Source organism: Perognathus longimembris, chromosome 28 (genome assembly GCF_023159225.1).
Source record: "Perognathus longimembris pacificus isolate PPM17 chromosome 28, ASM2315922v1, whole genome shotgun sequence".
NCBI lineage: Eukaryota > Metazoa > Chordata > Mammalia > Rodentia > Heteromyidae > Perognathus > Perognathus longimembris.
In genome coordinates this window covers 1,092,185-1,213,779 of record NC_063188.1, presented here as the reverse complement: position 1 = coordinate 1,213,779, position 121,595 = coordinate 1,092,185, and the positions used below count along the sequence as shown (strand labels likewise).

At 53.1% G+C, this 121,595-nt stretch overlaps 7 protein-coding genes across 14 annotated transcripts; 2 read left to right on the top strand and 5 right to left on the bottom strand.

The window, feature by feature from the left end:
- The first annotated feature begins 12,351 nt into the window (after positions 1-12,351).
- Avpr2 (arginine vasopressin receptor 2) lies at positions 12,352-23,194 on the top strand. Its single transcript, XM_048336403.1, has 4 exons — positions 12,352-12,459; positions 12,683-13,567; positions 13,659-13,989; positions 23,184-23,194. Exons 1-3 carry the CDS (start codon positions 12,435-12,437, stop codon positions 13,862-13,864), a joined length of 1,116 nt encoding a protein of 371 aa, XP_048192360.1. The 5' UTR covers positions 12,352-12,434; the 3' UTR covers positions 13,865-13,989; positions 23,184-23,194.
- On the bottom strand, positions 15,075-29,512 carry Arhgap4 (Rho GTPase activating protein 4). The gene is made up of 21 exons (XM_048336402.1): positions 28,586-29,512; positions 24,764-24,971; positions 24,525-24,687; positions 24,363-24,425; positions 23,900-24,112; positions 22,785-22,913; positions 22,480-22,701; positions 20,921-21,022; positions 20,062-20,253; positions 19,876-19,960; positions 19,622-19,643; positions 19,301-19,403; positions 17,899-17,959; positions 17,705-17,782; positions 17,476-17,610; positions 17,278-17,383; positions 16,939-17,172; positions 16,787-16,857; positions 16,516-16,702; positions 16,302-16,389; positions 15,075-15,426 (listed from the first exon to the last, which is right to left on the bottom strand). Exons 1-21 carry the CDS (start codon positions 28,650-28,652, stop codon positions 15,214-15,216), a joined length of 2,742 nt encoding a protein of 913 aa, XP_048192359.1. The 5' UTR covers positions 28,653-29,512; the 3' UTR covers positions 15,075-15,213.
- A 5,819-nt stretch (positions 29,513-35,331) lies between these two features.
- Naa10 (N-alpha-acetyltransferase 10, NatA catalytic subunit) lies at positions 35,332-41,224 on the bottom strand. Of its 2 annotated transcripts, none has more exons than XM_048336920.1 (8): positions 41,056-41,224; positions 40,528-40,671; positions 40,113-40,171; positions 38,887-38,932; positions 38,686-38,801; positions 38,430-38,474; positions 36,428-36,512; positions 35,332-35,627 (listed from the first exon to the last, which is right to left on the bottom strand). In XM_048336920.1, the coding sequence occupies exons 1-8, from the start codon at positions 41,074-41,076 to the stop codon at positions 35,397-35,399; spliced, it is 747 nt and encodes a 248-aa protein (XP_048192877.1). In that variant the 5' UTR covers positions 41,077-41,224; the 3' UTR covers positions 35,332-35,396. The 2 variants fall into 2 exon arrangements, with proteins under 2 accessions (XP_048192877.1, XP_048192878.1); XM_048336921.1 differs by having other exon boundaries at positions 40,528-40,626.
- Positions 41,225-41,464: 240 nt separating this feature from the next.
- On the bottom strand, positions 41,465-49,307 carry LOC125344264 (renin binding protein). Of its 2 annotated transcripts, none has more exons than XM_048336915.1 (11): positions 49,236-49,307; positions 48,937-49,046; positions 48,712-48,787; positions 48,500-48,575; positions 48,158-48,330; positions 46,823-47,047; positions 46,387-46,468; positions 45,717-45,892; positions 45,160-45,291; positions 41,723-41,810; positions 41,465-41,619 (listed from the first exon to the last, which is right to left on the bottom strand). In XM_048336915.1, the coding sequence occupies exons 2-11, from the start codon at positions 49,041-49,043 to the stop codon at positions 41,483-41,485; spliced, it is 1,272 nt and encodes a 423-aa protein (XP_048192872.1). In that variant the 5' UTR covers positions 49,044-49,046; positions 49,236-49,307; the 3' UTR covers positions 41,465-41,482. The 2 variants fall into 2 exon arrangements, with proteins under 2 accessions (XP_048192872.1, XP_048192873.1); XM_048336916.1 differs by having other exon boundaries at positions 49,232-49,247.
- A 4,806-nt stretch (positions 49,308-54,113) lies between these two features.
- Positions 54,114-79,611, bottom strand: Hcfc1 (host cell factor C1). Of its 5 annotated transcripts, none has more exons than XM_048336910.1 (26): positions 78,416-79,611; positions 72,259-72,407; positions 71,949-72,109; positions 70,793-71,001; positions 68,934-69,018; positions 68,068-68,174; positions 66,709-66,888; positions 66,263-66,625; positions 65,878-66,038; positions 64,908-65,105; positions 64,370-64,594; positions 64,142-64,246; positions 63,486-63,705; positions 62,920-63,062; positions 62,633-62,771; positions 62,171-62,391; positions 60,146-61,598; positions 59,731-59,894; positions 58,600-59,176; positions 57,939-58,259; positions 57,526-57,644; positions 57,296-57,433; positions 56,572-56,757; positions 55,673-55,973; positions 54,977-55,040; positions 54,114-54,819 (listed from the first exon to the last, which is right to left on the bottom strand). In XM_048336910.1, exons 1-26 carry the CDS (start codon positions 78,606-78,608, stop codon positions 54,780-54,782), a joined length of 6,222 nt encoding a protein of 2,073 aa, XP_048192867.1. In that variant the 5' UTR covers positions 78,609-79,611; the 3' UTR covers positions 54,114-54,779. The 5 variants fall into 5 exon arrangements, with proteins under 5 accessions (XP_048192867.1, XP_048192870.1, XP_048192868.1 ...); XM_048336913.1 differs by having other exon boundaries at positions 58,600-59,044; positions 65,917-66,038; positions 78,416-79,605; XM_048336911.1 differs by having other exon boundaries at positions 58,600-59,044; positions 78,416-79,604.
- Positions 79,612-79,797: 186 nt separating this feature from the next.
- Positions 79,798-97,779, top strand: Tmem187 (transmembrane protein 187). Of its 2 annotated transcripts, XM_048336919.1 has the most exons (3): positions 79,798-80,624; positions 83,941-84,814; positions 97,723-97,779. In XM_048336919.1, exons 2-3 carry the CDS (start codon positions 84,174-84,176, stop codon positions 97,739-97,741), a joined length of 660 nt encoding a protein of 219 aa, XP_048192876.1. In that variant the 5' UTR covers positions 79,798-80,624; positions 83,941-84,173; the 3' UTR covers positions 97,742-97,779. The 2 variants fall into 2 exon arrangements, with proteins under 2 accessions (XP_048192876.1, XP_048192875.1); XM_048336918.1 differs by lacking the exon at positions 97,723-97,779 and having other exon boundaries at positions 83,941-85,150.
- Positions 97,780-108,843: 11,064 nt separating this feature from the next.
- On the bottom strand, positions 108,844-117,829 carry Irak1 (interleukin 1 receptor associated kinase 1). Its single transcript, XM_048336373.1, has 14 exons — positions 117,517-117,829; positions 117,257-117,424; positions 116,970-117,101; positions 116,742-116,845; positions 116,330-116,518; positions 116,013-116,077; positions 115,635-115,749; positions 114,865-114,983; positions 114,316-114,523; positions 113,576-113,641; positions 111,725-111,961; positions 110,654-111,047; positions 110,097-110,249; positions 108,844-109,682 (listed from the first exon to the last, which is right to left on the bottom strand). The coding sequence occupies exons 1-14, from the start codon at positions 117,650-117,652 to the stop codon at positions 109,621-109,623; spliced, it is 2,148 nt and encodes a 715-aa protein (XP_048192330.1). The 5' UTR covers positions 117,653-117,829; the 3' UTR covers positions 108,844-109,620.
- Positions 117,830-121,595: the final 3,766 nt, after the last annotated feature.

Below are 121,595 nucleotides of genomic sequence, written 5' to 3'. Positions count from 1 at the left end.
CGAAAGGGGCACGCGGACACCATGCCCCTCCACCTGCCACCCCAAACTCCCCGCCAGCGCCCTTCCGCATCTCATTTCTTTGTTCCTCGAGATTGCCCTCATCCCGACCTTTTCTGTCCGCCCCCCACTCTCAAAGCCCGTGGTGCGGAATGAATCTAGAAAGAGGGAGGGCCCTCCTCCCCAGCGCCCCCCTTCCAGGCTGCTGACTGAAAGCTCCCAGCCGCGGCAACGGGGAGGGGGCTGGAATGACCGGGCGAGAGCCGACCCGGCTCCAGCCGCAGGGCAAGGAAGGCCTAGGGCCCAGATGGCAGATTGCAGCCCTGGTGGCCATGGTATTTTTATGGGCATGCCTGTTGCTTAGTGAAGCGTTCCTGAGGCCCTCAGCTTGGCCTGCCAACACCCCTCAATTGGTGCACGGTTCTGCTGTCAGCCCCCCCCCCCCCCACGCCATTGACCCACCTCCTGCCCCTGCCAGCTTCCTTTCCTCAGCAAGAAGAGGCTAGGGGTGCCCCCACCCCTCCCTCTGAGACGCTCGTTAGGAGAGTGGACAAGGCCCCTAAGTAAAGGGAGGGAGAGAGAGAGAGAGACACACAGAGACAGAGACAGAGACAAAGAGACAGAGACAGAGACACAGAGACACAGAGACAGAGAGAGAGACATACAGAATGCAAGCAAGCCAAGGACACTCTGCAACCCCCTTGCTCTAACACTTGCCTCTCATGACCCTGAGGGGACCTGCCCTGACTGCTGCAGGTGATATGCCACTGGCTCAATGTCTTCAGGAGACAGCAAAGGACACGGAGCCTGCCTGGGTCACACATGAGGCCAGGGGTCACATGAGCCGGGCAGAGAAGGGTATTTTCCATGAGGCACCAAGCGCACTTCAGCTTCCTGTCCCAACTGATAAGAGCTCTGATAGGCCTGGCACAAACTGGCCTGGGCCTCCCCTCTCAAGCTGCTGCTTCCACTCACGCTGGCAACCCACACCGCAACCCAGATCCCTCACCTGAGCTGTGGTTTCGTGGTGATTGCTATAGTGACATTGACAAGGGGGTTCAGTAAGAAAGGAACAGAAGCTAGGCACCACAAGCTCACGCCTGCACTTCTAACTACTTAACAGCCTGAGATCTGAGAATTGCGGTTCAAAGCCAGTTTGGGCAGGAAAGTCCGTGACACTCTTATCTCCAATAAACCACCAGAAAACTACAAGTGGTGCTGTGGCTTAAAATGGTAGAGTGCTAGGGTTGAGCTGAAGAGCTCAGGAACAGGGCCCAGGCCCAGAGTTCAAGCCCCACGACCAAACAAAAAAACAAACAAACAAAAAAAGGGACAGAGCCCCAAAAAAGGAACAGAGCCACTAATGTCTAACACTGGATACAGTTTCCATTAATCATAAGCATATTAATTACTGTTGTTACATGATAGCACATTTGGTAAGCAGTACCATGAATCTGTCATTGTTCTAAGCATGGTTCATATATTAGCAGATTTATTTTGCGCACTAACCCATGAAGTTCATCCATGCCTCTGTCTCATAGATCAGGACACTGAAACCCAAATTACTCCAGGAATGGGTCAATGAGAACCGCATGAAAGAACCTTTCATTACTTCATTACATCTGCACAGGACCCCATAATCAAAATCCCATTATTCTCTTCCAAAGAAAACTGGGGTTCACACAGAGATCACAGGGCACAGGAGGCATTCTGCAGTGCACCCCACCTGTTATCTTCACTCATTCCTCCACAATGTGCACTGCTACTACCTCCATTTTTCACATCAGCAACCTAAAGCTCAGAGGAATCAAATGACTTATGCAAAATCACCCAGAAGGTAAATGAAAGACCTGGGATTCAAACTTGCTTCTGCTTGACCACAATGCCCATTTCCTTACTCATCCATACTGAAGTAGAAGCATACATTAAAATCCACCATTTTTGTCATGAGGCTCATACTCAGGACCTGAGCGTCATCCCTGAGCTCTCTACTCAAGGCTAGCACTCTACCACTTTGAGCCACAGCGCCACTTCCAGTTTTCTGGTGATTGATTGGAGATAAGAGTCTCATGAACTGTCCTGCTATGGCTGGCTTCAAACCATGATCCTCAGATCTCAGCCTGCTGAGTAGTTAGGATTACAGATGTGAGACACCAGTGCCTGGCCAAATCCACCATTTGTTTGTGGTTTTGTCATTTTTTCCTTTGTAAATAGCACTGAGGTTTGGACTCAGGGCTTAGGACTTACTTGGTTGGCTTGTTCAGCCAGGCTTCAGGCCTTGCTTTGTACTAGTTGGTTTTTTTGGTTTGTTTGTTTGTTTGTTTTATAGTATTCTGCATTCAGGAGATCTTTTATTTGTATGGAACAGTTTTAGAAGAACAGCATAAAAGAGCTTTATCTTTACTGTTCCTAACATCTGGACCAAATATTATATATTTTTATTTGAATTACTTAAATATTTAATGCAGCCATGTTGGAAAACAATATTTTAAAAAGCCTTTTTTAAAAATTCTGTAAGCCTGGCGCTGGGGGGCTCACTCCTATAATCCTAGCTACTCAGGAAGCTAAGATCTCAGGATCGCAGTTCAAAGCCAAACCAGTCAAGAAAATCCATTTAACCACCTCCCCCCCGGAAGTGGCGCTGTGATGCCAAGTGGTAGCGAGCTAGCCTTGAGCAGAAAAAGCTCAGGAACAGCACTCAAGCCCTGAGTTCAAGCCCCACAACTAACAAGAAAGAAAAAGGGGGGGAAAAACAACTTTGTAAAAAAGGCAGGTGCTGGTGGCTCATGCCTGTAACCTTAGCTACCCAGGAGGCTGAGATCTGAGGATCAAGGTTTGAAGCCAGCCTAGGCAGACAAATGCGGGAGATGATTATCTCCAATGAACCACCAAAAAGCCAGAAGTAGAGATGTGACTCAAGTGTTAGAGCACCAGCCATGACTGGAAAAGCTAAGTGACTAAGTGAGCTTGAGGCCCTGAGTTTAAGCCACAATACTGGTGTGCACGTGTGTGCACATGCACACACACACACACACACACACACACAGAGCTACTGCTACTGCTGGTGTCCCCTAATGTACCTCGGAGACACAGGCATTTCCTTGATGTGCAGTGGAAATGCAGCTGCCAGGCAGGAGCACCACCTCGCTGCTTTGACTATCCACACGCCAGGTGAGTGCAGGAGCCAGTTGGTTTTGCAAAGCTCAGCTGCGTGGAGGTCTGGGAGCCATCCAGCTCATGCTCATTCACAGGATGGAATGAAAGCTGAGAGCAGGTGACAGGCCCAAGCAAAGCTCTGCTCTTGGTTATGTTTCGGATGGATTGGATTTGTTTTCTCCTTTCACTTCCCCCTCTGTTTAGAAACACTGTATGAATTTTTTAGTAGTTACTGTAGCTATTTTAACATGCATTCTTAACAAATTCTAAAGTTAATCGATATCTGCACTCTGATGGTTATAATGTAGGTCCACCAATTCCTTGAGATGACTCCCTTCAAGAAGTGACACCCAGCTGGCTTGCTGCCTCGTCATCTTAGCACTTGGGAGACTGAGGCAAGAGGATTGCCAGTTTCAGACCAGCCTGAGCAACACAGTGACTCTCTACCATGGTAAAAAAAAAAATAAGAATTAAAAAAAAAAGGAGAAGGAGAAGAGAGGAGGGAGAGGAGGAAGGAGAAGACAGCGGGAATGAGGTTGATGGGACACACTGCACATGTATATGGAAATGTCACAATGAACACCCGTCCCTTGTATAACTAATGGCTAGTAATTTTTATCTTTGTTGCCAGTCCTGGGCCTTGAACTCAGGGCCTGGGTGCTGTCCGTGAGCTTTTGTTCTCAAGGCTAGTGCTCTACCACTTGAGCCATAGCTTCAGTTTGGGCTTTTTGGGTGCTGAATTGGAGATAAGACTCATAGATTTTCCTGTCCCGGCTGGCTTCTAATCTCAGCGTCCTAAGTAGCTAGGATTACAGGCGTGAAGCACTGATGCCCTCCTACTTCCTCTTGATTCCCCTTCTTGGACTGCTCTGTGGGGGAAGAGCCAGCTGCCACTTAATAAGGACTCTCACCAGTGCCACCAAGGCCGTCAAGACCACCAAAGCGAAAGCTGAGCTCATACAGAGTGGAACCTAGGTTTTTCACCTACAACCGTGACTACACCATTTTGAAAATGGCTCATCCAAGACTGGGGATGTAAGTCAGAAGAAAAGCATGTCCTTAGCATGTGTTTAGCAGGTGCAAGACCCAGAGTTCCTTCTCCAGTACCAGAATCAAAACCAAAAGCCACACAGATGAAAGGGAGCCACACAACTCCTGGGTGGAGATGGGGGGGGGAGGGCACAGAAGACACTGTATGAAGAGAAATGTACTCATTACCTGACTCACATAACTGTAATCCCTTTGTACATTACCTTTATAATAACAATACATTAATTTTAAGAAACATGGGCTGGGAATGTGGCTTAGTGCTTGCCTAGCATGCGTGAAGCCCTGGGTTCGATTCCTCAGCACCACATATATAGAAAAAGCCGGAAGTGGCACTGTGGCTCAAGTGGTAGAGTGCTAGCCTTGAGCAAAAAGAAGCCAGGGACAGTGCTCAGGCCCCGAGTTCAATCCCCAGGAGTAGCAAAAAAACAAAACAAAACAAAAAATAAAACCCCACATCTTCCAGCCAAATCTTGGTATAAATCTTGGTATAAACAGCATCCCAAGTTCAACCACACAAGAGCTTGTTCCTAAGTATCAACTTAAGCCACACCTTCATCCTGCCCCACAGAACTTGCGAAACGATAAATGACTAGTGGCATTTTCAAACATGTTGATATGTTACATGGTCATACACCATGCATATGGCTTCCTTCCTCCTGAAGAGTACGGGGCTCAGAGACAATGCCTAGGCCTTGAGTTCAAGCCCCACAACTGAGGGGAAAAGGAGCCCACTCCAACCCAGTTCAAGCCCCAGGACTCACAAAAAAATGCTTATTGATATCTCTATCAATTTACCCATATTTATGTCAGATCACTAAATAGATTGCCACATTTTAAAAGTCATTTGGGAAGGGCTCACACTTGAGCAATTAAGGAGAAATTTTCCAGACTAAAACACAAAGAGAAATAAATATGTGGGGGGGTTGTCACAAAACAGAGCATGTGAGATGTGGGTAAGAATGTTAAATGCTTTAAACCCATGTGCAGAGAAAGGATGCAGCATGGAAACATCTGAAGAGATCTGACCAAAAATTTCCAAAACTGATAACAAGACATTATCAATGTGCAAGTTCTGGGCTGGTTTGTTCACGTGGTTGTTGTGAGACAGAGACCGGATGGAGCAGTGGTGAACTGCCGGGCCTTGCCCTTGGATTTTCTCCGAACACATTGGAACTTCCTCATGGTTGGTGGGGAAGTGGTCCTGACACGCGAGAATCCTTCCAGTGAGGCAGCCCCTGCAGCAGAGAGCAGCACTTTCAGCAGATTATCTTAATTCCAAGCAAGTCACGAGCATGCCCAGCTGGTGGGAGGGAAGGGCGTTACACTCCACCCCTTGATGGGGAGGTGGCAGGAGTCCAGGAGAGCATGTGGGATGTCGGGTATTGTTGGGGCTACCTTTGAAAAACACAATCTGCTTCACACTAGTTAAAAGACAGAGACTGTCGGGCTTAGAGCAAATAGCTATATGTTATTTACAAGGATCATATTTTAAGCAGCAAGTCACAGAGAGGTCATGAATAAAAGGATGGGAAAAGATAACCCAAGAAAATACTGAGCGCAAGAAAGCTGGTAGGGTATGCTAATGTCACACAGAGGAGAACTGAAGAGAAAAATAATTAACAGTGAGAAAGAGGAAGAAATAATAAAGAAGACATAAGCATTTCAAATATGTGAGCAGGTAATAACTAATCTCTGAAACAAATTAAACAGAATTTGATATCATTAAATGGTGGTGGAAAGAGACAAATCTTCAAACCTATTTTAGACTTAACAGCCTTTTCTCAGTAGTAGATAAAACAAACAGGAAAAAAATCAGCCCCAATACAGATTTGAACAACACTATCAACCACATTGACCTAGTTGATATTTATAGAGCTCAACATCCAAAAGCAGCATAGGACATGACTCACAAGTGCACATGGAATATTCACCTCCATGGCGATGGGGACCACTGAACAGCCCTTAGCAAATGATGCAGAAGAGGACGTGCATTGTACATGACCACGAGGATGTTGAATTAGAGAACAAGAGCAGGACATCTAGCAAATAGCATTTCCAACATTTGCAAATGAAAAAAAACACTTTGAAATAACCCATTAACCCAAAAGCATTAAGGGAACAACCCTAGCAGGGCACTAGTGGCTCACACCTGTAATCCTAGTTACTCAGTAGGCTGAGATTTGAAGATCCAGATTGAAAGGCAGCTCTGGCAAGCAAGTCCCTGAGACGCTTATCTCCAAAGAACCGCCAGGAGAAGACAGAAGTGCCCCAGTAGCTCAAAGTGGTAGAACACTAGCCTTAAGCAAAAAAGAGCTCAGGGACAGTACTCAAGCCCTGAGTTCAAGCACCACAACCAAACAAAGAAAGGAAGGAGGGAAAGAGGGAAGAAAGGAGGGAGGGAGGGAGGGAGGGAGGGGAGGAAGGAAGGAAGGAAGGAAGGAAGGAAGGAAGGAAGGAAGGAAGGAAGGAAGGAAGGAAGGAAGGAAGGAAGGAAGGGAAGAAAGGAAGGAAGGATGGATCTGTAACTGTATGGAAATTAAAATGTAAAACATCCAAACTTGAAAATTCAACAAATAAGCCTGGAAAAAAGGCATGACATTAACAGTTTATGTTAGAAAAAAGAAATACCTCAAATCAATGTATTTATGTTTTTACCATAAGAAACTAGAAAAGTGGTAGCAAAGGCACAATGTCTATGTGACTGTAACCTTATAAAATAATGTTTATGGAAATGAACTCCAGGAAATGGAAACATGAAAGAAAGGCAGAGCCTGGCAGAGCAAGAGCACAGGGCCCTGAGTTCCAAATCCAACGTGGCACACACAGAGAAAAGCTGCGTGTCTAGCTGCGTGTGCTGGCGCAGGCCTACGCGCTGGGCACGCAGCAGGCTGCAGACGCAGGAGGAAGAGTTCCAGGCAAGGCTGGGTTACATAGCAAGATCCTATCTCAAAAAACCTTAAGTAAATAAAAGTGCCATTATCTTAGTATTGAAAATATTAAATACTTAAGAATAACATTATATATAGATATATGTGTGTGTGTGTGTGTAAAACCCACACTCGGAAAACTACAAAACATCACTGAGAAGTTAAATAAACTCAAAAAAATGAAGAGGGGCTGGGAAAGTGGCTTAGTGGTAGAGTGCTTGCCTAGCATGCATGAAGCCCTGGGTTCAATTCCTCGGCACCACATACACAGAAAAAATCAAAGTGGAGCTGTGGCCCAAGTGGAAGAGCAAAAGAAGCTCAGGAACAGTGCTCAGGCCCTGAGATCAAGCCCTAGGACTGGCAAAAAAATCAAATAAATGAAGAAAATACCATATTGATAGGTTGGAAGACATACTATTATAACTATTGTTACTTAGGGGTGGGAGGGTTTGAACTCAGGGCCTTGTACCTGAGTAGGCAGGTGGTCTTCCATTTGAGCCATATCTCTGCCCTCAAATACTCATTATTGTTAGGATATGAATTCTAATAGTTATTTTAAAAAATTGTTTTGTTTTTGTTGCCAGTCCTGGGCCTTGGACTCAGGGCCTGAGCACTGTCCCTGGCTTCTTTTTGCTCAAGGCTAGCACTCTACCACTTGAGCCACAGCGCCACTTCTGGCCATTTTCTGTATATGTGGTGCTGGGGAATCGAACCCAGGGCTTCATGTATGCAAGGCAAGCACTCTTGACACTAGGCCATATCCCCAGCCCCCAATTCTAATAGTTCTATACTCTGTAGAATTATAATAAGAATCCAGGAAGCCTTGCTTTTTCAGTACAAACTGACAAGGTGATTATGGAAATGCAAATTATATAGACTAATGAAAAAGGTTTTGAGAATAGAGTTAAAGAATATATACATTTGTATTGCCTGGTCTTCAGACTTGCTACAATTCTACAGTAATGAAAACAGTGTAGGGTTGGCATAAGAATAGATAGTACAGGTAATGGAACAAATGATGTGCACATGCTGAGAATGAATCTTGACCTTTATGTCACTCCATGCACAAAGTTGAACTTGAATCAAATCTAATTATAAGACCTACAAATATGCCAAGTGCTGGTGGCTCATGCCTGTAAGCCTAGCTACTCAGGAGGCTGAGATCTGAGGATCCAAGTTCAAAGCCAGCCTGGGAAGGAAAGTCTGTGAGACTCTTACCTCCAATGAACCACCAGAAAACTGGAAGTGGTGCTGTGGCTTAAATAAAAGAGCTCAGGGACCGTGCCCAGGCCCAGCGTTCAAGACCCATAACTGACAGAAAAAAAAAAAGATGTCATTCCAGATGAGGAGCTGCCGCAACTGTGCCAATAGTGAAGGAAGAAGAGCATGTGCTAAGAGAGAAACAAAGAGGCAAGCATCAAGAGCTACGCCCGGTTGCTTCTGGGTAGGGAAATGAGGCTTTCTGAAAGGAGCCTTAGCAAACAATCGTACCTGTTTAAACAACAGCCTGGGCCTCACATGATGTCCTCGAAGCCAGCTGAGGAAGCAGCCCTCTGCGTCCACTCAGCCCCGTCCAGCGAGGGGGTGCCTGCTGGGGGACTGTCCCCCAGGTACACGGTCAGAATCGGTTTATCCTTTCAGAGTGTATGCCACACTGTCTTCCTGTCATCAGTGACCATGACAATCCCAACACAAACCACTCATGTTCAGTCAATTACTTTCCCACCTGCCCTCGTCCTAAGCCCTAGCTGCTTTCGTGCTCCTTCATGAACGCTTTTCCAGGTCTTCCAAGGCCAGGGGACTCGCCCCATTCTGCTCACGAGGCTGGACATCCATTCATCCTGGCACATGTGCAGCTCATTCATTCTGCCCACTACCACCTGCATTTGTGTACCCCCCTGGACAGAGTGGGGGTGCTTCTTTCCCTCCTCAGGATATGGCCTCTCAGTGGTTTGCCAGTTCCTTCCTTGTGGTAGGGTGTCTGTCTTTTCCCCCTGCTTCTAGGCCATGGTCCAGACAGGCTGTTTTGGTGTTTCCCTTCATTACCACATCCTTGGTTCCACCTGCCTGCCACTGGCCTGTCAGCCCTCATCGCTGTGCAGTTCCCCAGCCTCCTCGTCTGGGTGCAGGTTCTTCGAATTGTGCAGTACAAGGTCAGAGACCCTGGGGTTTGGTGAGTGAAGGGCTCTGATCAGGAGCAGCCAGTGGGCAGACCCAGATCCACCTGCGGTTCTCTGCTTCTGCCCCTCCTTTGCTTGGCTGGAACCCGAGGGGGTCGGTGTCATCCCCTACCTCCACCCCTGGGTGTCTCCTGTCCCCCTGTACTCCTCCCTTTAGGGCTAGAGGAGGTCAGGGGCCACGTGACACCCGGGCCACAAAACGCTTCCTGTAAATCTTACAGACAGCAGTGAGGACTCGCAGAGGGACACGGCGGGAGAGAAAGCGGGCCTTGCACCCTCTGCGCAGATGCTCTGGTCCTGTTTACCACAGCGCCAAAGACAGGGGCTCCCGCCAGCCCAGTGCACTCTGCTGGTGACCACATCTTCTTCCGTAGTAACTGCTGCCAGGCGGAGCCCCATTTTCCGGGTCCTCTGTGGTGGGGCTGGGGCAGGGATCTCCCTAGGGCCTCTCCCCTCTGATGGGTTCCTTGTTGCCCACAGTGGGACTCAGCACCCATCCACACCTTCCCAGCCTTGAGGGACACTGAGCTGTGAAGTGGAACTTTCTGGTACCACCCTCTTGCTTAGGTGGCTTTTATCTTCTCCTGGGGGTCCTTTATACTTTTCCTGATTGAGCAGGACTTACCTCGCTGGGGACCTAAGTCCCGCCCCTTGTTTCTTGGGGCCCAGAAAAGAAAGAAGTGGTTTGACAACAGAAAATGAGTCTCCACAGCCAAGATGCCTGCCCCATGGTCACCTGACTTGGTTGGGGGGGGCATCCCACGTTATCCCTGGGGTCCAACCCTGTGTGGCCACATTCAGACATAGCAACTAAGGAGTCAACTGCTTACCCCGAAGGGCTGCCTCACTTCTGGGTCATCCTAGGAGCTTTTCCCTCTTCAGCTTCCATCTTAGTTGCAATCGGAAAGGTGTCTGCTTTGCTTCCTTTCTACTGGCATCCTCCAGCCTCCAGCTAGTCAAGTTCCATTCTAGACTAGGGGAAACTGAGGAACTGACAGACAGCTGGGTGTTCAAAGTCACAAGGCTGAGCAGCAGCCAAGCAAGGGAAAGAAGCCTTATGTTGTTGCCTTCCCAAACTGGTCCCCTTGGCTTGTCTGCCAGCTGAGAGGTGCAGGGAGATGGGCATGGGAGAAGGCAGACAGGAAGTACGAGGTGAGGTGGGACTTTTTCCCAGGGCCTCATTCTCTTTGACGTCATCTTTGATCTGGATGGCATCAGCAATGTAGGCCCCATGCTTCTAGGATCTTAACAGTGGGCTGTGCATGGTTCCAGGGGAGACTGAATTCCGTGGTGCCCATGCTTAGGATGGGCGCACTGTGCATGGGTATGGCATGGAATGGACATGGCGTCTGTGTGCTGTTCACTGTGGATTGGGTGTGTGCATGTTTGTGCTGTGCATATTGGAGCTGCATCGCATTGCTGCGTGCATGTGGAGTGTGCAGATGTCTCTATAGAAAGGACCCATCAGGTTTGGAGGTGTGGGTAGCCAATGAGCAAGAGTGTCAGGTACCTAGTTGGAATCCCAGCCTCTGACCTGAAAAAAAGAAATGGAAGGCACCCGGCCGTTATTGGGGCTGGGAGGGGTGCAGGCACCACAGGGCTCCCTGGGCAGGAAGGAGAGGCTTGGACTATTGGCTGGGCTCCTGGGCCTGGGCCATGCTAAGGCTGTTTTGGTCTCGAGCCTTATAGGTCAATGGAGAAGACAAACAGGAAAACAGGAGCTTGGCCCTGGGTGGGTGACCAGGAGACAGCCTGGAGCTGGGCTGGCCCTGGTCAGGCTGACTGGAAAGAGTGGGAGCACACGAGCTGCCAGGAGGGTGGAGGTGGGGTGGAGGGCAGGAGACTGCATGGAGACTCACGCCCTAGTGCCTTTCATGTGTGCAGGAATGTGGGAGTCTGGGTTCAGTGTGCTGTGTGGATGTGTGCCTGTACCGTGTGTGTTTGAGAAAGACAGAGACCGAGAAAATGGGGGAGGACTACTCAGAGACCAAGAGGGAGCCGGAGGAACAGGTACACCCATGGAGGTCAGCCGGAAGCCCCTCCTCCGAGTGCAGGTAGCTGCAGGTGGGGGAGGAGGAAAAGGGTGGGGTGTTCCTGGCTCCCACAGGCCCCTGGGGAGGAAGCTGGAGCTTACAGGGGTACATTAAACCCTGGCTTGACCCCTGCCCCACCCCCTCCCTTCCTGTCCCTCATCTGCAGCCAGCCAGCCCTAATTACGGAGGTGGAGCCGGCTTGGGTCTCCGAGGCCCTCCCTCCCTGTGGTGGTATTTACCCCTTCCTGGCCTCCATCCCAGGAGGGGCTGGAGCAGGGGTGGGAAAGGGGAGTCAGGTTTTGTCATGAAAAAGCCGAGTGATCTGTGGCTCATCCACTTCCAGCTTCGGTGTCCCCAGTTGAGAGTTAAGGTCCTGCATTAAATGGTGTCCCGAGAACAGCCAGACAAGCTGTGGGGTGGGACCCAGGTTGCTGCTGGGCCAAGCTGAAGACGGGCTGCGAGGGGGTGAGCGGTACAGCGGACAGATCAGGGAAGCCTGGGGGCAAGAAGGGAAACGGGAGGCCAGAAACCTACTTCCGGGTGGATGGCGGCGGGAGGCCAGGGGAGGTGAGTGGGGGAGGGGGAGGAAGTCCCCTCCTGTGCAGGTCACTCCCAGAGGCTGGCTTGGGTTGGGCTGGGGCGGGGCACACGATGGAGAGCAGATCTGACCGCTGGAGCCACCTTCTCGCTGCTGCCTAGCTGCCCAGGAGCCCAGCCAGGTAAAGGGCTGTGGAAGGGCTGGAGGGGGGGCACTTATACCCTCCTGCCTAGTCCCTATCCTCCCAGCTTCCAGCCGGCTTTTCTCAGGGCCTCTGCCAGAGCAGGGGTCCCTGCCTTGGATGCGCACCCCCAAGCATGAGGCATGCGCAGCCTGAGCGGATCCTGGGGTTTATGTTTTGTCTCACTGCTCCCTGCTTCTTCTGCCCAGGACCGGGCGCAGGTGGACCCCCCAGCCCAGGCAGGCGCATGCTGACAGGCACCGCCACTGTCACCCGCAGGAGCACTGGGCAGCGGAGCGGAGCTGGCCTCTCAAGCCCAGGCCGGGATCGCATCTGTCTCCAGGCGCTTAGGATACCTGTAGCTGCCCGGCCATGCTCTGGGCATCCACCATTTCCGGTAAGACCCCAGCCAGGGGGCTTGTGATCCCCCTAGTTGGGATGAGGTGGTGGTAGTGGGGGGTGGGGGTGCCAAGAGGGGGCCTAGTGTTCACAAGAGAGGAAAAGGAGGCCCAAAGTATCAGCCACCCAGGCTGCCAGCTGTGGCACTGGTTAGGAATCTCCTTGGCCTGGGTACCCTGCACAGCACCCTAACTTAGCCCTTGTTCCCCACCTTTGCGCAGCTGTGCCTGCAACCCTGTCTCCCCCTAGCCCTCCCAGCAACAGCAGCCAGGAGCAGCCGCTGGATTCCCGAGACCCACTGCTCGCACAGGCGGAACTGGCCCTGCTCTCCACGGTCTTTGTGGCTGTGGCCTTGGGCAATGGCCTGGTGTTGGGGGCCCTGGTACGGCGTGGCCGGCGTGGCCGCTGGGCGCCCATGCATGTCTTCATTGGTCACTTGTGTCTCGCTGACCTGGCCGTGGCTCTGTTTCAAGTGCTGCCCCAGCTAGCCTGGGATGCCACTGACCGTTTCCAAGGGCCTGATGCCCTGTGCCGGGCCGTCAAGTACCTGCAGATGGTGGGCATGTACGCTTCCTCCTACATGATCCTGGCTATGACGCTAGACCGCCACCGTGCCATCTGCCGCCCCATGGTGGCATACCGCCATGGCGGAGGGGCTCGCTGGAACCGGCCAGTGCTGGTGGCCTGGGCCTTCTCCCTCCTTCTCAGCCTGCCGCAGCTCTTCATCTTTGCCCAGCGTGATGTGGGGGACGGCACCGGGGTGTTCGACTGCTGGGCGCGCTTTGCAGAGCCCTGGGGCCTTCGCGCCTACGTCACCTGGATAGCACTGATGGTGTTCGTGGCACCTGCCCTGGGTATCGCCGCCTGCCAGGTCCTCATCTTCAGGGAGATCCATGCCAGTTTGGTGCCAGGGCCATCGGAGAGGGCTGGGGGGCGCCGCAGAGGGCACCGAACCAGCAGTCCCAGCGAGGGAGCCCGAGTGTCGGCAGCGATGGCCAAGACCGTGAGGATGACCCTGGTGATTGTGATTGTTTATGTGCTGTGCTGGGCGCCCTTCTTCCTTGTGCAGCTGTGGGCAGCGTGGGACCCGGAGGCTCCTCGGGAAGGTGGGTGCAGAAGTGGGGGTCGCGGGATCGGCTCTCCCCCTCCCCGCGGCAGCACGCCCACCCACGTGCACTCCTGGCTCCTCCCCCGCAGGGCCCCCCTTCGTGCTGCTCATGTTGCTGGCCAGCCTCAACAGCTGCACCAACCCCTGGATCTATGCGTCCTTCAGCAGCAGCATTTCCTCGGAGCTGCGCAGCTTGCTCGGCTGCGCCCGGAGCCGCACCCCATTCAGCCTGGGACCCCAAGAGGAGTCTTGTGCCACTGCCAGCTCCTCCTTGGCCAAGGATACCTCATCCTGAGCCACTGTGGGCTCCTTCCTTCCAAAGTCTCCTTGCACTTCAGAAGCTGCCTCTCTGACACCAGTTCCAGGAGCCACAGGGACAAGGCGACCCCCAGCAGAGAGCTGGCTGCAGCCTGGGGCCCTGTCATTGCTTTACTATGTGGCTCTGTGCAAAGCCACCTCACTGTCCCCAATGTCCCCTGGAGAACTTCAGCCTCTGGGACTATAAGGGGCCCTTTGAACCAGCTCTATTTGTACCAAGAATGAGGAAAGACTGGAGCAGAGGGCCACAGGACCTGGGGGTGGCAGGTAACACAAGCACATGTACACCCCCTTACCAGGTGAGATAGAGGCCCAGAGAGCCAAAGAAGAAGGAGAAGGGTGCGGCCATGGAACTTTTTTAGCCTGTGCCTTGCTGGACCCTCCCTTCTCTCTCTCCCTAATAAAAGCTGCAGTTCATTTTCCATGGCGTAAGGAGTCTCCTTGGATTAGGGTGCTGGCGGGTATGTGGAAGGGCAGCTGGCCTGAGGGGGTGTAGACATAGAAATACCCCACCCAGGCACAGCACTGATGGTTCACACCTGTAATCCTAGCTACTCAGGAGGCTGAGAGCTGAGGATCATCATTTAAAGCCAGCCTAGGCAGGAAAGTCCGTGAGACTCTTATCCAACTAATCACCAGAAAACTAGAAGTGGTGCTGTGACTCAAAACTGGTAGAGTGCTTGCTAGCCTTGACCATGGGCTGTAAATATGACCTAGTGGCAAGAGTGCTCGCCTCGTATACATGAAGCCCTGGATTCCATTACCCAGCACCACATATATAGAAAATGGCCAGAAGTGGCGCTGTGCCTCAAGTGGTAGAGGGCTAGCCTTCAGCAAAAAGAAGCCAGGGACAGTGCTCAGACCCTGAGTTCATGGCCCAGGACTGGCACAAAAGAAAAAAAGACCCATGACCACCCCCCACCACCAAAAAAAAACCACCGTACCCATGGATACATGCATGACTCTGAAAGCCACAACACAGCAACCAAGTCTGTACCTTAAGGTGCAGGTCTCCACGTGCCACGCCCCTCCGATGCCAGCTTGGTGTTAGGGATCACCTGCACAAGCTTTTCCAAATGGTCAATCTGCTACCTTGGCTGCTGGCCTCTAGCAAGGCACGGTACTGGGAGCTGGCACTGTAGCCTTTGCCCAGGCCCCACAACAAAGCACTGGCCAGCATCAGGGAATCAATGCATAGATCTTTATGAGCCACTACCCTCACCTCATAACAAAGCTGCAGAGAAGCAAAGGGCCTGGGGCGGGCAGGACGGGGGGCTTGCTGGCTGCTTCCTGGAGTAGAGCCTACGCCAGCTCCACCAGAGAATGTCAGTGCGGCTTGAAGGCCAAGTCTGGGCCATGGGGCTGGGAAGTCTGGGGGGAAGTAGGGACCCCAGATCCCCGGAAGAAGCCTTTGTTCTTGCCCAGGCAGCTTCGAGTCCCCGGGCTTGGGGAGGCAGTAGCTGCTGGCCCGAGGCCCTGGCGAACAATGGCCTTTCCCAAGAGCTCCTTAAACACTGAATCCATGTTCTGCGCCACAGCCTGGAGAAGACAGACAGGGACAGTTGAGGAAGGATTCTTGTTACTCTCCCACTCCACAGACCCTATTGTCATGCCAGAGCACAGCACTGCTCTTCTTCAACCTGCAGGCCACCCCCATCCTCCCTGGTGCTGGCGGAGGCCCTCTTGGCTGGGCCCTGGCCTTAGTTCTTTTCCATCCCAGTCTTTCCTGACCTGCTTAGCTTGGGAGCTGGGCCCCACCGGGAGCGCATGCGCACTGTGACACTCTCCTCCTCAGGCTCAGCACACCCAAGGCTTCCTTATGCAGCTCACCAGAGTCCCAATACCCAATGGGCACTGGGCTACTCAGGTTGTGGTACTTGCCATGGCCTTGTCCCAGTGCTGTGTAATTCCCTCTGCCAGTGCCCTCTCGCTTCCCTGCCATCTGTCCCTTTCATCCTCCTTGGTGTGCTCTAACACGCCAGCCTCGAAGCCTACTCTGCGGTCTGTCAGCCACACCAGCCCCCGTGTTTAAGATTCCGTGAGCTGCGCACAGGTGGCTCCCGCTTGCCATCCTAGCTACTCACAAGGCTGAGATCTGCGGATTACAGTTTGAAGCCAGCCCCCTAACCAGGAGAAAGGAGGAAGAAGAGATATGGCTCAAATGGTACAGCGCTGGACTTGAGCAGAAAAGCCAAGTGAGAGCAGGAGGTCACCAGTTCAAACCCCAGTAGTGGTAGAAAACCATGTGTGTCAGGCCCTGGCTACAGGTCTTGTGCTTCTCTTTCCAAGCCCCTGAGCCTTGTGCTTCCATTCCCACTCCCTCTTCCGGCTCTGCGCTAGGCTCCTGTTCAGCTGCTTGTCTGGAGGGAGGTATTATGGCATGGAGGTCAAGCAGCTTATCCTGGCAGTCTCACCTTGTCCACCTCCGGAGAAGCTGGGACCAAGCACTGCCGTCTGGGGCCAGAGGGGGCAGTGGCTTCGGGTGGAGGATCTGGCTGCAGCCTGCAGGGCACAGACAGGGGGCGTGGTGAGGCCCTGAGCCACGCTGCCCATCCCAGGCTAGCCCCGCCATGCCCCATCTCCTGTCGCAGTCTAGCTGCGAGGACAGTTGCCTGGGCAGGCGCTCACCCCTCGGGCAGTGTGATGTACTTGTGGGGAACAAGGCCGCGCACGCCCGCATGCTCGCCTCGCCACCAGTCACTCGACGCCCGCGCGTGCAGCCGGAGCACATCACCTCGCTGGAAGGTCAGCTCCTGCGCTGTGCGGCCCGTGTAGGCAAAGCAGGCCACAGCCTCTATGACACCCTTTTCTGTGTCTGGGAGAGAAAAGAGGGGCCAATTGGTGATGAACTGGGCCCCAAGAGAGGAAACCTGGTAGGGTCCCCCTGGATCTGCCTCACCATCCTCCTGAGCTGGGCTCCCAGCTTCCAGCTCTGGCTCGTTCTCCCCAAGGCTCTCCAGATGTGTGTCCCTGATGTTCAGAGAAGAGAAGGCAGGTAAGTGGGGCTTACTTGCAGGGGATCCCCCCGACCAGGCAACACCAAGAGTGTACCCTAGGCAGGCAGCAGAAGGTGGTGCCATGCACTTCTCATAGACGGGGCCTGGCAGATCAGCCAAAGATGGGAACACCTGTCCAGGCTGCAAGATGAGCGTCTGCACCAGCTGGTTAACCCGGCCCTGCAAGGCCACGGGGTCCTGCCCCGCGGGCACCGGCAGGAGTGTGGGCCCAAAGCACACAGCCAGGTTGTAAGGGTCCATCATGTTCTCATCGCTGTACTGTGCCAAGCTGGGGGGTGGACAGGGTGGGTCACAAGCAAGGAGCTTGAGCACTGGTGTCCCCTCCTCCACCACAGCCAGCTCGCCCCCCCTCCAACCCGCCGGAACCACTCACTGATTGAGGAAGGCGAAAAGGTAGCGCAGGACCACCAGCACCGCACTGGGCAGCTGGGCCAACAGCTGACCCACAGGCTCCACCCGCTCCATCATGGCTTCCAGCTCTGTGGCCAGCAGTTCCGGAAGACAGCACAATGAGTAGGGAAGGCCTGCTTCGCCATCCCACCCACCCCGCTGGCCTGACGCCCGGCCTCACCTGCAGAAGCCAGAAGGTCATTGAACAGATCTGCAGGGAAGAGTGGGGGCTCCAGGCTGCGGAAGTAGAGCTTAAGCACCCCAGCTACTGAGTCCAGGTCGTGGGCGGTACACCCCTCCACCAGAGGGTCCTCCCCTGTGGGCAAGCAGGTGGGCAACATGGCTGGGTGAGGAGGCAGACTGTGGGTGCCGAGTCCCTACTGCCCCCACTCAACCTGGCACAGCCCTACCTCTCTCAAACGCATCGCGGATCTCGGAGATCCGAGGCTGGGCACCTGATATCCGGAAGATGCCCTCATGCTGCAGGCCTGTGGAAGATAAGGAGCTGGAGGGCAGAGTCCCTCCCTTCTAGCCTGGCTCCCTACACCAGTTGCCTGGTACCAGGCAGGTACCAGGGTGGCAGGAGACGCTGGGCTGTGCTTACCATTGAGGTTAATGAAGCGGATACAGCTCTCCACCACCAGCGGTACAGTTTGGCCTGAGCTCTGTGAACACACACGCCGGGCTTACGTCACTCACACAGCCTAACTCATCCTGGCCATCCATAGTTTTTTCTTTTAACAGTGTCTAAGTGGCTTCGTATTTCTGGTGCTATTTTAGGTAGTGCTTTACATTTATTTGCAAATTGTTGCTGGAATGTAAAAGCATAATCAAAATTCAAATGTTGACCTTGAAGCAAGTAGCACTGCAAAACTCAAATTTATTTTGTTTTGTTTTGTTTTGTTTTGCCAGTCCTGGGGCTTGGACTCAGGGCCTGAGCACTGTCCCTGGCTTCCTTTTGCTCCAGGCTAGCACTCTACCACTTGAGCCACAGCGCCACTTCTGGCTTTTTCTATATACGTGGTGCTGGGGAATCGAACCCAGGGTTTCATGTACATGAGGCGAACACTTTACTAGTAGGCCATATTCCCAGCCCCAAAACTCAAAAATTTGTTCATTAAGTAGACGGATTCTTTTCAATATTCTATGTACATAATCACAAAATTACCAACAATAATGTCATTTCTTCATGTACATGTGTGAAGGACGGGGGGTGGCCTGGGCACTCCCCTTGAGTATTTTTGCTGACGGCTAGCACTCTACCACTTAAGTCACACCTCCACTTCTTGCTTTTTCAATGCTTACTTGGAGATAAGAGCCTCATGGACTTTCCTGCCTGGCCTGGCTCTGAACCTCGATCCTCAGATCTCAGCCCTCTGAGTAGCTAGGATTACAGGTGTGAGCCTCTAGTGCCTAACTCTTTTGTTTGTTAAGATCTCTCTCTCTCTCTCTAGGGCTGGGAATGTGGCTTGGTGGTAGAGTGCTTGCCTAGCACACATGAAGCCCTGAGTTTGATTCCTCAGTACCATATAAACAGAAAAAAGCTGGAAGTGGTGCTATGATTCAAGTGTAAGAGTATGAACGTTGAACACAGGGAGGCGCAGGGACAGAGCCCAGGCCCTGAGTTCAAGCCCCGGGACCGGCCAAAAAAAAATCTCTCTAGCTTCCCTTCTTTCACTGTCAAGGACCACCAAGGCCAAACTGGCCAGAGCTGACTTCTCTTTCTTGGGTGGCACATTCAATATATCACCCCTAAAATACCCTGCCCCAGGTTTTCTGTACTTCTTAACACCCCTTTTCCATCAGTAGAGGTCAGAGAGCCTGGAGCAGCTCGCTGAGGCCTGGAAAAGGCCTGCCCCGGAAAGCAACAGTGACTGCCAACCAGGAAGGTCAGAAATGGAGGAGAAACTGGGATCAAAGCAGTCATTTGGGCCACAGATGTAATGCAGAGCAAAAATGGTCAAGGATGGCTTGAAACTGACAAGAGAGTGGGATAAAGCAAGTACCTGAATAAACTTCTCCAAATCTCCTCCAAAGAGTTTCTGGTTATATTGGGAACTAGGACGGGGGTGGCGGCTCTTTGGGAATCTTCTCTTTGTGCACTGAGTCCTGCAGTTAATGGGAACTGGCTCTGAGGAGAGCAGGCATCAGAAATAGGATGCCCCACCCTTAGTCCAACCAGACAGGGCCCTGGACCTCCCAAGTCCTTCTAGAACCCACTGGACAAAATGCAATGTGGAGGCTACAGAGGGCTGGTCAGCAGAGCTGGGTATCAGGGAGAGAGACAGAGGACCTCTGAACAAGCCAACGTCTCAGGACAGACTCACCAAGACAGCTCCTCCTTGTCACCTAGAGAAGAGAAAACATGCCAGAGGGGTCTACAGAGAACCCCAGAGAGGGGTGTGGCCAAAAGGCTCAGGGCTAAGGTAGGAGAGAGACCAGGGCTCCTGTTGGGTTGGTTAGTTCTTGTCTGGCAGAGGGAACACAGGCTGAGTGAGGGTCTGGGCCAGGCCGAGGAAGGCAGATGAGGGTTCGGGCCCCTGGAGGGGAAGGAAGGGATGGGCTATGGGCCAGGACTCACCTCGTTGTATGGCCTCCTGAAGCTTCTCATGCTTGGCTTGCAGCTTGGCAAGGATGCTTCGGCCGCTCACATACTCCTGGAGCTTCTGGAAGGCCAAGAGAAGAGTCTCGAGTTTTAGACGTGGCTGGGTAACTTGTGCCTGCCCCTCCCCACCCCGTGGACTGTCCCCCAACCGCCAGATCCCACCGTGATGTAGAAGGTCTCTGTTTCCTGCTGCTGGCCCCGTCTCCGGCCTGCCTGCCTCGTGCCAGGGTCTGAGTTAGTAGACTTGAGGGACTCCGTAGAAGGACTGGCCTGGAAGGAGTCTAAGGCATCCCCATCATCTGATGCCATCAGCTCCAGGAGAGCCTGCAGAGTTGCTTTCAGTGTCTTGTTTACCTGATGGAATAGCACCAGGATGGCAAGAAATGAGACAGCTGGATACTGATGGCCCACGCCTATAATCCTAGCTACTTGGGAGGCTGAGATGTGAGGATTTAGTTCTTTTCTTTTCTTTTTTTTTTTTTTTTGCCAGTTCTGGGTCTTGAATTCAGGGCCAGGGTCTGGCCTTCAGCATTTTCTGTTCAAGATTAGTGCTCTACCATTTGTACCACAGCTCCACTTCTGGTTTTCCGGTAGTTCACTGGGGATAAGAGTCTCACAGAGTTTGCTGCCCAGGCTGGCTTTGAACTTCAATCCTCAGATTTCAGCCTCCTGAGTAGCTAGAATTTCAAGTGTGAATCAGCTCCCAGCTTGAGAATTCTGGTTTGAAGCCAGCCCAGCAGGAAAGGCTAAGAGACTCTTATCTCCAACTAGCAAAAAGCCAGAAATGGAGCTGTGGCTCAAATGGTAGAGTGCCACCCTTGAGCAAAACAGCTAAGGAAGAGCACTCAGGCCCTGAGTTCAAACCCCAATACTAGCAACACACACACACACACACACACACACACACACACACACACACACCCCACACACCATGGGAGACAGAAAGTCTAAATCGGGAGGACAGTGGTAGAACAGCCAAACCCAAGACAGGGCTCTCCTGCCCCTGCCCAGCCATTCATACCTCCTCTGTCTCAATGGTCTGTCGGTTCAGGCGACTCTGGATGTTTTGGGCTCTGGGCAAAATCTCTTCACGCAGCTCCATGTCCACCTGAATTTCAGCAACCTGTAGAGGGCAGTAGCAGGGCTGAAGGCGGGGCCTACCACAGCAGCCAGGGTGGGCCTGTGGAACAAGGCACACTTCTGCTGCCTGCTGGTTGACTCTGGGATTACCGCGCCTTGACACATTGAAGATACCAAGAGATATGAATCCCTCTGCCCACATCCACTCTCATCCATAAATATCCATGGCAGCAATACTCGTAGAGGTCCAAAGGTGGCCAGGTGCCAGTGGCTCAAGCCTGTAATCTTAGGCTGAGGCCTGAGGATCACAGGTAGAAGCCAGCCTGGGCAGGAAACTCTATGCGACTCTTATTTCCAATTAGCTACTCAGAAAAAGTCCAAAGTGGTGCTGTGGCTCAAGTTATAGAGTACTAGCCTTGAGCAAAAGCAGCTCAGGGGGGGGCTGGGAATGTGGCTTAGCGGTAGAGTGCTTGCCTAGCATGCATGTAGCCCTGGGTTCCATTCCTCAGCACCACATAAGCAGAAAAAGCCAGAAGTGGCGCTGTGGCTCAAATGGTAGAGTGCTAGCCTTGAGCAAAAGAAGCCAGGGGCAGTGCTCAGGCCCCGAGTTGAAGCCCCAGGAGCGGCAAAAAAAAAAAAGGAAAAAAAAAAAAAAAAAAGCTCAAGGATAGTGTCTAGGTTGAGTTCAAATCCCAGGTCCGGTATCAAAAAAGAAAGGAAAGAGAGAAAGAGAAAGCTGGGTGCTGGTGGCTCACACCTAGAATCCTAGTTACCTAGGAGCTCAAGATCTGATGACCCGGGTTCAAAGCCAGTCCAGGCAGGAAAGTCCATGAGACTCTTATCTCCAATAAACCACCAGAAAACCAGAAGTGGCACTGTGGCTCAAGTGGTAGAGCACTAGTATTGAGCTGAAGAGCTCAGGGACAGTGCCCAGGCCCAGAGTTCAAGCCCCACAACTGACAAAGAAAAGAGGGGAAAAAAATCAAAAAGTCCAAAGGTGGAAACAAACCAAGTAATTAATGAAAAATTCGAGTCCACGTATGAAATAGAGTCCACCAGGGAAGGGAATAAAATAGTGCTCTATGCTACAGCATGGGAATACCTAGAAAAGATTATACTGAGCAGCATACAAAAGGCCACATCGCACATTCCTATAAACCTAGCTACTCAGGAGAGTAAGCTCTGAGGATCGTGGTTCAGAGCCAGCCTGGGCAGAAAAGTCCATGAGGTTTTTCTCTCCAACTAACCATCAAAAAGCTGGAAGTGGAGCTGTGGCTCAATTAAAAAGCTGAGTGAGAAAACCAGGCCCTCTCTAAGTTTGGTCTTGCTAACGCCAGTGAGAAAGGGACTGCACCCGCCTCGGGCTATAGGAAGGAGGGCTTAGAAGTAAGGACTGGCCACACTCAGGACGTTGATTTCCTTGACCAAGTATGGATCATCTGACTGCATTAGGATGAATACCTCTGTCACCATGCTTGGGGCATGAAGTATGACCCTTACCTCATCGCCCTCATGGGGATGGTAGTCAAAACGCAGTGGGGGGCAGAAGGCCATAGCATGCACCTCGAGCACCTTGGCCTTGTCCCCCGGGGGGTCCAGCGCCTCCAGAGCCTCTTCCAGGCTGCCCAGGCCCTGCAGCTGCGCGGTGTGGGCGTGGCTCTCAGTGGTCGTGTAGCTTCGGAGGGCCTGCCCCAGGGCCAAGTGGAAGCCTGTGTCATAGCACTGGAGAGGAGCAAGCACATACTTGGGTGAGCCCGGACATGCAGCCCCTCAGTGACAGGGCATGGACCTCCCACGGGACTCACATCCAGGAGGTCCATGACATCGTGCAGGTAGTAGTTGTTGACGGCCGCATTGACACTGGCCAGGCTGAGCAGGTACTCATTCCGTGCCTTGGTACACTTGAGTTTGTGCTCTAAGAATTTGGCCTGACGCTGTTAAAGACAGTAAGGTACACTGGAGTCTTCCACGTGGCAGCCGTCCCCACATGTGATTTTCTATAGAATCCCCGTGCCGTCCTCTCCACCTTCATGAACAAATATACCTAGTGTCCCACAGGTCCCTCAACGTCAATGTGAAGTCAGGCTTGGTGGCTCACGCCTGCCACCCTAGCTACTCAGGAGGCTGAATCTGAGGATCATGGTTCAAAGCCAGCCCAGGCAGGAAAGTCTGTGAGACTCTAATCTCTAATAAATGACCCAAAGGGGCAAAAGCGGAGCTGTGGCTCAAAGGCAGAGTGCTAGCTTTGAGTCCAAAACTCAACAACAAGAGCATCTTGACCCCAAGTTCAAGCTCCAGGACCCCTGCTTCCACACAGAAAAAACCTCAATGGGAACTCAAGTGCCCCCTCTTTCCACAGGTCCCAGCCTTGTCTGTTCACAGTCTCCAGTCCACTGGAAAGGCCGGTCCAGCTGCGTGCAGGCCACCCCTGCCTTGGTTGAGCCCCCAACATGCCTCTCTGTCATTCTTCACAAAAAGTGGGGAGAGAGGAAATCACAGAAATGGGTGCTGAATGGGAAGGACACAGATGGTCACCCCTCGTGATGGGGCACAAGCCAGGGGAGCGGGACGCAGGAGGAGGCACACACAACTCTGCCTAAGCTCAAAAGATGCTAGGAGGGCTGGACCACCACTCTCCACCCCAGTGTTTCTCCCCCTCCTCCTCTGTGTGGGGCTACCCCGCAATGAGTGCTCTTTCTCTTCACATGTCACCTAGTCACTCATCCTGGGTCTCGTCGCCCTCTGAAAGCTCATGGGGTGGCTGGGAGCAATATCCTGCAGGCCTGGGCGGCTCAAAGCTCGGGCCCCGAGGCGCTGTGGAAAGCCAGTTGGGAATGTAGGGCAAACTGCCTCAGAGACGGTCGAGGGCTTGCAGGGCGAAGGCCAGGAGCCTTTGGACATGGATGACAAGATGGCCTACCTTTTCCACCAGCCGGCCTCCCTTTTTGAGGGAGCTCTTCCGGAGGGGCCCCGCGTCAGCGCTGGGGGTTGTGGCTGTGGTGCTGGGGGCCGCGTTGGCCGGGGCAGCCGAGCTACTCCTGCCCGTGCGCTTCTCCTCCTGCCGCTCCGCCTCCCGGAGCTTGGCTTCAGCGTTCACACTCTCCATGTGGTACACCTGGTATGTCTTCTTGGTCTGCGGAGGCCCAAGGCAAGGCGGCCCTGTTGAAGGCACGTTCCTCCCCCCCTACCACAGCCTGCCTGGGACTCGAACCTGAGACTTGGGGTATCCACATCAGCACTGCCCCCAGCCTGCCTGTAGTCCCACAAACCCATGTCTCCCTGGCACTGGTTTCTCCCTGAGGCTGGCTGGGGTTGTGCTTGCCCCCCTCTGATGAATCTTCTCCCTGGGCCACTGGGGCTGGGCCCTGGCCCTTCCTTCTTACCGTCTGGAGCTCTGACACCACCTCCAGGAGCTCATCCTGCAGCTGCTGCACCAGCTCCTTACTCTGCAGACCAAGGAGACTGTGAGCACAGCACTACCCAGCATGAATACCCACCCCGTCCTGGAGCCACCCTCCCCAGCTTGGCCTGGCCCTAAGCCCTACCTTCCTGACAATGCGCCCCACATCCTCGGCGATGTGAGCCAAGCGCTGGACCAGGGGCCCGGCCAGCACCTCGCTGAGGGCCGCGCTCTCGCGGCTCTGCTGCCGCGTCTGCTCCAGCAGCACAGCCCAGCAGTGCAGGGGGGACAGGAGCGACGGTTCCTTCCTGGGGGCAGAGGGCCACTCAGTCCAGGCTGCCTACCAAGCGCAGGCCCTGCCATGGCTGCCAGCACGGTACCCACCGGAAGCTCTGTTGCTCTCGGCTGCTGCCCCCGAGGCGGCCGCCCCGGCTGGCAAAGCGTTCGGCCAGCTTCTCCAGGCCCCGGGAGTACTCGAGCTCCACCTCGGCTCGGCGCCGCATGAAGTCTGCCAGCTCCTGCAGCAGCTCGCGCCGCAGCTCCCCCTGGAGCTCCAGACAGCGCAGCTGCTCGCCCAGCTGCCAGCGCATCTCTGCAAGGGGACCAGACACACGGGGACCACGGCTCAGCCAGGCCAGGGAGGAGGCACTGACAGATGGCCGTGTGTGCATGTGCGTGTGTGTGCATGTGTCCTGGAGCTTGAACTCTGGACCTGGGCGCTGTCGCTGAGCTTTTGTGCTCAAGGCTGGGGCTCTGATCACTTCACCAACAGCTCCACTTCCATCTTTGTGGTGGCTAACTGGAGGGGAAGAGCCTCACAAGACTTTCCTGTGTGGGCTGGCTTCCTACTGGGATTCTCATGTCTCAGCCTCCTAGGTAGCGAGGACTACAGATGTGAGCCACTGGCACCTGGATGTCCTGATTTGGGTTTGTTGGTGTTTTGTTTTGTTTTGTTTTGGCATGGCTAAGGGCAGAGAAGGGCACACTGACAGCCAGCTGCCGTCTCTCCTTGGTTCCCAGAAAAGCCCAACTTGTCTCCTCTGCTATTTCCTTTCACTTAGCCACGCAGGACCCCAGGTGGTGCGGTCTGTCCTGCACACATCTGTGGGGCTACTGAGGCGGAGGCATAGCTGTCTTCCAAGCCTGCAGTGAACTGCTGGCTTTAGCGGCCACTGAGGCCTGCCGTTGGCCCAAAGGGCAAAAGCAGTCCCGCACTAAGGGCCCCGCACAGGACTCCTAAGTAAAGGGAGCTGGCCAGTGCCTTCTGCCTGCAGTCCCCACTCGAAGTCACCCACCCCAGGCCTTTCCTTCCTCTCCCAGAGGAGAGCCACACCCAGGGCCCCCACTATGGCCCGGCCTTTTGACACCTTATCAGTAGCTTGATTTGGCAATGCTGCTTCCCACATTCAGACCTAAAGCAGAAAGCTGCAGGCCCAGCAAGCGGCGGCAACCTACTAAAAACCCCGTCCCCCTCCCCAGGGGCCCCGAGGAAATGAGACAGTCTCAACTTCAGCTTCATTTCTTCATTGAGTACAATCTTCATTTCACACCCTCCTAAAGCTGGGATTGGAGTCAGGGGGCAGAGAGCAAGGAGCAGAAACACACCAAAATGTCCAGAAGCAATGAGTGCCAAGAAAGTGAATCAAGATCAATGTGTTCATGGATGCAGAGGGCTTGGGAGGAGGGCGAGGTAGACAGCCCAGGCTCTGTCCACCCCATGCAGAAGAAGGCACGCACCCGTGCCTTCCTTCCAGACCCCTTTCCAGACCCCTGTAGCTGCTATGGAAAATCAGAGAGGGCAGCTGTTGCCCTCGTTGAGGTGGAGGGGGAAAACAAGGCAGGGGCTGAGGCCAGGGATGCAGCCTGGGGGACAGGACCTGGAGCGACTGTTCAAAGTAACTGCATTGTCAGCTGGGCAGCAGTGGCTCACTCCTGTAATCCCAGCTCCTCAGGAGGCTGAGATCTGAGGATCATGGTTCAAAACCATCTGGGCAGGACAGTCCATGAGGCTCTTCTCTCCAATTAACCAGCAAAAAATTGGAAGTGGCATTGTGGCTCAAGTGGTAGAGCACCAGCCTTGGGCAAAAAAGGTAGGAACAGTGTCCAGACCTGAGTTCAAGTCATAGTAGCAGCATACACACAGACACATGAAATTTCACATGGGCACCAGTAGCACATTCCGGTAATCCTAGCTACTCAGGAGCCTCAGTTCCACAGCCTGGGCAGAAAAAAATCCCAAGACCTTTATCTCCAATTAACTAGCAAAAAGCTGGAAGTGAAGGTATGACTCAAGTAGTACAAAAGCTAAGCAAGAGGACAAGATCCCAAGTTCAAGTCCCATACCAGCACAAGAAAAAGGAAGGAAGGAAAGATAGAAGGTAGAAATTTCATTCCAACCAAGATGTTAAGATTACCTGTGAGGGTTCCCCTCCCCATGGCACTTGTGCTACCCTCCAGGAACAGCTGGATTCCCTGGGGACCTATTACAACTGAACGGTGCTGAATGGCGCAGCAGACCACACCATTGTATTGATTCTTCAGTGTCAGCAGCAAAAGCTCCATCAGCATGTGGATGTGTGCACTGCCTGGTTGATACCAATTCCAATTCAGGTCCATGGACGGCAGGTGCCAGTGCCTAGCCCCCTCCTCTACACCTCAGTCAGTTCAGCAGAATGGTGTCCCCCCCCCACACCCCGCAGCGAGGTCTACCTTATTCCATTCTGTTTGCTTCCCAGTGGTTGCTTGAAGGAATTATGCAGTGGCTTGTTTACTGTTTGTGAACCACGGGAGGGCAGGGACCTGTTCTCTCTTCTGAATTCTCTCACGAATTCTCAGAATGTAAGACAAAACAGATGTAGAAAAAAAAAAAACATCTGCCAAAAGGGAATCCCTTGTGTTTGAATTGCAACGCTGGGCCTTAGGGCCATCAGTGCATCTGTTGAGCAAGGCATTCACTCTTACTTCTGCTGACAGGCAGAGAAGAAGGAAAGATGGCCTCCCAAACTGTCCCCATGCTGATGTTGCAGAACTGAGGGAGTCAAGGCAGTGCCCTAGCTTTTCTAGCATGGGTGGAAGGATTCTTTGGGAAGTGAGAAGGGAAACAAAGGCTACAAGTGGTTGGAGGTGCAGAGTAAGCAAGGTATGTCTTAACAACATCTTGCTCAAAACTGCTCTGTTCAGTGTGAATTAACTGCCCTGCGTTTGCTGAGTGTTTTTAAAGTCCTCCAGTGTTGGTGCATTTTGAGGAAGTAGGATGGGATCACTGTCTCCATCTGAGAAATGATAAGGGTAGAGTGGCAGAGCTGTCGCTCTCTCTAGTCACCCTACTCTGGCTCTCCACAGGGGGCTGTCTTCTGGACAGGACACAGTGGTATACATTGTTGCACCGACTCATTACATCAGATTGTGCATCTAAGGGTGGAAAAGAGTCCAAGTGGCATTTTGCTTAGCATCCTAGCAGCTGCTGTGCTGTGTGACCAAGGTAAGTCACTGTATGTGTCTGTTTTCACAATGGGTAAAATGGAGCAATTGAAAGAAATAAGGAGTCCGACATGTGGACGCAAAAGAGAACTTTGGGCTCTTCCATGCTCCCTGTTTTCTTTTGCAGGCGGCCCTACAGCCCAGGTAAAAGAAGTGGACAGCTCGTTTGCATGTTCATTTGTACTGCGATGTTCATCGGAACCCCAAGGGGTCTAACTGCAGAAGCCCCCAAAGCCAGCTGTGTGAAACCTCGCGGGGCAACATTCACTTGTCCCGCGTGCCCCGGGGCCAGCGCCCTGGCCTTGCAAGCCACCTCAATGCCAAGAAGGAGCCAAGGGGCCAGGAGCTCCGGAAGTCCAGTGGTGTTGGGCTGAGGTGAGGTGGCCACCAATCCCCGCATCCTGCTCATCCCTCCCTTCCCCCAGCCCACCTTCCAGCAACCTCCAAGACCCACTGCCCTCCAGTCAGCATGCCACCTCGGGGGCCACCAAGGTCTTCCGTGCTCCTCAGGTGAGAAGCGCAGACCCAGCAGAGCAGAGAAGCCAAAGGGCGGGCGAAAGCAGAGGGACCTGAGGGCAGCTGAGGCCAAAGGAGAACCAAGAGGTGCGGCTCCTCCACCCCCGGTCCAGGCCGCTGGGGCCCAGCGGGGGCCGCTGCCTGGGGGAAACCCCCAAGCTTGGAGGTCTGCGCAGGAGCGCGGGCCCGCCGTACCCGACTCCCTCTCACCTTTCACTTGCGTCTCATACTCCGCCTGCAGCCCCCGCTCCCGCCGCAGCTTCCCATGCGCAGCCATGGCGGCCACAGGGCCGCGCCGTCGAGCTCGGATTCTCCCACGCGGGCGGCGGCAAGAGGCCAAAAGCTGGGACCCGGGGCCCCAGCCAGCCCCGTGCGGCGGCCCCGCCTCGCCCCGCCCCCAGCGCGGTCCCCCCGGGGGGCGGGGCGGCCCCGGCCAGACGCGGGCCCCGAGGGGCTTTCAGGGGAACAGCGCCCCCTCGCAGCCTCAAGGCACCCTCCTCCGACTGGGCCTACACCTACACCACCCTGTGCCCAAGCTTCGCGGCGAAGCAGTCAGCACAAGAGCTGCCCGCCTGGCTGGCACCTCCTTCACAAGGCTATCTGTGCTGCCACCTCCCCGGGCCCCGGGCCCCCTAGGCAGCGAGCAGTGGCCCCGTCGCTGCTCCAGGCCCAGGCCTCTCCCTGCCTCCCCAGCCTCGCCAGACGCTGCCTGCTTCCTGAGTTACAGCCTGAAAGACCTAAGCAGCCTGGAGACCTGGGCCGGGAAGTTGTGCAGCTGCCTGTGTTCCCTCCAGGTCCCCTTGGGGGTAGGGAGCAGGGTTCTGCTTTGGTTCCCCTTCTGCTCAACCCCAAAAGGAAGAACAAGCCTCATTTCCCCATAGGTGCTTACCACTTCCTGCTGCCGGAAGACACTTTTCGGCCTCCTTTCTACTACTGCCTGCACCTGCCTTCTCCCAGGCATCACAACACGATCTCAGCAAGCAAGCCCTCCGGGCTAGGCTTGCAGCTTCTCTCATCCAGTGCTCATATGGTTTCCCTCAGCTCCTGCCATTTCTAAGCCACACAGCAACAGTTTTTCTCCAGTAAATTGGAAAGCCAAGTGACAGATGAGAAACCACACAGGATTAACGGGTTTGTTTGGAGGGAAATCCCTGCGTTATGACACATGGTGGGACACAGACAAAACAGGTAGGCCCGTGTATGGTGGGCAAAGCACTAATGTACATGGAATTGAAACTGTTCGTGGGCACACATGACCTTCACCTGCAGTTCTACAAGCAGGTAAAAGACCAGCACGGAGGTACTTCTACCCTTTTCACTTAAAAGCAATGAATTCTGCTGCAGAAGTAAAAAAAATATTCCTTCACCTCCACTTGCAAAGCCACTTCCAAGACACTGCCATGTGCCCAATGGTCCTTGAAGGAACTTAGCCACACCCGGGCAGGCCTCCAACCTGAACTTTCAGCAGCTGATCCCAAAGTACCACCGTTGCAGTCATCCATCCAGGCAGGGTACTGCACTGCTCCATACATGTATGCATGCATGCCCACACATGAACCTGTGAGGAGACACACATGCCACCACTGGCTCATGTTTAAAAGGAAACCAGGTACTCATGACCCTCGTGAGCTAACTTAACACATCCTACCTGCTTTCACAACCCCTCTGCCTGAGTCCTGATTGGTTCCCCAAAGTCTCAGTCCCCCAGCAGAGTGACACACAGGATTCCAGCAGAGAGGAAATGGCTGCCAAAGTGGCTTTGACATGCTTTCATTTTCTATCTGCAAAAATATGTAGATGATAAAAGCAAAAAGATAAAAAAAAACCTTGAACTATAGTAAGAATAAAATAAAGCCACAGTGGAAACAAACAAACAAAAGCCCTGAGTAACCTTGGCTCTAGAGACCGTTGTTTGGCATTTAAAGTCCTGAATGAAACCACACCCTATTGTTTGCTGTGCTTAGCTCCAATTTCTCCCTTAACAACCCAAGTGCCAATGGGCTCCCACAAGAGGGTGAGATCTTAAGCCCACAGAGGAGTATGCACTGGATCCAGAGTGGTAATAAGCGGGTTGATGTGGAAGCGCAGGAAGAGGAGATCAACTGTAAGGTTGGTAATCGCCTTCCAATGGGGAGAGGAAGGAAAGCAAAGGTTGTACTCGATGGGCGTTTAATTCCTGAAGCCCACCCCCAACAGGTAGGGCACCGTGCTTCTGCCCCCTCGGCCTTCCAGCCTCAGCTCGTGGACACGGAAGCGGCCTCTGCACTGAGAAGGTTGCGGCAGAGACGGACGGGGGGCGGGGGGGGGGGCGGGAAGCTGCAGGGGGGCGCTGGGCCTTTAAGGACCAGGGAGCCTGCGGCTTTTGCCATTACCCTCCTCCATTGCTCCCACCTCCGCCAGGCAAACTTAACCGGCCGTGAGCGAAGCGGCAGTCCAGATCACAGAAAAGAGAGGGGACAGTGGGCTGGGCGGGGCTGGAAGGGCTGCGCGGGGTCTCTCAAGGAGCCTCCGCAATCTCCCTCCCACCAGCGCTGGGGCGCGGCCGAGACAGTGCGCATGCCCGCCTCCCAGACTTTGGAATTTGTTCCCGGCGCCGCTGGACCAATCAGAGCCTGGGAGCTAAGCCCGTCACCGCTTAGCGAAGCGGAAGAGACCGACGCAAGGCGCCGTGGGCGGGACGAGAAGCTTCTTTCACCGAAACGAAGGGAAGTGCGCGACTTCAGCCAATCAGAACGCAGTTCGGCGCCAGCCAGCGAAAATAAGGCATCCTTGCGCAGGCACGCTTTCTCTGGTTTCCTGTTTCTTGCGAGCCGCCAGGCGCGGAAACCGAGCTCCAGGTCCTAGCGGCGAATTGTTTGGCTTTGTTGGGGCGCCTTGTGCCTCTTACAGTAGCAGGGACGTTACTGTGCTCAGACCTCAAGAGTGCACAGCTCCATCGGGAGGCGGCAGCCAGGCACTCCACACCTAGACACGGGAGCTACGCTGATGCACTTCTAGCCTAGGAAAGGACTGGGAAGAAGGATGCTGGGGCGAGTGTGACGGCAAACTTAAGGCCGTGAAAAACCTTAGGGCTACGGCTGGGAATGCCTTAGTGGCAGAGTGCTGGCCTTGAGCAAAAACAAGCCAGGGACAGTGCTCAGGCCCCGAGTTCAAGCCCCAGAACTGGCAAAAAAACAACAACAACAACCACCTTAGGGATATCCAGGCGCCGATGGCTCAAGCCTGTAATACTAGCTACTTAGGAGGCAGAGATAGGAGAATCACGGTTCAAAGCCTGCCCAGGTAGTAAAGGCCCTAAGACTCATCCCCACTTAACCAAAAATCCTGCAAGTGGAGTTGTGCAGCAAGAAAACACACACAGACAAGAAAACCGGAGGGGAGGAGATACTTTTCTCCCATTTTTTCATTACTGATTATTAATTGAATAAAAGGTTTCATTGTGATATTCTCATAATGCATATAGTGTACTTTTGTCAAGCCTGCTGAGTAGCAAGGATTACAGGCTTGTAATCCAGCACCTTGCAGTCATTTTAGAAAAACAACAACTCAAAAATATTGAACTTGGAGCTGTAGTTCAACTGGTAAACTGCTAGCCTTGAACAGGGACACTGCCAAGCTCTGAGTTCAACCTCCATAGCTGACACCAAAAAAAAAAAGAAAGAAAAATGTATTACCTAATGCTACCAGATTTACCAGATCTAAAATTAAGTGATTCCTCTTTGTCCATTCCTCTCCATGCATAATATTTATTATGGATATATAATTCAAATGCCATGAATTTGGGTTGGGTGTTTTTGTTTTGTTTTGTGGATTTTTTCTTGTGATGCACCTGGATCCTCACATCCTGGGCACTGTCCCGGATTTTTTTCTTCTCAAGGCTAGCTCACTACCACTTGAGCCACAGCTCACTTCCACCTTATACATGGGCAGTTGGAAAAGAGTCTCACAGACTTTCTTGCCTGGGCTGGCTTCCAAATTCAGTCCTTAATCTCAGCCTCCTGGGCAGCTAGGATAAAAGGTGTGAACCATCAGTGCCCAGTTTATTTCCAATCTTTTTTTTTTTTCTGGCCAGTCCTGGGCCTTGAACTCAGGGCCTGAGCACTTTCCCCAGCTTCTTTTTGCTCAAGGCTAGCACTCTACCACTTCAACCACAGCACCATTTCTGGCCATTTTCTGTGTATGTGGTGCTAAGGAATTGAACCCAGAGCTTCATGTATACGAGGTGAGCAATCTTGCCACTAGGCCATATTCCCAGCCACAATTTCCAATCTTTTGCTGGTTAATTAAAGAGTCTCATGGACTTGGGTGCCCCAGCTGACTTCAAACTGTAATCCTCAGATCTGAGCCTCCAGAGTAGCTAGGATTACAGCTATGACTGAATGTCCGACACCTTTTTTAACTTTCTGCTGGTTTGAACTCAGGGCCTGCATGCTGTCCTGTAGTTTTTTTGCTCAAGGCTAGAACTCTCTGGGCTGGGAATATGGCCTAGTGGCAAGAGAGCCTGCCTCGCATACATGAAGCCCTGGGTTCAGTTCCCCAGCACCACATATATAGGAAATGGCCAGAGGTGGCGCTGTGGCTCAAGTGGCAGAGTGCTAGCCTTGAGCAAAAAGCCAGGGACAGTGCTCAGGCCCTGAGTCCAAGCCCCAGGACTGGCAAATAAACAAATAATTTTTTTTAAAGGCTAGAACTCAACCTCTTGAAGCACAGTTCCACTTCTAGGGTTTTTAGTGCTTAATTGGCTTTTTGGATCATGATCCTAAGGTCTCAAGCTAGGATTTCAGTTACGAGCCCTCAGCACTCATAGGAAGTTGGCTCTTTTAAAGTGTACTCTTCATTGTTTGTTTTGCGGGTCCTGGAGATTGAACTTTGGGTCTGGGCACTGTCCCACAGCTGCTTTTGCTCACAGCTAGCACTCTACCACTTGAGTCACAGCGCTACTTCCAGCTTTTTTTGAGTAGTTTACTGGACATAAGACTCATGGACTTCCCTGCCTGGGCTGGCTTCAAACCATGATCCTCAGATCTCAGCCTCCTGAATAGCTAGGATTTCATGAGCCCTATTCATTGGTTTCTAGTTTGTCCTAAAACTGTTAATATGATTATCATCCAATTCCATTACACATTCCTTACCATGAAAAGGAAAAAAAACATGCCACTAGCAGATACTCTTCACTCCCCTTCTCCCAACTCCTGGTAATCACTGCTTTCCTTATGTACGGATTTACCTGTTCTGGATATCATATGCCCCCAGTACTGGAGGCCTGTAATCCTAGCTACTCAGGAAGCTGAAATCTGAAGGTCATGGTTCAAAGCCAACCCAGGCAGGAAGGTCCACGAGAGTCCTATCTCCAATAAACTAATAATTAAAAAAAAAAAACACAGAAATGGTATTGTTGCTCATGGTAAAGTGCTAGCCTTGAGGCGGGGGGTGGGGAAGAGGGGAATGAATAGTGCACATTAAAAGAGCCAATTTCAGCCAGGCACTGGTGGCTCATAACTGTAATCCTAGATACGCAGGAGGCTGAGCTCTGGGGATCACAGTTCAAAGCAGGAAAGTCCTTGAGACTCCAGTAAACTACCCAGAAAAGGCCAGAAGTAGAGCTGTGGTTCAAGTGGTAGAGTACTATCCTTGAACAAAAATTTCAGGGACAGTGCTGAGGCCCTGAGTTCAAGCCCCACAACCGGCACAAAAATAAACAAATAAATAGAATCATATCATGAAGAGTATTATGAGAGGTGAAAACACAAGAGCAAGTTGGACACGTGCTGAGTACCAGGATAGCAGGTGGGGAGTCAGCGGTACTTCGGGGATTGAACAACTGGGTGGCTGGTTGTGGCATTATCTAAATCACACATCTCCAGAAAAGTTCAATGAGCAGCTAGGCAAAAGCACTTGAGATCCAGGAGTACAAACTGGAGCTGCTATAGCTGAAAATAAATGTGACTAGGGAAGAAGGGCTGAAGGCAAGACACAAAATGGAAGGACAAAGCAGAAGCAATGAAGGAAGCTAAAGGTAGAAGGACTACCCTCGAAACACTGTCCGGCGTGGCCCCAAGAGCTCAGTGCCGTGGCTCACACCTGTGATCCTCACTATTCAGGAGGCTGGGATCCGAGGAATGCAGTTTGAAGCCTGCCCAGGCAGGGAAATCCAAGAGATTCTTATCCCCAATAAATTACCACAAAAAGGAGGAAGTGGAGCTGTGGCTCAAGTGGTAGAACACTAGCCTTGAGCAAAAGCACTCAGGGTCTAAGCTCCGAGTTCAAACCCCAGGATCAGCATATACTACAGCAGGCCAAGAGAACGTGTAGTTCACCCGTGGAACATTTATGAGGGCAGAGAAGCCCATGGAAGCAGAGGCAGAAGTGGGCTCTGAAGGCACTTGCCAGTCTCCCACAACCCAAAGCTTAATGTAAAAGCCTTCAGACTTTGTAGACACTTGAGGGAGCGGCACCTCCACCTCCAAATACGCCCATGCTCACACAGGTGCATGCACAGACGCATACCAATTCCCCAAGGCCACCGGGTGCCTGTGAGGTTGCACCTCGCAGAAGAAACCTAGGGCGGATGGTGTCCCCTCGGGAGCCAGTCATGACACATCTGCCCAACCCCAGGGGGCTGCACTGCAAGAGCTGGCACCCAGAGCCAGTGGCACCCAGCCTCCTGTGTCAGGGCCGCTACGCTGTGTGGCTGGGCCACCTCCCCTCTTGGCTGTGGGACTCTTACCTTGTCGGCCACCTGAGTGAGGTCCCACTTCATTGCGCATGCGTCTTCTCCATCTGCATAGTATTTGCGCTCCACTTGGTAGTGCCACCCCCAAAACCATAAGAGAAAAACCTCTTGCTTTCCACTGTGAGCTTGACAGGTTGTTCTGGGCCAAAAGGCAGTCTTCTGGAAGTGGGGAGAGGCACCCCTATCCCCAATATGCACACTTACTCTCTCACACACACACTAATTCCCCAATGCCATAGGGTGAAGTTTATTGTGAAAGCTCATGAGGGAGGATGGGGTGAACAGGCTCTAGGAGGCCGAGTCGGAAGCCTCTGAGCTGTCCTTCACGTCTGTGCTCTCTGTAGTCTCGCTGACCTCGCTGAGGTCCTTGCTGTCCCCTCCGCTATCCTCGGCAGCCAGGCCCTTCTCTTCGCGACAGCCTTCTCCCGAGCCTGGAAGCGCGTTGCCTTTGCTCTCTGCCTTGTTCTCCACAGCACCCACGTGTCTGCCCTTTTCTTTCAGCTCGAGGTGCCGCCGCAGCTGTGGACAGAAGCCCAGGGAGAAGTGGGTAGAAAAAGGCAAGCCCTAGATGCCCAGATGACAGGAGGAAGGGAGCCAGGCATGGCCGCTGGCTGGGGGAAGGGACACGGAGAGGCAACAGGCAGGGCTGGAAATACAACTGGGGGACAAGACCTGCTCTATTTGCTACCCTGATAAATGCGGAAACGCTCACTTTCTCCCTGAGAGACCAGTGCCCCTCGAACGTCCCTGTCTCCCAGGAGGCCTGGCCTCCTCTTTCTCCCCAGTCCTAAGCAAGAAAGCCATAGCTTTCCCCTAGCCATCCCAGTGTTTCTAGAAAAGTCTTCTGCCACGCACCAGTGGCTCAGGCCTGTAATCCTAGCTACTCCGGAGGCTGAGATCTGAGGATCACGGTTCAAAGCCAGCCTGAGCAAGAAAGTCCGTGAGACACTTATGTCCATCCAATGAACCACCAGAAAACTGGCAGTGGGGCTGTGGCTCCATTGATAGAGTGCTAGCCTTGAGAAAAAAGCTTAGGAACAGCACCCAGGCCCCCAGGACAGGTGCATGCATGCACACGTGCACCCACGCGTTGCGAGTGCATGCCTCTTAAATCCTGCCTGTGAGATTCTACCCTGAGGAACAGAACTGGGGCAGATGGCCTCCTGTGAGGCCAGCCAGGGTGCACCTGCCAAGCTAACGAAGCTTAGAAAAGATGTGGAGAGAGGTCCTAACTGCCGGCCTGCACTGCAAGAGCTGGCACCCACAGCCAGTGTCACCCACCCCCCTGTGCCAGGGCCGCTACTCTGCGGGACTCTTACCTCATCAGCCATCTGAGTGAGGTCCCGCTTCATTGCGTATGCATCTTCTCCATCTGCATAGTATTTGGGCTCCACTTCGCTGATCCTGAAGGAAGACCCAAGCCAATCTATGAGCAAAGTCCCCTGCTCTTCCACAGCATACGCTAATTGGGTGTCATTTTCCTGACTGATTTTGCTCATCCTGAAAGAACTGTAATCCTAGCTATTGACACTAAGCTCTAAGGACCATGGTTTGAAGCCAGCCCAGGCAGACTCCTACCTCCAATTAACCACTGAAATAGGAACTGTGGCTTAAATAGAGTCTTGCTTTAAAAAAGCTCAAGGACAACACCCAGGACCTGAGTTCAAGCCAGCCCCATGTCCAACAATAACCAAAAAAAAAAAAAAGCTCTTTCAAGTAGCCACATTTCTACCATGGACTTCTTTGTTGACCCCACAAAAGGGTAGCAGTAAGCATCCATTACATCACCTGTTGCTCTATCCCTGGATTGACTAGCAAGGACGTGTGTGTGTGTGTGTGTGTGTGTGTGTGTGTGTGTGTGTGTGTGTGTGTGTCTGTACTGGGGCTTGAACTCAGGGCCTCAAGCTCAAGGCAGGTTCACTAAAGATGAAGTTTCTTGGACTTTTCTCCCTGACCTGTCTTTGGACTGCCTGAGTAGCTAGGACTATAGGCATGAGCCACCAGTCAGGCTCTGGTGTCTTGTGAACGGCAGGGCTGAATGCAGTCTTCTCCTTCCTTCCCTACCCTTCATTCTCTTTCATTTACTGAACAACTGCTGGTTCCTCTGCTGAGTACTAGTGATGTGAACCAGAAGAGGATGCTAGAACTGCGTGAGGGCGGCTGAGAAATGGGGTGCATTCGGGGGCGGCCTTGCTACTGGAGAAGTAAGACTTGATTGCTAGTTTAAGATAAAGGAATTGTTGACAATTCCCATGAACCAAGAGTTAGAGGCATCCTTACCTGAGTCAAAGGATTCTCCCTGAATTGGGCTGGTGAACCCAGCCTGCAAGCCACTGCCCTGCCCAGAAGTCCCTTCTCTTCACCCTGCCCTCAAGCAGCTGAGTGTGTCTTAGCGGGCCCTCCATGGGCAGGGCCCCCCGGCCTTACTGTCCCATGGCTTTTTACCATTACATATTGTGCATTGCCAGGTTCTGTCCCCATGTGGGAAACAGAAAAGCCATGTTCTGAGCAGAACTGCCCCCACCCACCAAGATGTTCGGGGCTCTAAGTCAACAGCCCTTCCTCCCTGCATCTCCTTTTTCTTCTCCTCACATGTGGATATTTGTAGGTGCCCCAACACTTGGGGCACCCTGCTTCTCAGCCTGTGTTCATGCCCAAAGCCTAACTCTCGAACTCCAAACTCACACTAAGAATCCTTCACCAGGCTGGATGGTGGTCTTAATTTAGCTATTCAGGAGACTGACATCTGACAATCAGAGTTTGAAGCCAGCCCAGGTTGGAAAGGCCAAGAGACTCTTATTTCCAATAAACTACTCACAAAAAGCTGGAAGTGGTGCTTTGGTTCAAGTAGCCCTACCCTTCACCCAAAGAAGCTTAGGCCCTGAATTGAAGCCCCAGGACTGACAAAAAAAAAAAAAAAGCCTTGGGCTGGGAATATGCCCTAGTGGTAAAAGTGCTCACCTCGTATACATGAAGCCCTGGGTTTGATTCCGCAGCACCACATCCATAGAAAAGGCCAGAAGTGGTGCTGTGGCTCAAGTGGCAGAGTGCTAGCCTTGAGCAAAAAGAAGCCAGGGACAGTGCTCAGGCCCTGAGTTCAAGGCCCAGGACTGGAAAAAAAAAAAAAAGCCTTTGCCACCCACTATTCCCGTAGCGAGAAGGCAGCAGGCGCTCCTCTACCACATCCCACCTGGGGTAGAGCTCAGCAGGCAGCTTGTCAGCCAGTAGCCACCAAGTAGAGAGACGTGTGAGGTCAACTGCCTCCTCCCCTGCTCAGTCCCCTCTGCCCCGTGCCCCACAGACAGATCTGCGTGTACTTACTGAAAGTTGAGGGTGTTGGAATAGAGGTGCAGGGCGGCCCGGTTACTGCAGGGGAACAAGGCACTGCTGAGCTGCACAAACTTGGCCAGGCAGGTAGGCAGGCCATGTCCAGGTCCTGCCCCTCCTCCTGCTCCCCCTTCCCCCTAATCGCACTTCCCAGGTCTCCTCCAAAAGGCAGGGCACCCCAGAACCCTTGTGAAGATGGTAAGTCTCCCTCCCTCCCCCCCATCGCCCCTTCCCTCAGCTTGGCTTCCACCTCTTCCTGACATGGAGGGAGACGTATTTGGCATTGAAGTTCTCGATCATGGCTCGAGAGGCCTGGTCCATCAGCTTCTGCGCCAGGCCAAGGCGCCGATGCGAACGCTTAACAGCCTGGAAGAAGATGGAGTGATAGTGGGACTCTGAGGGCTGCCCCTCCCCATCCATCCCACCCCAAGCCTCAGGGAGCACCACTCACCAGCGATGTGATATGTCCGTGGGGCACATCATCTGGGTCCTCTTCCCTGCAGGGGAAAGGAGCCCTGGGTAGGTGCACATAGCAGTGCAAGCTGCTTGAGGCGGAGCCAAAGCTATCCCAGAGCCAGGCTGGGAATAGGAGGGGTCATAACTGCCCATCCTGGCTCCTCATAAAACATCACTCTGTACTCACATATGATGCCAACAGAATGTCAGTCCGTGCTGCTTAGGAGGCTGAGATCTGAGGATCAGGGTTCAAAGCCAGCCTGGGCAGCAAAGTCTGTGAGACTCATCTCAATTAACGACCCAACAAACCAGAACTGGAGCTGTGGTTCAAGTGGTAGAGCACTGGTCTTGAGCAAAAAGCTCAGGGACAGCACCTATACTTTGATTCAAGCCCCAGGACTGGCACTCACCATAAAAAAAGAATATTGGTTTGTGATTTTGTTTTAAGATGTGAAAGTTCAAAAAACATGGAGACAGCTGGGCACCACTGGCTCATGCCTGTGATCCTAACTATTCAGGAGGCTGAGATAAAAGTAAGGATTGGGGTTTGAAGCAAGCCCCAGCAGCAAAATCCATGAGACTCTTTGGGTCCTTTGGCTCAAAGTAACAGAATGCAGGCCTTGAGCAAAAGAGCTCAGGAACAGCACCAAGGCCCAGAGTTCAAGGCCAGGGCCCAGAGTTCACTCCTCAGGACCAGCAAACAAATTAAAAAGCTCAGGGAGAGCTACCAGGCTTGAGTTCAACCCCAGGACTATCATTTCAAAACAGTATGCATTTAGTCACAATGTATCAATATTGTATTCTCACTTAAAACAGAAGTACTTCCCTAGTGCAACATGTTTTTGTTTGCTTCTGTTTGGCTTTGTGTCATTTCCAGCTCATCAATCCCTTGGCCTTTTCATTCAAGTCTGGCGCTCTACCACTGAACTGCATCTGCACTTGTGTAACACAACACCTTCGCAAAGGAAGATCCCCGGGAAAGATGTTAAGATGTTATATGGAAACTGTACGTTCTGGTCAATTTTTCCATAAACTTGAGTGCTCCTTAAAAATAACCATATATATACATATATGTAATATTATGTATAAATAAAAATAAATATAATTGTATTTTTTTAAACACACAGCAGTGTTCCTAGATCTGGGTAGTTTTGGTGTCCTCTGCCCAGGTTGAACCCTGTGCAGTCCCAGAACTGGATTTCTTTCTTTGTGATGACTCACATTTTGGCCAGGACGTAGCCCACAATCTTCCCGTTCTCGTCCTCAGCAATGTAAGAGAGCTGGTGACAGAAGCAAAGGAAGTAGGAAAATCAGTTTGTGTCAGAGCAGAGTGGAGCAACGGCCCCCTACCCGCGGCGTCCTGGTGGAGGCCTGACAGCTCCAGTGGTGGGTTCTGACAGCTTGGGGCCTCCTGGCTGAAGGGCTCATTCCCCCCCCCCCCACTGTGCCCTGTCACGGCCTTGAATGAGAGCAGCCCAAGGTAGGAGGTGCGCACTACGCTGCCCATGTTCCATACTCCCTTCAGGCAACTCCCCATGCGCCCTCGCATGGCATCAGCGGGCCATACACAAGCCCCTGGGCTCTATGGCCTTGTCCATTCCATCCCTGCCCCATGGCAATGCGGAATGCTGCTCACCTGGGGCCAGGAGAGACCGTGGTAGAAGTAATACTTCATCTGGTAGTTCTCGGGCAGGCAGAGGAGGTTGCAGTGCTGCATGTTCATCAGGTCCTCGGGCTGTAGGGGGCACAGGGGCCCGCAGTGAGTCCCGGGCTGCGGTGACTAAGTAGGCCTCAGTCAGGCGAAAACCAGGCTCCTGATCTAGCAGCTTCTCCGACTGCCCAACCCCGCAACTGGGCAGGGCTGTGAATGTGTGACTTTGCACGCGGCCTGGCCCCCAGCCGCGGTGCCAAATACCCCTTCCTCAAAACGGTCGAGCAAATACGAGGTTTCAGGAGCCCACCCCAGGGAGCTGCGACATCAGGCAAACTGGGAACCTTTGCGATCTCAGCCCAGGGCGCCCCGCTGCCTCTGCGGGCTCACTCAGCCTTTCAGATCACGCGGCCACAGGAGCGCAGGGCCACCGGGTCCCCTGGGAGCATGCGCACGCGGCCACCCAGCCCGGCGCCCATGCGGCGCGGACAGCCTCCCGCCCCAGCCCCTCACCCTAGCATTGCGGATGTTCATAACGGCGGCGGGGCTTGCGGGTCTCAGCAGATCGTGAATGCGCGGTCAGCTGCCGCTGCGCTCCAGAGCACGGGCGACCCGGGCCAGGGCTGGAGCTAAGGAACCGGCTCTCCGGAGCGGCGGCGGAAGAGGCGGCGCGCTCCGGGCCGGTCACCGACCGGAAGTACGGAGATCGCTCGACCCGCCCTCCTGGCCACGGGCCAATGTGCAGGGTGGTCCCGCGCGCAGGGCGGGCCCGCCCACCGAGCCAATGACAGCGACCGGCCAGCGCGCTGGGCGTGGGCGCGGATGGGCGCCGGCCGGGCGAGCCGGTGCGTGTCTGGCAGCGAGGCGGGGCGGTCACCATCCCCCTCCCCCTCCCGCATGCCCTAGAACGCGTGCACACGGACAGGTGGAGCAGGTTGTTTTATTTTGCGCCTCCGCGGGTGGGGACCGCGGGTGCGGGCGGGGAGCAGGTGGGCTCGCGATCCACGGCGACTCGGCTCAACAGGGAGCCCAGCAGCTCCTCGCACATGGCGAGACACCGCGGGACGTGGAAGCAGCCTGCGGGAACACGCGCACGCACGCGGGATGAGGGCGGACATGAACCCCCCCCCCCCCGGACTGCCGCGACCCGCTTCAAGCCTGCTCAATCACTGGGACTCACCTTTGAAAGGACCCCCCTTGATGGTGAGCGCCACTTTCCCCTGGCGATTGAGATAGCCAAACCACTCCCCGTGCTCCGAGTCGCGGAACTGTAAGGAGGACATGGTGACAGCTACCACCCGCAAGCCCCACACCCTGCTCCCAGGCCTTAGGAAAGGGGCTCGCTGTCCCCACGGACCCCAGCATCCCTGCCGGCCACCGCGACCACACATCCTGCAGAAAAACGATAGCTGGGAACAGTCGCACACAGCAACACAGAATCCAGGGAGCCTACCCCTCCAGTCCATTAGCCCACACTGTGCACACAGGTGTGCACACTGGCCCACCTCTCAAATGCACACTTAAAAGGCTGCACATATGGCTCCAATGCTTGAAGACAACTCTACAAAGAAAAGCAGGGCTGGGAATGTGCCTTAGTGGTAGAATGCTTGCATAACATGCATCAATAAAGGCCTGGGTTAGGTGCCTCAAGACCGCATACACAGAAAAAGTCAGAAGTGGCTCAACTGGTAGCCTTGAACAAAAGAAGCTCAAGGACAGTGCCCAGGCCCTGAGTTCAAGCCCCAGGACCGGCAAAAAAAAAAAAAAAAAAAAGCACTGAGTTCAAACCCTAGTACGCTAGCAAAACCAAAACGAAATAACAAGAAGGAAAAAAAACTTGCAGGGTAACTGGTGGCACAAGCCTGTAATCCTAGCTACTCAGGACACCGAGATGTAAAGATCTCGGTTCAAAGCCAGCCCAGGCAGGAAAGTGCCCGGAGACTCTTATCTCCAATTAACCACTGAAAACCTCAAACTGGTGCAGTTGTTCAAAGTGCTAAAGCACTAACCTTGAGTGAAAAAGCTCAGGTACAGTAAGTTCAAGCCCCATGACCAATAGCCAAAAAGCTTATGTGCTGGGAAACTTGGTAACTCATGACTGCCTTGGAATTCCTGTTCCTCCAGTCCCAGAGTGCACGCTCCTCCTCCTGCCTCCTGCCCTGCTGCTTCTAAGCAGGAACAGCACGTAGGTTGGCTGCAAGGACCCATTCTAAACTCTTCTCCTCCTGCACTCCATCCAGCACCCATTCCACCCAGGCCTTTCAGTTCTTCCAGATCCCCCAATATGTGCTCAAAGGCCTTGGCTAAGGCCCTTCTCTTTCCTCACTGATGAGTACATGGGGCTCTTTCGGAGGATGCTAGACCAAACCCAGTGGCATTAAAGTCCACTGTCAGGCTGGGAATATGGCTTAGTGGCAAGAGTGCTTGCCTAGCATGCATGAAGCCCTGGGTTCAATCCCTCACCACCACATATATAGAAAAGGGCCAGAAGGGGCACTGTGGCTCAAGTGGCACAGTGCTAGCCTTGAGCAAAAAGAAGCCAGGGACAGTGCTCAGGCCCTGAGTCCAAGGCCCAGGACTGGCAAACACACACACACACACACACACACACACACAACAACAACAACAACAACAACAACAACGTCCACTGTCAAAAACGCCTTACAGGGGCAGTGGGTCACACACCTATAACCCCAGCTACTCAGGAAGCTGAGATCCATCTCAGCCTGGACAGAAAAGGTATTGAGATACTCCATCTCTTACTTAAGGAGCAAAAAGCTAGCTGAGAGAGCCAATCAAGTCTTTAACAACCATGACATAGTGATGCATTCATGCAAGGTAAAACTAGTTCTGTATGCCTTTTTTTTTTTCCTGTGGTGGTACAGGAACTTGAACTCAGGGCCTTTGTTTCCATGACTATTTTACTCACAGCGGGAGCTCTACCACTTGAGCCACACCTCCATTTCTACCTTTTTGCTACTTAATTGGACCTTTAATTGACCTTTCCTATCCAAGCTGGCCTCAAACTGAGATCCTTAAATGTCAGCTTCCTGCTTACTTAAGATCACTGGGTGAGCCACCAGTGTCCAGCTTTGCTAGTCATTTGGGAGACAAAAGTCACATGCAGTTTTTACTGCCTAGGCTGGCTTCAGACTTTGATCCTCCTTCAGACTTATCTCAGCCTCTTAAGAAGCTAGGATTAGATAAGAGCCACTAGGCCCACACTTTTCCCCTACGTTTTCTAGTAGCACTGCTCATGCCTTTTCATGACTTATGTTCCACTTGATTGGACATATGCAGACAGTGTACTAGCACCACAAAAAGAAAAAGGAGAAAAGAGAAAAAGAAAGTAAAGAGCTGGCCACTGGTGGCTCATACCTAATCGTACTTACTCAGGAGGCTGAGGTGTGAGGATCGCATTTCGGAGCCAGCCTGGGCAGAAAAGTCCTCGCGACTCTTACCTCTAATTAACCGCCAGAAAGTGGTGCTGTGGCTTGTAGCACAGAGGCCAAGCCTTGAGCAAAAGAGCTCTAGCCCTGAGTTCAAGCCCCAGGAGTAACAACAAAAAAGACATAGTAAAGATTTTCTGTTTTTTCTGTCCAGTTTTTTTTTCTTTGTATCTAGATTTTGGTTTTCCATGTTGTTTTGTTGCTTAGTGCCTAATGACTTACCTGTTGGTTATAACTTTGTTCTTTGATATGATACTAGGTATGGTAGACTCAATCTCATGATCCTCCTTCCTCAGCCCCCAGAGTATTCAGTCCTGGGGCTTGGACTCAGGGCCTGAGCACTGTTCCTGAGCTCCTTTTGCTCAAGGCTAGCACTCTACCACTTGAGCCACAGCGCCACTTCCTGCTTTTTTGGTAGTTAATTGGAGAGTAAAGTCTTATAGACTTTCCTGCCATGGAAGGCTTCAAATGCAATCTTCAGATTCCAGGCTCCTGAGCACCTAAGATTGCAGGTGTGAGCCACTAGCAAACCAGTGGTGTCTAACTCATGTTCTTTTATGAATATTTTGTTAGTGAGATGGACACACAGGTGTAGTATTTGTGCTCTTTGGAAATAATGGTAAACAAGTGAGATGATTGATGATGTCTTTCTAATTGCATTGTAATAAAAACACAGCTAGGATTTTGTTGGCTCCAATCAAAATGAGAAGAAATAGTGTTAGATTTCATTAACAACTTAGTGCAAATTCTAATTTTCTCCAAGGCCAGAAGCCCACACACTCCAGACAAGAGTTCCAGCTGCTGTGTAGTGACCTCCGCAGGTAGTGGCTAGGAAAACACAGTCAATCTTCTTTCATTCCCACCCACTAGGCCTCGCAGGGCCCCAGCCAAGTTTTTTTTTCTCCCAACTAGAAGGCTGATTCTTGTCTCCTTCAGTGGCGCCTCCCATTCCTTCCCCTCCCATTCCTTCAGTTAGTTGAAGAAAAGGCTTAGTTTGCCCTAGGCTCCTGGCCATCCTTGATCTCTACCTGTCAACTAAAGGCTCTGAAATTCTGTCACAGCTCTGGTGTCACCCCAAGATGGTAGCCGTGCTCTTAGCATCCCCCCTGCCCTGGCCAGGCCCTCCTCCACCCCCCTCCCTCCCCGCTCCCGTCTCCACTTTGCTCACCTGGCGGAAGGTGTACTCGGCCACCTGGTCAAAGAGGCGCAGCAATGCAGGGTCCCCAGTGTCGTGGTAAGCCATAAGGAAGGCAACCATGGCCTCGCAGTGTGGCCACCAGAGCTTCATGTCCCACTCCAGCTGAGAGAAAGGCAGAGGCAGGAGGTGGAAAGCCTGGGGTTCTTCACCCCATCCTTTGGTCCCTGCTCAGTCTTCCTCAGGCTCAGGGTGATTTGCAAGATCCTGAGGCGATGTCCTAATAGCCCACCGGGCTGGATGCACCTCTAAGCAAGTCCTTAAAGGACAGAGGGGGGGCTTCCCTTGAACCTTGAACTCACATGTCCTGTTTGAGCCGCCATGTTTTTATAACCATTGCACTTCTCCCCACCCATGGCTAGCACGGCTCCTCTCTGCAGATCTCCAAAGGATGCAGATTCTGCTCCTGACTGCTAGCAAGGGACTTGGGGTTAAGCTTTGAGGTCTAGGTTCAAATCCAGCCCCTGAATCTTGTTCTGTTCCATAAGGCTGATGACCGTGCCGCAAGCCCTAGGGCAGGGCGCTCGCACCTGGGTAGGGCAGAGACCATCGGCGTCCTGGAAGTAGAAGAGGCCTCCAAACTCGGGGTCCCATCCAGAGTGAAAAGGGAGCAAGAGGAACTTGTCAATGATATGCGCTCGAAGTTCGGGATCACCTTTCCTGCTGGCATACCGGAGCAGGAACCAGCCAGCTTCTAACGCGTGGCCTGATGAGGAGTGCGGGTGAGGGAGGACCGGGCCACCCCAGCCCTGGCCCCTCCCTTCCTCCCTCACTGGTGCTAAGAGCAGTTCTGAACTCTCGTCCCCCTGGGTCCATTTTCATCCTTTCTGTTGTACCTGGGTCCTGAGCCGCAGACTTAGCAAGCCTGTCCACCCCCTCTGCCTATTCCTTTTGGTGTGTGCCTGCCAGCGCTGGGACTTGAACTCAGGGCCTTGGTGCTATCCCTTAGCTTCTTTTGCTGAAGGCTGGCCCTTTACCACTTAGCCACAGCTCTACTTCTGACTTTTTGGAACTAAGAGTCTCAAGGACTTTCCTGGTAGGGCTGAGTTCAAACCAAGACTCTCAGATCTCAACGTCCTGAGTAACTAGGACTCCAGGTGCGAGCCACCTGCTCTGGCTTTCTGCCTACTCAGCTAAAATCTCAAGTTCAAGGCTCAGGCTCTCTTTCTCCAGGACGAGCCCAACAACACTGCCCCTCACCTGGGTTCTGGTGTCTTCCCAGGCAGCCCGGGAGTTCCCCGCCGTGCACTGACACGTTCTCCAGCACCGCCTGCCCGTCCCTCTGCCGGGAGAGAGCACGACAGAGCTCTGGTTCTGGCCCTAGTTTGGCAGCTTAAAAAATGAGCATAAAAACCATCCCTTCCCTCCTCTCCGCCCACCCGAGAGCCAGCGCAGAGGCAGCCGATTCATTGCCAGGGGCCGGAGGCTGTCATCCTAGCGTCAGGCCTGGCCTTCTCGAGGCGACAGAGTCCCCGGAGGGACGGGAGGGGCCCCATGGCCTGGTGGCAGGATCTTCCCACTGCCACTGTCCTTCCAACCCCTGGCGCCGCCCAGCCCAGGCTTGCACCCCACCTTCCCCAAACAGCTTCCAGGGTGTCCCCGTGTGTGATGCTGGACAAGGGGGGGCGTGCTCCACCTGCACGTGCTGCAGGATCCGGTGGGCACACCAGTCGCCCAGCTCGGCATATTTGCTCGCCAGCGCTGTGTTGTCCTCGCTGAGCTGCTGCACCAGGTTGAGCAGCATCATGGGCACCGCCATGGGCTCCGCGGCCGGGGCCCCTGACAGCTGGGGCTGGCCCAGTCCACGGGGGTCCTCCCGCACCCAGTGGACGATTTGATCCATCATTTCCACTGCCTCAGTCTGTAGAGAGAGGGATGCCCCCCTAAGGCCGTGTGCCCTGTTCCCCAGGATTGGGGGGGGGAGCTGAGGGCCCTTGTGCTTTCCGGGGCACCAGGAGTACTGCTCCAGAACAGGCGTTGGGGGTTGTTCAGTGCTGGGGTTCAGGCCACTCCTAAGCTGTGCAGCCAGGGGCTAGCACCACAAAGGACCCTTCCTAGCCAGGCACAAGACACTGTTGGAGCCCTGACTTCAGGTGCATGGAGGAGACACTTGGAGGAAATAGAAGAGGAAACACGCATAGCCGCAGGGTTAAAATGCGATGTGGGCATGCGGGGTGGGAGCCTCGAGGCCCAGAGATGCCACGACCACCGCAGGGACTCAGGACATATCCTTTTTGCCAGTCCTGGGACTTGAACTCAGGGCCTGAGCACTGTCCCTGGCTTCTTTTTTGCTCAAGGCTAGCACTCTGCCACTTGAGCCACAGCGCCACTTCTGGCTTTTTCTGTGTATGTGGTGCTGTGGAATCGAACCCAGGGATTCATGCATGCTAGGGAAGCACTCTACCACTAAGCCACATTCCCAGCCCTGACATGTCTTTTTTTCCATGCCAGTCTTGAGGCTTGAACTGAGGCCTGGGAAGTCCATGGCCTTCTTTTGTTCAAGGCCAGTGCTCTACCACTTGGAGCCCCAGCACCATGTGTAGCCTTCTCCGAGTAGTTTATTGGAGATAAGAGTCTGCTGGACTTTCCTGCCCATCGGGCCTGGCTCGGAATCAATGTTTAGATCTCAGCGTCCTGAGCAGGTAGGATTACAGGTGTGAACCACCAGTGCGCAAGTCACAATATGTCTTTTTTTTTCCTTTTGGTCGTGGGCCTTGAACTCTGGGCCTGGGTGTTGACTCTGAGCTCTTGTGTCAAGGCTAGCAGTCTACCACGTGAGCCAGAGCACCCCTTCTAGCCTTCTCTGGGTGGTTAATTGGAGATAACAATCTCACAGAGTCATTTTCCTGCCCAGGCTGATTTGAACCGTGATGCTCAGATCTCAGTGTCCTCAGCAGCTGGGATTCCCGGTGTGAGCCCCTGGCCAATGGCAGCGGGCTAAGTGTTCAGGGTGCAGTGTGTGCCGGCTCACCTGGTACCGCCCTTCGCCTGTCACCCTCCACAGCTCATCCATGGCCATGGTGTAGAAGCACTCGCTGAAGATGGTGCGCTGCACCTTGGCGGGCCGCCCATCGCGGGTCAGCACGAAGGCGCACTTCCTGCCCGGAGGGGCCACGCGCGCGCAGCGCAGCAGCAGCTCGCCACCTGGTGGTTGCAGTCGGCATTTGCCCCATCTGCCCAGGCCTTTGGACCTCCCGGGGCGTCTAAGTGCTGCGAGGAGCTCCCCGCCTCAAGCACGGGCCAGGAGGGGTCTTTTGGATCTGGGGTGAACAGGGGTGAGGCCCGTGGGGGGCTGGGGTTCAGGAGGCAGCACCTGCTTTTGCTGCATCCAGAAGCTCCGCGTGGTGGAAGCGTTGGAAATTGCGGTACAGGCGGCAATACATCCACACCTGCGGCAGGAACAGAGGGGCGCTGGGGAGCAGGGGGGTGTCTGCGGTGGGAAGCACGGAGTGGGGGGGGGGACAGGCCTGGCTGTGTGGGGGGACAAGGCTGGCGGAGGCACAGGTGAGAACACGGCCCACCTACCTGCCTGGCTTGAAGCCACACGTACTTGAGGTCGTCAAACACCTTGCCATCGTGGCCCAGGCACGTGAAGAAGCCCCTGCGGGACACCGAGGGCGCGCAAACGCGGGGCAGAGCCTCGCACCCTCCCCCAAGGCTCCCTCCCTCTCCCTCCCACAGCAGATGTGAGTCTCCCGAGGGAGGCGGGGATTGGAGAGCGGGGGCCCACACCCTGGCGCAGCTGCTCACCCGAGCTCCTGGTCGTGGGAGTGCTCCAGCCAGAAAGCCACCACGCGGTCCAGTTCCTGCTCCACGCGCTCCTTCCACACCCGCAAGCTCTCCCGCGCCTTCTCCATGTCCTGGGGGCGGGGACTTCCTCATGGCCCTGCCACCCAACCTCTCTGCGGGCTCCACAGCTGCCAGACCCCCAGCCGTCCACCCCATGTCTGCGCTGGCCTTTCCACCCCACCGATCCCCTGGGACCCTCCAGGACAGCCCCCCCACCTCCCGCTGGAGCGCCACCCCAGGAGAACCCATTGATCACCCACTTTCTTCCAGGAAGGCAGACGGAGTTGGTGGCGGGTCCCGTGACTGTCACTCAGCTGACCAAGCCCCGCCCCTCCCACCAGCCCCTCCTCACGGTTTGGGAGGGTTGGGGGCGGTGCCCACTCAATGGGCGGGGCTTGATTGCCCTCCAGTACCCCCTCACTCCCGCGCTCAGCTCTTTCCAACCCTTAAACTAAGAGTTTCGTGGACACCTTTTGATGGCCTCTTCTGGGCACCCTTGACTCAAGATCCTCCTGGCCGGAAATGCTGGGTGAGGAGACAAGGACAGCGTCTTGTGGAGGGAATGGGATCTGGGAAGCCTACTGAGGCTGGTGGCCCCAACTAGTGTGCGGCTGAGATACAAGGAGACAAGGGTAGCTGGAAATGCTTGAAACCAGAGATGGCTGCAGCCATTGGTACAGTGTGTGTGTGTGTATGTGTGTGTGTGTGTGTGTATGTGTGTGTGTGTGTGTGTATGTGTGTGTATTTCAGTCCTGGGCCTTGAACTCAGGGCTTGAGCACTGTCCCTGGCTTCTTTTTGCTCAAGGCTAGCGCTCTGCCACTTGAGTCACAGCGCCACTTCTGGCTTTTTCTACATACATGGTGCCGGGGAATTGAACCTAGGGCTTCATGCATACAGGGCAAGCACTCTACCATTAAGATGCCTTCCCAGCCCCCAGGCTGGCTTGGAACCTCAATCCTCAGACCTCAGCCTCCTGAGTAGCTAGATCATAAGGGTGAGCCACCAGCACCTGCCTTAGCCCTGATTTCTTTTATATATTGTTTTTTCAATTTTTATTTTTAGCTCTGATTTCTTCACCACAAAGGATGATGATAGAAAGCCAAACACTAACCCTGTAGGTGAGAATGAATGTTCTCTCAGCCCCCGGGGCTGTCCTCCAGCTTCCTCCCCGTTTAGTTTGGGGTGCTTGATGGCCAGTACCCTTAGATGCTACTGGGGACCTTCCCTACTTAGTAGAATTAAATGGAGGAGTTTCACAAAGCAAAATGCCTCAGGTGCTTGGGCTCCTGGATTGCTTGGAGCAGCTTGCAAATGTTCTGTAAGGACAGAGTTCAGCTCAAGAGCATAACTAGATCTTTCTGCCTCATTGGTACCCTTCTGGAAGATGACCAGCACAGAGGGTCCACCCCTGCGCATGGTGCTGTGCTGGGACTTTGTGTCATGAAGGCTGCCTTCTTCCATACTGGGGTTGCTTGACTTATTCTATAGGCTGGCCCCGCAGCCCGTTTCCCTTTGTGATGCCTGGGAATAGCCTGGTCCCTGTGTGTGGCAGTTCTGCTGTGTTTGTGTCCACTCGTGGCTTAGCTCATGCTAAAGAGTTCCAGGCTCACAGGTGCGTCATTACTGATGCTGCCTCACTCCAAGTGCAGTGTCTCCCCTGCACAAACTGCTCCCCTCATGCCAAGGGCGAGCTTTGCTATGTTCCTGGGGTCGTCCTGGCTCTCGGGGACAGGGCTACATCCAGTGTAAAAGGAGAGACTCGCAAGCCCTTCCTCGCGTGTTCTTCCAGGAGGCTGGCAAGCGCTGTGCTCACACTCAAGCCTGGCATGGCAAGACCAGTACCAAAGACACAACTTGCATGTGCGATGCGCTTTCTGGTGACGCAGGGAATGTGGGGGACAGGTGGCCCCACGGGCGCTGGCTGCAGACTAGGCTGTGAAGAACCTTTGAACTCCTGCCGAGCCACCCATCTACATCTGACACGTCTGCACAGGCCTCTTCCCTGCTGGGGCTAGCCGCTTCGCCATGCTTTCTTTCCTCCTTCCTTCCTTTGTTCTTTCTGTCATGTCTTCTTTTGCATGTGGTAGTCCTGGGCTTGAACCTAGGGCTACCACTTGAGTCACAGCTCGGCGTCTGGCTTTTTGGGTAGTTTAGTGGAGATACTAGACTGTAGCACACCAGCTGGGTTCCTCAGATCTCAGCTTCCTGAGGAGCTAGCATTTCAGGTGTGCGCTACTGGGAGCCGTTTTGCTCAGTGCTGGCACTCTACCATCAAGAGCCACAGCTCCACAGGTGGCTTTTTGGTGGTGAAGTGGCGATAGGAACCTGGAGTTTCCTACTCAGGCTGGCTTTGCAGCTCTATCCTCAAATCTGCCTCCTACATAGGATCACAAGCATGGGCCAGCAGTGCCTGTGTGCACACCTCTACAGGCCGGAGCGGTCCCCACGCTCCCTGTTCCATAGGCACCCTGGACCAGCCACAACCTAGAGGTTGCAGGGCCCCTGGGAGGCCACGCTCCTGGGCTCTCTGGGGAGATGTCAGGTTCCATCTCAGGCTGCTCAGTTCGTATGGTAGAAAATAGCCAGGGCCGGTGGTGTGAAGACCCGCAGGCTAGGTGGGGGGACACAAGCCTTCCAGGAGAGGCCCATGATAACTGGGCCTTCTTCCAGCCATCAGCACACGCCAGAAGCACAGCAGTGTGGTAGGCCAACAGAGGAAGCCCTCGGCCACAGTGGCTGAGAACGTGACATCAGAGGTGGTGTCTGGAGGGAAGCATGGCCCTTACACCCGACTGGAGTGGTGGGGCAGGATGGGCTACTCTCCTTAACTTGCCGGACACCAGGACCTGCCGACCCCAGGTGCTAGACTATCAGTTTAGCTCAATCAAGAGAAAACACAGCAGCCAGGAGCTGGTGGCTCACACCTGTAATCCTACTCAGGAGGCTGACATCGGAGGACCACAGTTCGAAGCTAGGTGGAGCAGGAAAATCTGTGACTCCTCTCCAATAAACCACTCACATAAGGCAGAAGTGGACCTATAGCTTCAGTGGTAGAATGCCACCCTCGAGCAAAAGCAGCTCAGAGACAGCACCCAGGCCCTGAGCTCAAGCCCCAGGACTGGCAAACTGAACCAGAGGGTTTACTCTTGTGGCACCCACCAGGTGTCCATGCAGATGTGTCCAGGTGACACTCTGTTGTGGGTACAAAGTGTAGCAGCTGCACCACACTCCTTGTCCCCCAACCCACCCAAGGAAACTGCTGCTCAGAGGACCTGGCAGCCCTGCACCCCAGTGCCCTGCCCTCTACCGGGAGGGTGACCAGGTTCCTGGACACCGTATCAGCAGCAGGCCCCTGGGCCCTGCAAGGCAACGGCCTTGGGCCCTGGGGCTAAGAGCCTGGCCTGGCCCAAATGCCACTGCAGGCCACCTAGCCCAAGAGCACTCGTTTTTGGAGGGACACTAGACACTGTGGAAAATGAACTAGATTAACGTGTGTGGGGGGGGGGGGCGGGAACAGAAGGGGAAAAACTGGGAGGCAAAGGGGCAACATTGTCCAAATGTACTCATTATCCGCCTTATGAAACTGTAACCACTCTGTACATCACCTTTATAATACAGAGACACTTGTACTTTATAATCCAGTTTGTGGAATTGAAACCCCTTGTACAGCTACTTAAAAGAATTTAAACACCTTCAACGTTTTGTTTTTCCTCTGTGTGTGCAGGTACTGAGGCTTGAACTCATAACCTCTCGCTCACTTTGGCTTCCTTAATTACCACTTAAGCCACCCTCCTTCTCTGCCTCAGCTGGCTGGCTTCAAATCCTGCAAGTGTCAGCCTCCTGAGTTCTTAAGACTAATACAGGTGAGTTGCTGGTACATTTCAAGAGTTTCTAAGGGTAATTGGGAAGAGTTACCCATCCACGAGTCTTGGGCAGGTCCTCCCAGATGCAGTGAGCCCAGTTTATTTCAAAAAAAGTCTTTTAATTGTTCAAAATAGCACAAAACAACATCGCACTATGGTAATATTGAGTCACAGGGTTACCCTACAATAGAGGAGCAGGTGGTGCTGTTCTCAGAAAGGAGAAATCCAAGGGCGCTTGGGAGAGGGGGAGGGGGGGTGGGGGGCAAGGGGTGGGGCAGGGGGATGGGAGGGGCAGGGGCAAAACAATGGGTCCAGGCGAGTGGGCTCCAAGGTGACTAAACGTGACATTTTTTTTCCACAGAGAAATATACTATAATACAACAAACCAGAGGCCCCAGAGGGGGTGGGCCAGAGGTTGGGGGGTGGGGACGGGGCGCTAATTCCCCCTCCCCTGCTAAATCTCCAGGCAGAGATGGGGAGACTGAAAAGGTTGGCTGTTCAGTTCAAATCCTCCTGTGGCCTGCCTGCAAACCTTATTCTTCATTGCTTGGGTTCAGAGCTAAAAAATCCAGACTCCCAAACCCGAGTCTGGACCCTAGGGGAGGAGGCGCCCAGCCCAGGACACAAGGCCGTCAGGTCCCGAGCTGGTGGGGAGCGCAGTGGCCCGCGCTCCGCTCTGCAGGGGCTGCCCGCAAGGAGGCCCAGTGCCGCCCTTGCCCTGCCCTGCCCGCCCGACCCCCTCGGTGGCGACCGTGGCCAGGCTTGATTTCCGAAACAGTGATGCTGAGAGGGAGATGAGGCCTCTTACGGGGAAGTGCTCACTCGTGGCGAGTGACAGGTGACAGCTCACCCTTTCCTTGTCCCAGAGGGATGGGGACAGGCAAACGGCACAGGGGTTCATCGTGGGAAATTGCACGGGGCAATGGGAGACCCCATACCTCTCCTGCCCTCGTGGACCCCCGCTGTTTCTCCAGAAAGGTCCCTGTCAAGGATTAGCCAAGGAGAAAACAAAAACAAGAAAAAAATGTTACACATTCTGTACACAGCTAACAAACAACAAAAAGGGGGACAAAACCCCACACGCTAAGGCTAAAATTACAATAAAAATGTTAACTTCAATCTCAACTTAAAAAAATACAACAAATGCAGCAGTTGGTGATGGCCCCAGCTTCCGGCTCACTGAGGGCCGCTCGGCGCCACCGCGAGGCTCCCTCGGCGCTGCTCGGCGGCCTTCCAGGCTCCTTCCCTCCCTTTCGCTTTTGCCTTCTTGCTTCTCTTGACAAAGGGGGAGCAGGGGGGCGGGCGCACAAGGCCTCTGAGAGGTGTGGAAGCTTCTTGTGGGTTTGCCTGGGGAGACATGGCTGGCTAAGCAAGGGGCGGGAGGTGGCAGGACCACAAGGGCAATGACGTAACAGGACCCAGTCTCCGAGGCCGGGGCCGGGCTGGGACTGGCTCTCCCCTTAGTTCCTACGGCCCCTGCCACCCAGCTCGTGGACGCCCCTCAGGCCGGGGCGAGGAGCCCTGAGACGCTTGAGCGTGGAGGGGCTTGGGGGGCGGGCACTGCACGCTTGAGTTTCGTTTTCTCTTCCCGAAGGCCTCTGGGATTTTCCAGTCCTCCTTGGCCCTGGGGCAGGCGCTGAGTGGGGAAGGGAGGAAGGGTAGGGAGGAAGAGCCCAGCTCTCTCGCTCGTTCGCTCGCTCACTGCTCTTTCCAATCTGCCTTCTGTCTCCTCCCAGCAGCAATGGTGGAAATGTGCTTTCTTCCGATTCTTGTTAAAAAAAAAAAAAAAAAAGAGGCTGGAGGGGGATGGGTGGTGGGTGGCCGGTGGCTGGTGAGGCGAAGTGCAAAGGCCAGGCGGGCAAGGCAGGAGGGGGCCCTGGCGGGTGCTTCCTGAAGCAAAGGGGGTCTGGAGGAGAGTCCAGGTGCTGATCAGCTCGTTCTCACTGACCATCTGCCTTAGACTTCTTTGGAGCGGATTTCCTTGGAAGACAGAAAAGGGCCAGTGTTTGGTGAGCACCCAGCGAGCATGACAAGGCCCAGGACCCCGGACTCCTCATGGAGCCCAACTCCCTCATGGGAGTCTCCGCCCCACGTCTGCCCCGCCCCAAGCCACACAGGTGCCAGAGGGCTCGCTTACATCTCCGGAGAGGACATGGGCCGCTTGCTGGCTGGCTTGCTGCCCGAGCTGTCTTTACTGGTTTCTGAAAGGAACAGGGGGTGGGGAGGAGTTCCGTGAAGAGCTGAGCGCCAGAGCCAGGGCGCGTGGCTCAGGCCCGCAATCCTAGGTACTCGGGAGGCTGACACCACGAGGAGCACAGGTGGTGGGCAGCCCGGGCAGGGAAGGCCATGAGACCCTTAGCTCCATTTAACCACCACAAAACCCCAAGTGGTGCTGGGGCAAGTGGGAGAGCACTAGCCTTGAGCCAAAGAGCTCAGGGACGCCGCCCAGGCCCCGAGTTCAAGCCCCATGACAAAACAAGAAAAGCTGAAAGTGCTTTTGCGCCCTCTCCACCTCTGCCTGGACCTGACCTGGACACCTCCGTGCTGCCCCTTAGGACATCGTCCCAGGACACAGGCTCCCGCCTGGCTGCCTTTCCTGGGCACAGGGGGCTGGCCTCTCACGGATGCCACCACCCTGTCTGCCTGAGGCCCATGTCCCCTACTCTATTTAATTAAGGTCCAGCTCCACAGACGATGGTGAGGGACCCTCTGAGACGCTCTCACACCATCACATCCCCGTGCTTCTGAGCTACCGCTCCTGCACCCCCACCACCTTCTCACTGTGCTCCCCTTTTCTAGAAGCCCTGGAAGAGCCCCTGCACGCAGCACGCACCTTGCAACCACCTCACTTGTGTGGCTGGGCCATAGCCCTTCTCGTTCCGAGCGGCAATGCGGAAGATGATGGCGGGTTTGGTGGTATAGTCGATGTGGGCGTTGGACAGGCTGGATGACTGCACTAGGCAGGAGGGGCTGGGCCCACAGTACACCCGCATGAAGGCCAGCTGCGCCGGGGCCGAGCTCTTGGACTCGCCTCCGGCCTGGGAGCTCTGGATGGCCAGGTACACGGAGTACTCGATGATCTTGCCAGATGTCACTGATGGCGGCTCCCAGGTAAGGTGGGCACCATCGGGACTCTAGAACCAGGGCGAAGTCAAGCACGAATTAGTCAGCCACTGTGGCAACTGCCCACACCGCGCCTGTACCCAGGACAAGGGGGGCAAGGGGGAAGGGGGCAAGGAGCTTGGAGAAGGTGACTGCTCGCAATTCCCTCTAACCCCATAGATTCCATGGGAGAGGAGCGAGGACTTGAAACTGATGGGCTCTCAGTGGAAACCACAGAGAACCAGAACTCCAATAGCCTTGCTAACCCCTTGTGTCACTCCATGTGCGAGGCACAGGGCGTCCTTCCCAGCATCTGAGACGTGGCGCCCAGAGCACTCAGCCCCCACAGGATGTACGCGGGGCTAGAGAACATCTTGTGCACAGGGCCATCTTGTATGCAGGGGCTGCTCACTGAACCTTAGCTGCCAGGTTACCACAAACTGAGGCTGAGAACACGGAGACCTTTTCCTGATCACCCTGGTAACCAATGGCACCAGCAGGCTCTTGACATTCATTAACCACCAGGCAGCAGCCTTTCCCGAGGGTGGGGCCGCACACGGGCCACAGGCGCCCCTCCTCCCCCCACTGGGCTCCAAGTATGGGCAGAAGGCCCCCCCAGGCAAGACTCACTTTGCTAATTTTAATGGCACAAGGGGCTCCTGGGAAGCCAGGCAGACACGTCTTAAATGCCGATATCTCACTGAAGGGCCCCCGGCCGCAGGCATTGATACCGGCAACGCGAAACTTGTAGGCCGTGCCTGGCTGCAGCTCCTGCTTCTTTAGCTGGTTATAGTCAGGGACAGTGCTCGAGTCATCCTGGGGGAAAAAAGACGGAAGGAAGAACACAAGAGGAGAAGAACACAAAGTCAGGAGAAAGCAAGCTCAGGGTAGGAAAGGGGGGACCACATTGTTCAAAACGAAATATGTCCTTTACCTGACTCATGTAACTGTAACCCCTCTGCACATCACCTTTACAATAAGAAAACAAGCCAGCAAGCACTAGGGTCTGGGGGCGACGCTGGCTGCTACCGTCCTGGCCTAGCACAGGCGAGGCCCCGAGCTCCATGCCAGCGGGTGCTTCCCATCCTGGGGCGTCTGCCGATGCCAGAGGACTAGGGAAGGGCAGCAGCCAGGATGGGCATGGTGAGGCCGGAGACGAGGGACCGGCAAGGACGCACCGAGCTCTCTTGCTCAGCTCCTGCCTCGGATGGAGGGCTCCTCTCGATCCCTACTATTCAAGTCAGCCCAAGGATGGGGCTTTCAGTGAGCCCCAGCTCAGGGTGTGCCAATGATCCTGCCTCTACAGTACTCGCTTCATGCTCCCCCACAACTGCGAGCTCCCAGCGTCACTTACATCCAACGGGACGGCATCTTCCGATGGCAGAAAATAGTGGGTCACCATGACATTGGTGCCCTTAATGACCCCTACGTCAAACCATTGATTCTCCTTTTTCACAGGGGCTTTGCTGGGTGGGGGCGGCAAGTCTGGTTTCTGGAAAACACCAGAGAGGTGAAATTAAGGCCCTGGGGCCTGGAGGCAATGCTGACCCTTTGCCCTGGTGACCCCCAGCGCACACAACTCACCACACCCAGAGTCTCGATGCCATTGGCCACTTCAGTCAGGGTGGCCGCAGCCTGCAGCTTGGCTGGGCTGGCCACCACAACAGGTTGGGGGGCCACGAATGTGTTGGATGGAGCCAAGCCTGGAAAGAAAGAACTTATGGAGCTGGGTGCCATCGTTCACGCCTGTAATCCTCAGGAGGCTGACACCTGAGGATTGTGGCTCAAAGCTAGCCTTGGCAGGAAAGTCCATGAGACTCTTATCTCCAATGAAAACCACAAAACCGGAAGTGGTGCTGTGGCTCCAAGTGGTAGAACACTGGCCTTGCACTGAGGTGCTCAGGGACAGTGCCTAGGCCCTGAGTTCAAACCGCACAACTGACAAACTCTCCCCCTCTCAGGGGAGTTCCCTGGGGGTAAGGCAGGACCCTGCTTACTTTCAGTGGCCGTAGAGGGCAGCAAGGCCACCGTGTTGGGGACAGCCCCAGCCAGGTCGTTCAGACAGTTGCTGTCAATAGCCGGGTCGTTGAGGCTGTCGGCAGGGGCCAGGGCCTCGGTGGGGAGGTGATGCTGCTGCTGGGCCTGGGCCTCCTGCAGCTGCTGCTGCTGCTGCACCAGGGCGGCCAGCTCCTGCTGGGTCAGCACGATAGGGATGGTCGTGGCCTGGCCCTCCTGGCCCTCGGCTGAAAGGTGTCCCAGCTCGGCCTGGGTCACGGCCGCCGCCGCCTCCGAAGTATCCATGGGCTCCCCCGTGCCTGCTCCAGGACCAAGAAAAACGACGACTCAAAAGGAACACTCCCCCCCCCCCCCGCCCCCGACCTGGCCCAGGCCCAATTGTTGGTGGCTGGCTGTGTCCCTGATCCAGACAAGCACTGTCACAGAGACCGTGCTGCCCTGCGAGCTTCGGTCCCACCCCTACTCCATGACAGGTTCCACACGCTGGCCAATGAGCCACCCCCAGGCTGGCTCATCTGACACCGCCCTTTCCCGGAGGCCCAAGGCGCCATTCCTGCAGGAGGTGGGCCGTGGCACCTCTATCGAGTGCTGTTGCTTCTCCCCAGGGGGGCCCATCCCTCGGGGCTCCCAGTTGGCACCTACCCATGACGGCCTGCTGGGCAGCCTGGAGCACTGCCTGGATGGCCAGGGCCTGGGCTTCCTCTGTGGCTGCCGCCTGGGCAGCTGCTTCAGCTGCTGCAGTCACTGCCAGCTCCTCAGGGGTGAGCCCCGTCACCATGAGCGTGGTGGTGCCTGCCTGGGCCTCAGCCATCAGCTCCTGGGGAAGGGACAACTGGTCTACTTCAGACTGCGTGGGTGGGGGTGGCTGAACCACCACAGTGGCCACTACTGCTGAGGTGGCAGGCTCCTGGGCCGAAGATGGATCCCCTGTGCTGCTCAGATCCACGGCGGCCTGGAGCTCAGGGGTCTGGGAGGCTGACAGGACCTCGGTGGACTCCGCCATCAGGGGGGTGGCGGTAGACTGCAGGAGTTGCCGGGGCGGCAGCTGCTGGCGAGGCCCTGGTGAGACCTGGAGTTCCTCTGGGGGCTGCAGGATGTCAACAGCAGAGAAGGGCATGTCAGAAGTTGCTGTGTTGGCTATGGTCATTGTTATGGTGGCTGGAATGGGGACTTCGGAAGTCAGAGCCCCCAGGGTAGTCTCAGTCAGTGATGAGATCTTCTAGAAAGGGAGAGAAGCCCCCGTCAGAGGGGAGGAGAGGGAGGCTAGAAGCAGGCAATGAGGCCGGAAGAGGAAGTCCATCTTTCCCTGCAAATCTACAGTGTCTTTCCTCCCAGGCCAGCTTGAGCCCATGCCAGACGGGGCTGGGGACGGCCGAGGCGTTAGGTGTGGCCAGCCAGGGAGACCTTGTTGAGGACTTGTCCCCTCCCCCCAGTGGGACTCTTCTTCAGAGACGCTTGCTTCCTGCTTTACACACAAGGGCACTCGACTCCCAGTCTTACTTTTCTTACAAGCTACAGCAAATGACACGCGGTGGTGTACAGCTATGAGAGGAAGGAGGTTTAGAGAGAAAGCACCCGCACGCAGTCTCTGAGGACGACTGGGCTCTCCCCTCCGGCCTAGCAGGCACCAAGGTTGGCCTTTTATGGTCTGAAAAAGGAGACCTGGAGCAATACCTTGCCCGGTAAAAGAGTGACATCTGGCGTCCGACTCTGGAACAGCAAGGGCCAGAGGCAAAGCGCAAAGCGGACGAAGGGATCCTTTGGGGCTCTTACCGGCACAGAGGGGCCTGGTACGGGTGTGGACTGTGTCACAGTGGTCACCGCTCGGGGTAGGGTGGAGGACACAGTCGTGGTGACGGCACTGGAGCTGGTGATGTTTATGCTGTCGCCCTGGGTGCTCTCCGCTTCCCCCTGGTCACTGGCAGCTGGTGGGGGGTCTGGGGGGGGAGGGTGACAAGGAGACTGGTTGGCCTCCACTGGGCTTCCGATGTTCTCAAGGGAGGACCAGCGAAGACAGGCCATCTCCTAGACACCTTGACAGGGGAGCGATCGGCATAGCCAGACATCCCTGCCCCACCCCAGGCTAGACTGGGGAGCTCCACGTGTGCTGGATTCTCCAGAGTGTCCTGCCATCTTTTCTTTCATCCTCTGAGATGTGGGCCTCTGCGCTGCGAAGGCCTCCACTCACCTTGGTTTGAGCTCATGTTGGAGGTGACAGTGGTGGCTGTGTGCGTGGTGCCCGTCTCGTGGGTCTCACACGGAGGGTTGGAGCACACCCTCTGTGTCGGGAAGGGAGTCAGCAATGAAGCACCGGCCTGGGAGGTGGCGGCAGACTCTAGGGTCCTGTGAGAGGGGGCGGCGTCGGGAAGCAGAGCGCCCACACTGACTGACATGGTGGTGCCAGTGGAAGTGGTCTGGTGTGTCTCGCAGGGGTGGCCTGCTGGGGGCTGCTGCCCGCCGTCGGGCTGGCCTGCGCCCCCGTTGGCGGTGGCAGTGGTGGCCGTGTGTGTGGTGCCCGTCTCATGAGTCTCGCAAGGCGGGTTGGAGCACACCCGCTGGGCACTGCCCGCGTTGGAGGTAGTGGCGGTGTTGGTGGTGCCCGTCTCGTGGGTCTCACAGGGCGGGTTGGAGCACACTTGGGTCACGGTGGCCGAGGGGCACAGCAGCGCCTCCAGGGCCGTCACAGTCATGGTGGTGCTGGTTGCCCCCGGGTGCAGGCTCTCATACAGAGTGGTGGGGAGGCCCAGCACTGCGCCCGGCTCCCCAGCACCCATCATGGGGAGGGCCACGGTCGGGGTGCTGGTTGTGTAGGTGGCGTGGGTCTCCAGCTGGCAGCTCAGGGCCACGTCCTTGCTGCTGCCTGGAAGGGCTGGCTGCACAAACACGGGGCTGTGGGCCCCGGCCTCCAGGGCCGCACTTGGCCTGAGCATTGGGCCAGCTGAGCGTGGGCCCCCGGTGGCCATCACAGTCATAGTGGTGCTTGTGGTGCCTATCTGGCGGGTTTGGCACTGAGGCTTGACAGCGCCGGGGGCTCCCTCCGACACCCCGGGAGCCACAGCGATGCGGACCAGAGTGGGGGTGCCTGAGGCGCGCCGTGCATCTCGCTGCTGCCGGGCACCCATGTTGGACATGGCTGCGGTGGCAGTGCTGGTGGTGCCCGTCTCGTGGGTCTCACAGGGCGGGTTGGAGCAGCCATGCTGCCCAGCTATGTTGGACGTGGCCGTGGTGGCAGTGTTGGTGGTGCCCGTCTCGTGGGTCTCGCAGGGCGGGTTGGAACAGACACGGACCACACTGCCATTCTGCTGCGCCACGGCAGAGGTCACAAGAGAAGCTGCTTCCTGTCTGTCACAAACAAACTGCACTTGGGTAGGCTGGGGGTGGCCCCCAAGGTTGGCCACCACTGTGGTGGTGGCTGTGTTGGTGGTGCCTGTCTCGTGTGTCTCGCAGGGTGGGTTGGAGCACACGAGGGTCACCGTGCCAGGCTGCACATCCCCCTGCCCCGAGTCAGCGATGGTCACCGTGGCCGTGGGCTGCTCTGTCGTAGGTGAGGCCAGAATAGACACAGGAAGGTCATGCACAGGCTGGGCCTCAACTCCACTAGGAGCTGTGATCAAAGTCACCTGGGTAGGCTGAGAGACAGGCTAGAGCAGACACGAGATGCCAAGTCAGTGCCAAGAATTGTGTAATCGTGCTCCCACCATGCTAAGGTGCCACCCAAGCCAGCTGGGCCCACCAGCTGAGCTCCTGGACCAGCCGTGGGAAACAAACTCAAGATCTACTTGCTCCCCGATCCAAACACACTGACTTGCTCAGAGACCAGGAAGGATCAGAGGTGGAACTAGAGGAAAGCCCTCTGCCAAGAAAATGGAGCCTCTCCAGAATGTACGAAAGTCACCCACAGATGCTTCGCCACTTTTAGGAGTACTGCTTAAGAAAATGCATTAAGAGAAAAACAGACTACACGTGTAAGAACATCAACAACCATATCCTCTGCCCTGTAAAAAGAATGAGCTTAATGGCTCAGAACTGGACTCGGCTCACTATGCTGTGTCTGTGTGGCGGCCTGGGAGGCAGGGACCTAGGCAACGGGAAATCCGCCCCTTTGTGGGGGTGTTGCCCCGGCCGCTCAAAGCTGCACAGCACATGTGGAGAATGGAGGGGGGCCCACCCCCTGCTCTTGTGTGGGGGGGCAGGCCCGTGGGGCCCGACGTACCTGCATGGTGATGGTGGGGGTGGTGAGGCCGCCGGCCGCTGTCAAGGTGGTCTGGGCTGCAGACACAGTGATGGCAGTAGGGTTGATCACCTGACTCGAGAGGGTAGCAATGGTGCCCAGGGTGGTAATGGGTGTAGCCAGGGAGGCACTGGTGCTGTGAGCCCCAGCTCCAGCAAGGCTGGTGGAGACCGTACCTGTCACTGTGCCTAGGGTTGTGACACCTAAAAAAAGGGAGGCAGAGGTGGAATGAGGCCTGCCGCAGCGTCCTCAAGGAGCCTCTCTCCCTCTACAGGGTTGGGAGGTTGGGAGGATGTGAGCTTGGGAGTGTAGCCATCAGGGACAGAAGGCTCCAGACAGCACCTTCCACACTCCCCCAGCAGAGCAAGGGGAGGCGGCCACAGGAAGAAGGCTAAAGGGATGAAGCCCAGCCATTGCTGAGGACCTGGCCTGCTGGCTACACACCTGTGGTGCCCTTCACAACCAATGTGGTGACGGCTGGCTTGACGGCGGAGACGGTGACAGGGGTGACCAGGCGAACGCCGCCCATGGGCACGGTGCGGAGGATGGTGCCTGGCTGTCCAGGGGCCCCCTTTAGCACCACCTGGAACACCAGAGCAAAGTGCCGCCAATGTCACTTCCCGGCTGGCTGGCCTCTGCTGCCCCTCCCAGGCCCATCAGGAGGATACCTATGGCCTGCTGGGGTGGACTGCCCTGGACACTGGTATGGTGCAGGGCTGCGAGGGCCTCACCTGGGTCACTCCTTGCTGCCCATGGCCTGTGGCGATCTTGGGGACAGCAGTGATGATTTTGGCAGGCGTTCCAGTTCCCGAAGTCATAACTTTGGTGGTGATGATGGTGATGGGGGACTTGATGCCAGGAGTACTGGTCACACCTGCGTGGGAAGAGACTGTGAGCATCGTGGATGGCTTCCCCAGGGCACACTTTTTTTTTGGCCAGTCCTGGGCCTTGGACTCAGGGCCTGAGCACTGTCCCTGGCTTCCTTTTGCTCAAGGCTAGCACTCTGCCACTTGAGCCACAGCGCCACTTCTGGCCGTTTTCTGTATATGTGGTGCTGGGGAATCGAACCCAGGGCCTCACGTATATGAGGCAAGCTCTCTTGCCACTAGGCCATATCCCCAGCCCCCAGGGCATACTTCTAAGCCGTTCCCTGGGCTGCCGTGGCAGGAGACAAAGCACTACCAAGCAGCAATCTCCGCTCAGCATCTCACCAAAGGCAAGAGGATGGCAACAAAAGGTGGGAGAGGGGGAACACATTGTTTCCTGTGTTCTTCACCCAAGTGGGAGCACCCCCTACCTGTGGCACCCGCTTGGGTGATGATGGCCGACATGGGGATGGTCTTGATGATGGTGGTTGTTCCAGGTTTGGTAGTGCTGGGGGAGACACTGCTAATGCCCAAGATGGTGGGCTTGGTCCCAGCCCCACTGGCTTGCGTGGTGGTAATAATGGTGGTGGGCTTGCCATCAGCTGAGGTCACCAGCTTCAGGATTGTCCCTGCTGGCAGGGGCCCTTTGGTCTGAAAAGGAGAAGATGGAGGATGAATGGGCACCACTCCCAGGAAAGAATGCTTGCTGTAGGGCAAAAAGGAAATGCAATAAAGGATATTATAAAACTACCAAAATTGAAATAAATGTATTAAAAATTAAAAAAAAAAGAATGCTTGCTATAGGTTCTGGGACTGACAGCTGCCAAGACGCATACTGGAAACTAGAACAAGTCCTCGAATAAATAAAGCAGGCTTATTACTGTGCTATCTAATGACAATCTAAGCAGCTCAAAGAATATTCTAGATACTGGGAGGGATGTGCCCGAGCAGCAGGACTTGCTGAGCCACACACATAAGCTTGTGGGGATCTCCTGGAGAAGCAGCAAGTTGTTCTCATGGTGCAATGCCCATTGTTGCTTATGGAGCTGAGTCTGGAGACCATTTCCAAGAAGGCCTTGCAGCTCACCTGGATGATCTGAGTCACAGGGCCTGTAGACGCCTGGCCTGTAACGGCTGAAGTCTGAACTGGTTTGGTCTGGACCACTGACATCACTTTCCCCAGATTGGAAATCTAAAAAGGAAAGCATGAAGTAGGCAGTGATCTGGAAAGCAAACAAGGGCCTGGCCTGGGACTCTCTTCTGGAGCTGGCCCAGGGCAACGTGTCACCAGGGGTAGCCAGTGCCTGTCACTCACCAGAGCACTGCCTCCTGGGACAGAGATGGGGCTCTTCACCAGGGTGATGGTCTTGGTGACACCACCTACGACTGTGGTCACCACCTGGGCCTGCTGAGCCACCGTCACAGTTCCGGACTTGTGTACTGTGATGATGGGGCGGGTGGATGTGTTGGCTGCGGAGGACACAGACGTGCCCACTTGGGCCGCTGCGGTCTTCAGCATGCGAGTAGCTGGGTTGCTCACCTGGAGACAGCAGAGGCAGGTGATGAGCAGGGGGCAGAGGCAGAGGCGCGTGCCGCAGGCCCAACTGGCCATTCCATGTCCTCCCACAGCCGGAGCACAGTTCTGTTTACTGAACTACAACCACAGAGCATGCCAAAGGCTGCCACACACCTAAGGCTAACTGCTGACTCCACAGCCTGGTGCCAGCACCAATTATGGCCAAGGGCTGGTCCAAAACCTGGACTACATCATCACTTTTGGCCCACCAGCAGTAAGAAGCCCACAGCCCTAAGGCCACTGATTGAGAACGCAGCTCGAGAAGACAGATGCTCACCATGACCGGGGAGGAGGCCACCTTCACAGTGGCCGGGAGAGTGGTCGTGCCAGGTGTGACAGCCACAGTCTTGACAATGGTGGTCCCTGCTGGGACACTCAGCACTGTGGGTGCCGAGGAAGGGGGGATCTTCTGGGTGGCGGCGGCAGCAGCTGCTAGGGCAGCCATTCCACTCATCTGTGGGTTGCTGCCAATCACCTGTGGTGAGTACAAGGCATGTGAGCCATAGGAACATAGACTCCTTAATTCCACAGTCTCCCAGAACCTGCCAAGAGGCTCAGCAGCATCCTTGGGTTTGGCCTGCTGCTAGTCCCCTTGTTCCTAGTCCCCAAGAGCAAGGATTTCCTCCACACCACTGGGCAAGAAGCCAGCCAAGTGGCAGGAGCTTTCCACATCTTTATAAAGACAGGGTCAAGCCTGTGAAGACACATGCCTGTAATCTGTTTCTTGGGAGGCTGGCCTGTAATCTGTTACTTGGGAGGCTGAGATACAAAGATCGCAAGTTTGAGGGCAGCCTAGGCATCTTAGTGATACTCTGTCTCAAAAAATAGAGCTGTGAATACAGAGCTTAACGGTAGAACACCTGCTTGGCATGCTCAAGGGGCCAGGGTTCTATATCCAGCACTGAAAAGCAAAACAAAACAAAACCCCAAAAACAAAACAAAAAACCACCTCACAGAGCGAAATCCAGCTCATTTCTCATAGGCCTAGGTCAGACCCAGATGATCAGATGTCCCCCTCAGGCTCCAGGACAAGGGATTTCACACCTAAAATGCCCCCTAGGATCACAGGGAAGACTAGATCCTTCTGTGGCATTCATTAACTTTTTTGCTGCTTTCAGGACAGGATAGGTGTACTATACATGGTAGAGATGTTGGAGGAGATGGGAGTTCAATGCCTCCCCCAGCACCCCGCCAGACCTATTTATTCTACCAGGCCAGAAGGTCCTGCATTTACTCCCCCAGCTCACCGTCCCCTGGGCACTCTGTGTGGGCACAACCATTCGTACACCAGCAGGCAGGGAGGTCACAGTGACAGGGGCTTTTCCAGCTTGACTGGCGGGCCGCATAGTGACCAGCGGGGCTCCTGCAGTGGCCTGAGGCCCAGTTACTTTGAGAACAGCAGGGACACCTGATGAGACAAGGGGGGGCGGTCAGTGACCAGGGAGTCGCTTTGCGTACAATATCCTCTGCCGGGGGTTCGGCGCACACCTGCCCGTGCTTTCTGTGTAGGTCTCCTGAGCCCCCTAGGTTCACAGTCCTCGTGACAGGACAAGGGGAGCTTCCTGAGTAGCCATCAAGCACCTGTTCAGTTAGCAGCCCCTTCCTTCCGATTCCCCGAGGCCCCTGGCTTACCTTGAGTCCTGGCTGCGGTGGGCACCGCAATGGAGCTGCCTGGCACGGTGGGCAAAACCTGGATGGTGGTGGTGGTCGGGGGCGCGGCGGCGGCGGCCTGGGGCAGGAGCGTGATGCCTACTTGGGTCAGTGGCTGTACAGCAGGTGCAGCTGCTGCTGGGGCAGGGCTCTTGGGAGGGTTGGCAGGCACAGATGGGACTGGATTGGGTGTGGGGGAGGTGGCGGTAGCAGCCGTGGCAGGAATGTCATATTTCTGGAGCTGAAGAAGGTAACTGTCGGCTGTTGCCACTGCCCCCCAGCTCACCTCCAGGGAGTTGGTATTAGCTCGTACCAGTTGTACTCGGGCTGGGGGCGGTGGCTTTTCTGTAAGAGAACATCGCTCGGAATGAGGGAAGGGGAGAGAAGGGTCCTTCAGCTGTGGGAGGCATAGCGGTGGGGTGCCCTACCTGTCTCCAGGTACCAGAGGTCCTTACAGCACACTTGGTTATTCCACGCCTTGCGGTAGCCGTCGCGCCCACTCCAAATGTACAGGCGGGTGTTGATGGCAACTGCACAGTGGCCAGCTCGAGCCCGAGGAATGTTGTCCTCCAGAGTATCCATCAGGATAGTTTCCCAGGCCATGGTATCTAGGGGTGAGCAAGCACCGAAGGTCAGCAGGTAGAACAGAAAACACCTCTCTCTCCACTTCTAGTTGCCTTCTGGATTTTCTTGTCAGGGTTAGGCATCTGAACCCAGGAAGTTGTCAGCACATTCAATTAGAGCAACCCCCAAACCCCAAAGTGAAAAGTATCATAAAAGAAATAAAAGAAGCCACACAACTGGGAGGGTGCCTGCCTAGCAAGCGTGTGGTCCTAAGTTCAAATCCCAGTACTACCAAAAAAGAAAAAAAAGGGGTGGGGGCAGAGAAGATAACCAAAACATGCTCCCTTGTTAAAGAAATACACAAAGCTCACACCTGTTGGAAACGTGGGTCTCACTTGGGAGCATGGGCCCGGTTATGGGAAGCTAGGCACCACTGGAGTGAGCCAAGCACTGTAAGGCACAGCCTCTGTGCAGGACGGTTTGGTAATATCCAACAGCGACGCTTACCTCTGGGGTTAATTTTTTCCTCTCATTTTTCATTTTGTTTTCTTTTGGGGGGGTTGTTGTTGTTGTGAGAGATGGAGTCTCGCTATGTTGCCAGGGAGGTCTCAAACTCCTGACTCAAGCCATCTTCCTGCCTCAGCCTCCTGAACAGCTGGGACCATAGATGTGCATCACGGTGCCCGGCTAGCTACGTCTAGGCCTTGGGCCTTCGAATGCACTTGCACTGCAAATGGTGCAAGGACTGATACAGGAGCAGCGTCTGAAAAAGTTTGATCACCACCACTATAGCAATGGAGACTGCAGCTGCTCGCTGTTGAGTGATGGGAAATGATCTCCAGGGCAGAGTCAATGATAAGGGGCCAGTGGTCCTAGGGGATGGCATGGTGAGGACCCAGAGCTACTGTCTGTATGTAGAAGACCTGGAGGCAGAGGGCAGAGGATACTGCTCATGTGGCCACGTGAGACCTGGGCAGGAGCAAGGGAGGCAAGTATACCGCGAATGCTTGTGCATTTGGGGGTATCAAACTGTAATGTAACTCAAGAGCCTACCCATATAGTTAGGAGGAAGAGCGCTGCTTCAGAGCACTCAACCCACTGGCTACTTCTGGTGAATTCTACGACTACGTGGACTGGCTTCACTTCTCGCACACCCCACAAAGCTCTCAGGGATGAGGAGAGCCAGCCTCCCCAAGGCTTCTCCAAGCCCCAGGAGGCCATACCCAGGTTGAGACAAGCCAGCGTGTTGGTGCACTTCCACTCCTTCTCATGTGTGGCCACTTTGACATCATCCATGACGAGAGGCACCCAGCCACCAAACACATACATTCTGGAAGAGTGCAAAGAAAAGCACAAGATCATAGAGGAACTGCCAAGCCACCTCCTCTGCCCAGAAAGGTCTGTATATGCCCAGTCTTCTCAATCTAACCAGGAGTTTCTGGAGTACACCAAGTCTTCTTCTGATGTAACTGGCTCTCACCTACAGGCTCAGCCCTTAGAATCACCGTGTCACTTCCATAGCAAGAGAGCTCTGCTCAGCTCGTGTAAGGCTCCTCCTAACTGCCACCACCCTTACACTCCCTTTACAAGACATTTTCATTTAATGGAGAATCTAAAAGAGGTAACACACATACCCCCCCCCTTTTTTTGGTGCTAGTACTGGGGGCTTAAAGTCAGGGTCTCATGTTCCTACATAGCTTTCTTGCTCAAGGCTGATACTCTACAACTTGTGCCACACCTTCACTTCTGGACTTTTGCTGGTTAACTGGAGCTAAAGAGTCTTGGGACTTTTATGTCCGGGGCTAGCTCCAGGCCTGAATATCAAGCTAAGAATACAGGCATGAGCCACAGGCACCTGGACAGGTCATATTCTTCATGCAGTGGCACAAGTCCAAAAAGAGTTGCAGGATGGGTTCTTTGCAGTACCCCCTATACTGAACCTACCTTCTCTTGGTTTCCCAGGGCTTTCTTTAATGGATGAAAAAATGCCAGCCAGGCTAGCAAGAAGCCTCCTGGGGCCTGTCACAACCAAACTGATGGGGTACACTTCAGGGACTGGGGAAGTGCTAGGCCGAGAGCAGCTACTCACTTGTTTCCTATAGTAGTTGCAGAGTGAAGACTACGAGGAAGGGGTGCCACCCCACTGAGGCTAGGCTTGTTCCACGTCAGTGTCTCTGTGGAGACAGAGAAAAAGGTTATCCATGCTCAAACAGACACAACACTCTTTGGATGCAGGCATCCCCCATCTCCCAAACAACCAGATTCAGCATTTGCAAAGGCATTCCAGCCATCCTGGCAATGGAATTTCTTCCAAAGCAACTGAGTGCCTGCTACAAGGTGGTACTATTTCCAGAGACAGTGTAGTAGGGTGGAGGCTCATCCTTCAGCCCATGAACTTTACTTCTTTTTTTTTTTTTTTTTTTTTTTTTTTGTCAGTTGAGCATTGGGCCTGGGCACTGTCCTTGAGCCTCTGTGCTCAAGGCTACCGGTCTAGCACTTGAGCCACAGCGCCACTTACGGTTTTCTGGTGTTCAGAGAGGTAAGAGTCTCATGGACTTTCCTGCCCGGGTTGGCTTTGAACTGTGATCCTCAGATCTCAGCCTCCTGAGTAGCATAGCATGAGCCACCAATACCTGGCTGAACTTTATACTTCTTGGGGAAATTCCTCTCCCCCATACCATCTCTACATTCCCCAGACTACATTTTAGGAAACACCATGCCACAATTTCTTTCATGCTAAGCTATCTTTTTTGTGGTTGTCGTCACGGGGCCTGGGAGCTACCCTCGAGCTCTTTTGCTTAAGGTGAGCACAATGCCACTTTGAGCTACAGCTCCACTTCTAGTTTTCTGGTGGCTAATTAGAGATAAACAGTATCACAGACTTTCCTGTGTGGGCTGGCTTTGAACTACAATATACAGAACTCAGCCTCCTGAACAGCTAGGGGTGAGCCACCAGTGCCACTTAAGCAGTTTGTTTTAAGTGCTGACTCTGCTCATGGGGCAACAAAACCAAGATCTAGCCCCCTACCTGTCACTCTCCCAATGTTACTACCTAGTTACCAGCCCAAGTAGCACTCTATCGACATCCAGTTATGCCTTGATAGATCAAGGTGTATCATTCCATTCACACAAACCACTGATGAGTCAACAGGATTTACCACCTACCTAAACTGAGAACTCTACTCTAGAAAGCCTTCTTTCCTCCCTCTCCTTATGTTTCTGTAAGCTTACTAGGCAATTGAGCCTTCTTCCTTTCTGTGTGTGCGTGGGGGGGGGGGGTTGCCCAGGGCATGGGTGTTGTCCTTGAGCTTTTGTGCTCAATCAAGGCTAGTACTCTACCCCTTTGAACCACAGCTACATTTCTGGCTTTTTTCCCCCGCCGGTTCCCAGGCTTGAACTCAGGGCCTCAGTGCTGTCCCCTGAGCTCCTTTTGCTCAAGGGAAGCATTCTAACACTTGAGCCACAGAGCTACTTCCAGCCTTTTCTGAATAGTTTATTGGAAATAATGAGTCTCACGGAATTTCCTGCCTGGGCTTGTTTCGAACTATAATCCTCAGATCTCAGCCTCCTAAGTAGCTAAGATTACATGTATGAGCCACCTGCACCCGCCAATTTCCAGCTTTTTGATGGTACACTGGAGATAAAAAGTCCTACAGACTTTCCTGTTTGGACTGGCTTTGAATCAAGATCCTCAGATTTCAGCCTCCTGAACAGCTAGGATTACAGATGTGAGCCACTGGTGCCTTTACCTTTCTTTTAACAAATGGTACCACCACAGGACAAAATAACAGCTCCCATACCTAGGGAACACCAAAAATCCTGCTGTCAGCCATACGGCGTGGAAAGACCTAAGGGAGATGCATGGTAATTATGGCCACCCATAAGACCAGCTGTCCAGCAGATTGCCTTTGCTCTGGGGCTACTAGAGGGGCAGCAGCAGCTTCTTACCAATGTCCAGGGTCCAGAGGTCCCCTAGCCTGCAACCACTCATCCCTCCGTAGATCACCAGCTTGGATTTCTTGTTGTCTTTCTCAGTGTAGACCACCGCAGTATGAGACTCCCGTGGTGGGGGTAGGACCCCGTAAGTGATGGGGATGTCCCAGGCTACCACGCCGGAGCCTGGTCGTAATTCCAGGATATATAAGTCATTCAGGTACCTGATGAAGAAAGAGGAGTTACAACAGGCCTTGTGTGCATGATAAGACTTCACTAGGTTGAACCACACTGTACCTTCCAAAGAATATAAAGAGTAAAGGCCCTGTGCACTCTAAGCTCTCTTTCTACCCTTGCCCCTGGGGAAGGGGCTGCCAGCTCTCAAGGACAAGTTCAACTGGAGTAGCAGAGGGGTGTACAAGGCATGGTACCAGTGTCAAGTTCACACCCAGTGCAGGCCCTTCCAGGCTGCCATGCACACAAAGCCAGGCATTATATAAGGGCCTCTGTACAGTGAGAGGGGGTGTCAGCTTGGGACTACCTCCAGACAGAAAGGCTTTGGCCACGGGCCTTGGAAAATACCCATCAGGAAACTTGCAGGCACCAGAGGCTGAGAAGGAAAGAACCCAGCTCGAAACTGGGTCTGCAGAGTAGGGAGCAGCCCAAAGCAAAAGCAGGGTTCTGCCGTCTTACACAGGCCTCCTCCCACAAGCCTCCTCAGGGCTTTAGGTTTCAGAATCAAAAAGCTTGGCACAGGGCATCTAGTGTTACTCTCACTGACAAGGCAGCACAGGAGATGGGGTGGGGAAGATTAGCTAGCTGGTACATCCGACATTACTTATTGTGCCAGTATTAGGGCTGTCCCCCCATCACTGTCCCCAAGCTGTTTCACTCAAGGCTGGTGCTCTACCACTTGAGCCATGGGCTCTACTTCCGTTGTTTCTTGGTTATTTATTTTTTTGGTGGTTAAGTGGAGATGAGTCTCAGACTTTCCTGCCCCAGCTGGCTTTGAACCATGATCCTTAGATTTCAGCAACCCAAAGAGCTAGGAGTACAGGCGTGAGCCACTGGCACCTGGCACATCCAACTTGCGAATTTCAGTGAGCCCTGTACCTGGGCAAGCATGCCTACCCAGGCTGGGGTCTGCAGCAAAAAAAGGACAAAGCCTCACCTTGGAATGTTGTTCTTGGGGTCCTCACTATCATTGGCCAGACCCCCAAATAGGTAGCATTTGTTGCCCACAAGGGAGAAGCTGTGCCCAAGCCGAGGGCATGGAGGGGGTCCATTTTTGGGTGTCTTTGCTTTGAGTCTCTTCCACTCCCACCGGCTCGCCTGCAAAACAAAGACTTCCTCACTCACTTGTGTCAAACCCCCCAAACCACTCACAGGAGGAGCACCACAGGGGGATATGGGGCTGGAGGAGGCAGGGTGAGAATCCGAGCCTATGGAAAGGCAGCTTCTGAGGAGCTCTACACTGTTACCTGCAGCTCGTAGAGGTCGTTGCTGTATTTCCCATATTCCACCATCCCACCAAACACTAGTAGGCGAGTACCGTCACACACGAAGCCATAGGCTGCGCACCCTGGAGGGATATCCCCTCGCACAGCCGGGATGAACCACTGGTTGGTTGCTGAGGGACAAAAAAAATGAAGCACAAGTCAAACACCTGGGGATTTCTTATTACTAAACCACCATTCTTAGTCCTCCAGTCTTGCACCCCTCCACCCCACCCAGTTGGCAAACACGGCCAAAGAAAGGAGGGACTGAGTCACCATACTGTGTCTGGAGGAGCCCCATCACTCGGTCACCCTGGACCACTCTAGCCAAGCCATCTGCCAGAGTTCTGCACTTCAACTACACAACTGCCCATGATCAACCTGCTTTGGTCAAGGTCATTTCAGCAAGCAGGAAGTCACTGACCAAGATAATGCACTAGTTTCTGGGGCTCTGGCTACTGACTTCCTTCCTTCCCAGACTGTTCACACGATCACCACAAACTTCTATACAAAAAGTGCCCTGGGTGGGATGCCCCTCCCTCCCTGCACCACAGGGGCAAGTGAGCCACAGCCCACAACTGCACCTGCGGGGGGGGGGGGGGGGGATGTCAGGGAAATGAGCAAGTGCTAGAGGCCAATGCCTTTTCTCATGCAAGCAGCTGGTGGTCTGACAAGGGGGCACAGCCAGTCCCGAGTGCAGACAGAGGGTGGAGACAAGAACCCAGCCTCAGCTCTAACCTCCCAGGCTTCACTGTCTACTACTTCGACTTCCCCACTGCTCGTCTCCTAGGTGATGGTCCACAGGCTCTGCGGCAGCGCCAGTGCCCCTCCCCCACGGCCACCAAGCCTACATCACTCCAGAACACTCCAAAGAACAAGCCAAAGGTGGCAACCACAGCAAGGCCTTTGTAACAGCAGCTTTTCGAAAGCCATTCACACTTGTAGCCTATGGTAAAGATAGTGCTATTCCCTACTTTGCCTATGTGGTGTCCTGCTTCTCTACCTAGTCCCCCTGTGCCCTTCAATCTATAGTGCCAGAGCTGTCCAGAAAGTGATATGGGAAGCTGTCTTCCTCTCTCATGTAACTTTATTTAAACAACATGTCCCTCTCCCCAAACCCCAAGCGGGAGACCAGATACATGTGCATCAGGCCTAAGTTGGTTTAGGGAGCTCTGAGGGAGCAGGCTACAGAAAGGAGCTGAAGCTCAGGCTCATGGGCAGTCAAGACTGCTGCCTGGGGAGCTAATTGGGAGACCAGGCTATTCCTGTGGGAGTGGACATCTTGGAAGGTTTCTAAAGACCAATCTAGGGTGCTTACTGCTCAGCAGCCAACTTTCCACACAGGAATACTAGGATACAGTGATAGAACAAGTCTAAGAGACTTATCTCCAATTAACTACAAAAATCCAGAAGTGGCACTATGGTTCAAATGGTAGAGCACTAGTCTTGAGCAAAAGAGCCCAGGGACAGAGCCCAAACCCTAAGTTCAAGCTCTAGGACGCGTGTACGCGTGCACGCACACACACATCTGGGGCTGGGAATATGGCTTAGCGGTAGGGCGCTTGCCTAGCATGTATGAAGCCCTGGGTTCGATTCCTCAGCACCACGCAAACAGAAAAAAAAAAGCCAGAAGTGGTGCTGTGGCTCAAGAGGTAGAGTGCTAGACTTGAGCAAAAGAAGCCAGGGGCAGTGCTCAGGCCCTGAGTCCCAAGCCCAAAAATCCAACTTGGGAAGCAAAGGCTCTATGAATGTAGAGAAAAACAGGAAAACCAGTTGTTTCTATTCTTATTTCAAGTGCATCTTGCAGGGGTGGGGGGGTTGCCATCACCCACCCCCAATGTACCCTAAGAACTCAAGTCCTAAGCAGTCAGTCTCAAGGCAGCAGCATTTGGCAGCCTAGCAGGAGTGTCTCTTCACATCGTCTCCACAGGTGCTTTTGGAACAGCTGCTGGGTGCCTCAGTAGTTTAGCTGAGTCATTGAGACTAGAGGCTGCCTAGCACCCATCTGCTGCCATCTTCCTGAAGAAGTACAGTGCTGGTACTGCCTATACACAAGAATGTGTGCGCTTGCATGCACTCATACCAGACGCCAGCTCCCTGCCTCATTCTTATAGTGCAAACATGAAGAAGCAAGAAAACCAGGTGTTTGCAATGCCAAGGCAAATCAACCTTGCCCAAATTGAGAGAGATGGCCTCACACAGTCCCCAGCAGAAGTTTCCTCCAAGTTACCAGGATAAAAGCCCATAAAAAGCAGCCTCTGAGACTGCCTCAGTGTAGCCCTCAGTTGATAAAGGAAGAGAGCCTAGGAGGGCTATGACTCACCTGAAGTCGCCGAGAGTGATCTGCCCATGTCCACCTAAGGGGCAGCCAGCAGCTACCCATGCCCACTCACCCACCCACACCCACATATGCATAGCACGCGCTAGGGAGCCCATCTCAAAGCTGAGGACAAATTGAGACAGGGCCATAGCTCTGGTCCAGCCTCTGGATGAGCAGCTCCTTCGATGGGATCCAATAGGTGCTGATGTGGTTCTAGAGTATTCCAAGCAAGGCAGGGGCTCTTCCCAAGCCCCATCAAGAACATGGGTCTGGGAGTACAGGTCCTGGTTGGGAGCTAACTCTGCCTCTCCTCATTTTACCTCCTGGAAGAGCACAAATGACTTCTCCTCCTCTTGTCTTTTAAACCCAACAGCTGCACTCAGTGTCCCCTCTATCACGTGTGGGGGGTATCCTGTAACTCAATCCCTGGGCCCCTCATTCTGGACATGCCCTGGCATGTCACTAACTACACTACCGTCCAAGGGTGACTGTCATCAGAGGGGAATTTAAGGGAAAAATAGGCCACTCAGTTGTGGGACTCTGAGTAAGGTAACTACATCCAGCCTTCCCTCTTCTCAATTAGGCCAAAGCCCACTTCTGCTTCACCAGGTCTCCTATCCCTCTTCTCAGGATGCCAATTCCATTTGTAGTGGCTGCTGTCCCTTTACTACCTAGAGACTGACATCCAAGAAGCAGAGCAGATGGTCAAGTTTGAGGAGTCTGCTTCCATTTTGTTCTGTCACATCAAAGCATTTCCAGTGCAGCAGGCTGCATGTGAGGCAGAGGAGCCACCTCATATCTTCCATCTGGTAGGAAGGCTGTGAACCCTCCTTCAGCAAAGGGAAGCATACCTGTAAGAGCTAAAGGATGGACTGGACCCCTAGGAACAAAGCAAAAGTAACCAGGACTGGAAAGGGTTTCTCAGAAGAGGAAACATTGTTGCCATGCCTTAAAGAGCAAACAAGATTTCAGGACAAGCCAAACCACTGAGCTAAGTCAGGAAGTGCCTTGGAGAGTCTTACTAGTAAGAAAGAAGTAAGGAGGGACTTGAGGGGAGGGAGAGCAGATGTCACACCAGTTTCACTTAGTGATCAGTTAGCTAGGCACAGTGATAGAGGAAAAGGGAGGTGGTTTCAGGCGGGTGGCTGGCAGCCAGTTAACTGAGTAGGAGACAGGGCAGTCCTGGTGTAGGTTGGGTTCCCGCCCAATTCCTCTACCAGCTGGGGAGGTGACCCTGGGCCTGTCACTTCCCCTCTTTGGACCCCAATTTCCTCAGCTGCAGAAACAAGGAAGTCCCAGTCAGTATCTCCTAAAATTCCTCCAAGAGTCCATGACACTGAAAAACCACCAAGGCCAAAAAAGGCAGCCAGGGCAAGCACTCACATGCACAGCCTGCTTCAGCAGAGTGCACTCCACTCCAACAGGCTCTCAATCCTTTGGCTCAGGGCCTCTGGGTAATCTACTTTGTCTCATGGAAATGAAATTCCCTGAGGACAAGGATAGCAGCTATCCTACAACCTACCAAAGGCTAGTCAAAGGCCCCTCAGGCTTTGTGGTAATGCCGCCAAAGAGGAAGACCAAGTGCTTGCTTTCTGTGTCATACTGCACCCCATATCCTCATCAGCTCAAGATCACACTGCTGACCAAGTCAGCAAGAAACACACAACCCAAAAGCCTTTCACTCTGAGCAAAGAGGCATCCAGACAGGGCTGCTCCTCAAAGGAGAAAGCCTTGGCATGGGCCAGTTCCACAGAAGGAAAGTGCTAGAGACAGAGACCGGGGAAATACCTTCTACAAAACCAAGGTAAGTGGGAAAAGCTGCAGTTGGAAAGGGACTGGCAGCCAGACCGCATGGAGACCTGTTAGAGCTCTGAGAGCTTGAGCTTGACACTCCTGGATCCACCAAAATAATGGACACAGCTTGAGGAAGAACAAGTCAGATAGTTGCTCTCTCAAGAAGTTACCTAAGAAATTCCTTGTGATGATTTCAAAGTGCTATCCTGACCTAAAGGAAGGCTAGGTAACACCCATCTTATCTTTGCAGATTGGTTAACAGAATGAATGCCAAAGTGGTCAATTCATTTTAATAAACTAATGAATATGCAGAGGCCCCAGGGAGCCAAGGCAGGGCCTGCAGTGGACTTTGGAGCTGACTGTAATTAGGCCCCTGCCCTACTTTCTAAAATTGCATTTCTCTGCCAGGGAGCCTGCTCCACGGGCCTTAAGAGAAAGTTGGTCCAAGGAGCAGAGCTGTTGCTGCTCCTGGCCAGGGCATCTCTAAAAACAGCCCTAGCCCTGGAGAAGTTACATCCCTGCCCTTGGCTTTGGCTTACTGGGCTAATTCCTGTCCCTGCAGCTGCCTGGGCGCAAGCCCCAGTGACACCCCCCCCCCCCTCTTCCTGTGGAGGCCCTGAGAAAAGCCCTGCTCCCTAGAGGCAACAGGTGCTGAGAGACCAGGAATGCAGAGTTATCAGCACCCTGCCAACCTTTCAAAGTCAACTGGTGGAGGGAAATAACCTCTGAAGCACGGAAGGCTGGCCTGCACTCTCATCAAAACCACTCTCTCACTGCCTGTTGCCAGCTCTGAAGCAAGTTGACAACTGGGACCACTCAGAAAAATGGCGCTTGCTGCACTCTTCAAGGCAAGAGGAGGTGCCTGGGAGTGACCACTAAAGCTCTGGGAAGATGGATGAGGGAGAAGGGGCAAAGGAGCTGGCAAGTAGCAGTGGCAAATGAGGCAGTGCTACAAGATGTGAGCTTGTTGAAGTCCATTACCAGCATGGGTTGCTTTTCTGCCTTGCTGTGGGTCTTGCAGACTCTCTCTCTGTCTCGGGGTGAAAGTCACAGCCCAGACTCCCCAAGAACAGTCACCTTTCCCCCAGAATAAGGCGAGGGTTCTGGAGGTTGCTGTGGTACTAGCTTAAAGGGCCAAGAAGTCACCAAAGGGCAAGAATGGGACAAAGCTGTGGTGAAGCAGCAGGCTTTCTGTCGTAGAAACTCAACAAGGCGACCAGGGAAGAGGCAGCGGCCAGATGGTGTGGTAGCTATACGTGCAGAGACTCCTCACAATTAACAAAATTTTGGGTTTAGGAGGGAAGTAGGAGGGGCAGGATAACCCCTTCGGTGTCACTTAAGAGGGAAGTGGTGGACCACCTGGCCTGCTGCAGGGATACTGAGCTCATCTCAACAGAAAGGACCAGACTGGGAAAAAAGGCATTACAACAGGCGCGCGCGCACACTCAGCGCGCGCACGCACGCGCGCGCGCTCGCGCTCACACACACGGCTGTAGAAATGCGAAAGGCAGTAGGATGTACTCATCCTATGGATCGCTAAGACCTCAGAGGCATAATGTGGGAAGTGGTTTGGTAGGCTGTTAAACTCTGGCCCCTAAGAGTGCTTTCCTCCGTTTTTTTAGAGGCAGCGAAGATATCTGCAGTCTAGAATAGGTCATTTCTCCTGAATGGGCATGGGCACCCCGGATGAGGGGGAGGGGAGACACCTCCGCCTGCCTCCTCCAGCCGGGTAACGGAGTACGTCGGAAGTCACCAGCGGTACAATACCACCATCCTCTCCGGACTACGGCGTTCCATCCAAGTAACAAAATGTAACATTGAAACCTCGCAAAGTCCGGGGGTGTCAAGGCGGGGGAGAAGAGCAAGGAAAAGCAGAGAAACCGGCAGAGCAAAAAGGGTGGGGAGCAGAGGAGTGCGGAGGGGGAGGGAGGGAGGAGGGAGGCAAAAGAGGGAGGGGGGGTGGAATGAGCAGAGATGGAGAGAGAGGGAGATGGAGGGATCTGACGACCCAGCGGGCTTTGCACTCACCCGTGTTGTACACGTGCAGTTCGTCCACTATCCCTTCATTGCCGCCACCAAATACCACGATGAGCTCCTTGATGGCCACGGCTCGATGGCCATGGCGGGGTCGGGGCACAGGACCCGACCAGCCCACCACTCGCTTCCAGCGGGGCTGTAATAGCACCGCTGGCGAGTTGGCGGGCGACACGGCCGAAGCCATAGTTACAGGAAAGGGTGAGGTGCGAAGAAGTCGCCAAACAGGAAGGGAGACCCTCAATTCCGCACACACACCCCCTTTGGTCTAAGGCAGCTCTCACGGAGAAGCGGCTCTTCACACCGCGGTAGACGACTCCATGGAGGCCGCCATCTTAACTACCCCCCTACCCTTTGCCTCTTCTCCTACTTCTCGCTCACGCCGTCTTCTCGCAAGATGCCGGGAACAGCCGAGCACGTAAGCCAGAATCGCTGGAGGCCACTGAGTCCCGCCGCCCTGACTATTTGCCCGGATCCTCCCGCTTACAAGCTCGGACGAAAGGCTCTGGGAGCCGCCATCTTGAGACGCCTCTCTCTCCTCCCTTCCTCGTCGTATCCCTCCCCCGCCGGAAATGGCGGAGCCCCGGCCCGGTTCCCACACCCCCAAGTGCTCAGCACTGGCTGGCTTCCGGGGCGGGTGGGAAGGAGCCTCAAACGCCGCGCTCGTCCCAACCCCGCCGGCGCTCAAACCACAATTGTGGGAGCAGCCATCTTGAGACCGTCCCGATTCCCCGCCCAGCACTTAGTATAGCGGCCGCTCCCAAAACAACCCCAACAGTGTTAAGGAATAGAGGCACGCCCAAAGCCAATGAAGCAGGCTGATCTGTCCTGGGCTTCCCGAGAGCACGGGCGGTAAAGCGCGTGAGGTCTTGCACCTCTCTGTTCAGTTCGTCTCTGCTGCTCAGGGTGCGCCTGCCGCCCTGGGAGCCGCCATCTTGAGACTACCTCCCCCTTCCCCCCCCTATTCTCTTCCTCCTGGGTTAGTTCTTCCAATGCAAACCAAATGCAAGGCGTGTCCAGTCGTCGCTTCCCTCTTTATGACTCCTTCCCACAGGAGCCGATCCAAAGAGCCAGAGCTAGGCCCCGAGGTGGCAACTGTACGGCAGGAGGAGCGGTAACGGTAGGGCGCTCATGCCTCCTCCCTGGGAGCCGCCATCTTGTGTAAAGAAGTAACAACTGAACATGGCGGCGGCGGTCGAGCGAGGGGGTGGAGCCTGGCGACGTCATCGTTTCCCCACCCGCGCATGGCTACGCCTCTGGGCTCGATTCTCTTAAAGAAGTCTTGCACTGCTTGTAGACCTGGAGGCCGGCACTAGAACGCAGTGGGCTAGAGCTGGAACTGGGCTTGAGTCAGGTGCAGGTGTGCTCCGCCCCAAGTCCCTCCCTCCCAGGGCGCCTCCACGCCTCCGCTCTGGGAGCCGCCATCTTGCCACTTCTCGCCCGGCCGGCCGTGGGCGTCAATAGAGAGTTTCAGCACAAAACAAAGATGGCGGCGGCACTTGGGGATGCCCGGATGAGAATACTAACTCCGCGACGCGCTCAGCCCCGCCCTCCCTGGGAACATACTCCCGTACTGAATGGACACATGCCCGAGGCGTGACCTTTTAACCAGCAGTGAGGACCGGGGCACATATTGTTAAAATGTAGCAGGGAGGAGATACAGTAGTGTGCCTCCGACTGGGAAGTGGCCGTTTTCCCGCCCCACAAACAAGGCAGCTGCAAGCGGCGGCTCGGGAACGGAAGCCGGGGGCGGGCTCAGTGTGGGCGGTGACGCAGATGAGCGCACCGGGGCGGAGTTGTTGCCGGCTCCCAGGCCTCCGCAGCACCGCCCCCAGCGCCGCCGCCTCCCTGCTGTCCCAGCGAAATAAGCCGGGCCGTGCTCGGGGCCGCTGCGCCCCGAGTACCGCCACCGCCCCCTCCTCAAGTCTTGGTAGCCTCAGCGAGGGCGGACAGTCGGCAGGCCTGGAACGGCGACCTAGGGAGCTGCTTACGTCTTTCGCGTCTTCCCACGTCATCTCGCCCCGCCTGCTTCCCAGGGCCTCCACACCCCGCCCCTTGCGCAGGCGCACGGTCGTCTTTCGGGTCCGCCCTTTTTCTCGATTTGAATTTGCCCCAGCAAAGCAAGACAGACAAAAAAATACCCGGATGGATATCGCTGGCCTTTTCGCGCCAATATTCTGAATTCTCACGAAAACCCTGAAAGGTGGGTACCAACTATACCCTCATGTCCCAAGTCTCCCGGGACGCCGCCTGTCCCACGCAGACTGTAGCAGGATTCCTAAGCTGATATCCTGTCCCTCAGACTGCTGCGTGAACAGATAATGGCTTCACCACTTTACTTCATCGTTATTTTATTTTTATCAATGTCTAGTAGAAAAAGGGCATGTATTGGTATTGCAAATATGGGAAGGAGAACACAGAGCATTAGCCAAACCTGTGGCTGTGTTCCCAAAGAAAATGGACAGATCATTTCACATCCTATACATATATACAAGTTTAATAAGTAAACGCAATTATAAGATCTTACAATTACAACTTGTAATTTAATGTTAGTAAAAGAAGCACATACATTACCATATCATATTTGTCCACATATTCAATTTGTTGAATTTATTTGTTATGTTTTAATTTATATACTTAGAAGCACTCATATGAAGAAAAGGCTGTAGAGAACTGTAGCACCTCCAAAGAACCCTGCTTATAATATAGCCATGCCACTGACTGTCCTGTGTGACTTTCTCAGGTCATTACCTGTCTGGCCCCAAATTCCTCCAATGTAAAATCAGGAAGCTGAGCAGCTATTTTCCCATGATCTTCCCTGGATCCATCGTGCCATCTCCCTCAAATTCAAAAGCCACTACAGTTGCTGTGGCATGATTGGGCTTGCAGATGGCTCAAATTGTCCTCACTTTCTCCTGTGGGTATACTAGGTTATATCCCCACATAAGACAGCAAGGGGCCAATATGTTCTTGCAATTGCTTCAGCCCAAGAAAGCTGTGTATTGTTTTAAAAAAATTACTGTGATGTTTCATTTAGAAAAAAACAAAAAAGTGGACAGAAGGGTTTTCCTATGTATCAAAACTTGTCTTTAATGATGTCCTCTATGTACCTAGAAAAAAAAAGTAAATTTCTCCAGTTGAAAAAAAAAAAGACAGCAAGGGGGTCTTATGGACACAACAGTTGACATAAATGCTACAGGACAAAGAAACCACCTCTTTTCCTACACCAGGAGGTGACAGTGGATACTGTTTAACGCATGCAGTCAAAGAAAGCAAGCAACTCTAAAGAGTTTGTTGGATGGAAGCCCCTTACCTGGGAGATTTTCATACTTAACTAATCCTAGTGGTGCATGCTTGCAATACCAGCACTCAGGAGGCTGAGGCAAATCACTCTTCACTTACACAGCCCGACTGACTCAGTCATTTTACAATCCCTATGACTTACCCCAAAAGACCACGGACCGAAAGTCAATGCTGTTGAATGATCATCCGCCAGATACCAGGAGAAGCTGTAAGGAACAATATGCCACCGAGCAAGGGTTATAGCAATCGAGGGGTCTGGAGGGTCTAAGCTACACAGTAACCAGCCTGGTTTTTCTGGGGGACTTGAACAGTTGGTTTGATTACTTAACACTTAACGCTTTCAGCCTGGCCTCAGGTATACTCTTTCCTATCTCAGGAAAGAAGAGTTGTTTTCTATACCCTTCCTGAGGATTTCCTCCTCTGTCAAGTTGACCAAGTTTAACTCCTGTCCCCAGCTTGCCACTCTGCTTTCCAGCACACAGGAGTGTAGAACTGTACTTTCACTCCAGCTGAAGGACATATCAAGCCCCTTAGGAACATGTGAGGCTATATGTGGATGGTCTTTCAACTCTGACCAAGACACTGGATTTTGCTAGGTGCCAGTGGCTTGTCGTCCTAGCTACTTGGGAGACTGAGATCTGAGGATCTTGTTGTGAAAGTACTGTTAGCTCCCACATTTTGAAGAGGCCTAGTTCATAACTAGTTAGTAAGTGGGAGAGCAAGGAGTGGTAGAGAGACTGGTGTGGGGCGATGGGGGCCTTGACGGCTCTCCTTCACATCTGTCTTCTTGCTTTGTTGTCTGAGTCATTTTCATGGTATTGAACACCTTCTTCCACTAATATTAATATGTTTCTGGCCAGGTGTGGTTGTGCACATGACACCCTGACAGGAGATGAGGTAGAGATAAGTGGATTGTGATTCCAAGGCCAGCCTAGGTTACAGAGCAACCCCCTGTCTCCAGAAGAAAATAATTATATACATCTCTACTACTTTGCTAGCTCAAACTGCAGCAGGTCCCACAATCATTAACAGTGATAGTCTGGTTCTGTCAGGCAGTGGAAGGTTTTGTCATGGGACAGAGAACAAAGGTGATGTGCGGGTCTACACTTTAGGTAGGAAAGAAAGGGAAATTCTCACCCTCCTCTAGTGCAGACTTGATTGCCAAACTTTGTACTGCGTGTAATGCTTTCTAGTTTATCTGGAGATTGGATTAAAAAGGGCTTTGTGCCTTTGTACTGGTGGCTCACACCTGTAATCCTAGCTACACCGGAGGCTAAGATCCACAGGATCTACCGTTCAAAGTTGGCTTGGATAGAAAAGACTTTGAGAGTCCATCTTCAAAATAACCAGCTGAAAGGCTTGGCTAGCCAGGCACTGGTGGCTCACACCTGTGTTCCTAGCTGGTCAGGAGGCTGAGATCTGAGGACCATGGTTCAAAGCCAGCACAGGCAGGAAAGTTTGAGAGATTTTTTTTTTTTTGTCACAGGGCTTGAACTGAGGGTGTGGGGTTTGTCCCTGAACTCTTCTTGCTCAAGGCTAGCATTCTACCTCTTGAGCCAAAGACCAACTTCCAGGTTTTGAGTGGTTACTTGGAGATTAGAGTCTCAGGGACTTTTCTGCCTGGGCTAGCTACCAACCACGATCCTCAAATCTCAGCCTCCTCAGTAGCTAGGATCATAGATTATAGGTGAGAAACATTTGTGTTGTGTGTGAGAGTTTTGGGTTTTTTTTATTCCTTAGCTGTAGAACACACGATACACTGTGAGACTCTTATCTCCAGTAAAAAGTCAAAAGTGGCGCTGTGGCTCAAGGGGGAGTGAAGTAGCCTTGAGCAAAATGCAGCTCAGGGACAGTGCCCAGGCCCTGAGTTCAAGATGCAGGACTGGCACACACACAAATGTGGCTTTATGGCTGGCTTGGAAACTTGCATATTTATAATCCCTCTGACTGGGGTCCAGGGGAGGGGAACCCTTCCCAAGTTCTACCAAATGCAGTGAGCAGGACTCGTTGGTGTGCACCATGTAGGAGCCAAGAGAGACGTGCAAAACCTGTACCCAACAGATTTCTAGAGGCAGTGAGGTAGACGTGAAGACAGAGTACTGCTTCACTCTTATTTACTTTGTATGATGGAAACTGTGGGTGGATCCTGAGGCTGACAAGGGGGAAGATGGAGGCTCTTTTAGAAGCTTTTTTTCTAACCACATTCTTTTCATAAGCACAAAGGAGAAAGGCAGCTCAGACGGCCCCTCGCGCCAGCCAATCAGAAAGCCTCCTGTCTTCCTTCAGCCTGCTGCAGCCACCCCGGGGGCAGAGTCTCAGCATCTGTAGCAGAAATCGCGGAGACTTCTTCCTGCCAGCTCAGCTGGGAGGCCCAGGAATGCTTTGCAAAGGCCGTTTATCTGAATTGTGAATAAAGGTGAAGACTGCTGGGCTTTTCAGCCCCATCAGGATGAAGCCTGAGTCGTGGCAGGCTCTGGGCCATGTGGCCATGGCCACGTGCCTGTGTGTGGCCACTGTGTACACGGGCATTTTCCACGATGTGTTTGTGCAGGTGGGCTACGAGCACTATGCAGAACCTGTGGATGCCCGCCTGCCTGCCTTCCTAGCCATGCCCTTCAACTCGCTCATTAACGTGGCCTACGTGCTCGTGGGCGCGCACTGGATGCGCACCGACGCAAGCGCCCTGAGCCGTCCCGCCCCGCTGAGGAGGGCTGGCTACCTGAAGGATGTCTTCGCCAGTATGGCCCTGCTCTATGGCCCGGTTCAGTGGCTACGGATCTGGACACAGACTCGCCCGGCTGCGGTGCTTGACCAGTGGCTGACCTTGCCTATTTTTGCATGGCTGGTGGCCTGGTGCGTCTCCATACATAGGGGCTGGACACCTTGGTTGCTGCTCTCCATCGAGGGCCTGTCCCTGTGCAGTTATGGCCTCGCCCTGCTGCATCCGCAGGGGTTCGAGGTGGCGCTGGGTGCTCACGTGCTGGTTGCTGTTGGGCAGGCCCTACACACCCAGCGGCGGTATGGCAGCCGCTCCTCGGCCGCTTACTTAGCATTGGGCACGCTGTCCTGCGTGGGCTTTGTGGTCCTCAAGCTGTATGACCGGGAGCTTGCTCAGTGGCGTCCTTTCCAGCGGCTCACAGGGCACTTCTGGTCCAAAGTCTGTGATGTGCTCCAGTTCCATTTCGCATTTTTGTTTCTGACCAATTTAAATACTTCTCCCAGACTGCATCCCAAGGACAAAAAGCATTAAAAATGTAGGAAGACAATCATGCTCTTCAGTACACTCTATGGAAAATGGCCTCTGCAACTGTGAGCTGGAACAGGAGGGGAAAACTGGGGTCAAGTGAAGGAAGGTATAACGTTGTACAGAAAAAGCAAAGAACTCATTACTTGGTTTGTGAAACTGTACCCCCCAGCCCACACATCACCTTTATAATAGCAATAAAACATTTAAAAAACAATACTACTAATAATAAAATTCAATTTTTTTTGCCAGTCCTGGGGCTTGGACTCAGGGCCTGAGCACTGTCCCTGGCTTCTTTTTGCTCAAGGCTAGCACTCTGCCACTTGAGTCACAGCACCCCTTCTGGCCGTTTTCTGTATATGTGATGCTGGGGAATCCAACCCAGGGCTTCATGTATACGAGGCAAGTACTCTTGACACTAGGCCATATCCCCAGCCCTAAAATTAGATTTTTAAATACTGTGGGAAGATGCTGCCTAATTGATGGGCTTCTGACCATGGCATGCTCTTTTCATCCCATGTCCTGGGTGTGACTGATAATTTATGACAACATAGGAGGCTCCCATCAAGTACTGTCCTTCCTGAGGAGTGGCAGGCTGCAACACTGCAGGTGAATTGCATTATCTACCTTGCTTGAAGAAATAAAGACATGGGGAGGGGGATGGGGAACTGGTTGCAGGTCCTCACACTGTTGTTGCAATTTTTCTGTAGTTTGAAACATTTCAAAAATAAAATGGGGCAGTGGTGATGAGCCCACAAACTTCAGTAGTGTCCAGGTTTTCTGCAGTATCTTTAGGCTAGCAAGCAGCGGGCCAGTGAGCACCCCCAGTGGTGACTGGGGGTGTGTGTACAGCAGCACCCTGATGAGACATCACTCACGTCCCGAGGACACTTGTGACTGCTGCACTTTGACCTGATTTCATATTTGCCCTAGGCAAGTCACAGAAAAGTCACGTCACCTCACATTGTTTATGGAATAAGACTGGGCATATCTAGATGGAGAAAATTTAAAAAGCCAGGTGCTGGTGGCTCACAGCTGTAATCCTAGCTACTCAGGAGGCTGAGATCTGAGGACTCTGCTTCAAAGCTGGCTCAGGCAAGAAAGTCTGTGAGAAGCTTATCTCCAATTAATTATCAAAAAGTCAGAAATGGCACTGGGGCTCCAAGTGGCGGAACACTTAGCCTTCAGCACAGAAACTCAGGGATCGTGTCCAGGCCCTGAGTTCAAGCTCCAGGAGCAGCAAAAATAACCCAAAAGACATTAAGTTGTATGCAATTCTACTCTTCCGGTGGACCTAGTGGGCCTCCTGTGTCTGTCATCGAGTAGATGGAGTATGTCCATGACAGCATTGAACCTACAAAGCAGACTTTTTTTGGGGGGGGGGCTATCCTTGGGCTTGAACTCGGGGCGTGGGCACGGTTTCTGAATCTCTTTGTGCTCAAGACTAGCACTCTACCTCTTGAGCCACTTCCAGCTTTTTCTGAGTAGTTTATTGGATATAAGAGTCTCTTGGGACTTTCTTGCTGGTCTGGCTTGGAACCAGGATCATGGGATGTCAGCCTCTCGAGTTGCTAGGATTAAAGGTGAGAGCAACGGGTGGCCATCATGAGTCAGCCTTTGTGCTCCATGGGTGAAGATGGCCAGCAGGTTGGGTAATGCTGAGTCAGACGAGGTGCTGAGGGTTCTGCCCCCTGGAGACCGCCTCCCGTCCACATCCCCGCATTCTCTCTCCCTGCCTTTACAGGCATGGGGCCTATAAAAGACACATTTTTTTTTCTTTTGGAGATAAGGTCTCTATGTAGTTCACATTGGCCTTCAACTCATAATGCTGCTTGAGCCCCTTGAGTGCTGGTGTTATAGGTGTGGCACAAATCCCTGGGCTGTAAAGGGGCCTGGGGTCTTTTGGTGGTATTGGATTTTGAACTCAGGGCCTCCAGATTGCTTAACTTCCTTGCTAAGTTGTCACTCTCCCACTTGACCCATACCTTCAAACCTCCATCCTCCGTATCTCAGCTTCTTCAGTAGCTAGGATTACAGGTGTGAGCCACCCATACCCAGAGACTTTTTTTTGCCAGTCCTGGGCCTTGGACTCAGGGCCTAAGCACTGTCCCTGGCTTCTTTTTGCTCAAGGCTAGCACTCTACCACTTGAGCCACAGCGCCACTTCTGGCCGCTTTCTGTATATGTGGTGCTGGGGAATCGAACCCAGGGCTTCATGTATAGGGGGCAAACACTCTTGACACTAGGCCATATCCCCAGCCCCACCCGGAGACTTTTGAAGAAAGCTAATACTACCCACTTCATTAGTTCAGACTCTCTCCAGTTCTCGGCTCCAGAGGCCTCATTGCACTAACCACAAACACTGAATAGGAGCTTCAAGCTTAGGCCTTTCTTGCCCACTGGTAGGTAAACAACATGGACCATCCAAATGGCTGCACATAAATTCCCTGGATAACTGATCAGGCTTGTCTACAAGGGGAGACAAGACGCGTGTTCCCGCTGAGCAGCCTGCGAGGACAAGCTGCCCGGAGGCCCTCCTTCCAGAAGCTCGGCGCTAACATGTCAAGGGCTCTCGTTACTGACATGCTCTGCAACTGCTCAGTGGGGGCATCTCAGACTCTCCACCACAGCCACGTGTGAAGAACCTGCTGCAAACTCCACCAAGGGTCCATAGAAGTATCTTAGCCAACTTCCGCCACCCCCCCCCCCCCGGGACGTGCACACAGGTTGGGGACTTGAGGCAGGGTGGACAGCTGGGACAGAGTTTGCCTGGGAAACAGTCTTGTTCCATTTGAAATTCTGCCCCAGAGGTTCCCTGTGCCCTGGGAGATGAAGACCCTAATCCCCAAGGACTCCCAATCCCATCTCCCAAGCCACCTCCTCTCGGAGTCCCCAGGGAAAGCATCCTCCCACCCAGCCCTGGGAGTCTTTGTGGATTAGGGTCTTCATTTGACTCCAAGAAACTCCCTTCTTGTTATTTCTGTCAGTAACTTCCCTCCTTTATTTATTTTATTGGTATTGAACTCAGGGCCTGTCCCAGAGCCTCTTTTGTTGTTGTTGTTGTTGTTCAAGGCTAGTACTCCACCACTGGAGCCACAATTCCCTTGCTGGACTTTTTGGTGGAAAAAAGTCTCACAGATTTTCCTGCCCAAGCAGGTTTTGAACAATGATCCTCCAATTTCAGCCTCCTATGTGGCTAGGATTGAGTATAGGCGAGAACCACAAATGCCCAGGTCATTCTTTTTTCTTTTTGGCAGTACTGGAGTTTGAATTGATGTTGCTAGGCAGGTGATCTACTGCTAAGCCTTGTCCTTAGTTCTTCTAAACTGTCTGCATTGGCAGGAGAGCCTCTGCTAGGATTGTGGGCCCGGGTCATCCCACACCTTTGAGCTTCAAGTACTAGTTTATCTCCTTCTCTCCCGACCCCCCACCCCGCCATCCCGCTCTCCTCTCCTCCCCTCCCCCCTCTGTCCTAGCACTTGAATTTAGGGCCAGGGTACTACTGTCCCTGAGGCTTTGCACTCTAAGGCCAGCACTCTACCACTTGAGCCACAGCTCCACTTCTAGAGTTTTGATGATTCATTGTAAATAAGAGCCAGGTGCTGGTGACACATACCTGTAATCCTAGCTACTGAGGAGGGTGAGATCTGAGAATCATGGTTGGAAGCCAGCCCAGGCAGGAAAGTCCAAGACACTCTTATCATCAATTACCCATAAAAAGCCAGAAATGGAGGGCTGGGCATATGGCTTAGTGGGAAAACGCTTGCCCTAGCATGCTTGAAGCCCTGAGTTCAATTCCTCAGTAGCACAGGAAAAGCCAGAAGTGGCGCTGTGGCTCAAGTGGTAGAGTGCTATCCTTGAGCACAAAAAGCTCAGGGAGGCCCAGAGTTCCAACCCCAGGACCAGCCAAAAAGAAAAGAATGTCATGGATTTTCCTGCCTGGCTGTGAGCCGCCTATCATAGCCTCCTGAGTAGGTAGAATTACAGAAATGAGCACCTGGCTTTCTCTCTCTCTCTCTCTCTCTCTCTCTCTCTCTCTCTCCCTCTCTGTCTCTCTCTCTCCCTCTCTCTCTGTCCCTCTCTCTCCCTCTCTCTCTCCCTCTCTCTCTGTCCCTCTCTCTCCCTCTCTCTCTCTCTGTCCCTCTCTCTCCCTCTCTCTCTCCCTCTCTCTCTCTCTGTCCCTCTCTCTCCCTCTCTCTCTCCCCCTCTCTCTCTCCCTCTCTCTCTCTCCCTTTCACACACACAAATACTCTCTTAATAGTATACATTAATTCTTTCAATAGTATATATTGTACAAAGAGGTTTCTTTGTGCTATTTTTCATTTTTACCAGTACCTATGCAATCACCTTGAGAACCTTCTGGTTTTCATTCCTCATGTGTCAGGCTGGGTCCCCACAGGGAACAGGTGGTGCACTCAGATTTGGGAGCCCAACCCCTCTCTTTTCTCTAGGGTTGCTAGATTATATGCAGGACTGGAGAAAAATGCTTTTGCTCGTGTCTGAAATATTGCATGCGTATACTGAAAAGCTATTCATTGTCCAACTGAAATGCAGATTTCACTGCTGCCTATAATTGTTTTTATTAGGTAAATCCAGCAGTGCGCGACAGGGAGCCAGCTCGACCTAGCAGGAAGGAGGTGTGACAGGGCCCTCAGCAGGTGGTGGCCTAGAACTACCCCCACGTTTCCAAAGACCTTAGTGTGGCTGGCCTGAGCCCTTTGGCTTCCGGCATGCCGTCCTGCCTAGGCCAACAGCCCTTGTGGAGCTGAGTCCTCACTGGGGCAGGGCACGCACACCTGCAGCTGGCAGATGCCACGGGCCCCTGAGACAAGAGCGGAGCAGGGCTCCTGGTTGGGCTTCCCTCTCCCTGCCTCTTCTTGGGGGCTTTGTGTACCACAAAATGTGCACGGGGCTCAGGGATCTTGGCTGCTGCTGGATTCCTGCAGTTACTGTTCCTGGGGTGCGCAGCGGGGCATGCCAGATAGGGCCTCTCCCTGACCCTTGACCTAATACCTTAGAGACTCCTAAACAGAGAGGCACGTCAGCCCCCCTCTCTCATGTCTCAGAAGAACGAAACTGAAAGCGGAGCACTTCCACTTGGCTGCCCGTCACAAAAGGAGTGCACGCCTGGGCGTCAGGCTCGCTGCAAGGGTTTCCTGCTACCGACGCAGGCCAGCTTTTCTCCAGAATTTCTTTGTCTCAACTCATCACAGTAATAGCACACCTCTAATCCCAGCAGTTGGGAGGCTGAGGTGGGAGGATCACAAATTTGAGGCTCATCTGAACTACATACTAAGACTGTGGCTCAAAACAAAACCGCAAACTATGCTTGTTTTTGCTGTGATTGTGTCATCGACAGTGCAGGCTGGCGGGTTAGGAGAAGTGGGCAATACAGGAAAGTCTGGAGAAGAAGGTAAATGGCCCCTCAGCCACCCCGAGGCGTGCGAGGCTTCAGGAGCTCACGCGTGCTTCTGGATGGCTGCCGCCGCCTTCTCTACTCGCCTTGCCTGGCAAGCCGCGCTGCGTGCCCGCCGGCCCTGCACGGCGTGCGGCGTGGGCAGGAGGCTTCCCTCCCTGCGCTCTGTGCTCATTTAGTGCTCAAAACACACAAGCCCGGGGCGTTGGCCAGGAGCAGGCCTGTCTGTGAACGGCAGACTGTAGGGCTGGCATGCACTTGTATTCATCTTTGGATTGTTTCTCATTTCCAGTGGTTTCCATGCTTCCCCTGACCCTCACCCCGCAGCAAAGGGGGTGGGGCAGTGGTTTACCTTCTGCTAGTCTGATGGGGAGAGACAACTCCCTGTGACTTTACCACAGCCCCCTCCCCCCACATTAGTGTACAGCTAGTGCAGGAATATGTTTGTCTGCTGCAAGTATGAGTTTCTCCTTCTAGGAATTGTGTGTTTATATCCTTTCCACATTTCCAGGGTTGTTTCTTTCTTTCTTTCTTTGTTTCTTTGTTTCTTTGTTTCTTTGTTTCTTTCTTTCTTTCTTTCTTTCTTTCTTTCTTTCTTTCTTTCTTTCTTTTTGCCAGTCCTGGGCCTTGGGCTCAGGTCCTGAGCACTGTCCCTGGCTTCTTTTTGCTCAAGGCTAGCACTCTGCCACTTGAGCCACAGCGCCGCTTCTGGCCGTTTTCTGTATATGTGGTGCTGGGGAATCGAACCCAGGCCTTTGTGTATACAAGGCAAGCACTCTATCATGAGGCTATATTCCCAGCCCATGTATGTGAGTGTGAGTGTGTGTGTGAATGTGTGTGTGTGTGTGCTGATACTGGAGCTTGAACTCAGGACCTGGGCACTGTCTCTGAGTTTTTCACTCAAGGTTGCTGCTGTACTACTTGAGCCATAGCTCCACTTCCTGCTTTTCGGTGGTTAATTGGAGATAAGTGTCTCAGGGACTTTCCTGCCTGGGCTGATTTCGCATCTCAGCCTCTGAAGCAGGTAGGATTACAACCATGAGTCACCAGTGCCACACTTACAAAATTTTAAAGCTAGTCTAAGGGCAGTGGGCATGAAGCGTGCTTACCATGCAGGAGGCCCTGGGTCCACTCGTCAACACCAAAAATTCGAAAACAATCATCTTTCCAAAGTCATTGTTAATGATTAACTGTATATTTATAAATAAATTGGTGTCTTGTTCTACATTGGGCAGGTGATGTTTCCTTGAAAGGCCTCCATGAGCAGAAACATTGGAAAAATAAAAAGTAGGTGGTTTATGTCCACAGTCATGTTCCCAAATTATCCTGTGCACAATAATCTCCTCTTGTGAAGGGCGGCTTCCCACTGGGTATCTTCTAGCATGCTTGCTTCCTGCACTCCGTGTATTCCAGGCAGACAAGCAGGCTTTGTGACTGCCATAAGCACACGGCCAGTACACACTTTGCCCAGTGTATGGCATAGTGTGCCCAGGCTTGGGCCTGTAGCTCTGGGCAGTCAGTGGAGCCTGGTTGCTGAAGTGGCTTTGATATTTGTTTTTCTCTTCTCTTCTCTCTCTTTCTTGCCTTCATTCTTTTTACTTTTATTTGTCAGTTGTAGGGTTTGAACTCTGGGCCTGGGCATTGTCTCTGAGCTCTTCAGGTCAAGGCTAGAGCTCTAGTACTTCAACCACAGTGCCACTTCTGGTTTTCTGGTGGTTCATTGGAGATAAGAGTCTCACGGACTTTCCTGCCTGCCGTGGCTTTGAACCATGATCTTCAGATCTCAGCCTCCTGAGTAGCTAGGATTACAGGCATGAGCCACCACTCCCAGCCTTTTTTCTTTTGTGTGTGTGCTGGTTCTAGGAATTGAACTCAGGGCCTGAGCACTGTCCCTGGCTTCTTTTTGCTCAAGGCTAGCACTCTGCCACTTGAGCCACAGCGCCACTTCTGGCCGTTTTCTGTTTATGTGGTGCTGAGGGATGGAACCCAGGGCTTCATGTATGCCAGGCAAGCACTCTACCGCTAAGCCACATTCCCAGCCCCGTCCCTGAGCTTTTGTGCTTAAGGTTAGTGATCTCACACTTCGAACCACAGTGCCATTGCTGCTTTTCAGTACCTAATTGGCTGTAGAGTCTTGGTGACTTTCCCGCCCAGGCTGGCTTTGAGTAGTGGTCCTCAGATGTCAGCCTTCTTGTCAGCTGTTTTCTGCTTTTCTTCAGAACACTGGCTTCCCATTTTCCTCGAGCCTCTTTGCATCCCTGGCCTCAGTTGCAATGGGCCTCAGCCGAGATGACCCCACTGCCACTATCTCGGCCTGGCCAGGCTCGTGAAAGCTGACGCATTCAGTTGCTGCCTCACCCTGCTCTCCCTCCAGCGGCACACGGGCTCCATGCGTGTGCACAAGCACCATGCCACTCTCTACCAGGTTTCCAGCTGCTACACATGTCCTGCACGGTCCAGTAGTTCCTTGTGCCTCACAATTGGGGACCCGCTATGTGTGCTACGTGTGCTTACGTGTGACAATGTTCTGACTGGCAACCCGTTGCAAAATCCCTGCCCCTAACTTTCCGTTGCATCACAGTCTCCAGCCCTGGCGCGGCCACGGGCTTTACCAGCTGCTTAGCGGGGTGGGGGGGAGGGGGCCCTACAATTTCCTTTTGTTCTAGTTTGCATTTCCCAGTTTCTTATTGAGGTCCCTTCAAAAAAATACAAAATACAAAAAGACCTGCCACATGATCCAGCAATCCCATTTCTGGGTACACCACTAAAAGACTTGGGGAACACCACCATTAGGTAATAGTCAAGAAGGACTAGTAACCCGTATTCATCAGTGAAGGAACGGAGACACAAAATGTGGTCTGACTTACAGCAGAATATCACTCAGCCTTGAAAAAGAAGGACATTCTAACCCATGCTACAACATGGATGAAGGAAGGAAGGAAGGTCATAGTCTTTTTTTTTTCTTTGCCAGGCCTGGAGCTTGAACTCAGGGCCTGAGCACTGTCCCTGGCTTCTTTTTGCTCAAGGATAGCACTCTACGACTTGAGCCACAGCGCCCCTTCTGGCCTTTTCTATGTATGTGGTGCTGAGGAATCGAACCCAGGGCTTCATGCATGGTAGGCAAGCACCGAAAACCCTAAGTGTGGTACTGCAGTGCAAGTGGTAGAACTCTAGCAACAAAAAAGAATCTCATGGGCTTTCCTACCCAGGCTCACTGCTCAACATTATTTGTTCAAGTTCTGACCATTTCCCTGTGAATAGCATTATTTTATCATTTCTAATCACTATGTAGTATTCCATTGTGTATAGGTACCACATTTTTGGATCCATTCAACTGTGGAGGGGCATCTGGGTTGTTTCCATATTTTGGCTATTGTGAATTGTGCAGTGATAAACATGGATGTGCAGGTATCTTTATGGTATCCTGGATCCTGTTGTTCAGGGTAGATGCCTACGAGTGGTATGGCTGGGTCATAGGGTAGGTCTATGCTGAGCTTTTTGAGGAACCTCCATACTGTTCTCCAGAGTGGTTGTACTAGTTTACAATCCCACCAGCAGTACAGAGGGGTTCCTCTTTCTCCACATCCCCTCCAGCATTTTTTTTTGGCCAGTCCTGGGCCTTGGACTCAGGGCCTGAGCACTGTCCCTGGCTTCCTTTTGCTCAAGGCTAGCACTCTGCCACTTGAGCCACAGCGCCACTTCTGGCCGTTTTCTATATATGTGGTGCTGGGGAATCGAACCCAGGGCCTCATGTATACGAGGCAGGCTCTCTTGCCACTAGGCCATATCCCCAGCCCCCCTCCAGCATTTGTTGTTGCCTGAGTTCAGAGTATAGGCCATTCTAACTGGAGTGAGGTGGTATCTCAGGGTTGTTTTTATTTGCATTTCCTTTACTGCCAGGGATGTTGAACATTTCCTCATGTGTTTCTTTGCCATTTTTATCTCTTCTCCTGTGAAGTCTCTCTTTAGCTCCTTTGCCCATTTAATAATTGGTTTACCACACCAGTAGATTTTTTAGTCATGTTTTGTTTATTTTGTGACAGTCAGATGGACATGCAAAAATTGATCCCTGCTCAGCCTTCCTACAATCAGTCTTCCCTCCTGTAAAGTCTGAACTACCTTTTCTTTTTGTAGAGAATATGTCTACTTTTGTACATTTAGTCTACTTATAAGTGAATATAACATGGTGTCAATTTTCCGTTTGAATATACAGTTGTAACACTGTAAGGTATACATTTCCAGAGCCTTCTGTATATTTTCAAGGAACTTTTTTTTTGCAAGCACCCTTGTAACCATATGTGTATAATTTTTTTTTTGGCCAGTCCTGGGCCTTGGACTCAGGGCCTGAGCACTGTCCCTGGCTTCTTTTTGCTCAAGGCTAGCACTCTGCCACTTGAGCTACAGCGCCCCCTCTGGCCGTTTTCTGTATATGTGGTGCTGGGAAATTGAACCCAGGGCCTCATGTATACGAGGCAAGCTCTTTTGCCACTAGGCCATATCCCCAGCTCATATGTGTATAATTTAAAAACCTGTGTGTGCTCATGCCTTGGCAACTTTTTTTTGTGACTCTTGTGTATACATTGTCTCTAAACAATGTGTGATCTTTATTTTGGAATCTGAAAACATTATTGTGGTAAAATGCACACAGGACAAAATTTGCCATCTGTATTAGTCACAATTTTTATGGCTGTGACAAAATAGCTGAGAAAAACAACTTAAGGAAGGAAAGATTCATTTGCCTCACAGTTTCAGGGTGGGGAGGACATGATATCATGGTGGCAGGAAGAAAGAAAACACAGGGCTGGGATGTAGCTCAGTGCAATGTCCTGGGTTTCATCCCTGGAACCAAAAAAAAAAAAAAAAAAAAGAAGACAAAAAATACAGTTAAACCTCCCCCCCCAAAAGAAAAGAGAGGAATGATAGAGAAAGAGAGAGATTAATGATAGAGAAAGAGAGAGAGGGAGCAGGAAGAAGCATTGTAGGGAGAGAAAAAGCGAGAGAATAGTAGACTCTTCACCCCCTCCTTTTTTGTGCCAGTCCTGGGCCTTGAACTCAGGACCTGGGCACTGTCCCTGGGCTTCTTTTACTCAATGCTGGCACTCTACCACTTGAGTCACAGCTCCACTTCCAGATTTTTGCTGGTTAGTTGGAGGTAAGAGTCTCAGGGACCTTCTTGCTCAGGCTGACTTTGAACCTGGATCCTCAGATCTCAGCCTCCTGAGTAGATAGGATTACAGGTGTGAGCCAGTGGCCCCTGGCTCTCTTCCTTTTTATTCCATTGCAACCCTAGACTATGGCTATAGGCTATGGGCCTGGCCAAGGTGGGTCTCTGCAGCCCATCCACTCAGGTCAGCCCTATCCTCTCTTAGTTAATCCTCTCTGGAATCTCCCTAATCTCTTAAACCCTTCTCAAGCCCAATCGAATTGATGGACAAGATTGACCAGCACATCATCTTAACCATTTTCAGTATGCATTTTATTGGTAGTAAACATATTTCTAGTATCTGGGAATGTTGCTCCATTGAGCAAGTACTTTCCTTGTGCAAGGTCCTGGGTTTAATCTCCTGCACCAAAATACAAAGTTGTGCAATTATCAACACAATGTAGCTCCAGAACTCTTTTTTTTTCCTGCCACTTGTGGGACTTGAACTCAAGGCCTGGGTGCTCTCTCTCTGAGCTTTTGTACTCGAGCTGGTGCTCTATCGCTGTGAGCTCGAGGCTGGTGCTCTATGGCTTTGTGCTCGGGGCTGGTGCTCTATGGCTTTGAGTTCGAGGCTGTGGCTGATGCTCTATCGCTGTGAGCTTGAGGCTGGTGGTCTATCGCTGTGAGTTCGAGGCTGGTGCTCTATGGCTTTGAGCTCAGGGCTGGTGCTCTATCGCTTGGAGCTTGAGGCTGGTGCTCTATCACTGTGAGTTCGAGGCTGGTGCTCTATCACTTTGAGCCATAGCAGCACAGCACCACTTCCGGTTTTCTGGTGGCTAATTGGAGATAAGAATGTCACAGACTTTCCTGTCTGGGCTGGCCTTGAACCATGATCATCAATCAGATCTCACCTGCTGTGTAGCTAGGATGATGGGCATGAGCCAGCAATACCCAGCGTTTCCAGACTTTTGACGTTGTGCAACTGAAGCTGCACCCCCATTTTGTTTTCTTTTTTTCTTTTTTTTTTTTTTGTTGCCAGTCCTGGGCTTTGGACTCAGGGCCTGAGCACCGTGCCTGACTTCTTTTTGCTCAAGGCTAGCACTCTGCCACCTGAGCCACAGTGCCACTTAGGCTTTTTCTGTTTATGTGGTGCTGGGGAATTGAACCCAGGGCTTCATGTATATGAGGCAAGCACTCTACCACTAGGCCTTATCCCCAGCCTTGCACCCCCATTTTACATGAACTCCTTCACTTCTCTTTCCCAGCCCGTAAACCCTCTTTCAGATGAATGAATTGCGGTCACGTGTGGACATGGGGACGGTCGTGGCCCGGTCTTGGCAGGCTATGCACAAGTGTTCACCATCTGACACTCTACCTTGGCAATTAAGATGGCTTTCTTTCTGGATTGTTCTGTATGTTGTACAGCCCAAATAGAGAAAGGAGCTGGGCTAGGGACACTCACCATTAAGGCATGCAGGACTGCTGAGCTGGCGTCTCTGGGAAATTCTGCCAGGAAAGACAAACGCTGGCCTCCTGGAGGATTAGTGCCGGGGCAATTGCTGGAGATTGGAGACTGTCAAGTTGATCAGAGCTCCAACCGCCAGGTGTGCGCTGTTTACCAGAGGTCACCTAAGGCATGCATCTGTGGAACGACAGCACATGCAAGAATGAGGCGAAAAAGATATGCTGGGCAACAACTAAGCTAGGCTGGCCCAGCTATATTAATATCAGACAGAACCAAACAAAACATTTTAGGAATAATGTAAAAATAGGCTCAAGATAGCTCAAGCAAAATGGGGCAGCCCTCCAGGGAGAAGAAAAGACCAATCTAACATTGCAGAGCACAGTTTTGTACCTCTAGGCTTTCTTTGACAGTATTTTGGTGAGGTAGACAGCAGCTGTAAGGATACTGAGCAAAAGTGAACAGCCTGGGATTGGCAGGAAAAAAAGGTACTTATGGGGATTGCAATGTGTTCTGTGTGTGCATGAGTGTGTGTGTATGTATGCGTGTGTGTCTGTGAGTCCTAGCATTTGAACTCAGATGTAGGGTGCTATCCCTGAGATTTTATTGCTTAAGGTGCTTGACCCATTGAACCCGTGGAGCCCCATCGCCACTTCTGGATTTCTGGTACTTTATTCAAGATAAGAGTATCATGGACTTTCCTGCCTCGGCTGGCTTTTTATGTGTGACCTCAGATCTCAGCTTCCTGAGTAGCTAGGATTACAGGCACGAGGCACTAGCGCCCAGCTCCAATGTACTTTGTGTGTGTGTTCTAGCTTTATTGGGAGTTAAGGACAGGTTTTTGGATTTGTGTATGATGCGGGCACACGTATGTGTGCACACACACTATCCCTCCTGGGTGTTGAAGTCAGGGCCTGGGTCCTGTTCCTGGGTTTTTTTTGCTGAAGGCTAGGGTTTTACCACTTCAGCCACAACTTCACTTGCAGCTTTTCATGCACTTTCTTGCTTGGGCTGGTTTGAACCTGTGATAGTCAGATCTGAGCTTCCTGAGCAGCTAGTATTACAGGCGTGAGCCTCCAGGGCTTGGCGGCAGAAAGAGTTTTGAAAGCTTGATGTGAAAGCCAGAGAAGTCGAAAAGATTCATCCATTTCTGCATGGGCATTGAGGGGAATCTTCTTTGTTCTTAGAAGTCAATATTGTTCCCATGCTGGGTCCACCGTGTGCCCTTCCCCCAGTACCTCGTGGAAAGTCTACAGCTACAATCCGAATCTAAATATGAAAGCTGTGGGTGGCAGGTGCCTCAGACAGCTGACACCATCGCCCCAAGTCTTTGAAGTCTCCAGCTACCTGCACCCCACCCTTATCCCACCTGTGTCCCTCCACCCCTGCCGCAGTATGCCTCAGGTCACCATGGCGTCCCTCTTCAACTTGCCATTCTGTTGTCGTGACTCCAGGCTGCTGTCATGGCCCCTCCCCCGGTTCTGAGGAAACCTTCTCCCTGGCCTTATCTGACAGCGCACGAGCACTGGGCTCAGGAGATAGCCCTACTGGGAAACCCCAAATGCGACCGTGTGTGCTCTAAGTCCCCAACACGAGCGGACAAAGACATTCCAAAGAATCCCACTGTAGATGCAGCAGACTCGGCCCCTCCCACCCTGCTCCTGGTCTCCCCAATCTCCCGAGTGTTCCCCCCAGCCCCCCACAGGAGATTAAAGCCTGCTCTGCTTGGCTCGGCTCTGCTGTGGGAGGTGTGTGCCTCCTTTGTCTCCTTTTATCCGCCTGATCTTTCCTAAGACTCCTGACTCAGTTTCCTAACAGGAAGGAGACCCTTGGAGCGTGTTTGCCATACACAGAAGCCCATCCGGGAGTGCGATTGTGATGATGGCAGCACGTGGAACTGGTTAACAGGGCGCCATGCTCGGGGAGCAGGCGGCTGGCTGGGAGCGGGCGTTGCAGTGGCGGAGGAAGGAAGACAATGGCAATGACTGCGCGTTTCCTGAGCGCTACGCGGGGAGGAAGCGTTCGCCCGGCCTGAGCGGCGGGCTCCCCATGCGCGCCGGCGCTTTGAAGGCCGCTGGAGCGGCATGCATGCACATGGCTGGCAGTCGTGCTTGTGGGGACGGAGGGCTGCGGTGGAAGGGGGAGCAGGAAGACAGCGTGGCGCTGGCATGGGAGTCTCCGGGGGCCCCGGCGGGCTTCGGGCGGCCGCGCTTGCCGCCGCCTCGCCGGCCTCAATGGTTGCCTTAGAAACAGGCTCACAGGGGGAGGCACTTATCTGTGGCAGCCATTAAGGCAGTGACTCAGCAGAAAAGCCAGCCAGAGAGGAAAGAGGGACAGGGAAAGAGAAGGGGAGAGTGGAAAGAGACAGGGAGGGAGGGAGGGGCAGGACGAAGGAGGGAGGAAGACCAAGACAAGCACAGAGAAGGGGACAGGGAGAGGAAGGAAAGGGGGACAGGGAGAGGAGACAGGAAGAGGGAGGGGGAGGGGGAGAGGGAAGGATGGGGGGGACTGGGGAGCACTGAGGCAGGGGAGGGGCAGGGGCTTATGAAAAGTCAACTGCGGGATGCGGGCAACTGAAAAGGCTGAGATGGGATGAAGGCTACTTTAGGGAGGTGACCTGCCCTCACACTCATGCCCACAGCAGTGGGAATACCCACGCACACGTGTGCACGTGTACACAGGTGGATGGGAAGAAGCCAGATGTGCAGGCCACTTAGTGATAGGGTTGCACATGAAGGCATAGCAGAAATCATAATAATTTCTAGAGGCTGTTTTTTGGGGGGAGGGCAGTCCTGGGCCTTGGACTCAGGGCCTGAGCACTGTCCCTGGCTTCTTTTTGCTCAAAGCTAGCACTCTACCACTTGAGCCACAGCGCCGCTTCCGGCCTTTTCTATGTATGTGGTGCTGAGGAATCGAACTCAGGGCTTCCTGTATACAAGGCGAGCACTTTACCACTATGCCATATTCCCAGCCCTTCCTAGAGGCTTTATGCTCTTTTGCTGCCAACCCTTAAACCCATGGTCTTGCTCATGACACAAAACCTCCATCACTGCCTCCAACCCAGCCGTGACACTGCTTCCAGCCATCACAGACTGGTTTCTAAGAGACTAACTGAAAACAGCTAGAGCAGCTATTTTTAAACACAAGGCACCGGAGATCAACCCATGCAGACATGACTCAAGGTACATATTCCCTCAAAGACAGGGGGAAAAGACAAACAATACTAGCAGAAATACTTGTTGTGATTTTTCTAAAACTATTAAAAACATATCAAACCACAGATTGAAAAAGATTTGCAACCATTAAGCAGGATAAATAAAAAGAAAACCAGCCTTCCACATACTGCAGCTAAACTATTGAAAATCAAAGACAAGCAACTATTAAAAACAGCCAAATGGCTGGGAATATGGCCTAGTGGCAACAGTGCTCGCCTGGTATACATGAAGCCCTGGATTCAGTTCCTCAACACCACATATACAGAAAATGGCCACAAAGAGTGCTGTGCCTCAAGTGGCAGAGTGCGAGCCTTGAGCAATAAGAAGCCAGGGACAGTGCTCAGGCCCTGAGTCCAAGCCCCAGGACTGGCAAAAAAAAAAAAAAAAGAAAAAGAAAACAGACAAAGGGAAAGAAAGGCTAGCTTTTCAAAGAAATAATAATGGAAGACAACAAAATGATACCTTTATTATTTACTTATATAGTCTGTCAAGGGGCTTGAACTCAGGGCCTGGGTGCTGTCCTTGAGCTCTTTTGCTCAAGGGTAGCACTCTACCACTTTGAGCCACAACACCACTTCCTGATTTTGTACTTTCAAGTGTAGTAGTCTCATGAACTTTCCAGCCTAGCTGGCTTCAAACACTGATCCTCAGATCTCAGCCTCCTGAGTTGCTAGGATTACAGGCGTGAGCCACTGGTAGCTAGCAGAACAGTGTCCTTAAATGTGCTGGAAAAACTGCCAACCTAGGATTCTATATGCAGACAAACATCCTTTAAAAGTAAAGGTTAAGCTGGGCCCCAGTGGCCCATGCCAGGAGTCTGATATCTAACGATGGTGGTTTGAATCCAGCTTGGGCAGGAAAGCCCACTAGATTCATCTCCAATTAACTGCTCAGAAAAATCCAGAAGCAAAGCTGGGTCACAAGTGGTAGAATGCTAGCCTTGAACAAAAATAAAGCTGAGGGATAGCACCCAGAACCAAGCCCCAGGACATACAACCCCCTAAAAAAAGGTTAAATAAATGCGTTTTGAGAGAGCTGTTAAGGCAATGCTTGTGGGCCATACATGCTAGCCTTCCGATACTGTTACAAGTGGCTCATACTTGTAATTCTGGCTTCTCAGGAGGCTGAGATATAAGGATCATGGTTTGAAGCCAGCCTGGGCAGAAAGTTTGAGACTTTTCTCTTTAATTAACTAGCAAAAGGTTGGAAGTAGATGTACGGCTCAAGTGGTATTGTAGCATCCTTGAGCAAAAAAGCTAAGAGACACTAATAGGCCATGATTTCCAGCCCCAGTACTGGCAAAAATAAACCAGAAAGACAAAAATGACCCCAAAAGAAGGTACAAAGGGAGAAAGCAAGGAGCAAAGCACAGGTGGAACAAGGAAAAGCCATAGCTTGGCAACACTGTCCAGTGGGTGTGGAGTTTCTATGGTCTGGGGCATAGTGGTGACAGTCATGAGATTCCAGAACACTCTAAATATAGCCGATGCCACACATTCATAAATGGTTACAAAGATGACTACCACATACATTTCACCACAATAAAAATGTACACTCACAACTGTATTGGAGAAGACAACAAACTATACTCACGAAGAATCCTTGATTAGAGGGAAAACAAAACACAATAATAGGCTGATTCAATGAGACATGTTTTATTTTTTAAACCAGCTTTAGTGGCGTAGAAAAGACATTAGATGAACTGCACACATTTAAGTGCACAGCTTGTAAGTCGTAGCTGTCAAAGCATCACTGGAACATCCCCAGAGCTTCCCCCCACCCCATCGTCTGCCCCTCAGCCCATGGCCCACACGCACCCCGTCCACTCACTAGCGCTCTCCATCACGAAAACTCCCAGAGAACGGAAAGGCAAAGTGCAGAGTCCCAAAATATAGTTATGATACACCCAGCACCTCAACTATGCAAAGAGGTGCTACATAGTAATAAGAGAAAGTCTAATTAAAACGATAAACAAAAGACTTAAATAGGCCTTTTCTCAGACAGAACTGAGGCAGAACATTTTTTAGTCATTAGGGAAATGCCAATTAAAGTCAAAACGATTGCCAGGCATGGTGGGCCATGTACTTCCAGGAGTCAGGACACGTGCGCGCGCGCGTGTGTGTGTGCGTGTGTGTGTTGGTTGGTTGTAGAGTTTGAACTCAGGGTGTAGGTACTGTCCCTTAGCTTTTACCCTCAAGGCTAGCCATTAACCATTTGAGCCACAGGTCCATTTCCAACTTTGAGTGTGTGTGTGTGGTCATGGGGCTTGACCTCAGGGCCTGGGCACTGTGTCTGAGCTTTTATTCAAGGCTGCCACTCTAGCACTTGAGCCTCAGCTCCACTCCCAGCTTTTCCCCCGTTGTTGATAAGAGTGTCAGAGACTTTCCTGCCTAGGCTGGCTTTAAAGCACAATCCTCAGCTCTCAGTCTCCTCAATAGCTAGGATTACAGGCATGAGCCACTGGTTTATGACTCCCAATCCCTTTTTTGGGTTGGTCATGGGGCTTGAACTCTGGGCCTCTTCAGCTCAAGGCTAGTGCTTTAGCACTTGAGCCACAGCGCCACTTCCATCGTAAGCACTTTGTAAAGGTCCCTCCAGCTCATTTCAACATGAGTTTTGGAGGGGACAAAGCACATCCAAACCACAGTCAGGACTTTTCCAAGGTAACACCATGGTCTTGGGGTCATTTAAATCTCTTTGGTGCTCTCAGGTTTCACTTCATTTAAGTTTCTAGTACCTGGGAGATATCAAAAAGAGAGATACTAGTCGGAAATTGGAAATGGGACAAAAACTCAGATTCAACACCTGGTAACAATCATGGAATGGCCCGCATGTATGTGGTCTTCCGAGCCAAGAGAATGAATGACATCACTAGAGGAATGGGTGTAGATGGGGTCCCATATGAGAGACTAGAGAGCCACAAAGCACAGTGAGAGGCTAGCTCAGTGCCATCGATCGCCAGGGAACACTGCAGTTGGAGGCAAGTGGGCATTGATGTTCACTGTTATCGTGAGGCCTAGTAAGATAAAGCCAGGGGCTGGGAGTGTGCTTTAGCGGTACAGTGCTCTCTTGCATGCATGAAGCCCTAGGTTTGGATCCGCAGCACCACATATATAGAAAACAGCCAGAAGTGGCGCTGTGGCTCAAGTGGCAGAGTGCTAGCCTTGAGCAAAGAAGCAGCCAGGGACAGTGCTCAGGCCCTGAGTCCAAGGCCCAGGACTGACCAAAAAAAAAAAAAAAAAAAAAGAAAGGAAGAAAGAAAAAGATAAAGCCAGCAAGAGGACTCAGATTTGGCAATCTATCATTGGTGCTGTAGACAAACATTAAATTGGTGCAGTGGAAGGGCCAGGAGCCAGAAGAGAGGGGGTTGAAGAGCAAGTAGGAAGCAGAGAGAAAACAGATGATATTGTCAGAACATCAGTTATAAAGAGGAACAGAGAATTGTGGTTAGAGTTGGTTAAAGTTTTCCTTTGTTTTTTCTTTCTTAGGAATAGACGCTACTAGACCATATTTAATGAAACTAGGTGTAGGAACAAGGCAGAAATTGATCACAGGAGAAAGAGCGACCCTAGGAGAGAAGAGGTTCTAAGAAAAGAGGAAAAACTTGTGGTCCTAGCCATGATGGGAAACTTATACCAGTTGTAAACAACTGAAAAACTGGGCAAAATATTCAAACAAGTATTTCCAGACATTGGACAATGGTGAGGAACTGTGATCAGTAGAAAAACAAATGTAGTGACCTCTGCAAGGACCCTGGGTGTGTGCCTGCAAGCACTTCCCAGCCTCAATTAAAAGCACTGATAGTCTCTCTAACAAGCCAAGAGAGAAGATAGAATACTAAGCCAGGCATGATGGGTCCCACCCGAAGTCCTAGCTATTCAGGGGCGGAGATAGGAGGGCCAAGGTTTAAAGCCAGCTTGGGCAAGAAAGCCCACAAGATTCATCTCCAATTAACCACCAAGCAAGCTGGAAGTGGAGCTGTGGCTGGAGGGGTAGAGTGTTAACCTTGACCATAAAAAGCTAAGGGATACCACCTGGGCCCTGAGTTCAAACCCCAGGACAGGCACCCCCCCCACACACACACAAAGAAAACAGAATACTAGAAATAATAATCCCAAACAAGTAAGAAACAGGAATCAAGGAACAAAGAACCAATGGACTAACAGAAAATAAAGAACAGTTAAATGTGTATGTTTTGAGACTGGGTCTGGTTTCAAACTGGGGCTCAAATCATCATGCTGCATCTTCTCAGGTATGAGCCATGGTGCCTGGATTTCGGGAAGCATGGAGTGCAGATGGTTTGCTGGATGGGATAGGAAAGTGCTATGACAAGCGGGCAGACTGCAAAACCCCCTTGGCTTTCCCTCACAGAGGGAAACCCCAGGCCTCGTGCTCGTTAAGCAGGTGTTCTACCACTTAAGGCATTTCCCCTAGCCCTTTCGTCTTGTTATCCCTCTTGTATTTTTTTTTTTTTTTTTGGCCAGTCCTGGGCCTTGGACTCAGGGCCTGAGCACTGTCCCTGGCTTCCTTTTGCTCAAGGCTAGCACTCTGCCACTTGAGCCACAGCGCCACTTCTGGCCATTTTCTGTATATGTGGTGCTGAGGAATCGAACCCAGGGCTTCGTGTATACGAGGCAAGCACTTTTACTACTAGGCCATATTCCCAGCCCTTGATATCCCTCTTGTAAAGAGTTAAGAGAAACCAGTGTCCGCCATGTGGCCAGGCACCAGCTGTTTTGTATTGTCCTCCCCACCTTTTTCTCTTGTTTGAAACAGGCCAGATCCTTCTTTGGGTGTTGACCTGTAAGAGGGCTGGCCTGAGTTATGGCAAGACCTGAGACGCTCCCCTGGGTCGCTGTAGTTCTTTTTTTGAATGAGGCCTTGCTTTTTGCATGATCCTCCCATTTAGGCTGTGCGTGGCTGGGATAGCGTGGCTCACCTAAGCCCAAGAAGGAAACCTAACGTGAACGCAACCTGAAATGGGTGATTGAAATGAGAACCACTTCAGGGTTGCCAGTAGTTTTCAGCACCACTACCCCCCCACCCAGCAGCCTGGCAAGAAGAATCACAAGGTGTTTTTGCTAGTGTTTCCTCTCTGACTGAGGCCCAGGATCAGGCCTAGTGATGTTAAGTATGAGGATGAATGCTTACCTGCTTGAGCTACACCCCATTCCCCAACACTGCTCAGTCCTGCCCGAGAATACTTCACCTGAAACACTACAGGTGATTCAATTCTCCAAGCTTGGCTTCAGATATGAAAATCCCAGCATAGACATGCGAAAACAAGGCACCATAACTCCTCCCTAAGTGAATACTTGCACAATAATAGACTATGATAATGAAGTAGATGAAATCCTAAACAATTCAAAACAATGTTGGAAGAATGATCAACAAAATTAAAGAAGAGATGATTAGTCACGGTTCAAAGGCAGCCCAGGTAGGAATGTCCATGAGACTCTCATCTCCAATTAACCAGCAAAAAAGCTGCAAGTGCAGCTGTATCTCAAGTGGTAGTGTGCTAGCCTTGAATGAAAAAACATAGGGACAGCACCTAAGCACCTAGGCTCTGAAATTGAACACACACACACACACACACACACACACACACACAAACAGATGTATAAACACCTAGATAAATTCTTACAGAATGCCAATAAGTAGGTGAATGGAAGAAGGGTGACAATACAGGATATATAAGAGGAATTCAATAGTGATATAGAAATGCCGAAAAAGAAACCATGGGGAAAATCTAGGACCAATAAGCACATAAAATGAATAAAATAAAATAGGCTCTATAGGTGGATACCAGTACTAGGGTGGAGGGTGAATGGAGAGGGTGAATAAGGATGGCTATGGTTAAAGTAGGTGATTTTGATGCATGAAAACAGAACAAGTAAATCTATTGAAATTGTTTAGGAGAGGGAGCAAGTGGGGGGTGACGTTGATTGGGATACATTATAAATGCATGTAAGGAAATATCAACGAAAAATCATCATCTGCAACAAATATATGCTAATAAAAAGTGTGATTAAAAGCTGGGCACTGGTGGCTCACGCCTGCAATCCTACCTACTCAGGAGGCTGAGATCTGAGGATCAAGGTTCAAAGCCAACATGGGCAGGAAAGTCTAGGAGACTACTCAGAAAAAGCCAGAAGTGGAGCTATGGCTTAAGTGGTAGAGCACTAGCTTTGAGCAACAAAGCTCAGGGACAGCACCTAGGCCTGACTTCAACCCTGGGACTCCCGTGTAAAAAGAAACAAACAAAAAACCAAAACAGACCTTTAGTCACATGTATCAATATTGTATCCTCTGTGAAAACAGAAGTACTTCCCTAGCGCAACATGTTAGGTTTTCTGTTTGCTTCTGTTTGGCTTTGTGTCATTTCCAGCTCATGTCTCCCTTGGCCTTTTCACTCAAGTCTGGCGCTCTACCACTGAACTGCATCTGCACTTGTGCAACACAACACCTTCGCCAAGGAAGATCCCCGGGAAGGCGTTAAATGGAAACTTTTCTTTTTCCTGAAAATGTAAAATGCAAAAGTGGAAATGAGAATGGAAAAATATTCAGTAAATTATTTGCAAAATTCAACACATTAAAAAGATCATACACCATGATCAATTTGGCTTCATTTCCAGAATTCAATGATGTAAACAGATAAACATGTAAACCAAAATAAGGACAAGAATCACATACCTGTACCATATAAAGCCCTTGACAGAACCCTGCACCTCTTGAGAAGCCTTGAAGAAACCAGGACTAGAAGGATCGTCCCTTAACATGATAAGGGCAATATGCGACAAACCCCAGCTAACACTGAACCAAGTAAGGGAAAAGTGAAAGCTTTACTCTTATAATCAGCAGCAAGGCAGTGTTTGGATTCTTAGCTAGATTAATAAAGCAAGAGAATGAAAAGGGGTACAAATAGGGGAGAAACAGAAAAAGCTTAAAAATTGTCAGGAAACCCAAAATAACCATAGTGAAAGCAATCCCGAGTAAAAACATTCATGCTGGAGGCATCACAATATTTAATTTCAAACGACACTACAGAGCCATGGTTATACAAACAGCAAGGGCTGGCCGCTGGTGGCTCACGCCTGTAATCCTAGCTACTTAGAAGGCTGAGATCTGAGGATCGAGGTTCAATGCCAGCCTGGGCAGGAAAGTAAAGTACATGAGACTTTTTTTTTTTTTTGCCAGTCCTGGGGCTTGGACTCAGGGCCTGAGCACTGTCCCTGGCTTCTCTTTGCTCAAGGCTACCACTCTGCCACTTGAGCCACAGTGCCACTTCTGGCCGTTTTCTGTATATGTGGTGCTGGGGAATCGAACCCAGGGCCTCATGTATACGAGGCAAGCGCTCTTGCCACTAGGCCATATCCCCAGCCCTACATGAGATTCTTATCTCCCTCAGAAAACCAGAAGTGGTGCTGTGACTCAAATGGTAGAGCACTAGCTTTGAGCTAAACAGTTCAGGGACAGCACCCAGGCCCAAAGTTCAAGCCCCATGACTGACCGAAAAACAACCACCTCCCCCCCAAGACCCCTAACACGTCATGGTCTTGGCACAAAAGGAGATATGCACACCAATGGAACAGAATACCCAGAAGTCCAAGCAAGTACTTCCATCTGATTCTTGACAAAGGTGCCACAACATACATTTGAAAAAAAGCCAGCCTCTTTAAACAAATGGTGTTGAAAACCTTGATAGCCATGCGGAGAAGACTGAAACTAGATCCCCATCGCTCACCCTGTACAACAATCAATTCGAAATTGATGATGTTAGAGGCGGGGCTCATTTGGTAGAGCACTAGCCAATAGACTCCTGGAAACATCACCAAAAAAGTTACTGTAAGACTTGAAACTTTGAACCCACAAGAAGTCAACAGGGGAAACATTTCAAGATATAGGTATAGATTATAACTTGCTGAATAGGACGCCAATAGCTCAGGAAATAAGAGCAAGAGTTAGCAAATAGTGTATTAAATTCAAAAGCTTTCAAGTATGATGGGGAGCATAAAACAGAAGAGGGGCATGACTAAGCAAACAGTGAGACTCTAGCACAAAGATAATAAACACAGGTGCTGGTGGCTCACACCTGCAGTCCCAGCTATTCAGAGGCTGAGATATGAGGACTGTGGTTCGAAACCAGCCTGGGCAGGAAAGTCCATGAGATTTTTGTTGGTGGTGGTGTTGGTCATGGGGCTTGAACTCTGGGCCTGGGTGCTGTCCCTGAGCTCTTCAGCTCAAGGCTAGCACTCTACCACTTGAGCCACAGCACCACTTCCAGTTTTCTGGTGGTTCATTGGAAGTAAAGGCCTCATGGACTTTCCTGCCAGGGCTGGCTTTGAACGTCGATTCTCAGATCTCAGCCTCCTGAGTAGCTAGGATTGCAGGCGTGAGCTACCAGCACCTGGCTCCAGGATACTCTTATCTCCAATTAACCACCAAAATGACTGTACTTGTGGATCATGTGGTAGATTACTAGCCTTGTGCATAACAATTAAGGGACAGGCCCCTGAGTTTAAGCTCCAGAACCAGCATGCGCGTACACACACGTACACACACACACACACACACACACACACGAAACACTGAGATAGCAAGCATCAGGAAAGCCCAACAAACTTAAGGACAGCCAGAGACCAAAACATAAGTTTTTATTACTCAACCAAAACATACATTTTTATAGCTCATTGACAACTTGAACTTCAACAATGCCTAGCCGGTTGGGGCACACAGTGTGACTCATGATGTGAACGCACAATCATCGCGAAAGCTCTCAGGACGTATTCAGTTACACAAAACCTGCCTTAGTTCTAAAAACATGAGTCACACCCCCCTCCCCCCTGAAACTGTTGCCTTCTCTTACTGCATTGCTGTCCACTTCTGTTTTCTTTGGGCTTCAAATTGCTGTGGTAACACAAGGCTCTGGCCTTGGGTCGTAGCCCTTTCGCTCCAGCCATGGCGTCGGGAGCAGTGTTCTCCTCGGGCTCACCCGCAGGTGTGAGTGTGCACACAGCAGCGCGAGGCAGGGCTGCTGCTGGACTCGGGTGGGAGCCTCAGCGTTCTCGACTTGTGAGTGAACTCAACGACAAGAAACGTCTGCTTCAAGTGCAGCGGCAGCAGTGCTAGTGCGGCTGGGGAGGGGCGGTCCCACCTGCTGCTTCCCCTCGGGCCTTCAGTGCAATTCCGCAGGGCTGCAGATGCCCTGCTCAGCGCTCAGGGGGTCCAGCTCCCCCACACCACTGGACCCCGGCTACCTGTACACACTGGCCTTGCCCCCCCCACACCAGCCGGGCTCTCAGCAGCTTCCTCTCCTGCCGGGACGGCCCCCCGTTGTGCCGCGTGCAGGCTGCCGAGGGCCTTGTGCACCGTGAGAACTTAACTTCCAACTCTAGGGGATCTGCCCAGGTAAACAATTCAACTCTCAAATTCATCACTCTCCTCAGGCCGCGCTCTGCTTTCATGCTCCAGGCCAAAGTCTATGGAAAGAAGAAGAAATTCCGCTTAGCCATTAGGGGGTGCATGCCTGCCGTCCAGAAGCCCTAGCCTGCGGTGGGGGCCGTGCCTCCGCCTCAGGGGCTACCCAGGGCACCCCTGGAAGTAGGTTTCTGTATCTAAGCAGAGGCCACCCCCTCAATGGCACAATGGAAGTGCACATTCCCTTCTCCCTGGACCACGAGGCCTGGCACCCTGTGGCTCAGTGAGAGAAGGTGCTGTTGTCAGGGGTGAGGGACCTGCAGCAGAACTTTCCTCCAGGAGATGTGGGGGTTAGGGGGGCTGAGGGTCCCATGCCCACACTACGGGGACACTGTGCTGCTGGAGGTTCGCTGGAGTTGGCAAGCTAGAGGCAGAGCGCGGGTTGCTCTCAGAAGCGGGGCTGGACACCCCCGTACCTGGGAGGGAGCTGGACGAGAGCAGCTGCAGGCTGTCCAACATGCCATCGTCGTACAGGGCCAGCTTGTGCACCATCTTCTGCCGGGCTGGGTTGATGACGATCTGCGGCGACCCCGAGGACAGCGAGGACGTTTGGCTGTCCGGAGGTGACCCTGGGGAAAGGTGGCCCCATTAGCTGCCTAGCCCCCCGAGTCTTCTCTCTACTAGCACAGAATTCCTCAGGGAACTGGGAGGGGCTGAGGGGCTGAGCCGTGCGTCTAGCTCGGGCGAGCCAGGAATGGACAGCTTTTCTTGGACTTGGGTTTCAGGAGCAAAGTGGAGAGAAGGCCTAGGAAAGAAGCTTCTGGGCTCTCCTCATTCACCCAAGGGTCATGACTTGGGGAGGAGACAGCAGCACTGGCCATGCCCGGTGCCCCTGTCATCCTAAGCACGTGGGGAGCTTAAGGCATGCGTTCAGGTCCCCGCCCCCCAAGCTCTGGGCGGGGAACACGGGGGCTACATGCAAAGGCTAGCCCTATCCTCGGTGGAAATGTCTCCCTGCTCGTCGGCCTGCTACCTTCCACTGCTGTGGGCCGGACACTTGGGCCACTCTCCCAGCCTGACTCTCCAGCGGCGCTCCTTGGGGTGCAGTCAGCCCCCCCGACGGGCCCGGGGCCGAGGGGGCAGCTTGGCGCCATGCGCCAGGAGTACAGGGCAGCAGAGAGGCCGGACACACTCTCGTCACTCTCCACAGGCTGCTTGGGGACTTCCTGCAGTGGCTGCGAAGCCTGGCCTGGGTCGCCCAAGGGCCCTAGCACAGGTTGCCATGGGCTGCCTTGGCTCTGGGCACTGCCAGTGGCCGACACATACGAGTTCTCCTGGGGGGATGGGGGGCCGTGGCTGGCACCCTCGGGCTCGCCAGGACGTTCTGCTGCTGCTGCTGCCTGCAGCCCCTCCAGCTGCTTGTACACCTGTGTGAAGACAAGAGGCTCTCAGGATAGGCAGAGCGGCGGCCAGGCAGGGCAGAGTGGCCTTGTCCCACCACCATCATTAAGCTACAGAACTGCTCCAGCTTGGCCGTGACCTGCCCCGGGGCGGGGGGGGGGGGAGTGTGGCTCTGGGGAGCTGAAAAGTTCTGCTCTTTGCCCCTTTATCCTTGTCACCAGGAGGGACTGTCACCAGAGTAAGGCGGGGGGGGGGGGGGGGGGGAGGAGAAGGGAGGGAAGAGAAAGCAGAGGCAGTAGCACAATGCCCCCAGCAGGGAGCGACTAGCAGTTCTTCCCTCTTAACCAGGACATGGGATCTGAGTCCTGCCCAGCAGGAGAGCCTCACTTCAGTTCCGTGGGGCAGCCACTCAGAACACAATCAGATGGCAAGCCAGGAATGTTGGGACCTGAGCACTGTCCCTGACTTCTTTTTGCTCAAGGCTAGCACTCTGCCACTTGAGCCACAGCGCCACTTCTGGCCGTTTTCTATATATGTGGTGCTGGGGAATCGAACCCAGGGCTTCATTGCATGCTAGGCGAGCAGTCTACTGCTAAGCCACCTTCCAGGCAGGTGCTGACTTGAGTGGTCTATTGTGGACCAGGAATATGAGCTTTTTGCCTGGCCACCCCGGCTCACGGGCAGCTGGCTTCCCCAGGGCTACCTGTGTCATGGGGGGCCTCTTCTTGGCTCTGCGGTGCAGGCAGCAGCAGGCTAGCTGACCCAAGGCCAAGCCCAGCTGAGGTGGACATGGCCCAGGCTTGACGTCCATGTGCTTCTTCAGGATCTGGGCGGCAATGGGAGCTGCCCAGGCACCCGTGGGCACACCTTCCTGGGCACTGGGCTGAGTGCTTTTCATGGCCGCTCCAGCTTCTTCAGCCTCTTCTGCAACCAGGTCTTTCTGTGGGACAGATACCATGAACAGGTCTGCTGAATCCCCCAGGCTCTGGCAGCTCAAGCTAGTGGTCTTCTTTCTCATGATTCATTAAAAACCCACTCTAGCGCAAAGATAATAAACACAGCTAGGTGCCAGTGGCTCACGCTTGTAATCCTAGCTACTTAAGAGGCTGAGATGTGAGGATTGGCGTTCAAAGCCAGCCCAGTCTGGAAAGTCTGTGAGACTCTTATCTCCCATAAACTACCTGCCTCCAAACAAGAGTCAGAAGTAGAACTACGACTCAAGTGGTAGAGCACTACCTTTGAGCAAAAGACATTCAAGGACAGTGCGTAGGCCCTGAGATGCCCCACTTCACAGAGATGACTTCTTGGTAGGAGTAGATGCCAACAAGCCTATTACCTTATTAGCAAGACATGCTGCCAGAGCAGCTGGAATGTAGAAGATAGACTGATGGATCTAGAAGGTGAGGAAGGAGGAACCAAATGTGGTTCAGAGCTTGTTGGCTGGATTGAGTGCTTTGCTGAGCCCCGAACCATAAGACAAACAGAAGTAACCTAGTTCAGAAGGATAAGTGAGGGCTATGGTTGTAGCTCAGTAGAACATGGCTTGCCGAATATGCAAAAAGACCTAGGTTCAATGTCCAGTACTGTCAAAGGAATGAAAAAGAGTTCTAAGCTGGGTGCTGGTGGCTCACACCTGTAACCCAAACTACTCAGGAGGCTGAGGTTCGCAGATCACTGTTCGAAACCAAGCAGAGCAGAAAAAGTCCGTGAGACACTTGATCTCCAATCAATCACCAAAAGCCTTATTAAGGGAGCTGGGGCTCGAGTGGTAGAACAGCAGGCCTGAGCAAAAAAGCCAAGTGAGAACACGAAGCCCGGAGTTCAAGGCCTACTAGCAGCATACACAGAAATGTATGATGAACACAAGTGACAGATGGTATATAAGTTTCTGAAAGGGGGAGAGCAAGCGTTGCTCAAGCATATTGTGGGCCCAGGAATTGCCTGAACACCGCCTGTATGCTAAGTCTGTTTGGTGTATGGGAAACTGTAGTCTAGAGCGAAGTTAGGTTTGCTCTAAAGCCCACCATGCAGTTGTGACCAGAACCCACCTCTTGTCTCTGAGTCTCATCTTGGTATGTGGTGATTAGACAAGACTGCAGGATGGGGGGGGGGTGACAGCCGGAGTGCCCACTTGTCTGGTCAGGCGCAGGGGACGCTTGCCATCCTGTTCTACTCTCTAGCATTGCCTTCTCTGGGCTCCTCTGCAGCTGCGGGCCCAGGGTTCCAGGACTATCCATCCCTTTCCTGTCCCCAGCCCAGGGGGCACCTGACTTGAGGGCTCTCATATGTTGGGCAAGTACTGTACCAATGAGTGACATCCCTAGCTCCAAGATCACGTACAGAAGAAAGACAGGTTTTTCCTCGCAGGGTAAAGGAAGCTGGTAGGGGCCCTGCCCACTTTCCAAGATGAGTCAGCAGCAATGGCAGTGGCGGTGGCGGCCCTCCCTGTCCCCGGGAAGCGTCTGTGGACACTGCTTTGCATCGGGCCACCCGAGGAGCTGCAGCTGCTCATCTATCTCCCTCCTTCTCCCCCTGCCCCGCCTCTGGAGCTCACCAGGTACTTGGTCTTGGAACCGTGTGTCCTCACAGCTCTCTGGCCAGACAGGGTCTCCAGCACTACCTAGAGAGGACAGAATGGACAATGATACCCCAGGCCTCCACAGGCAGAGGCAGGGTGCACACAGGAGGCTTGTAGACTGGACCTGGAGTGCAGTTCACTGGGGCAGCCCAGTCAGGCTGCCAGGACTGCCAGGTGGAGACAGGTTCCCAGCAGGAACACAGCCAAGCGTTATGGGAGGGAAGCTTAAGCAATTTAATTTACAAGGCCCATTTGAAGCAAAACAATGTAAAACTAAGCTGGGTGCTAGTGGCTCACGTCTATAATCCTAGCTACTCAAGAGGCTGAAATCTGGGGATCATGGTTCCAAGCCAGCCTGGGCAGGAAAGTCCCTGAGACTGTGATGTGCAATTAACCAGAGGAAAAAGGACAAAAGTGGAGCTGTGGTCCCAGTGGAAGACTGAAAAAAGCTTTGATTGGAAAAGCTTAGGGACAGTGCCCAGGCCCTGAGTTCAAGCCCTACAGTGGACACAAGAGGGAAAAAAGAATGCAGAATGATAACAAATTAGGTGCAGAGAAAGGGGGCGCAGAAGAAGGGTGGCAGGGCTCTGGAGCTGAAGCTGTTAGTATCTTTTCAGGTTGACCCCTGGCGTCAGCATAGAATTCTCCAGGCCCTCCTGCCTTTGCTTACTGGTGGCTTTTCTTCCCCCAAGCCAGCAGAGGGGCTAGAGACTTACCACCCCAAAGCTGAATGTATCAATGTCCACAGCCAGCCGGCCTGTCTTGATGTACTCCTCAGGCAGGTAGGCCAGGGTGCCCCGCACTGTGTGGGTCCGGGCCACGGTGCTGCTCTGGCTGGGGTTGGCGCCTGCAAAGCGGCTGAAGCGAGCCAGGCCAAAGTCTCCCAGCTTGGGCATTAGTCTCTCGTCCAGAAGGACGTTGGAACTTGAGAAGGGGAACGGTGGCATCAGCCCCAGGCCTGGCCCTGCCCCATGGGAAGGGGCTGGTACTGCTTCCTTGCCTAGGTCTAGTCCTAGGGCACCCCTCCATAGCTTGGCCTCGGTTTACCAGCTTGCTGGTAGCTTCCTTCCCACCCCAATGCCACATAGGGGTGCCCAGTAGCCGAGAAGCCTCCAGCTTGGAAGTCTCAGGCTGCACCTGTGCCCAGCAGCAGTGGGCGGGTTGCACGTCACCGGGCACCAAGGGCAGGGTTCCCGGGTCAAGCAGGGTCACTGCTTCCTGTGCTTACCGGCTCTGAGCACACAGCTCTGGGCATCCCACCTCACCTCTTGATGTCTCCATGGATGAGGCTGGGGCTGTAGTCATGTAAAAACTGAATGGCACGGGCTGTGCCCACAAGGATGTTCAGTCGCTCAGACCAGGAAAGGGGCGGGCGGGCCTGGTTCTGGGGTGGCAAAGATAGATGGACAGGGGAGGCTAGGGCAGCTGTTGTTTGATCACAGCCCTCCCCACCCCTGTCACTAGGGGCAAGTGAGCAGCAGCCACTTTGAGGCTGGGAACGTGGCTGCGGACCAGTTCTCGGGCTCCGTCACCCAGTGCGACGGGCCCGGCTTTCTGCAGGGCATTCCTTGCCCCTGGGTGGTCAAGAAGCTGTTGAGGACATTCTCCCTCTGCTCTCCTCCCCAGCACAGCTTCAAAGCGAAAGCAAGAAAGCTCTTGCTCTGTGTGTACTTAGCCCTTGCCTCTTGCGAGCCTGTCATGCAGGCGGGGCCATGTGCTGGGCGCAGCTGGACAGCCTCTGCCCACCAATGCCCGTTCCTCAAGAGCTAGGCTGATGTAAGCCCCCAGGTTTCCACTTCCACTGAGGAGAAGCTTTAGCTAACCATCCCCTTTTTAGGGGCCAGCCAGGGAAAGACTGCACAAAAGCGTTTCACAGAAATCCCAGGCCAAACCCTGAGCTAGGTACTGCAAGGGCCGCAGCCCGGCCCTGCCTGGGGAGAGGCCTGTTCACAAAGGCTAGGTGACCAGGCTTTTGCCCAGTGCTAGGCATGTGTGCTTCAGGTCCTGGGAAAGGTGCCAGAGCAGGTGAGCCTACCCGAAGGTGGAGACGGTTCTCCAGGGAGCCATTGGGCAGGAAGCCGTACACAAGGCAGTAGGATCCATTCTCAGCACAGTAGCCAGCAAAATCCACAATATTTGGGTGACGAAACCTGTTTGGAAGAGTGGAGTGTGAAGCTGGGTGCGGGTGGCCTCCGCCTGGCATCCTAAGTACTCAGGAGGCCGAGATGTGAGGACAGGGGTACCAAGCCAGCTGGGGCCGATAAAGCCACGACACTCATTTCCAATTACCCACTCCCAGCTGGAAGTGGAGCTGCGGCGCCTCCTGCGCCTGGGCCCCGAGCTTCAACCTCATTACTAGTGCAAGTACGTGTGTGCACACCTCGCCGTGCCCGGAGGGGCTCATGAGGCTCACCTGGACAGCTGCTCCACCTCCGTCAGGAAGCTCTGCTTCACCACAGACCACTCTAGGTCAGCCTCCTGCAGCCAGGGCGTGGTGGGGAAGGGACAGAGAAAGGCAGCATGAGCCAGGCTCACCAGCACCTCCGACGCTACCTGGCTCAGGCCCAGCCAGGACGGACTGGGGCTGTGGAACTGGCATCAGGACTGAAGGAGTTGCTTGGGGAAGCTGGAGGAAGGTGGGGATGGAAACGTGAGGGATAATGAGCGGGACAGACTGGAGAAACAAGGATTGCTAGACGGTGCTAGAAGGTGCAGAAGGGCCACACCTACCTCTTTCAGCCTCTTCACGGCATAGGTGGTATTTCGCATCACTGCCTGGTACACACACCCAAAGCCACCCTCTCCGATCAGGAGCTCCTTGGAGAAGTTTCGGGTGCCTTGGGAAATCTCACTGAAGGGCCAGCAGAAAGGGGAAGGGTGGACCCTCTGCAGGAAGGGCATTGCGCTCTCTGGGCTTGGCTGTTGGAAGAGATCCTGGATGAGGTGAGGTCCAAGTCTTGTCCCCTGTGTGCCAAGGCACCAAGCCCCGGGACCTGGGCTGCCTCTCAACCGACCCTCCCCCCCAACCCCCGCCCCCTTGGCTCACCAAGGTTTCCTGGTGCAGCAGAGGCTGTTTTTTTTCCTCCTTCCTCGCAAGGGGAGGCGGGGGGGGGGGGGGGGGGCGGGGGCAGAGGACACCTACCTTGGTGGAGGAAAGGGCCGGAGGAGGCAGTGGTGACCAAGGGGAAGCAAAGCTTGGGACCGGGCAGACATCAGGCCCGGAGTGGGGCTGGAAGTCTGGAAGAGCTTCAGAAAAAAGCTAGTGAGACACTGGGCAGGGAGCAGCAGCGCAGCCAGTCTATAGCCATGGCAACCGACTCGGCAGCCTTCCTCCCTCCCGCCAGGAAAGCCAATACCTGCGACCTCTTACCTGCCGAGGGGAGGGTGGAGGTAGAGGGCTGTGACTTCCGGGGGGTCCACAATTCGGCCTCAGAGGGGGCAGAGACGGTGCTGGGCTTGGGATCAGTGGCATTTGGGGGAAGTAGGGGGGCAGGAGGGTGCCCTGAGTCGCCAAGGAAGGAAAGGAACGTTGAGGCTCAGGTGGCTAAGGAGCCCGCGGAGTCCCGCCATCTCTCCTTGGCTTCGGTGCGGTCCCCTCCCACGGCTTCCATCCCCCCGACCCCGGGCCCCCAGGCCCCCGGGGCTGCGCGCGCTCACAGGCCGTGATGATGTCTCGCGCACGCAGCAGCTGGAGGTGCGTGAGGATGTGGACGAGGTCGGCCACGCGCGCGTTGCGGTTGATCCAGGGCCACAGGACGGTGGCCGTGCGCTGGCGGGAGCGCTCGCACAGCCGCAGCTCCGTCTGGTCCCGCACGATGAGGGCCGCTGCGGGGCAGGGGTCGTCAGGCCCGGCCGTTCGGTCCCGGCGTTCCCGCCGCCCCCCCCCCCCCACGCCCCGCCAGCCCGCTGCCACCCACCGAACTGGCACCAGTCGGCGGGCTCCAGAGCGTCCATCACTTTGTAGAAGCGGCACATGACCCAGGGGGGCACTTCGTACAGAAAGTGCTGCGCGCCGGGCACCGCGGGCTCCCCCGGGCCCGGCCCCCCGGCCATGGCCGCCGCCCGGCCGGGGCCTTCGGGGCCTCACGGGGCCGCGGCGGACGCGGGCCTGAGCCGGCTGGCTTGGCGGACACTGACTCACTTCCCCTTCAAGCTAGCCTCGTGCGACGCCCGGCGAGACGGAAGAGGCGGTGCTCCGAGCGGCTGCCATCTTGCCCGCTGCCCGCGCCTCACCCCTCTACCACACGGGGGCGTCACGTGCCTCCCTCGGCCGCGGGGAGGGGGAGGGAGCCCTGGCAGGAGTGGGCACCCCGCGTGACGTAAGCAGCGTGCTGGCAGAGGGGCTCGGCTCTTCCCAGCAGGGGATCAGTCAGAATGGAACTCTCAACGATGGGTTACGGATCCCAGGTCAAAGGGCACAGCACCGGCACAGAATGTTCCAGAAAGGCACCTTATGCCAAACCTGGGGAAAGGCACTGAGAGGCCTGTGCTTAGCAGGCGGTGGGAAGTGACAGGGGACTGGACAGGAGGCCCCGCACGCGCCGCCTCTCTGCAATGGATACTTTGTCTGCCACCTGATACTTTCTTTGCCTTCCTCACGAGCATCAGCCCGCGGATACATTGTAGCTTTTCTTTTCCCTGTCCTAGGGCTTGAATTCAGGGCTTGGACGCTGTCCCTGAGCTGTTTGGCTCAAAGCAAGCACTCTACCAGTTGAACCACACAGCCACTTCTAGCTTCTGTCTATGGTTAAATGGACATAGGAGTCTCACACACTTTCCTGCCCGGGCTGGCTTTGAACTGTGATCCTCAGATCTCAGCCTCCTGAACAGTTAGAATGACAGGCAGGAGCCACCAGCACCTGCCCACATTTGTCTTTTAACTTATTGTATTTTGTTCTGGTCCTGGGGCTTGAAATCACGTCTGGGGACACCATCCTGACATTTTTCTTTCTTTTTTTTTTGTCTTTTGCTCAACACTAGCACTCTACTGCTTGAGCCACACCTGCAGTGCTTCTTTCTGTGCATGGCAGTAATTGCACTTAAGAGTCTCACAGACTCTCCTGCTGGGGCTTGGAACCCAAATCCTCGGATCTCAACTTCCTGAGTAGGAATACAAGTGTAACCTCCTTGTACCTATTTTTTTTCCTGGTCCTGGAATTTGAACTGTGAGCATTAGCACTGTCCTTCAGCTTTTTCACTCAAGGCTACCACTCTACCACTTGAGCCACAGCTTCACTTCTGGCTCTCTGCTGCTTAATTGGCAATAAGATTCTCACAGACTTTCCTACCTAGGCTTTATTTGAACCATGATTCTCAGATCTCAGCTCCCTAAGTAGCTAGGATTGCAATTGTGAGCCATTTCCCCATCTTATAAGTTTTCTTACTCCACTCCCACACATAGGACGTTTAGCTCTTGCTGTCCCTTTCTCTTTGTGCTACAGTAGCTCACTTTGAATCTCCCCTGTGAGCCCAACAGAGTCCAGCAGTTTCTCCTACCCTCTTTTTTTTCTCTTGTGCTTGTCTTGGGGCTTGAACTCAAGGCCTGGGTGTTCTCCCTTCTGCTCAAGGCTGGTGCTCTACCGCTTGAGACCCATCTCTGCTTCCAGCTTTTTGCTGCTTAATTAGAGACAAAGAGTCTTGTGAATTTGTTTGTCCTGGCTGGTTGCATACCTTGATTCTCATATTTCAACCTCCTGAGTAGCTACGACTACAATTACCAAGCTCAGGACACGACCTACTTACCTCTTGGTCTCATGGGTTTCTCTTGCCCAGTCTCTCAGTGTCCCCCAGCTGTGCATTTCTATAGCCCACATCTCATCAGTGACTCTTGAATTCTTTGGAGTACCCCACTTCTCCACAAGCCCACCACTTGCCATTAACCATTCATTCCTTCTTACCTGCATCGACACACTGGCTTCCACACAGGATCAATGCCCAGATGATCTTCTTGGGCACAAATCACAGAGCACTTTGCTGGAGAAGATTACTCACATTTTCCAAAGCCCTCCTATGGAGTCCTAGCTCTTCAGAGGGGCCTACAGGGCTATTCCAAAGTAGCCTCTGCCAGCACATGTCCAGTCTAGCCCTCAGGTGCTTTAAACCACTCATCAGTGTGCTGCAATGTATGGTGTCCTTAAAACCAGGACTATCATGTGTCACCTCAGCAGCCCTTACGAGGCAAAGCTGAACTCCAACAAATAGACCTGTCCTCTCATGCACATCTGGGCTGGCTGGAGGCCAAGCCCCTGCACTGGACAACCCCACTGGGTGGGAAAGGTCTCCAGGCGGCAACAGGTCTCCTCTCTTGACAGTTCCTTTCCCTTTGCAGTCCAACTGCAAACTGCTCCTTCCCACTAACCTTACAACTGTTTCCAGAAAAAAAAGTCCATTCAAGACTTATAATTGGCTCCTACTGGGGCCTCTTTCCTGATAGCCCTCCTAGTGGCTTATGGGACAGCCCTTACTGGGAGGGGTCACCTAGAGAGATTTTCATGTGCACGCGAGCTGAGTTCTGCAAGACAGAAACATGGTCTTCCTTGTGCTTTGAGGGACATCTCCTGGATTAGACCTAGCACACACATGCCCAATTATCTACACGCTGAATTTTCAACTCTTTCATCTTACATTCAAAGCCAGGAGAGGGAACCTTCTTGTAGGTGTACCTATATTTGCATGTGACCCATCCCTCTGATCTGAGCTACTCTTTTCCTGCAGCCTGGCACAAGCCTAATGAGGACAGCTATGACATGAGTGGGCCTCCTGAGAAGTCAGTGACAACAGAGCTTTCTTTGGGAAGTCCCTCAGCATGCATTTTCCCAGTCTGAAAGCCTGGTTAAACATCAGAAGGGGCCATGCAAAGGTTTAGGCTAGTATGGAGCACAGGAATCAGGGCTGGTCTGTGTGTGTGTGTGTGTGTGTGTGTGTGTGTGTGTGTACACAAAAACATCACAGCATCTCAGGACCTAGGAGGTGCCCATGCCATGCTGGTCAGGAAGAGGATAATGGTGCTACAGGCATAGTAGTGGCAGGCTCTCCCGCCATGTAGTAGAGCAGTGTGTCTGGAAAGCACTGACATGGAGCAGGCCGTGGATGCCAGGGAGGCCAGCACGTGAAGCTGGGTTCGCTTCCCGCCCACCGCATTCCTGACAGTGGCTATCCATATTCAGAAACAGCTAGATCAAATGATCAAGTGCATCAGCATGCTGTCAGGTGAACTGGAGGGGACTGCTGACTTACAATGAAAGCCCAGACCTTGAGTCACTTTCACAGAGAGATTTATCGAGAATGCTAACAGCACAGGATACAGTACTTCCCAACAAAAGGTGCAAACGCGTCACTTAGAAAGGCATGCTGAGTATTCTTTGCTTTCACATGTATTAAAAAACTTACAAAAATAAAATAAAACTGCGTGCTGCCCATCTTTTCAAATAGTAAAAGAACCTTATGAAAACCACTTGATTTTACAACAAAAGACACAAACGGACATTTTTATGTAAATTTATAAGGCAAACTCTTTATATAATAAATAGGTTACAGGGATTCAGTGGGGGGTGTTTTGAAACGTATACAGGTACATTCAGACAGGTTTACTGAAATGGTACAAATTTCCTTAATAAATTGCCTTTTGTTTTTAAATATATCAGTGCTTTCAGTCATTTGGCTATACACAAAGAACCTTTTGAACACTACAAAAAAGCAATCAATATTTTTGTTTTTAAAACGACCTACTTATTTTCTAAAGTAATTGTCCCAAAACACAAAAACTGAAGGTGAATGCAACAGAGGGCTTTTTCAAGACCCCTCCAGCTAAGTCTGTCCTGGGCCTCTCCCCATGCCCTATGCGCCCAGTTCAACTGCAAGCAGGCTTCCAGGCTGGAGCCCGCTTTCAACACAGGGTGGCCTGTCACGGGCAGCACTGTCCCACAGGCTCAGCCTTCTGGCCGGCACAGTGGAGCAGGACTGGGACTGGGAGGGGCAGACACCTTGCCTGGTTCTT

Coding starts and splice junctions, on each gene's coding strand:
- Avpr2 (XM_048336403.1), top strand. CDS start 12,435: ATGCTCTGGGCATCCACCATTTCCG. Junction 12,460..12,682: donor CTGGGCATCCACCATTTCCG/GTAAGACCCCAG, acceptor ACCTTTGCGCAG/CTGTGCCTGCAACCCTGTCT. Junction 13,568..13,658: donor CCCGGAGGCTCCTCGGGAAG/GTGGGTGCAGAA, acceptor CCTCCCCCGCAG/GGCCCCCCTTCGTGCTGCTC.
- Arhgap4 (XM_048336402.1), bottom strand. CDS start 28,652: ATGGCTGCGCATGGGAAGCTGCGGCGGGAGCGGGGGCTGCAGGCGGAG. Junction 20,254..20,920: donor AGACCATTGAGACAGAGGAG/GTATGAATGGCT, acceptor CTATTCCATCAG/GTAAACAAGACACTGAAAGC. Junction 17,783..17,898: donor CCGCTTCATTAACCTCAATG/GTAAGCACAGCC, acceptor TATCTTCCACAG/GCCTGCAGCATGAGGGCATC.
- Naa10 (XM_048336920.1), bottom strand. CDS start 41,076: ATGAACATCCGCAATGCTAGG. Junction 40,172..40,527: donor ACGGTCTCTCCTGGCCCCAG/GTGAGCAGCATT, acceptor TTCTGTCACCAG/CTCTCTTACATTGCTGAGGA. Junction 35,628..36,427: donor TCACTCAGATGGCTGATGAG/GTAAGAGTCCCG, acceptor TTCTGTCCACAG/CTGCGGCGGCACCTCGAGCT.
- LOC125344264 (XM_048336915.1), bottom strand. CDS start 49,043: ATGGAGAAGGCGCGGGAGAGCTTGCGGGTGTGGAAGGAGCGCGTGGAG. Junction 48,331..48,499: donor TCTGGATGCAGCAAAAGCAG/GTGCTGCCTCCT, acceptor TGCAACCACCAG/GTGGCGAGCTGCTGCTGCGC. Junction 47,048..48,157: donor CAGGCGAAGGGCGGTACCAG/GTGAGCCGGCAC, acceptor CTCTCTCTACAG/ACTGAGGCAGTGGAAATGAT.
- Hcfc1 (XM_048336910.1), bottom strand. CDS start 78,608: ATGGCTTCGGCCGTGTCGCCCGCCAACTCGCCAGCGGTGCTATTACAG. Junction 72,408..78,415: donor ACTGCACGTGTACAACACGG/GTGAGTGCAAAG, acceptor TTTGTCCCTCAG/CAACCAACCAGTGGTTCATC. Junction 68,175..68,933: donor GCAACTACTATAGGAAACAA/GTGAGTAGCTGC, acceptor GCACTCTTCCAG/AATGTATGTGTTTGGTGGCT.
- Tmem187 (XM_048336918.1), top strand. CDS start 84,174: ATGAAGCCTGAGTCGTGGCAGGCTCTGGGCCATGTGGCCATGGCCACG.
- Irak1 (XM_048336373.1), bottom strand. CDS start 117,652: ATGGCCGGGGGGCCGGGCCCGGGGGAGCCCGCGGTGCCCGGCGCGCAG. Junction 116,078..116,329: donor CCGTGAAGAGGCTGAAAGAG/GTAGGTGTGGCC, acceptor CCCTGGCTGCAG/GAGGCTGACCTAGAGTGGTC. Junction 110,250..110,653: donor CCGGCCCACAGCAGTGGAAG/GTAGCAGGCCGA, acceptor ACCTTTCCCCAG/GGTCACCTCCGGACAGCCAA.